This window comes from Alosa sapidissima, chromosome 1 (genome assembly GCF_018492685.1).
Source record: "Alosa sapidissima isolate fAloSap1 chromosome 1, fAloSap1.pri, whole genome shotgun sequence".
Lineage (NCBI taxonomy): Eukaryota > Metazoa > Chordata > Actinopteri > Clupeiformes > Clupeidae > Alosa > Alosa sapidissima.
Genome location: NC_055957.1, coordinates 23,503,795 through 23,633,353, shown reverse-complemented (window position 1 = coordinate 23,633,353; position 129,559 = coordinate 23,503,795). Strand labels below are relative to the sequence as shown.

The window sequence follows — 129,559 nt, the reverse complement described above, 5'->3', positions numbered from 1 at the left end:
ATTCTATGACTATTTTTTTTTTATTCAGAAATGTGCTCCATGTGGTTCATGTTTATATATCCCCCATACATTTCCTTTAACGTGATATGGATTTGGGTTCTTTATGGATATCACATATAAGAGTTATTAGTTGAGGGCAAAATTATGTTTCAAAACAATAATAAGTATAGAGTATGGACTTGGTGTACACTATCCTAAATATGTCCTGTCCTATAATGCAAGCATTGATCATATGAGCCCAAGCAACTATTGAAATGTGTCAGTTGCAGCGCTTCCTATGGTCAGAATTTTCATGAAATTTGGTGTGCATACAAATATGTAGTAGTTATAGTAGTAGTTAGTCACCATGCCAAATTTTGTGAACTTTGAATCTTCTCATTACAAGATATTAGTCGGTGAAGAGGTAGATTTTCGCATTGACATAATTCACTAGTTTGCACTAGGCCAAAAATAAGTAGCGATGAGTTAGGCTGGTGCACCTCCAAACAGCCAACATACATATGATTTTCATATTTTTGGGGGCAGTGCTTGTCGAGTAATTGGGCAAAAGGTGTTTTCGGTGGGCGTAGCATGAAGTGACACATCAACCCAAGGACAAAAACCTTTCAGTCTCAACCAAGTGAAGCGAGGGGACAAGTACGCCAAGTTTCATGTGGAGCGTTGAAATCTAAGTGTAGGACATTGTCGACCAAACACTGAAAAACAGACAAAACAAAAAATGGAAGAAAAAAGAATAATTTTCATTGCAGTGGCTGTCATAACAATCAGTAATATGCTAAAGTGTAGTATGTGCCTTTGTCTAATCAGACTGTCCAGTCACAAAAAAATATATATTGTTTTGTGTTGCCTTTTTTTAATGATAGAATTGTCCTCATGAAAGCATTCAAAGTAGTCTGTAATATATCTTTATACATCTTTATGTCCAGGTCTAACACCATATGATGTGTCAAATGATAGAGACGCATTGTTTGAATAGGCCTACTGCACATGTGAGATGACATTCCCTCTGGAACGGTAAATCTGGAGTGAGGCAGCATCAGCACACTGCTATCAAGGACTGCTGCCATGACAGGGTGAGGAAAGATAAGGGTTTTAAAGTGTCACTAATACCACAATTAGCTTGTAATTCCTGCTATGTGTCTCGACATGACCAACTTCCATGCAGCAATGAGAGAGATGCGCTAGAATGCCAAATATGGGGTGGCTCTTGGTTTGACTGCTGTGTGTTGACGCTAAGCACCCACACAAAACTAGTGATTCATTTTCTCTAGAAATCAAGGGAAGGGATCAAGATTGACCGAACAAGTTTCCCCTCAATCAGAATAGATGGTAGACTGAGATCACATAAATCTTCTTGTGATTGATGATTTTGTTCATGGTTCTAAAAATTAGGCCCCAGCAGTGGCGCGACTGGCTGGGGCACCTGCACCGTACGCCGGCGACCCGGGTTCATATTCCCACCCCGTGGTCCTTTCCGGATCCCACCCCGACTCTCTCTCCCACTCACTTCCTGTCAGTCTCCACTATCCTATCCTATCTGAGTAAAGGCATAAAAAGCCCAAAAAATATACTTTAAAAAAAAAAAAAAAAATGGTTCTAAAAATTACGTAAAATACATGTCTGGTTTGCCAGACATGAATTATAAAATGACGCAGACAATCCCCTCTCTGAATCCAATTTTATACAGGTGAAGGTCAATGTAGGTGAGCAGTACTTAATGCTGAGTACATTGCCCTGACTGACGACATCATCTGAACAGCTGCATTACTGCAGGGGCTTTGTGTGTAGCACTAGACTTACATCAGGCCTACAAGAGAGGCATCCCCACCACAGAGTTACAGCGCCCTCCACATTTATTAGCACCCCTGGTAAAGTTGCCTAAAAAGATGTGTTAAAATCATCTTTTGGTAATCTATCTTAGTCACACAATAAAAACAATGTGGAAAATACCAACTTTGAAGGGAAACAAAATAATTCTGAGAAAAAACAATACCTCATAAAGACATTTTGACACCCTGTAATTAAGCAGGGGATTTGAGATCATTCCTCTACAGAATCTCTCCAGATCATCAGGATTCATAGGTCCTTTCTTATGCATTCTCCTTTTGAGTTCACACCAGTGGTTTTCTATAGAGTTCAGATCAGGAGACTTTCTATGGAGTTTGGATCAGGAAAGGTATCTTCTTTTGTCTTTTGTGGAGGGATGACTTTTGATGTTCAAAAGTGGCCACTCCACTGAAACGGCTCTGTTGTCTGTGACTGAAGTCTTAAAATCTGCCAGAGGTGCTCCTCAGTCCTCATCTTGCGTGACATATCAGCTGCTTTGGACACAGTCAACCACCGCATTCTACTATCCATACTCTCAAACATGGGCATTCTACTATCCATACTCTCAAACATTGCTGTAAGTCCCTTTGGATAAATGCACCCCCCAAGTGAATACATCTAAATAGAAATGGCAATAGGGCATTTGATCTCTGTGTCACTTTACTAGCAAACAGGAAATCATGAATTACCACTTGAAATTTCATTTGACACTCTGATTAACCTGACAAAGCTGAATAGAAATGGAAAAAAAACTTCAGTTACATTTTGTTTACAAAATAAACAAAATTGTGCCACGTGTGTTTTTATTAAAAAAAATATTCATTCATTCCTCACTGTATTCACTTCTCATTCCTCATTGTTTTCATTGTGAAACTGATGAATTGCCAAAAGATTATTTTCACCACTTTTTACTCAACTTTACCAGGGGTGCCAATAAATGCAGAGGGTACTGCAGCTGTCACCAACTCTGGTCTCTCCTCCTTTTGGCTTGTGGGAACTGCCTGGCTGCTATCACACGGGTGAGTGTTGTCCAGGATGTGTCCACTGAGGCACATCCAGCCACCACACCCTCGCCAGGCCCTGCAGAGCCACATACACAGTCCTCCCTGTCACGGTCAATATTGACTGAATTCCCTTCTCTGTGGACACTTGGGCCGCACACCATCGCATCACTGGCATCAGCCCAGACCACACACGTGATGCTGTATATTCTGTAGACACAACCGCTGAAACCCACCCCAACATTCCTGCTATTACAAGTGAATGCATCATTACCGAAGTAAGTGTGTGTGTGTGTGTGTGTCTGTGTGTGTGTGTCTGTGTGTGTCTGTGTGTGTGTGTGTGTGTGTGTGTGTGTGTATGGGGGGGCACGCTTTTAAGAGAGAGAGAAACAAAGCAAGAGACAGAAAGACATAGGGAGAGAGGGAAAGTGGTGGCTGTGGTGGGCGTGTGTGAGTCTGTGTTGTTACATGTCTTCTCTGTGGTGTTCTCACATAGTTTCTCTGTGGAGGTGAGAAGGGCTACTTCTCATCACCACGCAGCCCTCACTAACACCCTGTCTGTCAGCCCAGCTCAAAGAGCCAGTGATTGGAGATGACAAATGAGGCAGTAAGACGGGTCAGACTGCTGCACCAGCACCAACTTAAGGTGTGTGTACAGGTGGAGATGGAGACATTCAGCAGAGAACGCACATCTACACAGAGCTTTATGAATGAGTGAAATAGGAGGCATGTCAGCAAAGATGTGTTTCAGTGTGTGTGTGTGGGTGTGGGTGTGGGGGTGTGGGTGTGGGTGTGTGGGTGTGGGTGTGTGTGTGTGTGTGTAAGAGAACAGTGGAGAGGATTTGGTTTCAGGTTTAGTAAAAACCCATCTGCGAGGAGCCTCCTAACGTGTGGCTCATCTCAGACACATACCCGTGTCAGTTAGGATTTAAGGAGGAGTTTGGATGTAGCCACACATCTCAGACACACACAAGATCTAAAGGTAAACATCTAAACGTGTTAAAGCAAATGGACATATTGTTCATGAAAATAGTCACAAACATTTCATAGCCCAAATTGTAATTATTGACAGAGTTAAGAAGTTGCTGACTGTTAAGCAAAGTTAAACAGTTCTGAATCTTTCTGCATGGCACTATCTGAAAGGCCAGACACACAGCATGCAAATCATGACAACGAGAGTACTATTTGTTGTGCAAATAACTCAATTCAAATAAACTCACACTCGGCTTCACACACACACACACGCACGCACGCACGCACGCACACACGCACGCACACACACGCACACACATAGAAAGGGAACAAACACATTAATCATACAAGTGTACATACACTATAATGAATTGCATATTTCATTAATGTATTGCAGTATCACTTAACTTCATGAGTAGTAGTAGTAGTAGTAGTAGTAGTAGTAGTAGTAGTACAGTAGTATATACTGTAACCAGTCCTGCAGGCACAGGACTAACTAATAAATACAAGTCTCATCACCAGGTTATAAAAGAGAGAGAAAAAGAGGAAGACAGAAAAAGAAAGGATGAGAGATGAACGACAGCCTGTGGAACCTGTACAACCCTGAAAAAAATGATCTCGCCCCCACCCACTGGTTCTTTTGTTTGCCAGTGAAAGCCGTCTCGCTGCACAATGACTTGCAAGGATGCAACCACTCTGGCTTGAACACACCCACGCACATGCACACACACACACACACACACACACACACACACACACATCAATATATATGCTGACATGGAGACAGACACACTCCCACAGATACACACAGCATGACTCACAAACATATGCATACATGATGTTACCCCTGGGACATCTGTCAACATTTGACATGTCAAAGGTGTGCTGGCTGTGTAATTACAGTTCCAAGTCAAATTGCAGCCCACCTCAACCGGCTCGTCGCTCATCCAGAGACCCACACAGCCACATGTAAAATGTGAGGCCACTATAGTCATGGCCTGCTGAGTTAGGACTGCAGGCTGTGGCTTCCATCCGGGCCCAATGAAACATAACAATGATGCACATTATGTACAAACCCAACTCAAGAGTCAATTTTGTATTTAATTCATTTTTATTTCATTTATTTCTCTTTCATTGAGATAGGAGTAGATATTGAGATAGGAGTAGATATTGAGAGGAGATGAGTGGAATGGAGAGCCTGGCGTGAGAAGGGCCCGGGCCCCTGATTGTGCCACAGCTCCCCTAAAAGTGCATTTTTGTTTTAATTGTGTGCCCTTTTTCAGATCTAATCATAAATGAATACTAGTGTATCTGCCCAAGATTCACTGGCTTAAAAGGCCGCTTTGTATTTGCAGTAATTGGATACCTATACAAACTATAAAAGACCAGACAGACAAGCAGTGCAGAGAGAATAGTCTCTCAGGCACACTACCTCCGTATTTCACTTTAAATCAAAGTGACACATCAGTGTGTAAACTGGAAGGCTTTATACCTTGAGACCTTATGCTCTAGCCACTGTATATTTGTCAGTGAATAACCAGGCTCAGTCAGGGCAGTGTAACTGTGCTCAGGGGCTAATAGAACCTGACGGAGTTTATTTAGAGATTAATGTCATTGTTGGGCCATTTCCTTCCCTCTGAGTGCCGTGTGTTTACAGCACAATGGCTCACCTCATGCCCCTCCACCAGGACGGATATTCCAAACAGGCACATACCTGGGGCACCGCAAAAGCAGCAGGAGGCCCTTTTCCTGGTGACTGTGGGGCTGCAATTATGTCATTGTTAAATGTCAATCACAACACAGAGCCTGTGTCTTTTACAGTTAGCGAGACAGTACGCTATTTGGGGTGAGTTTGAAATGGCAAAATGAAGTAAGACATGAAGTGGCGAGCTCAGCGCTGGCAGTGATAATGGGGCAGAGGCAGCCACAGAGGCGGGAGAATGCCGTCTGTTGAGCCTGGTGAATAGTTCCGCACAAGATGTGGCTTGTGTTGGCTGGCGGCCTGAAGGACAGGTAATCCACCAGTGTCAGTGATTGAGGAGGTACAAATCCCATGGCAACAGACGTGCAGGTGGCACTCTCGGGAGCTCGCATACCAGTTGGTTTTTTTCCTTCTCCGCATGCCAACCTCTTGCCATTTAAACCTCCCAAGCCTGAGCCAGTGACTGCTGCCAAGTCTTGAAGGGAGCTATGTTGGTGCACAATAGTCAGTAGCCTTCTGAACCCCCTGACAGCAGAATATCTAGATCTTCTAATCCGATTCAATTTGCTCATCGGCAGAAACTAGCCGAATTACATGGAAAACAATCTGCACTGCTTTAGGTCTTTAGGTGAAATTATAAAAATCGCAAAACCTTTTTTTAAATAAAACCCTGTCATGTCTTCTTTAAGACTATTGTCATCTAAGTTTTTTTAGCTGTATCCAACCTTTGTCATAATAAGTTGAAAGGCTACAGTTATCAAAGCTTTATTTTTACTGGGAATCTCTCTAAATACAGGCTTTAATCCACTAAGAGGGTGCAAAGCACAAAGACTCCCAACAGAACATGTCAGTGCACCTGCATACAGTAAATCCCTGAAGCAACTTAAAATGAGCGACTGTAGTGAGGGGCGCCTGTCCTGTAGCAAACTGTGTATAAATATTTTCCCTCATGTCAGCTGTGATGTTATGTTTGGCTCTAGTGTCACAACTAACAGTCACTCTGCCTGCCAACAAAAGCAGATCTCCCTGAACAAGAGGACCGATCTCCCTGAACAAGAAGACAATTATTTTTGCCATTGAAGTTCAAGGGCTTTCTGTAAAAGGTATTGTTGATCACTTACATGGCAACATTGTGTATATCTTTTTTTTTTTTATGAAATATAAGGCATGGTTGTGAACCTTCCATAATTTGCCCATTTACAGTGTGTGTGTGTGTGTGTGTGTGTGTGTGTGTGTGTGTGTGTGTTGAAGAAGAAGAATGAGGAGTACGAGGGTATTATTGTCGCCAACAAGCAATATAACATATTGATTTTCCAGTTGTCACACATTACTAGCATTCTAAGATCCCGTACGATGATCTGCCAAGCTCCTCTCTGCTTAAGTCTGTGCTGGTGAAAGATTGGGCCCTGACTGACAGACATGAAAACAGTGGAATTTTGTGAAAGGCTGCAACATGTTTGTGCCTGTAAGGTCAGGAAGTGAAAAACTTGCAAACTATATTTTGTTGAGATTTGAGAACATGGATGCATTACTTGAAAAAATACAATATCTGTATTTACATGCAAAAGTTTGAACTAAACCATAGGGATTAACCCTATGAAAACAATCCACAAAATCATTGTAATTTATCACAATACATGTTTTCATTACATAAATAGTACATTTATTTTTGTGAGTAACCAGTGGTTTTACTTTCATACACATTTTATTCAAATGTCAGGTGTAAAAAAAAAAAACTTTTCCATGTGAAAAGAGACTTCACAGTACAACATAACACAAGCAAGATCAGTAGCAACCATCCACTGGTATAACTGTCGGGTGGCTTGTCAAAAGTCAGACAGTGAATAGACAAGTCCCTCTTAATGAACTAGAACAAAACACAGGGGGCAGCAGCACGGGAGCGTCTTTCACAAGAGAAGACTGAGAAATGCTTTCAGGTGCAGGCAGGGGGAAAGAGGATGAGTTGATGAGCCAAGCGCACCACAGAAGTGGGCAGGCTGGAACACCGGCAACCAGTTCCAGCGCAAAGCGCCAACCTCCTACAGTCAGACAGGCTGCAGTTCACTGGAACCATTATTGGGAGCAACCCAAAACGGCTCTGAACAGCACAGGAACCGCAAGCTAGGACTGAAACATTCATGCAACAACTGAATGGCTTGTGTGTGCGTGTGTGCGTGGGTGTGTGCACGCGTGCGTGCGTGCGTGTGTGTGTGTGAAAACAACCCCAAATCAGAAAAAGTTGGGATGTTATGTAAAATGCAAATAAAAACAGAATGTGATAATAGACAAATATCATAAAGCCATATTTAGCTGCAAAAGGACACAGACAACATATCAAATGTTGAAAATGAATTCTGTTACTAGTTCATGGAAAATATATGTTCATTTTGAATTTGATCCCAGCAACATTTTTTTTTAAAAAGGGACGGGATGTTTACCACTGTGCTGCTTCACCTCTTCATTTAACAACATTCTGTAAATGTTTAGGAACTGAAGACACTAGTTGCTTGAGTTTTGAGAATGTAATGTTGGATTTCAGTTGCTCAACAGTAATGGGTATTCTTAATCATGTTTTTCATTCCATGATGCACATAATTTGACAGGTCTGGACTGCATACAGGCAATTTAGCACCTGCATTCTTCCTCTATGGAGAAATACTGTTTAAATATGTGCAGAATTAATTTTGCCATTGTTTTCCTGAAATATTCAAGGTCTTCCCCGAAAAAGACATTGCCTGGATGGCAGTATATTGTATACATCATTCAGAATTGATTGTGCCTTGCCAGGTGTACAAGATGCCCATGCTAGGCACTAATGCACCTCCACACTGTCAGATGTTTTGAACTGAGCACTATAACAAGTTAGATAGTTGGATAGGCCGTCTCCTCTTTAGCCCAGAGGCGTCCATGATTTCCAAAAAGAATGGCAAATTTTGATTGATCTCACCATAGGACCTTTTCCCACTTTACCTCAGTCCGTTTTAAACCAGCTCAGATCCAGATAAGATGGTGGTATTTATGTATCACCTCTAAATACAATTTCTTCTTGTGCATGGTAAAGTTTACACTAGCATTTGTGAATTGAGTATCAAACTGTGCTCATAGACAATGGTTATCAGAGGTTTACCTCAACCCACTCAATGATTTTCAATACATAAACAGGTCTGGTTTTAATGCAGTGCCATCTGAGGTCCAAAAGACCACGGCCATCCAATATTGTTTTTTTTTAGCTCTGTCCCTTGTTTGCAAAGATTTCTCTGAATTCTCTGAATATTTTAATGATATTATGTACTGTATATGATGAACTCCCCAAATACTTCACAATTTCATGTTAAGAAGCATTATAATTTTATTGTTGTAACAGGTTTACATAGAGTTATAAATACCTCTACATCTTTACTTCTAAGATACTCTTTTTCATACCCATTCATGTTGCTTTGTTTTCTTTATCATTACACAACTTTTCCGGCATTTTCTTTGCCCCGTCCCAACTTTTTTTGAAACATGTTGCTGGTATCAAGTTCAAAATGAACATATATTTACCATGAAATAGTAATTTATGTCATTTTCAACATGTTATATGTTGTCTTCGTCCCTTTTGCAGCTGTATATGAGTTTACATGATTTGCAGATTATCTCATTCTGTTTTTATTTATTTGCATTTTACACAACTTTTTCTGATTTGGGGTTGTATGTTGTACCTTTCTTTCTCTCTCTCTCTGTGTCTCTCTGTCTATATATATATATATGTGTGTGTGTGTGTGTGTGTGTGTGTGTGTGTGTGAGAGAGAGAGAGAGAGAGAGAGAGAGAGAGAGAGAGAGAGAGATTGTGTTTGTCTATGTTGGTGTAAATGGAAAAATTGCTAAATTCTCTGCAACGTCTCCAAAGTGAAATTATGGACAATATGACTCTGACAAGACAAGCACATTTATTCCCCATGAAATGAAAAATCACAGCTAGTGTCCTCTTTCCAATGACTGTGTGCTTTAGACACATTAACATTCATCTTACCGCTGTGTAGCATTTGACTCAGTTGGGTGACAGGCAGCTAACCCACGCGTTCTGCATGACCTGGAGCTGCTGGCAGGACTGCTCCCATGAGTGTGCTTCAGGTGAGTGTTGCATGGTTCAGCTCTGAGAGGGCAGTGAGGGGCCAGCAGTGCGCCAGCCGTCCGCTCCTCGGGGCAGTGTGAGCGGAGAGTGGCCACAGGTGGCTGGCCTGTGGAGGACCAGGGGAAACTAACGTTAGCCGAGGGCGGCTGCACGCTGCTTCAGTTATGTAAACTGCCAGGACCCAGGAACCAGTCAACCAGCACAGTGAGTTTGCATTCAACTCAGTCCCCCCTCACTAACAATGCAAACAACTCGTAACATGCAAGCTGACAGACACAATATTAGAATCAATACGCCCCGAATTCACAAATATGCATATGCAAACATACACACACACACACACACATACATGCAAATACACACACACACACACACAGAGGTGAACATTGTTCAATATGATCTGGACTGGTATGAAAACATTAATATTCCAAAAACAAGGTCATTTTCTTCCCGTATGTTTTGTAAAATCACCTCCTGCTCCCTCCCTTAAACTGGAGTAGAGGTGGCCAGTGTAATGTGGACTGCATGAGCTGGGTGCTTACCCAAGAAAAAACCCATCTTTTTCCAAACAGATTTTGTTTCTTTAAGGGGAGCATTTTTTTGTACTTTTGTAGTGTGTATTTCTGTTGAGAATCTCACCTGATATTCTTCACCTGATATTTTGGCTCATTGTCGTCTTTTTTGCAAATGTATTACTATGCGCAAAACTTACCAACTTTTCAAGACTTTCACCCAAAGGTCCATGCTTTCTCAGATTCGGAAAATGGTATTTCATAATTCCATTTATTGTAGTACAGCCAGTGTAACAGTGAAGTGAACCCGCCTGAAAAAAGAATAAGTGTCTTATCGGTGTCTGTTTTGCTTTCCACCACAATGGCAGCTGAATATGGTGTTGTTTGGTGCTATTTCTGGTTACCCTGGATAATCTGGCGTCTGATCTGAAGTCTCCTGCCTCTCTGCCACATCAGGGCCATATCTGTTGGCCCCGACGGTCTTGTGCCTCGCCTGCTCCAGAGGGGTGCACGCACTACATCACAGGTGAGAGACAGCAGAGCTCCTCTGATCACTACCGGCTGGGAGCTGCCGAGTGCCAGAAACAGTCGCAGTTTATTCACACTTCAGCTACAAGATAAGATTGCAATGCTACATTCACATAACAAAAGCATTTATCACTCTCAAAGCACTCTCTATTACCTGCATTTTTCATTGCCCATGAAATAAATAGTGTGATAACAGAAGATTTTAAATCTGTCCTGTGTTGCTTTGTGACTGGTATGTTTGATTTCCACCCCGCCATCCTCAAGATGTCTGTGGAGTTAGTCACTTTTATTCTTCTCGCTCACTAAGCATGAAGAACAGTCTGCTGTAGGCGCAACCCAATGCAAATAAACTATTTAACGTCAAACTGTCACTGGCATTAAAGGCTATTATGAGAGCCATCAACCATGCACAAAAGCTCTAGACCCTGAATCACAAGACAAATATGTCTGAATTATCTTCTGTTTGTTTCCTGTGAAGCCACATGCTCCCTGTTTGAATGAAATGCATCTATAGATTCATACTTTATGCCTCGTCATTTCATGAATGTAATTAAGTGGAGAGTTAATAATCGTAAAGTGATCGCACAAGGATCAGGCACGTATTGTCAGGATGTCGGCCACTGCATTGATCCATCATTCGAGATTAGATATTTTACAATGCGGACATGACAAGGACTGAATATTACCTGCTTGTGCTTCAAGTTGTGCAAAGCAGATGAGCTTTCCTTTGTGTGAGGAGAGCAGTCCTCATGTAATGAGTGAAACAGAAAACTGAACCTAGATTAAACTAAAGGCAGAAGTATGCGGCCATATTATGATGAAAATAAAATGAAGCCAGCTTTTACCATGATACGATACAGAACCAGAAAAGATGATATATCATATTCTTAGTATACAGTGTTTTTGCTATTTTGGAAAACAAATGGAGTAAATAGTACAGCAAGTGTTTTGGCCGAATGTTGTTCATGTTCTTTGTCGGTCTTTCATTGCCAACTTTGGCCTGCCATTGCTTTTATCTCTTTATGGTCGTATGAGCAGAAATACCTTTACTGCGTGTTGTCAGTTGTAATGATGAACTGATAAACAGCTGGCAAAAATGAAACAGTACAGCCACACTGCAAAAAATAAAATCTAACCAATCTTACATTAAAATAAAAACAAATCGGTAACATGACACACAGTAGCTACACACAATTCCTAATTTATTAAGCATTTGTAAAGTATTAGTAAATGGTTAGTTCATCATTAGTAAAGTATTGCTCATCCATTATTTCTCATCAATAAAGCATTTGTACATACATGAATGGTTTGCTCATAGTAAATAAGCCTAAATATAAAATGTGTTAATATATTATTTTATTACAATTTTAAATGATGCAATGATAATTTGTTGATGAAGTAATATTTCCATTATTTAACAGTTGATACATACACTTGCACTAATGATTAGTTAGGGTGTGGATACATGTTTTATAAACCACTTTCTAATACTATAATTCAAGATTAAGTATAAGTATATATACTCTTTTGATCCTGTGAGGGAAATTTGGTCTCTGCATTTATCCCAATCCGTGAATTAGTGAAACACACTCAGCACACAGTGAACACACAGTGAGGTGAAGCACACACTAATCCCGGCACAGTGAGCTGCCTGCAACAACAGTGGCGCTCGGGGAGCAGTGAGGGGTTAGGTGCCTTGCTCAAGGGCACTTCAGCCGTGCCTACTGGTCAGGATTCGAAGTCCGAAGCGCTAACCAGTAGGCCACGGCTGCCCCAAAGTGGTTAGATTACAAGTAGTTAGTTAATGATATTTTGTGTGCTCATCTAGTGAGAAATTTCTATGCCTTAAAACACATTTACAAATGAGTTGTAAAGTTTATTCATTCATTTAGCAGACAATTTTATCGATAGCGACTTACACATGTCAATTAAATTAAAGGCCAATGTCATAACAGTGGAAGCCAGGAATAACCCCCACCTGTTCAGGCTATTGCATGCTAGCCTAGCTCCTTACTCACTACACATCAGTTAAAATGATCTAAAACCATGCAACATTTTCTGTATTGTTCTACTACACACTGTTAAGCAGTGCTGTATTTGTTTTTAAAGCATTATTCCTACATCTGTAAAGCAGGTGTACACACAGTTATAAATGCTTCGTTCATAGTAAATACGCCTATCTATATTATATAATTTAATTGATTGTTTTAGTAGCACTGGGCAGAGGTAGTGTAGTGGATAAGAAGCTGGGCTAGCATGCAGTAGCCTACAAAGTTGGGGGTTCAGGCCCTGGCCTTCTTAGCCCTTAATTTAAGTGACATGTGTGAGTCGCTTTGGATAAAAGTGTCTGCTAAATGCAAATGTAACCTTTACAACTTATTTGTAAATGCGTTGCAAGGCATAAAGAGTCCTCACTTTAGATGAGCTCACAAAATATCATTAACTAACCACTTGTAACTCCTGAGTTAATCATAATCATTATAGTATTAGGAAGTGGTTTATAAAACATGTATCCACACCCTAACTAATCATTAGTGTATGTGTATGTAACAGCGGTTAAACAATGGAAATATTACTTCATCAACAAATTATTATTAATTATTTAAGTATTAAAAAAATACTATGTGTTTGTGAGTGTGTGTGTGCGTGTGTGCGTGCGTGTCTGAGTGAATGTTGTCTTTCTGCACCTGCTATTCCCACACAAAGTTAAAATTTAATTTATGTTACATTTCAAGCACTTGCACCTTTTCCGATTAAGTTCTAAATCAGTGATATGATCATAAATGTGATCTCACAGGGATAAATGGGATAAATTATGGCTGTATTGATTTAAAAGCCTAATAATGTGGTGGGTCCACCAGACCCGGGAACATTGGCTGAGTAACAAAAATATGAACACTTAATAACAGAGTTAATAACACTTGGTTAGATTAGATTATTAGGTAAACAGTTTTATGCAGTGCAGGAGCATCAGAACGGACCCCAATCAGGAATCGGCTGAACTGGCTAATGAGATCCATGGGAGTCTTTGGGCATCCCCTATCAGTACCTCCCACCTCAAGTACAAAAATACAATAGTCTGTCCTCACCCATACCACTGCTGTCCTAATGTAACTCTTCGTTTTGGTCTCTTAGCGATTGATTTATGGTTGATATGACATTTGCATGCCCCCTCAGTCTGCCGAGCACCATCCTCCAGCAAGGCTGTCTTGGGCTTTGCATGCACTATGATCACAAGCACCTGATTTACATACATTAGTGAAGGGCTATTGTATACTAAACAACAATGATGATGGCCTTCAAATGCCACTTGCAGTAATCGTGTAGTAACTTAGATCCTTTAGTATAGTAGGGGCAAGAGAATGGCAATGGACTTTGCATGCCTGGTGCAGGAATGGTGTGATCTAAATGAAAGTCGCATTGGGGTGCTCAGTGGTATGTGTGCTTGGGCACCACCACTCATCACAAGGACTCCACCCGGAAAGCACACAAGGGCAGATGGCCATTTTGAAAATGCCCCAAATAGCTTAGCACGCTGAAGATTTGCAGGCAGATGACAGGTGACTGTGTCAAATGGAATCTCACGGGAAACCCAGGGTGGACTCCACCTCTATGGAAAGACTCATTGTGTCAGCTCCGCTTCGAAGGCCAGCAAAGCCCAGAACTCAGCCTACAGGTTGAGCCTGTCAACAGGCCCTTGGCAGCCCAAAGCCCTGAGGCGCTCCTCTCCTCCTCCTCCTCCTCCTCCTCCACTGCGCTCCGCACCGCTCTGCTCCCCTCCCTCTGTCAGGGCTCCACGCAGCCCAAAGCCCTGTGCATTAGTCTCCTCCGCACAGGCAGGCAGCCAGCCAGGCAGGAGGTCTGGCCCAGTGTTTGCTGAAAGGCTTGCTGGGGCCTCTCCTGAGGTTAACCACAACATGTCGACCTTTCAGCCCAGCTCTGACCACGGCTGATCCTCATGCATTTTCACTTTTCATAACACTAAGGTAGAAAAATACTGACAACATTATATGTGTATCACCTCTTCGCTCTTAAATAAAAATAAAGCATATTTCACTAATATCTTAGACAGACAGATAAGAACAAACCTAGTGAGCTGTCAAAGAATTAAAATCGTTGACTCAACTCAACTAAAAAAAAAACTTGAGATAACTCAAAACAAATACTGAAAACTAAAAGAAAGAGGATAGATAGACAGATAGATAGATAGATAGATAGATAGATAGATAGATAGATAGATAGATAGATAGATAGATAGATAGATAGATAGATAGATAGATAGATAGATAGACCGACCTTAGGGATATTTTTCATAATAGCCAGCCTTAAAGCAGCTGTGTGATGTTCAGAAAAGAAAAATGGTGTGACTTTGCATACTGTAAAAACACAGGGTCGGTATCATTTGGCCAACATTTACATCTCTTAACACAGATGGGCCTTTCAAACACAGTGGCAAAACAAACTAGGGCGTGCAGACTAAACAATATGGAGCTTACATTACCACTAAAGAGGTCTGTAAGTGCTCAAAGACAACCTATTTAGACCAAAACAATAAACCTGATTGTGTTTCTAACATTCTCAAAATAAACTATGGGTTACATGCCACTTGAATAAAGAAAACACCAAAAAGTAAACGTAACAGTCCTTTTAAATAATAGGCTGCAGGAGATTGGCAGAATTAAGGAAACAATTGTAAACTACTTATCAGTGTGTAAATTGTTGTTGTTTTGTAAGTAACAATTGTTGTTAAGAAACTGTTATTCTAAATTAAATAATTGATCAAATCCATTGGCAAAGAAATTGACTGGCAAAAACAAATTAAATAATCATAAACTGAGTGAACATAAATATACTTTTCAGTGAATTTGAACAATAAATGACCTATACATATATAATGTGAACATATTGCATTGAAACAAGAATTCCTTATTGATTCCACTTAGTAGAATTCATTCAGCTCTGGCAATGCTACTCTGTAATAAAATGCTGAAATGTGGTCCAACTTGTTCGCCTCAATTTACAAATTAATTTCACTATAAAAAATATTTGTATGCCAACTCATGCACAACAAGATCTATAAAACAATGTTGAACAACAGCGTTCTCATCGTGCCTTCCAAACTCCAATGATATTTCATTATGTTGGGTTTTAAGAACCTTGAGATCTATTCTATTCTACCTTTTAGTAGATACATAGGTGTGTGCAAAACCTTAAAGACGCAGTAGGTTTGCTCTGTGGAGACTTACTGTTGCTGGTCTAAACTCCTTCCTAATAAAATGAATAATGTCTACTAAAGACATATTGACAATGGAATAACCAAACAACCGACAATGGGAAATAATCATTGTGCAACAAGGATTCCTCTTGTTCTAGTGTGTTATAGATTCATAGTTCAATCATTTTCAAAATCAAATAAATAGTACCAATTTCTAACTGTGATCTGGAAATTAAGTAATAATTAAAATGTATATGAGAAAAACACACCTATGACTACAATGCGTGTTAGTTACAGTAATAATGAATGGTACAATTGCCAAAAATACAAGCATAATAAAACTAAGAGTATTTTGTGTCTCTTTCTACTTTTTAGAGGCATGTCCACCACTATGCAAACCTGTGACATGACGTGACAGGAGGGGTGTGGCTCCCACACAGGTAGTCTCTGCTCCTCAGGTAACATTCTACCACTTGTTCTGGCTCATTCTGTCCTAGCACAGGGCTGCTGCTCCTCTGTCTCAAAACACGTTGGCATGAGACCTACACAGCTTTTCATACTCAAGACCACACACGGTCCTGGACAGATGGGACATCTCTGACTTTACATGGCTGGACTGTTGTTACACTAGTTGCATATCTGGAATACTCTACCTTTGTGAAGGAGCCGCCGCTGAATCAGAAGACTCTACAGTGAGCAGTATGACAGCATCAGTAAGTCATCCCTCTATGCATGTCTTCCCATTCTGAAAGCCTGGACTGTCCTTGGGCAACTAGTAGCCCCTCTTAGCTTGAGACGATATTAAATGACTGAGGCTGGCCTGAGAGTCATCTAAGAAGGCCCAGCCTGCATCCAGAGTTCATCTGGCTGATTGAGTGAGCAGCCGCCATACCATGCCAGTGGTGAAGGTGGAGAAAGACTCCCCGTCCGAGACTACCCTGCCCGTCCCCAACCTCCAGACGGCAGAGACGGCCAAGGGCCGTCGGAGGAAGCGGCCACTGCAGCGGGGGAAGCCCCCGTACAGCTACATCGCCCTTATCTCCATGGCAATCGCCAACTCCGCCGACCGCCGCCTCACCCTGGGCGGCATCTACAAGTTCATCACCGAGCGCTTCCCCTTCTACAGGGACAACTCCAAGAAATGGCAGAACTCCATCCGTCACAACCTGACGCTCAACGACTGCTTCATCAAGATCCCGCGCGAGCCCGGCCGACCCGGCAAGGGCAACTACTGGGCCCTGGACCCCAACGCCGAGGACATGTTTGAAAACGGCAGCTTCCTGCGGCGCAGGAAACGCTTCAAGCGCTGCGACTTCACCACCTACTCCTCCTACGTGCACGAGCCGCCCGTCTTTGCGCCTGTGCAGATACGCTCGGCCTACGCCAACAGCGTCTACTCCAACATGGGCGTCAGCCCGGCGTACGGTCAGCAGCTGCCCCACACCTACTACCGCTCCTCGTCCCCCAGCTTCGGCTCGGGCCAGTCCCGCGTGTTCAGCATCAACACCCTCATCGGCCCCCACGGCGGCCTGGCCCAGGGCCCTGACATGGTGGCCCAGCAGCCCTGCCGCAGCTTCAACCCCGAGGGGGCGTCCTGCAGCCTGGCCGGTCCCGGTTTCCAGGGGCAACCCTGCAGCAGCGGTGGTGCCTCGGGCCTGTCCCGCTGTTCCTCCTCCTCCAGCCACATGGCCTTCACATACTCGGGGCCGCCCACGCACGGCCACGGGCCAACACAGGGGCTGTACCCCCAGAGCGGTGGCCAGAGCTACGGGCCATCAGGCAGGCTGGCGATGGCAGGGTCGTCGCCCATGGCAGCCGACCCAGTCGGGGATCCGTATGGCAGGGCATCTCCGGGTCAGCTGAGCTCTTTTGCGCAGTACAACAACGGCGGGACAGGAGCCTACCTACGGCCGCCCACATACTCTGGTAACATGGACAGATTTGTGTCTGCTATTTAACAATACACACCAGCAACACACGCGTGACCTCTGAAACTGCATTAATTACGGGACATTTGAGGCATGTCTTTCTGAATGTTCATCCAAGACAATGAATATTTAAGGATACGGTTGTTTGTATTTGTATGTTTTATTTCATGGTTTGTATTGAAAATGTGTTGTATTGACCGTATGCATTTTTAATTTCATTTTCCTTGAATTTAAAACTTACAGTGAGGTGATTGACAGCAGCAAAATAAAGTTATCTAAACTAGACATGGACATACGATAATTCTGGAGTGACTGTCTAATTTCTACAGAACCAGGGATTTAGATTTAGTGGTGATCTGATTAAATTAGGAATCCTAAACTCAGTAAGTAGCCTATTGAGCATGTATTTGTGATCAACTGTTTTCATGAAATGTTTGCATTATGTATAGTTTTTGCTGTTGAATTGCATGAGTAAATTATTTGTCTGCATAAAATATGTTTTGAAGACAAGTTCTCATTTGTCCTTTAAATGTATTGGCAGGTACAACACCATCATAATAAAATTAATTAAGGTTGAATCCACTGATGTGGTTATGAAACATGAATGTGCATTTAAAAGATTATTAGCCCCCCTCATTGTTTTGATAGCCATACAACTGAGAAAAGCTATTCAATAAATGTAATTTATGGTGCTCTACAAATTGCACATTTAAACTTTACCGCAGCAAATAAATGCTTCTACAGAAAGAAACCACAAAACCTCCAACAGCAACAATGTGTTTCATTCCTCCCCCAAAGCCCTTTCTAGACTAGGACAAGTAAGTTCTGGTGCAGGCATTGTTTGGTCCACTCAGTGTTTCAGCTCAGTTGAACATGAAGTGTGTCTGGAGCCTCTCAGCTGGGTGCTGCCCCGAGACTCGGCAAGCCTCAACAATAGAGCAGTACTCAAGCCTCAGCCTCAGCTAATCTGACTGAAACGTCCAGCAATCAGGCTAATGAACTGACACTGAGCAACATGACACTGCCCCTCAGTCTCCGGAGCTCAACGGATAAAAGACTTGGATTGACTTGTCAGTCTCTAAACCCTAATGTTATTTTGCGTGAGTATCAAAAGATGCCCATATGAACTTCTAATACATTTCATAGGAGCAGCCCACTGATCAGGCTAGTTCAGCACGGTAGTGGAGAAACACTAGAGTGGTTAAAGGTTACCTGTTACACGCCTTTGAAATTAATTCCTTCAGAAAAACAATGCTTTGAAGTACACCAAAGTAATTCCAACAAGTTCAACTTTGTGCATGAGCGAGAATAGAAAAACAATCCGAGCAGTCATTGTGAGTTGTTCCAGCTAATTGAGAACTCATCGCCGGTCAGCCCATAATTTGGAAAACAAAATGAGAGCCGAGGCAAATCACTGCCTATTGAGAGGCAGTCGAGCAGAAATGAGACGCAGAGCGAAAATGAACAGATACAGATTAAAGCATTTAATCTACATCAGGCTCCTACAGGCTCTGACAAGACACACATCACTGCCACATTACGATGATGAATTAGGAGACTTGTTCCACTCGGCTATAAGAATGGACCCAGTGTCTGCAGCAGGCATCCAGAACCCCCTCCACCAGCAGCAGAAAGCACATCTCCACTCACTCTTGACAGCAGGGATTAAAGGCCACTCTGAATGATGATGCAGGGGGTTTGCAAATTGCCACTATGGATGGTGGACTTTCTCTATAAGTTACTATGAGGCACTTTCCCATCAACTGTAAAAGAGGATAAGGATAAGTATATATATATATATAAATAAAACACACATATACACTCTTTTGATTCCGTGAGGGAAATTTGGTCTTTGCTTTTTATCCCAATCCGTGGTGTTGTTGAAATGCCAATGCTCATCTCAAAAGCTGTTGCTATGGTATATACCACTAATTAGTACAATGATGTATCAAAAATCTGTAGGAAATAAACAGATTTCACAGGATGACATTGGCTCTCCTGGAAACTGACCGCATCACCAGATCCCACTACAACGGTCAGTCAGTTCACTGACAAGACATTAGCAGTTTTCTTCTCTAGTTTCCTGGTAGTTGTTTATTTGCAAATATGCACACATCTACATACAACAAACATACAGAAAACTCCATAGAACAACTTTATTTATTTCTCTAATATTTATGTAAAAAATGTTAACACTATCAAAAAAATGACCCTATTATGTACATCTTCATCCAAGAAACTCCAACAGTTTCTGCAGTTCCGCACAGCTCTTCACCACATGCGGCACAGAGGACAAAGTCTGTGAACAAAGACACCACATGGTCATCACACAGCTAGACAGCACAAAAGGAACAACTGCAAGTCCCATAACAAAGGAGCCACTCTGAGTGACCGTTCCGTCGAGATAACGTGGGTCGGGCCTCACCTTCCTGACGGTCTCGATCATGTCGTCCAGGAGATGCAGCTCTCGCTCCAGCTTGTTCTGGTTCATCATGTGGACCGTTTGCTGCCAAAGAGCAGGATGATGAGACGTCTGTAGTGAATGTCTTTAGGAACTGAGTGATTGAATAAGCAGGGATGGGGGCACTTACATGTCTCTTTGCTCTCTCCATAAGCTTGGACCTGGACTCCTCCACCTCAGCCAAACTCTGCTTCAGCTTCTCCACCTGTGGGAAGAACATGTAGACTGTGTCTATCTGTGGCAGGCCATTTTGGTGGGGAGAGACAAAGCTTCAGTGTGAAAACATTAATGGTAAACTCTATTGCTGCATTCACTATGGAATAGAGAACTAAGCAGAGGAATTAAGGCTTCTTCAGAGGCAAACGTGGGATGTTCTGCCCCCTGCTGTTCACAAATACAAAAAGCATTTTCATGTCTAGTCTCATACGTCACCAAGAATGTGCACTCATTCTGGCTTCACTAATCATGAGCTGGCAGAGAGTGACTGCATATCTGAGGATCAGCTAAAACTGAGTGAGGGCATTAATGCATGATCACACATAATGAAGCTCAAAATTAGATTGGCATTTTGTGTCCCGGCAAACCTTTTTAAGAAGGCGGATCCTCTCATCCATGGCCTTGGTGCTTGAAGCCGATTGGCCAATGGCTCGGTTCAGCTCTTCCTTCAGAACGTGAGCCTCCACTTGAGACTGATGCAGCGCCCGCCGCAACTCCGCCCCTTCCCTCCGCAACTCCTGTCATCCATCACAACATACAATCAACCACGGCTCCCAGAATCAAGAGGAGTGACGGATACCAAAGACATGCTGGAGAACAATAGTGAGCTTTTCCTCCCCACAGGTCAGCCGGGACTCGGCAGCACTTACGATGTTCTCTGCTCTGTGTTTCTGGGCCTGCTCCAGGTTCTTGTCCATCTCACCGCACAACTTGTTCAGTGTCTTCTCATCCTGACAGAAAAACAACCAACATCAGAACAGAGCAGACCATTAGAACTGAGCCACCCAATATCAGAACAGAGCAGAACATTAGAACCAGAGTTTCCTCTTGAAAAAACATGGTGCCGGTCGGTTTCGTTTTCCGGACATTTTGATGATATGCCGGTCAAATATCCTATTATCGCTTCTTAATTAATCAAGTTGAGGAAAATTGGAGACAGGCTATGTAGCTTAAAGAATTACATAATCAGGCCGTATAGAATGCAACATGTTCATTAGCCTAACTTAAACATGCTTATCTAGTGTCAATTTAAAGATCTAGCCAGTCTCTATGCTGTTTTAGTGGACAGCAAGAATCCGCTTCGTTCATTGTTTTAAATAGGCTACGTTGTTTGTTGCTGCTACCCATGTTATCTCCAGTGGTTCAACAGTTTCTCTTGCGCAGATGCCCACACACATTGAATGAGCGCTCGCACCACTACCAACTAAAATTGTACTAAAACTACAATTTTTAGCTTCTTTTTCTATCGGTCCGTGGTTCAATGATACCATTCGATTGTGCCGCAAATTATCTGCGGACCAGCAATCTCCTCGTCCAGGAGGCCCTAACCCTGCAGATCATAGAGAGAGAAAGCATGCTCTGGGGACAGAACAAAGCTACATGTCCAGTGTAGCCATGGGTCTGTCTACACAGAAAATGTCTTGGCGCAACCGCACCCCCCGCACTTCCAACGTCACTGATTCCGACAGATACGCTTCAGACACTTCGGCTTTTTCTCTGGTGGTGGTGGAGCTGACCGGACATCTGAGGTTTCAGGCGTTGCCGATTTACCATCATCCATCGCATCTGGCCTCTGAAAAAAGCTTTTAAGGCTAGTCTGCCTGGGACTGGCCATGTTTCAACCATCTCACTCATTCGTTCGTTGTTTATAAGACGTTTTAAGTGTGCACTTTATTTGAAATGCAGCAAATGCGTGTTGTTTAATAACTTAAACATTAGAGCCTGTTCCTTTAAAAAATAGCCAAAGGACTTATTCTTGCTTTAGTATAGGCCTACATTTTAGGCTTATTCTCAAATACAGATTGTGTTAGGGGGACGGGATTATTAGCCAATTTCAATCGAACAATCGGAGAGATTTAATTTTGTTGGACAATGGAAACCCTGATTAGAACCCAACAGAGATCAGAACAGAGCAGAGCATTACAACTGGGCCACCCAACATCAGAACAGAGCAGAACATTAGAACTGGGCCACTCCTCAATCATCCTTTACAGAACTACTGATGTAATGACTGGTACTTCTACCACTCCTGCTGGCAGTAATGCCAGTGTTAAGTCAGAGGTGTGGAGTCGTATGAGTATGTGTGCAGTGCTGCTGTAATGGTAGCCAGTGGGTATAGTGACAGTGATTAAACATCCCTCCCAACATCCAAGAGACATACTAGCGATAGCCGCTAGCACCCGTGGGTTTTGGGGCTGGGTCCGGACTGGACAACACCTCACAGGCTACACTCGTACCTGGGCCTTCTGCTGCAGGGCGGTGGCGTCCTTCTCCAGCTGGGCCTGCAGCCGCTGCAGCTGCTCCCGCAGCTCTTGCTCCTCCTGCTGGTGCCTGTGGGCCTCCTCGCGCAGCTCCTCCTGCAGCTCCTCCCTGAAACAGACACAGAGAGACAAAGCAGGCAGTAGAAATAGGTTAGAGCTTAAACACAGGAATCAGGATCAATGACTACTGAGGCACATGCACTACATAATTATACTGCATGCATATTCTAGAAATCCATTTTCAGTCATTGACGTATTTGGTAGCACATGAGATTGGTACAAATTCACCAGATGAACCCCATTCAGATTCAGGCAAAATTGCCCTTACTTGGCTCTATGGAGCTGCTCCTGCTCTGTGTCCTGGTGCTGCTGGAACTGCTGGAGGGTGGTGGTGAGCTTAGTGAACATCTCAGACAGCTTGGTCACCGCCTGCACAACAGAGCTCTCCTGATCTGTTAACACACACGATCATCATCACCATCATCATCATCATCATCAATCATATAGCCCTGCAGTCTAAGCAGCCTCACATTCAACAGGAAGGCTGTGTAGCTGCAATGGCTAACTAATAAATCGTTTCATACAATTAATGAACTTTAATAATCTCACATTCTGAGTTTTTCTGGGTGGTAATCCATGCAGATCGTCTTCGAATAAGCCATCGTTGTTATATGTTATATGTTACAGGATTCATGACTTCAACGGCATTAATGTTACATGATGCTGACTGACGCTGGCTATAACAGTGCCTTTTAAACGTCTACTGAGTCTGCCTACCAAAACCTGTCGCTGTTCAGTTAAAGTTAAATGATCAAATATTGTTTCATTTTGTGTCAACTTTCAGAGGGAAAACATGTATGCCTCATTTCTGGCCAAATTTCACAGCTTCTAAGAAAGTCTATCGTCTTTGTGTAAACCGAGTTTTTACCAGAGAAAAAAGTTAGGCTACATCTTTGCCTCCATAACTTTACAGATCAATGCACCAAATCAGGGCGATTATAGTGAAATAACGTTCCTGTGACAGGCTATCAAATATTGAACAATGGGATAACGTTTCATCATCACCTTTATTGATGCCTAAACCGTGGCCCACTGGTTAGCACTCTGGACTTATAACCGGAGGGTTGCCGGTTCGAGCCCCGACCAGTGGGCCGCGGCTGAAGTGCCCTTGAGCAAGGCACCTAACCCCTCACTGCTCCCCGAGCGCCGCCGTTGAAGCAGGCAGCTCACTGCGCCGGGATTAGTGTGTGCTTCACATCACTGTGTGTTCACTGTGTGCTGTTTGTGTTTCACTAATTCACCGATTGGGTTAAATGCAGAGACCAAATTTCCCTCACGGGATCCAAAAAGTATATATATATATACTTATACATATACTTATACATTGCTGAAATACAGAGATGTACCCTACAGAGAGGCAGCTGCAGACAACAACGTTCAATAGGTTCAACGTGTCCCTTGTCTACCAGGTGGATGTAAACAAAGCTTATAGAACCTAGAATACGTCACATGAAAAACCTTAACTATGATGAAGTGTGGCAGAGATCATCAACATGTGCATGTGGCGTGGAGACCAGGGCTGGCATGTGTTGTGGCTTGTAAATAATAAAGTATGATATTAACAGGGGTAGCAGTACCTTGGCGTTTTCTGGGCGTAGTAGCCGGCACACGGGAGAAGGCACTGTGTGTACTGCTCAATCCATCAGCATGGCCATCCTCCACTTCTGTTTGCAAATCATTTCATTCACATTTTTAAAAAATGAAATGGGTAAAAAAAAAAGTTTCAAAAGGGTAAAAAACTGAGGGTAAAAAATGAACTACCGGTATTGTCTATACCAGTGATCCTCACTATTTTTTTCACAAGAGCCACACTGGCAGTGCAAAATCAAAAAGAGAGCCACTTTTACGACAACTCACCTTTGCAAATGTGCATTTCTACATATAAATATCCCACAAAAAAAAAAGAAATATATATACAGCCAATGCTTAATAACTTCCTTTCACCTTCATTATTTGGGTGAAGGAAGAAGTATAATTCAGATGTTTGCGTTTTTGTAGTGCAGTATTGTATGTTTATGAAGCACATTTGAAAAAATATATTGGCTGTGTTACCACATAGCCTACCGTGGGTCCCATTTAGAAATGGCCACATAGCATATTCACACTTTCCGTGATACACGCAGCTGCATGAAATGTATTACAACTTATCGCCACAAGGTGGCAGTTTAAGTCTGCTGTAGCCTTGCCGGTAAACAGGGCAGCGGATTGCATTCAAAGGCGTTGCAAGTGGCAGTGAGATACTGTAAGCAGAACGAAACTAAAGATCACCTCGTTGAAGTCATACAGTAGACTAGGCTAAATCAGAGCCTGCTTTTGTTTTTATCAAGCTGGGGCCAGAGATGATGGTCTTTGGCGAACAGTTTAGGCCTACTCAAAATGAGTAAAACCAAATTTGGCGAAATCTCGCCAAAGCTGCATGCGAGCCACCAATTATAGCTTGACGAGCCGCATGTGGCTCGCGAGCCGCGCAATGAGTAACACTGGTCTATACGCTCAAACGATTTCTAGTTCTGTAATAATTTCAGCCATCAGCCATTATGGATAAACAACAGAGCCCATGTTTAGAACATGACTGTACTGAGCATGTGCAGCAGTGATGGATAGTGAAGCACCTGTGTCCTCAGACGTCTTGTTAGCCTGCTCCTGTTCCTCGTCCTCCTCATGGGTCATGGCCTTCATGATGGAGTCCACAAATGAGGCTGGCTGCTCTGGAGCCTCGTCCTCCATAGAGGGTTCTGATGCCTATCACACACACACACACACGGAGTGGACAGAAGGCTGTTAACATCAGTGTTAACTAGCAGTGGCCCGCAAGTTGTTACATGTCAGGGCTTTCAGATGTTTTTCAAATGCTTTCAGATGCTTTTCAAATGTTGAGATAGTGATATGTGAGATAGTGAGAGGTCATCTATGTGAAAAACGTTTGTGAATGTGTGTGTATGTGAGTGTGACGTGCGTACCGTGGCGGAGAGGGCGAGCTCCAGGGTGCTGTTGAAGCATAGCACCTGATGCTGCAGCATGGTGACGTGGTTGGTGGCCATGGTCAGCTGCTCCCCCTGCTCCAGCAGCATGGCCTGGGCTCGGGTGGTGCTGCTGGACAGCTCCTCCTGCAGAGCGTCCCGCTCCTGCCTGCACACACACACACACACAGTTCAAAACCAACAGCCCCTTTACAGACTCGCAGTCTGGACAGCTTTAGTATTTGCTTTGTATTTTTTTTTTTTTCAGTTTTGCATGGTGTTTTACTACTAGGTGCTTTTTACTACTAGGTGCATTTGATATGGCTAAAAACCTAGCTCTAACAAACATGTCTTACATCACAATACTTTAAGCATCTAACTTTCAATAAAACTTCTGATTACTATACATCAGTGTCTTCCTTGGTTGTGGTATCTTCCTAGATCCAACAAAGAGCTCTTTCATACATGAAAATCAGCAACTTCACTGATTACAAGAGAACGCCTGCCTGAGTGTGCCTGGTGATAGGAACAGCTCCCTCTGAAGGAACAGAGGCACACAGCATGCTGAAAGGCCATGGTGTGGTGTGGCATGGTGTGGTATGGTGTAGTATGGTGTGGTATGGCATAGTGTGGTGTAGTATGGTGTGGTGTGGCATGGTGTGGTGTGGCATGGTGTGGTGTGGCATGGCGTGGTGTGGTATGGTGTGGTGTGGTGTGGTATGGCATAGTGTGGTGTGGTGTAGTGTGGTGTGGCATGGTGTGCTGTAGTATGGTGTGGTGTGGTATGGCATAGTGTGGTGTGGCATGGCGTGGTGTGGCATGGCATGGTGTGGTATGGTGTGCTGTAGTATGGTGTGGTATGGCATAGTGTGGTGTGGTGTAGTGTGGTGTGGCATGGTGTGCTGTAGTATGGTGTGGTGTGGTATGGCATAGTGTGGTGTGGCATGGCGTGGTGTGCTGTGGCATGGTGTGCTGTAGTATGGTGTGGTATGGCATAGTGTGGTGTGGTATGGCATAGTGTGGTGTGGTATGGCATAGTGTGGTGTGGTGTGGCATGGTGTGGTGTGGTATGCTGTAGTATGGTGTGGTGCGGTGTGGTGTGGCGTGGCGTGGTGTAGTATGGTGTGGTATGGTGTGGTGTAGTATGGCATGGTGTGGTGTGCTGTAGTATGGCATAGTGTGGTGTGGTGTGCTGTAGTATGGTGTGGTATGGTATGGTGTGGTGTGGTGTAGTATGGTGTGGTGTGGTGTGGTGTAGTATGGTGTGGTGTGGTGTGGTGTGGCGTGCTGTAGTATGGTGTGGTATGGCATGGTGTGGTGTGCTGTAGTATGGTATGGCATGGTGTGGTGTGGTATGGTGTGGTGTGCTGTAGTATGGTGTGGTATGCTGTAGTATGGTGTGGTGTGCTGTAGTATGGTATGGTATGGCATGGTGTGGTGTGGTATGGTGTGGTGTGGTGTGCTGTAGTATGGTGTGGTATGCTGTAGTATGGTGTGGTGTGGTGTGGCACGGTGTGCTGTAGTATGGTGTGGTATGGCATGGTGTGGTGTGGTGTGGTGTGCTGTAGTATGGTATGGCATGGTGTGCTGTAGTATGGTGTGGTATGGCATAGTGTGGTGTGGTGTGGTGTGGCATGGTGTGGTGTGGTGTGGTGTAGTATGGTGTGGTATGGCATAGTATGGTGTGGTATGGCATGGTGTGGTGTGGTGTGGTATGGTATAATTCACCTGAGCTGGGAGAGGGCCAGCTTGAGATCCTCACACTCCAGGTTCCTCTCCCTGAGGCCCTGCAGGTGGGTGCGCAGCATCCCCTCACTCTCTGACATCTGCTCCCGCGTCAACTCGTTCTCCATCTGCAGGAACTGCTCACACACACACACACACACACACACACACACACACACAGTCAACCACCACTGCACACTTGGTTCCATACTTGGCTCCACCTTACAGTCCAGAAGACCTAAACCACCCCCCTATACCCCCTGTGGAGCGCTGTGAATGAACTCACCTCGTTCATCTCCTTGGAGCTGGACAGTTCGGCTTCGAGCTTGTGCAGCCGGCGCAGCTGGGTAGTGTGGCTCTCGGCCTGGGCACAGAGCTCACTCACCAGGCCGTCCCTCTGGGCCAGGGCCTCGGTCAGCTCCAGCACCTGCCGCTGGGATGCCTCCAGAGCCTGCTCTAGACTGCTCAGAAAACAAACACACAAACAGTAATCAACGACCAAGTAGAGTATATAGATGCCTGACTAACTCAAAAATCAAAATACAAGTCAAATGAACCTGTGGACATATAGTCTTTACTGGTACAGACAGACTGCTGAAGAGTTATGATTGAGTTGAGGTTATGAATTGACTCATTGAATTGAGAGCATGTGTGTGTAGCCTTACTTACCCACTGGCTTTTTCTCTGGCTTCCTGGGCTTCGTGGTTAGACTGCTGCATTCTGAAGATGGCAGAACATCCAGACAGAATTACAATCTTTATACTCTCCCAAACCCCACTCAAGCCTGACCGAGTATGCACTGTTTGCATAATATCTGTTGATATTCTTCACCTCAAGTGTGCACTACTTCAAACACATACAAAATAACAACTGCTCTTATCTGTTAGAAAATATTAATTATAATTATCAATTACTAATGATGATAAAGTAATGTCAATCAATACACTATTGGTTAGTCATCTTCTTGTAAGTGTACTAATCAACCCACAGACAGTGTGTGCAGGTGTGTGTGCAGGTGTAGAGAACCCACTTCTGGGTCTCGCTGCCCAGGGCCTGCTCCAGGAAGGCGTAGGAAGCTAGGGTGGAGGTGACTGTGGCCGAGAGCTCCGTGCTGCGCCGCTGCAACTGGTCGCGCTCCTCCTCCACCTCCGCAATCTGCTGCCGCAGAACCCCCATCTCTGCAGAGGAGACACAGATTAGCTGGAGCTCACTCATACTGGTTATAGCCTAACGCTGGGGTTCACTCATACTGGTTAGTGGTTACAGCCTAACATTGGGGTTCACTAATACTAGTTACAGCCTAACGTTGGGGTTTACTCATGCTGGTTATAGCCTAACACTGGGGCTCACTTGAACAGGTTATAATGCTGGGGCTCACTTATCGTTTTCACACAACACAGCTTTTACACAAGCAAGGATCACAGTCAGTTCAAAATGTCTCAGAGAACAAACACAACCTTGAATATTGAAAGGTTGAGGCAGAATCTGCCCAGGATTGACAATTAATATTTTATCTTGCAACATCATCTCACGGACCTCCTTATTTTCTATATGTTTTTAACACAAGATGGGATGGGAATGGGACTTATAACCAGATGTTCTTATTTTAACAGAGATCTTGGTTCTAGAAAAAGAAATCCCCTCTGATTTAACAGAATCAAACTGTTCAGTGTGCATTTATGTCCATGAATTCAATTATACGGCTTGTGATAAGCTGACCCCACGCACCACAGCTAACTTAAAAAAAATACATTAAAAAAAAAGTAAAGTAAAACATGACAGCTGACTAACCTGCATTCAAGATAGTCAACTGAGTGTTTAAATCTACAATCTGTTGCTCTGCATCCTGAAGACTTGCTTGTTCTTGCTCCAGTTCCTGTTGGATCTGTGTCATGGGCAAAAATAACAAAAGCCCAAATCAGTACAGTAAAACACAGTAAAAACAGTCCAAGAATCGACTGTTTCTGAGAGCCATTCTACTGGCCAAATGACATCTCTGAGGGCCTGTGGTGGTGCCTGTCTGACCTGGGCTCTGTCCTCTAGGGCCTGCTCCCTCTCGGCCCGGTCACGCTCGCTCTGCTCCTGCGCGGCGGAGGCCCTCTGGTGCAGCTGCTGCAGCACTGGCCTGGTCCTCTGCAGGAGGGACCGCGCCCGCCCCAGCTGCACACAAAACCACGGACACGGATCACACACACACACGCACACACACACGCGCACACACACGCGCACACACACGCGCACACACACGCGCACACACACACGCACACACACAATCACACACACACATCCATACACCAGCAGGCAGCCATCAGGGAACTGAACTGGATTCAAATGGCGTCTGTGTGTTTGGCTCTGGTCATGCACAGACCTACCTCCTCCTGCAAACTGGCATGGTCCTCCAACTTGACCTTCAAAAGCTCCTTGGCCTCACTGAGAGTCTCCACGTAAGCGTTGTTAAATGAAGCCTGTGGTCAAAAACAATAATGAAAGGATGATACCCTAGCCTAGAAATCTAGACGCACCCTAGCGGCAGCAAATTACATTTGCTTCCAGGGCTAGTCTAGCAACTCTCCGTTGGCTTGTGAGCTCGAAAAATTTAACTTCTATCAGGCCAATCAAATCAAATAGAGTCGTTAGGCGGGCTTAACATAATGATTGATGGCAGAGTTGCAACGGTTTGGCTTGAATTCCCTGCTACTTGAAAACAAAGAAGATGGATGTTGCTGTTGGCCAGCAGTGTGACACGAGTTAAGCTTGTTTTAAAGATGGCAAAAGTTTGAACTAGCCAACTAGCTCCGCTGGTGGGAAAACGCATGGGACTCAGTGCTGTCCTATTGCGTGCAGAGGGAATTTGAAAGACAACCGATTATCCCGCCCCTCGGACTGAGCACTGCGAACGGTGAGTGCCCAGACCCTACATTTTAATGTGGGTCTGGCTCGTCAGGCTATGAGTACCCGCCACAGGCACCGAAGTCCTGTGCACCCCAGCAGCGAGCCAAAGAGACGGCAGCAGCGGAGGTGCCGCTCTCCCTACTGACCTGCAGGGGGCAGGAGCGTCTGAGGGCCTCCAGGAGCTGCTGGTGCGAGCCCACACTCTCCTCCAGTTCGGCCAGCTGAGACGCACAGTGAGCCCGCAGCTGCTCCACCACACTGAAGGCCTGGGGGAGCAAACAAGCAGCCGTCACCACCACCTTATTAAGTCATGATGATCCCTCCAGTGAACTAACGACAGTAACAAGGCTATGAACTTATCGCTATAAATTTGTTCATCACAGTCAAGTCAAGTCAGTTTTATTTTTATAGCGCATTTAACATGCAGAGTGCAACCCAGAGCGCTTCACAGTTCACATAGAAGACACATAACAAAAAGACAAAAGATGCCGGACGGAGCGGCGTAGTCGCCAGCGTACCCGTGACATCAAGACATGAGAAATACATTTAAAAAATACACAAAAGACAGTGTCTTTTAGTCCCATTTCAAAATCCCCATTAATGATGACAGTAGTGACATAAAAACACGTGCTTTGCTATTGGCTGTTCTGTTAATCACTATGAGGGGGAAGGCGTTCTTACCGCCTGTTTGTCCTGCAGGGCCTCCTCCATGTTCTGTCTCATGTCATCCCTCTGCTGAAGGCAGTCTCTGGTCTTCTGCTGCATCTTCCTCAGGGTCTCCCGACACTTCCCATAGAGGGACCTCATCTGAGACACCTGCAAGGCAGACAGCAAGTGAGCAAATCCCACATAAAAAGGCCTAGCGCATTCAGTTATCATCTCAAAAAAGGGAGTGGCTAACCTGTCTCGACATGTCCTTCTGATCTGCAGTGACAAGATCACCAATTTCCTTCATGGAGGCCAAAGTGTCCTCAGCATCTGTCTTCACGGCCGTCTGTAAAATATGTAACTCCGTGAGCACAGTACAAAATAACTTTACACTCACATAACAACAATTATGGATGCACCGATCCGACTATTTCACTTCCGATACCGATAACGATTACTGGACTTCCGAGTACCAATCCGACATCCTTGTTTTATAAGCGTTTAACACTAAGCAGCTTTAGATCTTGTTGCAAAGCTCACCCATTGTTTTTTGCTCCCTCCATGCAATATTAGATCTATATTAGGTCTCCCAGCACACTGCTGAGTGCTGACACATTATATAGTACACACACAATGTAAACATAGAATTGAGCTGAATGGATTGTTCCCATTGTTACCGATACCCAATCCAGCTATTTCAGTCAGTGTTGGACTGATCTCTGATATCAGTATTGGACCGGTGCCTCTCTAATGTAAATGTCCTAGTATATACAGCTACAATGGAATTAGGCATTTTCTCCCACCATGTTGGATAACATGGCTTGCATGTTGTGCCGCAAGTTCTGAAGATCCTGTAGATCCTGCTGAAGACTCTTAATCTTGTCCAAGGCGATAACATACAGGTCTTTATAGGTTTCCATCTGAAATGGTGAACACGTTTAAATTAGCCTTCAACATGGTTTTGACTCCTCTAAGCACTAACAATGTGCTCATAATTTTCACCAAAACAGCAGCCTCCACAAGTCTCCTGAGGGATTATGGGAGATGTAGGCTGTCTGGTCACCTGGCTGAGCTCAGTGTGGTCTGTCTGGATGAGTTGGTTGCGCATGTCGGAGGGTGGTGGGCCGGAGTTGGGGGCCTGGGCCCGGGCAGAGGCCAGCTGCTGCAGCAGAGCCTCTGACATGATGACGTAGGAGGTCAGCCTCTGCTCCAACTCAGCTCTCGGGAGAGCCTCCAAACCGCCAGAGCTCAGACTGCAGGACAGAGGGACACAACAAAGGGTTAAGAGACGGTGGGAGAGGCAAAGAAGAAACATGTTAAACATAGTGATGGGCAAAAAGTGATGGGCAAAAGTGATGCTGTGGTTTAGTGGTTTGGTGAACCACTAAACCCACAGCAGTGTGAAGCTAGCAACACTAATGAAAAATCCAATATGGCTGCCACATGTAGATTTTTCAACATAAAAGTCCTTATCCAAACCAGTATATGTAACCAAAATTATTGGTTTGCTAAGGACTTTTATGTTGAAAAATGTATGTGTGGCGGCCATCTTTTTGCTTTCCAGCTAGTGTCGCTAGGTTCACACTGCCGTGGTTCAGTGGTTCACAAAAGCTTCATTTGCCCATCAATAGTTAAACATAAAACCAGAGCTCATAAAAGGTGAGATGTGGTATTATAAAAGTGCTTTACGTGGACAAACTCCATAGCAAGGAGTCTGTGGTGGTACTGGCATCTGACACAAGCACCTCCACCACCGGCTGGACCGACGTGTTCATGCTGCGCTCCATACACTGCATTGGCGACGTACACACTGACACACTCTGCTGCTTGACCGGCGTGGTGGCCGCCACGGCATGCTGGTACTCCACCACCGCAGGCCGAGGGGCCATGTTCCCCGATGCCGCGATGAGCAGCTCCGCCATCTGCCTCAGCTGCTCCTGCAGTGGGCCGTACCCGAGCAGGGCTGCCTGGGCGGCCGCTGGGTCCAGATGAGGAGCTGTGCGCACCACTGCAGCCACGGGTGCCTCTGGAGTCGCAGGCAGGGCCTGGCCAGGGGGAGACGGAGGAACGGACATGCAGGTGAGGCTGGAGGGCAGGGCGGTGGAGTTGAGCTGCGGAGGCGGCAGGGGGCTGTCCAGAGCGCCGGCCCAGAGGCGGCTGTCCTGCTCGTCGGCTTGAGGGTCCAGCAGGATGCTCCTGCATAAGAAGGAGACTTTCGGGGTGGAGGGGGCGGAGAGCTGCTGGGAGTGGACAAACGGAAGCTCCCCCAGCACAGGCTGTGGGCTGTCCCGCCGCATCTCCTCTGGTTCGCTCTCAGATGTCTGAAGGGGGTTTTCAGACGAGCCCAGAGCGCTGTCCAGGCCACCGCTGCTCCTCTCTGGTGGTACATGCTGGGAGCCTGCAGACGATGCCGTCATCACATTGTCTTCAGGGACAGGTGTAGAACCCTTTGTGCATACATCATCAGTGCAGCTACTGGAGTCTCGGTCATATGAAAGCACTGCACTGTCCTCTCCGTGCACCGAAGTCATTTTGTCATTCGTACAATTGAACTGAGCGCCACTGCTGTCTTCATCCACTCTCCTCTCTGAACCGACAAGGATCTCCGACGATGTGTTAGTGACGGTGACATCACTAGCAAAAGGCCTCTGGATTTCAGAGTATGGATGATCAACATGGCCTTCTCCAGGTAGCACAGCAGCACTGGTCTCCTCTTCATGTATGGTGACATTGACAGATAGTTGACTGTTTTCCTGTATCTTTTCCTCCATGATGACAGCAGATTTTTCTGATAGTATGGAGGCATCTTCCAAAACCTCAACCTCCCCTCCCATACAGATAAAGGATTTGAATGTAATGTCTTCAATCTGTCCATTACTTGAACCTGCATCGGTATTTGCCTCTTCAACTTGAAGCAAGCTCTCTACATGGCTTTGGGAATGCATCTGAAAAACAAGGTCTTCTTCCAATGCTTGGTCTACATCATGAGACATCTCAGCAGGCTCCCTAATCGTGTTCTTTTCCGCATTGCAATATGGATGATCTGCATGCTGGATGCTTCTAAGCAACACCTCTTCACTTCCATCAAAACTGACAGTGCTCTGTGAAAGAGCTTGACAGTCCTGCACTGATAAATTCTTGAAAAAAGCTGAAAGCTCAGAGGTTTTGTCAGGGGTACCCAACACCTCAATCTGCACTCCAGAACAGTCATACGACTTGAATGTAATGTCACCAATGTCTGTGGTACTCTGGTGTGGAACAGGAAGATGTGATGCAGACAGGTTGTCTGGAAAAGCAGACATGTCTGTGACATTCGGAGTGACAGCAGAGACATCGCTGGATGAAATCATGCCTCTCTCTGCCTGATAGTATGGATGATCAAAATGGGGCTCGCCATCATGAAAGCTCTGAAAACTTCCCTCTGCAAGTTCACCGTCAACACATGTGGAATGACTGTTGCTGTCCAGTGGAATGCCCTGAGTGACATCTGCTGCATTTAATGTATCAGAGAGCTGGATTTCTCCTCCTAAACACACAAACGACTTGTATGTTATGTCTCCCGGGTCGTCTGGAGAGCCACTAGAAGAGTCCGTATTTGAAGTTTCATAGGTAGACTCACAACGGGTCTTCTGCATCTCATCAACATGATCCTCAATATATCGTGGCGCTGTGTGGCAACTTGTGATGTGACCCTGTTTGAAATGCATAAACATTGATGCTTAGGCCCTGTACTCTACAGAATATATATATATATATATATATATATATATATATATATATATATATATATATATATATATATATATATATATATAAAAACAGATTTGATGCTTTTTGTTACCTTTTTTCCAGGTGTGGTGCTTTCAGACATGACTGATTTGAACTTGTGGGTCTGTTGCCTGGGGGCAAGTTCATTCTGTACATCTCGGAGGGGTGTCCTCACAGGCTGATGGAAGAATGATGTAAGACAAAAGTATGTGTTGAATAATTAAGCACATCTTGATATTCCATGTCTTCATCACTGCAAACACATTTCATTTAGCATGTAAAATACCCACTTCAGAGTAGGTAGGGTAGATACGCATCACATAAGAAATTGTTTCTTCAAAAGAATAAATACAATCTTACTGCACCGACTCCTTTAATAGGTGATCCTTGTGTGGCGGACATTCTTCGCCGTTGCCCAAGCAGAGCCTGGAAACAAGAGCAGGGCTCAGGTTTATGATAACGATAACGTTAACGTCACATCCCCAAAAACACCAGCCATGATCACCCTTGCTGCCCTGTGTGCTCTCTGTTATAAAGCTATCTTTCCCAATCCAAAATGACAGAAATTAAATAACAGGATATAGAAAGATATTGCTTGGAGCTTAGGTACGGTTACTTAGTTAAGTTAACTGTATGAGTTAACCCAACAAGCTTGCTAGTCCGATGACAGTAACAATGCATTTTGACTGGTAATACTGCTAACGTCAGGTAACTGTTAACGTTAACGCCTACACATCCCCCGATGACTGTTCACAGTATAATAATGAGTTCGCTAAATTAATTCTCTGACATTAATGTTAGACTTACTTTACCACTAACTGGTTGGCTTATTCTAAAGTTAGAGGATTAACGTTAGTTAGCAAGAGAGCTAACGTTAAAGTTACCCTATGACAGCTTACTGAATGATTTGGAATATTTAGTCCTTCATTATGGTCTTTATGGTGTGTTCCGTATATTCCTAACGTTACTAAGTCTGAAGCTACATAGTATGTGCTTTATGTAGAAATGTATAAAATCGCTCACCTTTATGATGAAATTGTTGTAAACAACGGTGTTTCTATTCAACCGCCTGTCCTGTCTAACATTTCAAACATTGGCACGACGTAACGCTATTGGTCGAAATCCTTGTTCCTTGCTAATTATTGTGAAGACTTATGCTGTATAACGTCCATGTCGCCCCCTAATGTTCGGGAGTGAAAAAGTGTCAAAGATTGATTTTGTATTTATTACAGTATTTATTTCATGAAAATAAAATACATTATATATCACTGCCAGGTTTGAATTTGTAAAAAGTTAATCATAATCCCTATTACAACAGGAATACACTACACACAAAGGAGCATACAAAGCCACCCCCCTCCCACATTGGACTTTCTGACCATACCACTCTTATGCTAATGCCCGCACACAGACAAAGAGTGAAAGCAAACAAACCGGTTCGCAAGCAGGTAAAAGAGTGGCCTGATGGAGCCTCTGATTCTCTTCAAGACTGCTTTGACACAACAGACTGGGAAATGTTTAGGCAGGCAGCCACTTACAACAACCAGACAGACATAGAGGAGTATACAAACACTGTAACCTCTTACATCACCAAGTGCATTGATGATGTGACCCACACAAAAGACATCATCACTCGGGCTAACTGGAAGCCATGGCTGACAGGGGATGTCCTCAGGCTGCTGAGGGCCAGAGACAAAACCTACAGAGCTGGGGATGAAGCTGGCATGAGAACAGCGAGAGCCAACCTGTCTACAAGCCCGCGCCACAGAGCTGTGAGAGCAACATCCCTCTGCTCAACAATCTGAACCGCTTCTTTGCTCGCTTTGAAGCACAAAACAGTACTTGCCCACAGAAGACCCCTCCCCCTTCACACGAGCAGCCCCTGTGCTTCTCTGCTGACAGCGTAAAGAGGACACTTGCTGCTATCAACACCCGTAAGGTCGTGCGCTGAAGGACTGCGCTGAGGAGCTTAAGGATGTCTTCACAGACATCTTTAACACTTCCCTGAAGCAAGCCATCGTCCCATCATGTTTCAAAGCTGCCACCATCATACCTGTGCCGAAGAAAACGGCTCCATCCTGCTTCAATGATTACCGCCCCGTGGCACTGACACCCATCATCATGAAGTGCTTTGAGCGGCTTGTCATGTCACACATCAAATCCATTCTCCCCCCCACCCTGGACCCCTTCCAGTTTGCATACCGAGCCAAACGGTCCACAGTGGATGCAATCTGCTCTGCCCTCCACCCAGCCCTCGCCCACCTGGAAAAAAGAGACTCATATGTGAGACTGCTGTTTATAGACTTCAGTTCTGCATTCAACACCATAATACCACAACAACTCATCTGCAAACTTGACAAACTGGGACTCAGTACCTACCTCTGCAACTGGCTACTGGACTTCCTCTGTCAGAGGCCTCAAGTAGTATGTGTTGGCAACAATATCTCAAGCAGCATCACACTGAGCACGGGGGCCCCCCAAGGCTGCGTGCTCAGTCCGCTCTTCACCCTGCTGACGCATGACTGCACTGCAACCAACAGCAACAACCACATAGTGAAATTTGCTGACGACACAACTCTGGTGGGTCTCATCACCAAGGGCGACGAGACTCAATACAGGTTGGAGGTCGACCTTCTGACCACGTGGTGCAGGGACAACAACCTCCTGCTGAACGTCAGCAAGACCAAGGAGATTTTTGTTGACTTCCGGAGAGGTCACACCCAACACCTGCCACGGACCATCGACGGTGCTGTGGTGGAGAGAGTGAGCAGCACCAAATTCCTGGGGGTGCACATCAGTGAAGACCTCTCCTGGACCACCAACACTGCATCACTGGCGAAGAAAGTTCAGCGCCGCCTGTACTTCCTGCGGAAACGCAGGCGAGCAAGTGCTTCACCAGCCATCATGACCACATTCTACCGAGGCAACATTGAAAGCATCCTCTCCAGCTGTATCGCTGTGTGGGGCGGAAGCTGCACTGAATACAACAGGAAAGCCCTGCAGCGCATAGTGAACACAGCTGGAAGGATTATTGGTGCTTCACTCCCCTCCCTGAAGGACATTTACACCTCCCACCTCACCCGCAAGGCGACCACAATTGTGAGTGATGCAAGTCACCCCGCTCACAATTTGTTTGATCTACTGCCCTCTGGGAAGAGGTACAGAAGCCTGCGCTCCCGCACCACCAGACTCACCAACAGCTTCATACACCAGGCTGTTAGGATGCTGAACTCTCTCCCCCCTCTCCCCCCTCCACCCTCAGCTACATAACATCCTGGACTTTGGACCCACAATGGCTGCCTTGCACTACTCCACTTGTACACTTGCACACTTTGCAACTTGTTGTTGTTGTCCTGTTGTCCTGAAAACACTTCTGAACACACTTCTGCTGCTCTTACATAACTTGCACCACTATGCCACTTGCATACTTAGGTCAAACAGAACTACCTCAGCCATTTATTGGCCTGACTTTTGCACTATTATATTGACTGTCTACTGTATGCACAATTGCACAATTTCAACCCAAATTTTGCTGCTCTTATTTTTTCATTGTATGTGCCTTCTTATTTACTTTTTATATTGTTTACTTGAATGTTATGTTTGTCTGTGGACCCAATTGGTAAAATATGTCTCGTCTCCACCGTGGGATAGTGGGAAACGTAATTTCGATCTCTTTGTATGTCTTGACATGTGAAGAAATTGACAATGAATAACTACTACTTAGCTAAAGTAGTTTATTGTAAATTGCTGATTTAGATACAATTCCTGCACTTTTCGTCTTTAAAGAGTAATGAAAATAAAGAAAATCATTTATAACCCCACACATTATCATGATTTGATACAGCTCAGTTCATCTTACATCTAACAAGAGTTTATCTTTATGCTTTCTTTTTAGTGTTTTCCCTTTTCCCAGTAGGTTTTTGGGGGGCTTTGACTTCACTAGCCAATTTTATATTCTCCAGCAGTGGCATGCTGGGTCTTCTGTAAGTGGCCTGTGGCCGACTCATGGGTATCACAGCAACACTACAGCGTCGGCGGAACTCCCCCTTGCGTTGTCCCTCCATCCTCAAGGCATCATCGATAGCTCCCAGGGACATCTTCCTGCCTCTCTGCCTTCGCTGCCTCAGAGAAGCCTCCAGAACTGATCTCCCTCCCACCCTGGACGGTCTGCAGCGAGCCCTGATAGTTTTGGGCAGGGGCTGAGCACAAGGACGGTAACAGGGGCTGAGCTGGTCCTGAAGCAGCTCTGTTAGCTTCCTCACAGACAGCCTCCAGTCCTTAACAGGCAGAGGGCACATAGAAACCTTCTCCCCGGACACCTTGCCTTCTATTTTCTGGCTTGCTATGTCAGGGTTAGAACCATGATTTGTAGACAATCCCCGAGCTCTGTGGACTATTTGCTTTGTCGTCCAAAGGTTTGCAGGAAGAGTCTTGAATGGAAGCTTGGCTCTGGACTGTGACTTTATGCGCTCATCCTCTTTCAACTGTTTGTTGTAAGCTAGCTTGTCTGATCTGCAGTTGCTCAAAGAAATCTCTTTCATAGTGCTTTGCCCTTTAATTGGTTTAACCATAGTAAATTCAGTTGTTTTTTCATAACCAAATCTTTTGGATTTTTGAAGAACAGCTCTGAGGATGGCATCGTCACCACTCTGATCAGCATACCAAAGAGCATTGTGACCGTCACAATCTGGGCGCCTCAGGTCATAGTCTAAGGCCTGAAGCAGGATCCGTACGAGTGTAAGGCGCTTATAGAGAATAGCAACGGTGAGGGCAGAGCGGCCACGGACATCGGCCAGCCCCACTCTTCCACCATGAGATAGCAGCATGCGGGCCACTCCCAGGGCCCAGGACTCACCGTCATGAAGGCTACAAAGCATCAAAGGAGTCCATCCTTTTCCATCCCTCTCATTCACATCTGCTCCCGACTCAACGAAATGCCTTGCCAGAGCAAAGTCCCCTTTCAGTATTGCCACATGAAGACTCATATTGAAAATCAAAAGAGTTCAAGAAGACTGCTGGGATTACTCTCAAGCTGATTTGATTTACAGAAAATGCCTGTGTAGGTCTCTCAGTGTACTGTTGCTCTCTCGCCCAGGAGGTCTCTAGGAAGAAACCTGTGGGGCTGTTTTATGAGCCGTCTCACCCACAAACACACACATACCATTTAAAAAAACTGCAGTGATTTGTTGCCAGCACTGGCAAGGGGAGTGGCGAGATCCATAAATCTTAACTGTACGTGGTGAGCTCAATTCCACACAACAATGAAAGGCTTACCAATGCTTCACTCTCTTGTCAGCAAAGATAAAGGGGAATTATGTTGACCTTTTAAATCACAGCAGGTGCAGCACTACACCCTTAGCAATTTAAAACAGGGTGCACTCAATTTATATGGTACTTGGTGTATGGAAAATCTGCGCCCCATGTGTTTCAGGTCACTAGACACAGTGGCACAAATTCCACATAGCACCTAGAAGAACGCACCTTAACTAAACAGAGCATGAAATAAAATCTGGCATAAACATGTTTGCAAATCATCTGGATATCAGTCAAGGATACCACTGACACAGACACACTGGCTTCACAGAATCCTGTTTTTACTTACATGACACAGTTATAATGTTGTTAGGGATCACATTTAAAAGTCAAATTAATCTGAAGCACATGATTAAAACACTAACCAAGTGATACAAATGCAGAACAAATAGTTGAGTAAGGGGACAAAAGGGTACTTTTAGGAGCACAGAGTAGGTCCATGGTGGGACTAACGTTTCAAAGGCTGAACTCGTAACACCTCTGCAAAACCGTCTCCAAACCAGCAAGTGATGTCAGCCGTATCCATGGTGAAGTAGAAAAGGCGATCCTGGCAACGAGTTCTTCGGTAAACGGAACGAGGGTCCGCTGACAGAACAGCTCTAATAGCAGCGACCGCCTCATCAGAGTCTTTCAGGAACCTAAATCTGGGCTTCCCCATCACTATAACACAACCAAGATGGAGAAAGTCAAAGCCAAGTAAGAACTGCGTGGTGCAGGAACAAGCCCACACAGATAGGTGTAGGTGTAGGTGTGACATACATAGATGTGGAGGAGAGGGATTCTGAAAGGATAAATTGGGTGGAACACAAGTTCACTGTTTAGACATGAAGACACAGTAGCTAAACTAACAATGATAAAATACATTTCTCAGTTGTCAATACCTTCTCGTCTTGTAATCATGCATCACAATTGTAATCATGCAGACAAAAGATGTATATAATAAGATAATAGAGAGAGAAAGAGAGAGCTTCATACTTAATACCAGTGACAAAAGAAAAGACATACCTGTACTATCAGAGGCCATGAACTCTTTGAGCTCTCTCTCAGCGTGCTGGGTGAAGCGCACTTCCAGCATGCTCACTGGAGGCTGTCTGATCCAGGAAGCAATAGTGCTGTAAGACTCCTCTCCAAAGTGAAGCCTGGTCTCAAGCTCCTCGTGAGGCCCAGAGAGAGCCGTATCACTGGGCTCCGCTTCCGCTGCCCTAACTTCAGCAGGCCTGCTTGAGGAAAACTCCCCCTGGTGGAGATAGTCCTTCACCTCAGACAGCACCGCTCCTAGAGGAGTCAAGTCATCTGAATTGGACGAGGCTGGGCAGAATGTTGATGAGGACTCTTTAGTGTCTAAAGTCCCTGCACTGGGGCCAAAGGGACTGGTTCCATCTATCCGAGGGCACTCGCTTTCATCCTCTGCCTCCTCACCTGAGGGCAAATCACACTCCTCTGGATGATGTCGCATACGTGGACAGTCATAGTCCGGAATGTAAGGCTTGATGTCCAGTACCGGAGTACCCGTAATCATGTCAACACCTAACAAGTGGAGTGTATCACCTAGAAAATCCACATCAAAAAGAATTCATAGCAAAAGTAACTGTTAGAGATTTGTTTTGCAGTGTTCATGGGTAAATGTTCATCAATGGCTGGTTTACAGAGACTACTCTACTCTACTTCACTCCACTCCCTAGTCCCTATATGGCAAAAACTGCAAGCGTATCAAATATTTGCCAAGACAATTTCTGCTATATACTTTCTCATACTCTAGATATCTAGGTTAGCCAACTATTTTTCAGATAATACATAAACCAATGTGTTACACTAGCAATTTGAAATACAAAGGTAGCTATAACATCTATTCATAAACTGGATGATAGGTAGCAGTGTTTATGTATAAAACAACATGTCTTATTTCAAGCAAAATGTGTACTGTGATAAATCTTCATCTATGCCTGTGGCATGCATATGTACATACTTGTATGCAAATGCATGTGTGAACAGCTGCCAGGGTGCAATCAAAAGCAGGCTTTTCTTCTACATTCTAGATGCCTGCACAGGCTTTTAATCTTTCACAATAGACCTGTGAGAACAACCTAGAAGTATCTCTCTCTCTCTCTCTGTCTGTCTCTCACTGTCTCTCTCAGGCCTTAGTGCTGTCCCACTGTGAAATTGTGAAGTGTTCACAATGTATGAGCCCTCTCCCCCCAAGTCGGCATATGTGGACACTTTACTCAAAGGAATTACCTACAATTCATAGCGTTGTGATGTGAAACACAGTGTTCCCCAAAGGGAGGCTCGAAGCTTGAAAAACATCATCAGTAAACAACTGCCATAAAACGGAAACGTGTTTGCAACATGTTTTTTGTGTTGTCAATTTAATGATAGGTGCTGTCCCATTCCTGTTATTAGCGTTTTGAACCCTTACACCCTCACAAACTTGATCACCTACGACTGATGTCAGTTAAGTGTGTAAGGGTTCAGGGCTTAGGGCTTAGGGGAGAGAATCGGAGTCACTCACTCACTCCCTAACTAACCTGCAACCCGCTCAAGCTTGGCCAAAGTCAAGCCAAGGGCATTGGGGCGGTGGGGGCTGCGTGTGGAATACACTCCCACCCTCTGGCCATTCAGACGTGGAGGCTTCACTTTGGCCTTATAGCTCAGGTGCCCGTTCTTATGGAAGAGGAAGATTATCCTTAGAAATCAAACAGAGAGGGACAAATGTTACTACTTTCGAAAATGGTTTATAACATTCTCAAAATATGTCAGCCACTGTAATCATCTACAGAGAAAGGCCAACTTATGCATGACAACAGACAAAAACTGTCTTACCATACATGTGAGTACTGTTCCAGCCCAATCAGGGGATGGTCCGGATTGCTGAAGACAGCCTGCTGAATCTTTAGTGTGGCGCGAGATGGACCACAAACTGTAGGTTGTCGTGGAGTACCATTTTTGCCCGCAAAGCAAGAGTTTATATACCCAATGGGAACTGTTTCAATGCATCCTATGAAATGCAAATCAGAGTTATTCAAATTGAAGACACCTCAACCTTATCTTACACCCAGCACACCTTATGAAATGCAAACATGACAACAGTGGTATTTATTATGGCAAATACTACGTATTTAAATGTGTCAGTACAGTTGTCAGACTGGAGAGTGCAACACAGAACAAATCTGGATCCAGTACTTAGCAGTTCACATACAGTAACCTTAGAGCTGCAGTACCCAATTCACAAGTATTATGGACTACCTTTCTCCAGAGACCATTCTAACTTTCCCCCAGCGTTTGGTGTTAAGACTTTGGTTTGCGGGGTGTCTTGACTAATAGTTGACAACACCGATTGTAAAGCAGACATGTGTTTCCTGTGTGAACGTATGGAGCCATCTGCTCGCTGTCTGAAACAACAGACATACATATTATTCAGTACTGTGTTTATCTTACAACTTAAAATAACTACACCGTGATTTAGGCTATATTTTAGTACTGTAGGCTACCTTAGATTTTTCAGCTCCCTCCGCATGACCGATATTTGCTCCTGGAGTCTCTTCACATTCTCCACACAACAGCTGCAAGCTGGTTGTGACATTGTCTGTTCTTACAGGAGTAAGTTAACTACTGTGTCGCCTCTGCAGATGTATATTATCAATAATTCCAATTTCCTTGATATGGCCATAGACAGTAAGGTTATGGCACATGCACCCACGCTCGCCTTATGTTTATGTGCGCATGCTAGCTACACTGGTCAGAAAATGGTGGCCAACCAGTCAAATACACGTAGTTATCTGTGGTTCGTTTGCTGGAAACTATGGCTGGGAATACAAGATTTACGCTTTGCATTACACTTGCAGTTGTTCCTTGTGTACTTCAGTTGACATATATTTTAATATTATAGACATAGGCAGTGGGTTTTAAAATGTAAATGTATTTTTGTTTTTATGATACATTTTGAACAAACTTTGCTGTTCAAACCTGTTCAAAACACCAGGGGGCAATGTCGATATTGTAGACCAGTCGGCCATTTCAGTCAAGGAAAAAAAATCCTAAACCTTTTGGGTAAAAGGTTATGAAAGAACCTTTAAGATTTTTAACAATACAGTACAGAAGCTTATGTTTTGACCTGGTTATTTAGGATGTAGCCTACATCAGGCCTTCCGTGTGAAACTAAGTTGTGATCAAGGTGAAGTAAAACAATGAATAGAAATAGAAAAGGAAGTGTCCAAATAACTATAAAAAGTTTATTTCTTCTTTTTGCACACTTTTTTTATTTTCAAATATGTTGACTGGCCTATCAACTAGTACAGAGTATTATTAAAAAACTAAAAGTAAGACTTTTTTCACAATATTGGCCTAGGCCTATTTAATTGACAGGCATTTTCTATGGATGAAAAGAAAAATACTGCATTTATATGAAATTTCCTGGAAGATATTCTTGCTGAGGTGGTGGGGAAGCAAACAGCGGGTATGAAAACGTCTTCTTTTGTTCAGGCACATCAGCAGGCGACTCTTCACTTGCGCCTGCAAAATAAATAAAAGGGAGAGCAGCTCCAATATGTTAATCGTCCACAAAACAGGACAAAATAAGCCAGTCTCTTTATACTGCAAATGTGTTCTATATAAATTGTAATATAATTTATAATGTAAAATATGGAGTTGTTTTACATATAGTTTCAGTACCCTGATCAATGATTAGATTCCCTTGAGGCAGCGGAAGATCCTCTTCCTCGTCTGGCCCCAAGTCTTCAATGAAGACCTCCTCTGCAGACCCACTTGCTGTTACTGTAGGAGAAAAGGTAGAACCAGAGGCAGGGGCCAAAGCCAGGGCTGGGGCAGGTACCGGTGCTGGTGCAGGGACGGGGGCCGGGGCAGGTAAAGGGCCTGGGGCAAAAACAGGGACTGGGAGTGGATTCAGACCCACAACTGGCACAGGGAGAGCGGTGACAGCAGGAGGTAGCTTAGGCTCAACCTTTTCCGGAGGCAATGCTTGAAAGATGGGCAAAGGTTCAATCTCAACCACTGGGGCAGGGACCACATCTGCAGGAGGGATTTCTTCCTGAGGCACCGATGCCTCTAAAGGAGCATTAACCTTCCTGGGGCGGCCCTTCTTACCTGTGCCACTCCTCTCTTCTCGTCTCCCTCGCTGCCTTTTACTCTGGGCTCTGATAGTAAAAACATACAATAAGTGACCTCACTCAGGACGACTTGTAGCCATTGCAGCCTTACACAATACTAAAGTATTTTCTCTTAATGTGTTCATAACTATATAAGGCCATGCTGCAGAAAGTCTCACCAAATAAGTAACATCCATACCCAGATAGCTCTGTGATATCTCATGTCATAAAAGCCTCTGACCAAGGGTTCCAGATGTAGTTTGGATCTCTAAAGGTAAGACTGATACATTATGCTCTACTTTATAAGATTTACCCATAAACCCACTGGTTAGTTGCTTTCTCTTCTGCCTCAGCCTTCCTTTTCTTGAGGAGGTCTCTGTCTCTCAGCCTGCGGCGAATCCCCCCTTCTGAACAAAGACAACAGCATGGTACATAAACAGTATACAATCTTTATATCAGCTATGTACATGCATTCAACTATACTGTATTACTGTAATTCCACCATCCATAAAGATGTGGCGTATTACTGAAGGAGACTACATAATGTACATTCTTTTGTTCTTCTGTCAGCATTTCATTTTGTTAACAACAACTGGCAATTCAAAAATTATTTGTCTACATTTAAGATCGGTCTCAAAAAGTTTGCCAACACATTTACACTTATTGTTGGTCAGTCTGTTAAAGATGGATTATGGTAGTGTGAAATGGTCTTCAAGCTAAATTCATTAGGTAGAGTGAACGATTCTTCAAGCAAAAGTCCACATAGGCTCATAGGTCAACATGTCTAAAATCAAACACTGTAGTGTACATTTGGGTGCGCCTGACGGTATACCTAAAACACCTATACACTCAGGCATTATGTTTGTTACTGCTCTCACAATGTTTGTTAAGGCCATGGTCTTACCTTCGTCATTAGGATCTTTCCTCTCCGGTAGCAGGTTGTCTTTTTCTATCGTCAGTTCCATTTCAAATGTAGCCTATTTACCTTTTTCAAAATGGAAGAAAAAAAAGAGCTGGTACAGAAATCTGTCTATTTGCAATTCCTGCTCCCCCAAAGAATAATTATTGGGTTAAACATTACCACGATGCCAGGAGAGTTCTTGCAGCACTGCCCTTATCTTATTTGTAAAGGTGGAGGGCTTGGCACTACATGCACTTTAGAAAAAAAAGCGGGTCATAGTGTCGGCACAGATGGCATAGAGTATGTGATTCTTATTTGAAGCACTCTATGCAACATGCATTTTGGAGTTTCAGTAGATGAGCTCTGTTATTCGCTGAGCTGAGGGACTCCCTGCAGCCCCAGTGGTCTAGGAGAGACTGTGAAATAACATGGTCAACACAACACTCAGGGTTCAGATGAGGCTAAGCTTGTTAACAGGGCCCTGGATGTAAGCAATAGACATTGTATAAGAAGATTCTCAACTGTTCAGTGGTGGGACTACTATTTACTTCCATAAGAGAGTCACTGAAGGAGAGATTCATTCATATGAGAAATGCATGTTTTTTTAATTTCACAGTTGATTCTATGAACAAAATACATTGTGTATAAATTCTGAAACTGCCATAGTGCATGCACACTATACTGGATCCGCACCCCTCCCTAAGCAGCCCAGTGTCTCCTCCCTGTCAAACATATCCATCTTATCTCCAACCAAGGGTGCTGCTCATTTTCTGGGTGTGTTCTCAATCTGCTCAGCGCACATTGAGGCAGTAGTCAGAAATGCTATTTCTCATTGCAGGCCATTTCACTGCCATGTTGCTCTCTTCACACAGAAGCAAACAATGCAGTCATGGCTACAATGTTTAATGACTTTTCTAAGAATGTGAAAGTAAGGGAATGACTGTGATAAGAATTTGAATGCTTCAACCAGGTATTTTCACAAAGGCGGTTTTCAAACAAACTGGTTGGTTTCATTTTAGGCCTAAAACCAATCCAAGATAGGCCTAAATAAGAACTCTGCTTTTAAACCTAAATCAAATGCCAACATAAATATAAATGTACATGCTACACCTAACTTCTTAGAACTAAATTGTGTTGCTTTGATTTCCTTTATCTAGCCTATTAACATTATTAGCCCTTAACATTATTTTCATTTACGATCAAAGAAGTAGGAACACAAAACGTTTAATTTAATCAAATTAAATATTGTCAAGGGGGCAAGTAAAGTAGGCCTAATGCTGTTTGACTTGCAGTATTAAATATTCAATTGTTTTGTTTCTCTTGCCTACAAGCTAATAAGAATCATATCGCCAAAAACAATTACAACTTATTTCCGCCATCGATTGAAGGCATGCTCACAAAAGGTAGTCACACTCCAACCCCCATTTTTTCAATTGAAAGTAAAAGGACAGTCCGAAATAATGTTCAGAGTGCCCTCCCCTGGATCCTTTTGGGAGTGGTGCTTACACTGGTAAGTACGCCCATATAAATGTAGGCCATTCAGTTGCAGCTTGAAGCACGACTTCTTTAGATCCGCCTTACTAGGTTTTACAATGATAAGGCTAACCCACCCTGTCTCAAATATGATTTTTATTTTGCACTTGTGACATTTCTATTCGTCATACATGTTGGCAGAAGTAGTGGGCCTATTGCAAACAATAATGGTTGGCTTTCCCTTACAGTGTAGCTTTACAGGCCAACAGCTTTCAAACCGAGCATGTGCAGGAAAGTTCAGACACCTCTCTGCCGTGCACATAGCGGCCACTTCACACAGCAAGGCAAATACACATCCCCAGGCCAGTAGCAGCACCAGCGGCACTCAGAGAATAGTGTGTTGTCGTCTGACTGAAAAGGTAATTGGCACTTGATTTATAGGGCTGCTGCACACCACTGATGGTCTATTCAACAGGTATCATTTTATTCATGCATAATTCATACCGTAGGCCTACGTTTTCCTGAGCTTTAGAGATCAAATTTATACCAAACAGAAAATCATTCAATGTACATGGAACACAATTCAGTTTATTCACAATTCATTCAGATTTACAAAATGAAAAATGAAATACAGTTTGGAGTCAGCTGTAGGACCACTGACACAACAGAAAGAAACATATTTATCAGATTTCATAAATAAAAAACATAGTTACATTTTATTTACTGTCTTACATAATCCAGTAGCTTGGTGAAATAAATTGCAGCGAACTGCTTCATGACGCGGTCGTGTTGTGACTGCATTGCCTGTTTAACTGCAGTGGGTGTTTCTGGCCAGAGATGGCGGTATTGAGTATATATTTGTTTCAGTCCCGTTTCCCTCCATGGTTTCTCCTCTCCCTGAGTAACTTGGCGTTTGGTTCAGTTCATTATACAGTCCCATATTCTCCCTCCATTAGGGGCATTTCTCTGCCTTTTGGACTGACTAGAATTTCCCCGAAACCCAAGAGGAAAAAAGCCAAACTTTTGTAAGGCGCCATGGACATGAAAAAGAGGATCCACTTGGAACTAAGAAACAGGACACCATCTGATGTGAGTGCCTTTTAAGCCAAACCTTTGCTAGTTTTCTGCCTAGCCATGGTGGATCGCTAGCTACTTTTTTGCTTTTCAAGTGACCTGTGTAGCTAATGGTAATGTTAACCACATGGGTTTTGTTTTTCTTGAATGTTATTCAGGCTTACATTTATCATTGTCCATTTAACTTTTTGATCGCTTGCATATTTTTGGTGATAAGGAGGTGAAATCTCAATTCAACTCATTAACGTTACTTTCTAAACCGGATTCCTTTGCCATCCTTATTGCAGCATTTTAACCGTTTCGCAGCCTCCTTGCCCAGCGTTGTCCACACTTGGTGTGTCGGTCCTATTTATTTGTATTTCCTAACTTTTACATCGATGTCATCTGAAGGCTGTGTAGCCACGATGTGCTGTTACACAGCAAGCTAGCTAGATGTAATGGTTTATTTCATACGGAGACCACGGTAGCCATGTTTGTTGCTAACATAACTGCTAAAAATGTGGCGCCCCTTCTTACAATAACGTTAGGATCTTGAAACCTTTGCATTCTGCATTAAATATGAGTTCTGGGAAACTTAATTAGTTTGAGGAAGTCATTTCATTTGTACTAAAAGCACACGGAGTGTGTACGTCCTGTCGCGGTCAAGTAGAAAAAGGGGGAAATAACTTAGTTCACGCAAACCTGCTTTAACGTTAGCCATTGAATTATGTTATTCCACCTTTTGACAGTTACATTTTTTTATAACATTTTTCAAACGTTGATTGATGTAATTCACTGATGTGCTGTAGTGTTTGATGGCAATCACGTGCTATTGGTACTGCAAACCAGTGTGTACAAAACTTGTAAATTCAATGCTATGTCGCTCCAAACGATAAGTTCCATGCCATGTGATGGCAGACTGGCTGATGGCAGCTTCTAGCTTGCTCGAGTCTCCCTCGCTAAACTGTACAGATCGCGCACCGCCAGATGGGTTCCCGCCATTACTCCCATGCCACTGCGTTGCATTATAAACGGTATCAAACGATTCTGTAAGCTATTAAAACTAAGTTATAACACATCAATCCTTGCGTTGTAATTGCACGCAAGAAACTCACTAAATACGCGGACATTCTATACCAAATGTCGACATAAGTCATGACACGCCGAGAGACCGAATCTTAACATCGGCCATAACGTTACTGCTAGCTGCGTAGGGGCATAAAGCCACGTTTAGTGTGGGTGCTTTCTTCATAAGCATGCAAATTTTACTACAGACATGATTTCGTTTAAAAAATCCATGTACATATAATGGGTATCGTATGTACTATACACTAGCAAAGCGTTACGCGTTCAATATGTTTACAAGCTCATATACTCGCATTCTGTCTCAGGAATCGCCATGTTGTCATTCTGCCGTCTTTGATGCTGTTGGGAAAGGAACTCTCTCCATCTTTGTCTGACTAATTTCCGTTCTCAATGTTCCCTCAAAAATACGTTGACACTTTACGCAAATAGTCTATTTTCCTGTTGCTCGTCGTATAAGTGCTCCATTTGTAAATGAGAATGTGAATGAGTAGGATCAAAAAAATACTTCTTAACCATATTTTCGCGGTCCTTCTCGTTGCTCTTGGGTTCATTTCTAATGGCGGCCGTCTGATCCTCGTTGCTGCTCTTCTGCGCGACAGCTCTTAAAAGGGCAATGGCTAGCTTACCAGAGGCTAACAGAATCGTTGCTTTTGTCAATTGTGAGTAGTACAACAGCAGGCCAAGCCTATAGCTACATCATAGCATTAGCTGCGTATGCGCCCTTATGGGAGTGGATAAAGTGAAATGGCTGTTGTAAACGAAAATATCTAACACATATTAAATGTGTTTTATAAGTTAGTTTGTGCGACAGGCTTAGAAGAATTACACTGTTAATAAATTGGTTAGATGTCGAGATTAAGATCAAGATTTGTTTTGGACGTTCTGGGATTGCGCAACACCTTGACTTAAGTTACAAGACACAATTTCAGAAATCACCAATATAAAACTTTAGACTGAAGAAAGAAGAGTTTTGTATTCTAGTCCCTCCTGACTGACGTTAACGGGTTTGCGGAAGAATGTTGATGTCTTTCCTTGGCATGGATTATGTGGATAGATTTGTGATTGTAGTAAGTCATAAACTTTGCCAAGGTAATTGCCACTTGACGTTTTACAATGAATGAATAGACGTGTCTTGCAAATAAAAGTACCTGAACTTAAAAATATCGAAATATTGTCTGTATTGTCTGTGTGGCATATTGTATGTCTCACATTATGTCATTGCCAGTGTGTTGCCTATTCTGGTTGTTTTTGCAGGATTTGCATTAGCTGTTTTTGGAATTCTCTATGCTTTGTTTTCTCTTTTGATAGGTAAGAGAACTTGTTCTCGACAATTGTAGATCCAATGAAGGGAAAATTGAAGGCCTCACAGCAGAATTTGTCAACCTTGAATTTCTCAGTCTGATAAATGTGGGCTTAATCTCAGTCTCCAACCTCCCAAAACTTGGAAAACTCAAAAAGGTTTGTATTTCTTGTTTTTTGTCGTTTTATCATGTGTAGAACTGTGTTTGAGGAATGAAGTTACAATCAATATCACAATCTCTTCCCTCTCCAGTTGGAGCTGAGTGACAATAGAATTTCAGGTGGCCTTGATGTTTTAGCAGAGAAACTCCCAAATCTCACACACCTAAACTTAAGTGGGAACAAACTCAAAGACATCAGCACATTGGAGCCTTTGGTAAGTGAACAACTACTTTGCATGTGCAATTCAGACACTTGAATGCTTCAGATATATGCGTAATGTTTTATATTATAAAATTGGTCCTCAAGACGAATTACTTGCATAGTGCAGTGTATGTCTCTTACACATCAGTGATCAGTGACCACATGTTGAGAGAGTTGATCAGCTATAGTACAGTTGGCCTTTTTTCCTTATGTGCACTTTATTGATTATATTTCCTCTAGAAAAAGCTTGACCACCTGAAAAGTCTCGACCTCTTCAACTGTGAAGTCACAAACCTCAATGACTACAGGGAGAGTGTATTCAAACTCCTACCCCAGCTCACCTACCTGGATGGCTATGACATGGAAGATCGGGAGGCCTCCGACTCTGACGGAGAAGTTGATGGTGATGGAGTTGATGACGACGATGATGAGGGTTAGCTTTTCTTGTTATCTTAGGTCACCCCTACCCTCACTGTTGTTGATGTGATTGTTGTTCTAAATCTAGAATTCTAGTTATTGTGGCTCATCTTGGTTCGACTGCTGTTCATTATACATAACAGAGGGAGAGGAGGAAGAGGACGAAGATGGAGAGGAGGAAGACTTTGATGAGGAGGACGACGATGACGATGATGACGATGATGAGGTGGAAGGAGAGGAAGATGATGTCAGCGGGGAGGATGAGGTACAAATTTGTTTTTAACCTTGCAGATGGTACACAATGGGCCCAGGGTACTCTAAGTGCATGATAACTCCGAATATGTAGGAAACCTCCCAACAGAAGAGCCCTGCTGGAGAATGACTCTATAGGACTCCTCGGTTAGGTCAGTTAGACATGGGAAGGTGGGCTAATGTAATTCTCACATTTTTTCAGTGATTTTCATTCCATCACAATGCTCCATTTCTATCATATGGACTGCATGCTCCTGTGTTATTAAAGATCCTGGCGTCTACCTTCTGTAAAAGGAGCCATAGACATAACCTCAGGTTATACATAAAAATAGAAGTGAATCTTAGGAAGACCGCAAGGTCGAAACGTTATCTGCCAAATGAGAAAATAAACTCTAAAAATTATATCAAAAAAGAATACCAAGAAGTGTGCGAACTTTTTTCACAAAAACTTGACTCTTTTTTTGTTAAGCACCTGGGATGTGCACAAAATCTCCTTGCAAGTATACATAAAATAGGGCCATAGAAATAACCTCAGGTTATACATAAAATAGCCAGCTCCACTTCCACAGGGTGATTGTTGCTCGCAGCTCTGAATGAACCTTAAACTCATCTAAAATACTCATCCTTTGCGATCTGGCCATAAATATTAGTCATCCTTTGGTAAAAATGGTATTACATTTCCATTACATTACTCCACCTTTCCATGTAAATTAAAGCTTGCTGACCACAAAATGGGAATACCCAGCAGCCCTCTTAAGTACTGAAGATCATTTTCTGTTTCTGAAATATTTTCAGGAGGAAGATTTTGGACATGGAGATGTAGATGATGAAGACGACGACGATGATGACGACGAAGGTGAGTGTCACTGGTGTTTTCTCAGCTGTGTGATTTCAGTTCTGGACTGCAAATGTAGTGTTATGCACAGAGCTAAACTAAACTAAACACTGACTTGCTGTGGGGTCCTGCAGATGAGGAGGAGGAGGGTGGCAAAGGCGAGAAGAGAAAGCGAGAGGCGGACGACGAAGATGACGACGACGACGACGATGAGGATGATGATTAAGAGCCAAGGAGCCAATCAGTTACCAACCCTTCCCTCCCCCTCCCTTATTTGCCATCCACCGGGCCACCCCCACACACTCTCGTCACATGCCTCCCGCAGCGCTGAGCTCCCCGAGGGGCAAGACTGTATCGAATGGGTGGGGTGTGTGGAGATGCACCCATGGAGCCGGGAGCTGAATGAGGCCTCTCTTGAATGGCGGCTCACTCGGCATTCCACAGTTTCACTGTCAATTCCCTTTTTGTGTTTCACCGAACCCGTGTGAGGACTTTGGGGACTGGTATCTAGTTTTGGGTCTGTGCTTTTAATATTTGTTGGAGAATTATGATTTTTTTTTTTGTGTTGTTGGGTTTATTTTTTTATTTTTGTGTTTTTTTTTTTTTATTTTGTTTTTTTTTCCTTCTCCTAATTTCCCAATAAGATTATTGCTATAGCAACCGTGTCAAGGAAGCCATCATTTTAGTGTGGCAGCCAGTGGCACAAATCAATGTTGTAGCTACATTTTTACTTTCTGTATGACAAAAAACAAAAACAAACAAAAAACAACTTTGTAAATAAAATGTTAACATTTTACGCTGTGCTTTCCCTGCCATGCCTCTATCGCTTTCTCCCCCCAACCACTCCTCACCCCCATTATTTCCAAAGCTAGACTGGAGGTGTAATTGAAGTATTGGTGAAGTGGCAGTCATGCACCTTATCTAGAGCCACTATGCAGAAAAATGACTGGGAGGAAAGCACTCAGCATTTTGAAAACTACCTCAGATTTGGTGTGGATTACTGAGTATTTACCCTTTAGACCTGGAACAGAGAGTTGGATACATTGAGTTCCCCGTACAGATATCTGCCTCTTACAAACCATGGCCGCACTCATGAATTTAATATTGATGTTTTTTGATTAATTATTGTCATTCATGTATGTGTGAAAGTGTGGCGTAGGCTCGCATAAGGGGGACTCAAGAGCAAGGATGTGGACAGCTGGTCCAAGCAGAGGCGTGTCGCTCAGGCTGTACTGTGAACTGAGACTAGGTATTAGATGGAATCGTGAGTCTTATGGTATGTTTCATGCTGAATTCTGTCCCATTGACAGATTTATGTTGCAAACACAATTTTGCAGGAGGATTAATTTTTTAAAAAAGAAAACCCAGATGAACAAACACCCCTGTCAAGCTACAATGATAATTTTTTTTATATAAAACTTTATTTGATATTGTGCTCATGGTTGTTGTGTCTTTACATTTCTTAACATTGCTGTTTACATGGTCACAACTGGTTGTGAGGGTAGGACATGGATGTCAGCGGAGACCTACAGTGTCGAGGCAAGCATAATTACGGATAGATGGGGAGCCTTGCAATGTTTTAACTAGACACCATTTTTCTGGACATATTCACCTTCATGCCTCCAGCCTGGCTGAATTCACTGTGTGTGGCAGACATTACGCCCAAGGGTTATGCTTGTATGATGGGTTTCTCTTTAGCTCCGCTGCCGGTGTTCGATGCTGCTGCTCACCATTTGTACCATGTACCCAGATAACTTTGGTCCATAGGCACACATTTTTATTGAAATTGAATATATAGGCATCAATGCAAAAAACACCAGTTTCAGGTTGGCTTGGTATTGCAAGGTCTAGAGCTCTAGATTCTAATCTCGGCAACATGCATGCGAGATAGATGTAACTTGGGACATTGCCTATGAATAATAAATAGTTTGGCTCCTATCGACAATGTAGAAAAAATACTGTCCCCATGGGAAAAACCAAATATTCCTTGTTAGGCCTACCTAAAATCACAGGAACTGGATCTCTGATCTCTTGTGGAGAAAATATTTATACATTATTTGCTTTTTGTATCAACATATGTCCAGCTGTTCGTTGCCACTATAAAATAACAGTGCAATGACCTGTTCTGTGTAACTAACTATCTTTGGAGATGTGGGACAATGTGAAAGAGTTTGAGAGACATTTGAGAAGAATCCATTGTAGTGGCAGTGACGATGTAAAGCTAGTACCACCATGCAGGAATTTCTGTCCATTTCCAATGTCTGAGAACAGTGACTAAGTCACATTAAGGATCAGCTTGTCACCATGTTCTGAAATTGGCTGTGTAAGAAAACGATGGATATTGGTTACGCAGTATTGTTATTACAATAATATTTTTCAAAAAGTGTGAAGACTCATCTCTTTACCTTGTATCTAACCAGTTAATCCTCCTTACAGAATCAGGGGTTGTATGTTTATGGTTAAAATGATTGTCATTACCCTGTTAAAATAATTTAGTCTATCACTACTGTTAGTATTTATTTATGTAGGCTATATGACTACTGTAAACTATTAATTTGTAATATGTATTATTATTATACTTCACTTTGGACAAAAGCATACCACGAACCATTACCATTATATTATTATTTCTATTAAAAACAATGGCCTCCCCTCAGAGAAAAAGATGGCCTCCCCAGAGAGAGGAGAACAGCTATGTGGATGATCCAGTGAACTTATTGCATGATGACCGAAATCTTCAAATAGGTTTAATCAGAGACTTTCTAATGTTAAGACACAGCACTCAAAAAATACTCCATAGAAATGCATGGGGCTAGTTTGTCACGCCAATATGGCCGTTGTCTACACATATCCCACCCCTTCCTCGGCAAAACGTCAACATGTGAATACATTGAGCCAATCATATAGTGTGTTGTGAAGACATCGCGCCAATCATGTGTTGTGATCTCGCCGCTGGAGCAAGATTGGTGTAGTGAAGCCTTGCGCACGCGCAGTTCGACCCAAAGACTGTGCCCGATAAGTGCCCATAAAACGTTGGTATATGGCCGCCGAGTGGAGGGACTTGCCTAAAAGGACTTTGGTTTAATGTCTTTTGAGGTTGGGGTTGACAATAAGATATATTATACCGCTGTATGTTGACATGCGTTCCACAACTGCCACTGTCACTATCAGAGTGCAGCATGTGCATTCCATAGAGCATAGAAATGAAACCAGGGAGTAGAGTTTGCCCTGTGGCCTTTGCTCAGTGTAGTAAATGAGTAAACTGCTGTCACCACCATGCACCCAAGAGTTCAGTTCCAACAACGCTGGCCTCCGAGAAGACGGCAGGGATTACTCTCGCATTCCAAGGAGAGTGTCCACATCCTGACCTAAATCCAGTAAACCGCTCCATTGGGTTCACAACTGCAGTGGATACATATTTAAAAATGGGTAGTCTGCTGGATATGTGACGCTTCAAATGCTGGAATTTGTGTGTTATCCTGTAGCTTTGCCATCATTCATCACATTGTATGAGTAATCCATATTTACCTCTTTAGCATTTCACTTGTGATGCTATTGGTCTGTTAATTGGTCTCTTAAATGTTAAATCATATCGTTCAGTACTCATACCGAAGAGAAGATGTCTATTTCATGACTTGCTTGAAAGAACAGCTTACAGGCATTACAGAAGAGGCAATACTGATTCTAATTTAAACATGACTTGTCTTTCAGCATCATTGATCAATACATTCAAACATTTTTATTGGAATTGCAGCACATTCTGGTGACACCTGACATGAATATTGACATAGAAAGAAAGATATTAACATATTGGTGGCACCATGTAAACAACTGTATTGAAGTAAATGGTAAAGCATGTTATGTATTGCAGCCACACACATAGTGAACAGTGTGCAGGCTTAGTGCACTGGGTTTGCAGTGTTGAAAACTTCTACACACATCCAAACCTATTGCAATGGAAGTGCCTGAACTGTGGCTGATTGTAAATGATGTGAACATTTCTTTCATACTGAAGATGAAGTCTCAGAAGAGAAGCGCCCTACCAAGTTATGCGTAGTGACCAACATCCAGATTGAGGAGTTCTACTTCTGTGTAATGCAAACTTTACATGGGATCCTGTTTCTATGTCCAACAGGGTATTTAGATACTAAGCTATTTGTATAATATATAAGGGATAATAAGGGATATTTTTTCATCATTATTCTTTTAGCTAATTCCACATTTCTCATGTAGAAAATAAATAAATGGCCACTCAAACACACTGCCCATCATTGGCTACCCGTAGACTGGTGAAACGCTCAACAGTATCTGGTCATCAGTCATCACTTGTATGGTTTTTTTTTTCATGAGGTGCTTCATGTAATGCTTGTCTGCTAAGCCTTTGCACCCACACTCCCACATTCAAACATGTCTTCTCATGTCATCCTCAAAGCTCTCATTTTGTCAACACACCAGCCCACTCACACATACAGTACAGCAGTTTAAATAAGCAAAATACACATCAAAGAGGCAACAATTTCAGTGTACAATACCATCACAAGATGTCTTTGCCTTGAAAACATGGTCCTCAAACCTACATCACTGAGGCAAGTGCAACTGGTAATGCAATCTTGTCATTTTGCACTGCACTATTCAGTGCGACGTTAGTCCGATGTTGATATGATGTCCACATTTCTTTAAAAGGTGCTATATGGTATTTATTGCCCTCTACCATCCTCGACATCCAAGTGCATTGTAAATTCATTGTACAACATTGATGAGCCTTGTCTAAATCAAGGGTGTACACTTAGACATCGCCAACTACCTTTTTTGTGGAGGAGAGAAAGCAAAAAAGTAATAAAAAGATAAAAAGAAGACATATTCAAAAGCCTAAAATTAGATGTGTTTTGAAAGCATCATATTTTACCTTTGCCTTTAGAGCAACAGTGTTATCATAGGTCTAGTTGCATTTCCCCCAAACTACATATAGCACCTTTACAATGATTACTTGGAAATATACACACTCTTTTCTGTGAAAACAGGCACATACATTTTAGTCCAAAAAATATCAGCCACAAAAATACATTAAACTTGCATAGCTTTTGAGCTTAAAAAAGAAATGCAGAGGGAGGCTGTACTGTACAAAAAAATGATCCCACTGAGACATATAGCACATCAAAAAGTGATGGAATATTAAAGGAGCTTTAAAACAAGACAGGGGATTATGGATGTGTATGTATGCGTATATGGGCTTTTGCATGTCAGTAGTGGGGTCAAGCATAGTCTCTTGATACAGTTGAAGGGTTGGCTTGTAAGTTCGGTATGAAAGGATGGGGCTATGGCAGAAGAGCCCCATAGTAATAGTGGGCAGCTTGAGACTACAGCCCAGTGGTCCCTGGGTCAGGCTGGAGCTCTGAGGTTCATGTGTATTGTGTCTCATGTGAGAGTGTGTGTGTGCAAGAGTGTTTGTGTGTGTGTGTGTGTGTTGCCTCCTTCTCAGTAGGGTCCCTGGGAGTTCCTCACGTTTTTGATCTCCAGCTCCAGCTGCTTGATCCGCACGTCCCTCTGACTCAGGAGCTCCCGCAGACGCCGGATCTCCTCCTGTTGCCTGTAGAACATTTGTCGCAACTACACACACACACACACACACACACACACACACACACACACACACACACACACACACACACACTTTTAGCATAATATTGGATACCATTACACTTCTTTCACTTTCCCAAAAATATTTCTGTTTAATTCATTGTAACTAATAACATTGTTTTCACACCTGAATCTGATTCTGCCCATGTTGAGGCATTTACAATGTTAAACATGTGAATACGTCATCAGTATATCAATATAACATCAGTTTTCTCTCAAATTAAGTAGTGAGTCACTACTAAATTTGAAATCATGTTGGATCTCTAAGCTGATGAACACCAGAGGAATACTGATTTCTCTACATCCAAGCAGCACTCCTGGTGAAACTCATTTGTGGATTTAATCAGTATTCTCTCCTCATGGCAGCCACGTGTTGAGCCCCACCTCATTCTCTGTTTTGGGTGGCGAGCTCTGCGTTGGGTCTTGCCCGTTGCTGACAGCGCTGCCATTCTTCTCGTCCTGCCAGGGCCGCAGCTGGTTGGCGGGCGGGGGCTCTTTGTTCTCCTTGGTGTCCAACTGATTCTGAATGTAGGACAGCTGCAGCAGGCCCGGTCGGCTCTGGGAGCGTCGGGTCTCCAGCGAGCTGCTCAGGGCCTTGCCTGACATCAGGTCGGACACGGAGTCGGCCTTGCTGCCTGGCTTCAGGGACATCAGCACAGGCCCTGTGGTGGACAGACAAGCAGATTAGCGACAACAGCACTCCCATTTGACAAGCTACTAGGCAAGTTCAAACTCTTTGACCACAGACATGCTTCAGGACTGCGGACAACTTCTGAGGTCTTCAATGAGGTCTCATTAAACTGAAACACAGACGACACACCTTTGTCCATTCCACCCAGCCACTCATCTGCAGTCATGGCGGGCTCATTTCCAGCAGTCATTGGGTAGATGTCTTCCTGGTACGTCTCCGACTGTAAAAAGAACACACCAGCCACTGACTTATTAGTTTCCCTGAAGTCGTCTTTACCCTGACCTCTTTGAGTGGAGCGAGTCTGGTCATCAAGATAAGCTGATTTCATAGATCTCAATCATGTCTGTAACGTCATCCTCTCCATGTAAGAGTCAGTATAAGAGCATTGTCATATGAGTGTGTCATACGGTGTGTGTTCACCTGCTTGTGGGCATGTCAACTACATGAATGTGTAAATGTAAATGCTTGTACTGCACATAGGCATCTACATACCCTGCGGGGGACGATCATGGAGAGAGGCTCAATGATGCTCTTGATTGTCACTAACTTGTAGAACCTGAAAACCTCACATGAGCTCACATCCAGCCCACGTTTTGGCATGAAACCTGACAGAGAGGGAGGGAAGGAGGGAGGGGGTGGGGGGCAGAAGAGTTAACATCAGAGGAAACAGACACTACGTTTTGTCATTTTATTCACTGAGGGATACACAGGCTATTCCATGAGATCCCATTATGAGTCCCTAGACATTAATTGTCACTAATTGTGACACTAATTGTCACGCCAAATCATAGAAATATATTAAATAAAGCACAGCAAGAATAGTGCTACGCTTCTTCTCAATGATGATCTCTCACAACTCCCCCCCCCCCCCCCCCCCCTTAATAAGCACACATAATGACCCTTTTCTACCACACACAACTGAAAATCCAATCCCACAGGAAGTGTAAGGGTCAACGTGGGGACATGGATTTTAAACAGGGAGATTTTATACACATTTGTGTTGACTCTACATGGTTCTCATTTGTTGTAGATGTTGAAATCACATGTTAACCCAACCATGCTTCCTCTGCCATACACCTTGGCACTATTAAAAGATAGCACATTCTTTACAGGTATGAAAGTTACAGTTAAAGAGACTGAAATGATCGAGCTGGTTGTATTCCTCTGTTCCGGAGCATTGCTTAGTGTCATACTAGAGCATGACTTCAATCCAAAGAACAACAACTGCTCTTCAGAGCGGGCCATGCACACTTTGTATGCTACATAATAGTCAACGAAACTCAGCATTAACATGTCAAGGTTACCCAACTCATGTGCTACAGGGAAATGAAGTCCCCTTTCCTAGTCAAATAAGAAAGGTGTTTATTTGCACATCGAATGAATACAGGTGCACTAAAGAAAACAAATATCTGCTCACAATGTGCTGGTGTTGTTATAAAGCTCTGCTAAGAGAAGACAGAATGCACCTACCCATTCCCTTCTGAGGTAGATGTGAGCGGTACTCTGTGAGAAAGTGGACGTAGGGCTTCTCTGAGCTGATTTCATAATACCTGATGTTCCCATCACCCTGAGAATGGAAAAAGAGGAGGGGACGATTCAGACAGTCAACAAAATACTCTGCAATATGATACAGGGTCTTCACTTGTACTGCTCTAAAGTTGGATTAAATTGAATTCTAAAATGGCTTAAGATGAACAGGTGCTGCAGAGCGAAAGTAGTTTCTCGACAGACGCACCTTTCCAGCCAGATACAGCATGTGTGTGTCAGGGTCGTAGAAGGGGAAGATCACACCGGAGGAGCCGTCCAGGTCATCTTGCAAAAGAGGAGCCGAGAGATCCTCCTGCACACACAGAAAAACAATCATTTTTTGAGCTCCTCTTGCATTTTACTGCTGTATTGACTGATTGCTGTAGCAATATGTCCATGACACACATCATTTTGGACACTTTTGTTACCCTATCAGTGATGTTGGGGTGGACTATTGGGCTCTCTCAGTGTCTATGCCAGGCACCATCATTATTGCTGTATGTTGTACATTCTACTGTACTTGGCGTTGTCTTGTTGCTGTCATGTTGCTGTATATTGTCCATGTTTGCAAATTAGTTTCCCCTTTGGGGATTAATAGTTAATCCATCCACCCATATATCATCCTGACCACTCTCTCTGCTGTGGTAGTGTTGGCTGTTAAGATTTTGCTTTTTTAACAGATACACATCTAGATCCAATGAAAACATGGCAAAGCATTTGTGAAGCATTAAAAAGATTTAAGATAAACCCCTAATCCTTGTCAGCCATAATCCCCCCCACCCCCCACACACACACAAATATAAAAACTACAAGCAGCATTCAATCATAGCCATTAAAAACAAAGATAGAAGTACACAATCAGCTACAAGCACATGGTCATTAAAACAGATATACACTCATGAAGGGAATTGAAATTAAGATGGGATGCAGTTACACCATCCCAACACTAGAGGGCAGTCCACTATCTACTGAGGCTGAGACAGCGCCATACCTGATCCCAAAGTGCAAACTGCCGATGGTTCCATCTGGAGCATCCAGTGGAGAAGAGCATCTTCATGTTCCCCAGGTAGAGAACTTTGCTGGCCTTGTGGTTCTTACAATTGTTCTCCTGAGACCAAACAATGAAATTAATTACCCTATACAGACTACTTCACAATTAGGAAAAAAGCAGTCTGATAAATGAATGATTTACACAATTCTCCCAAAATGTCTGTAGTCGCCATAGAGGGTAAAGAGATGGTAAAACACATGAAGATGGTATGTGTGTGTGTGTGTGTGTCTGTGTGTGTGTGTGTGTGTGTGTGTGTGTGTGTGTAGTGGCTGTAGGGAGAGCAGGCGGGAGTGCTGAGGCTGCCTGCTGATCTGATCCCCTGAGTCTTACAGCTCCATACAGAGGCCCCCTCATGCGGAGGTGCTAGTTTTAGATGTGTGGTGATGAAGCGGCAGCAGGAGAAGGCAGGTACACACACACACACACACACACACACACGCACACACACCTGAAGCAAGGCTCCTGTGCGAGGGTCAATTATGCGGATCTTCTTGTCCTTGCAGGAGGTGGCCAGTCGGCTACCATCCATGTTGAAGGACATGGAGAGAACCACATCTTGGTGCACGCTGATTGTCCGTATCGGATTCTTCATGACTTGCTCTGGGCTGTCTAAATTCCAGATCATGACCTGTATACACACATCCACATACACACAATGCAAATGATTACTGAACTCATATATGTAACCAGACCCTTTTCCATGCAAATAAGCCCTGAGACGGTTTGTCTGACAGGCCCAAGCCCAAGCACTAGAGGCAACGTTAACAGTCACTTTGAATTGTGAGATTGCTAAAATGTGTCAGACTCCGTGTTTCAGAAAATATATCCTGATGGGCACCATTCAGGCGTCTAAATTTGGAAGTCAAACCATTTGTCAGTACAAGCATGTTAGTTCTCAAACCTGAAACTCAGACATGGGTTGAAGTATAAGTAAGTATATATACTCTTTTGATCCCGTGAGGGAAATTTGGTATTTATCCCAATCCGTGAATTAGTGAAACACACAGCATACAGTGAGCACACAGTGAGGTGAAGCACACACTAATCCCGCCGCAGTGAGCTGCCTGCATCAACAGCGGCAATCGGGGAGCAGTGAGGGGTTAGGTGCCTTGCTCAAGGGGACTTCAGCCGTGCCTACTGGTCGGGGTTCGAACTGGTAACCCTCCGGTTACAGCTCCGAAGTGCTAACCAGTAGGCCACGGCTGACGGTATGTGTCAGCAGAAATATTCAGATGCTAATCACTTCTTCTAGAAATGTGCAGCTATAAATGCCAGGATTACTTAACGTGTGTGTACACATGACATGTACATGGGAATGGGAGTGTAGGTTTGTGTGTGTGTGTGTGTGTGTGTGTGTGTGTGTGTGTGTGTGTGTGTGTGTGTGTGTGTGTGTGTGTGTGTGTGTGTGTGTGTTTACCTGGTAGTCATAGCCAGTGCTGAAGAGTATATTGCTGGCAGTGGGGTGCCACTCGATGAGTCCTACTCTGCGTGAATGCCCTTGGAGCTCCTTCATAGGCACAGTGATATTCTTCAGGACTCCATGGTTTGGTATGTCCCATATTTTGACCTGAATCACAAACATACACATTTTACTTACCGGTATACTGTATTTTATAACACTACTATCTTTACATCTCCCCAAATCCCCAAGAATGTGAACACTGTCTTAACCTGTTAAATCTACACCTGCTTGATAAGCTTTCATTACAGTTCTACAGTTTAAACTCATTTTCACAGTTTTGTGCGCAAAACAAAAGGACCAGCTTTTTGAACTGTTAAAGGAATTCAGGGAATGACCAAATTCTCTGCACCCCTGAAGGAGAAGTAACTCTTGTGAAAGGCTCTTGTTTCATAGGTAACTTTATGACGAGGTTAAAATGAGTGACAGAGAGAAGTCATGCTTGGGCGGGTGGGACCTACCGTGGCGTCCTCTGAGCAGGAGGCTATGCAGAAGTCATCGAACGGATTCCATTTGATGTCCAGAACATTCCCCCTGTGGCCGGACACTCGTGGGTGATGCGGGTCAACCTTTCCAGTCTGAGAGCAAGCACACATGGCAGACAGCCAATCAGAGACCTATATAGAGACCATGTGCTATACCGGCACTTATTAAAAATGCTATGTCATTCCCCATCATCATTTTTACACACATTAAGCCCCACCCGACCTCATCACCCCAGTAAAATGGTAACGTTCAAATATTATTTTTGCATTTCTTCCACGTTACACTTCCCCTGGATCTTATGTTGCTTTAGTTTATATGTAGGCCTGTTTATGACTTGTATGTTATTGTGTGGCTATTTATATGTAGGCCTGTTTATGACTTGTGTGTTAGTGTGTGGCTATTTTGTATTGAATGTATGATCATCCAAAAAGAAAGGCATTGATAAAGACAGGCAGAAAAAGACAGATTTCCTCATGCTGGTCGCACCCCATCTGCCATGACTCTACCCCCCACTAGTGGGGCCCGGCCCACACTTTGAGAACCACTGCACTATACCCAGTGTGTGTGCATGTGTGAGCGAGAGAGAGAGAGAGAGACAGATGGACCAGACATGCAGGATGACAGGAATATGTGTGAATGAAAGGTACTCTTGATAACCCGTGAATTTCCAATAAGTCTGTTTTCAGCATTCGTCCTTGTCCTACAGGGCAGTTAAGGTGAGACTGTGCTAACAAACTAATGCTGTCCTCTGAACGCCACATGGCACTGATCTCCAACTGCCCAATCAAAGAACGGATGACTGATCCCATTTGAAGTGGTAAGGAAATGTGGTCTGTCACAACTCCCCTCTTCACATGTCGGGGCAGGAATGTCGGCATACCGAATGACTCCTCTGTAAGGTTTGCTGGAGCAAGTCAGAGCTCAGGACAACACACAGCTAGGCTGCCAAAAGAACATTGAACAACCATCATATGAACTGAACCTCGAAAATGTCTCAACAGAATAATTGACGCACTATAAACTGTATAATCTGCAGAGTAGCTTTCATCCTGTACCCATGTCAGATTAAACACACTTGTATTTAGGGATTAAAGCCAGGAACATTTATGTGCCTGAGGTTATCAGAAATGTTTGAATCTGTTATGTATAATTATCTATATTCAAATCTTTAACAGCCTGCCCCACGCCTGAATGTAATTCCCTGTGGTATTGCAGAGTTATAGTGTCAGGTGGAAATTCACTCCAAAAGGCCACACATTCCTAGGAAGGCATTCCGTTTCATGAATCAGCATCGTGCTCTGAGGTAACTTTTCCAGGGATTGGTTGAGAGCATGTTGGGCAATTCCAAGGCTTATTCAGACCTGCCCGGCCGCAGTGTGCCATCTCTCCACCCTCCGTACGCGGGAGCTGAGTGGCGATGGACAGCTCTGTCAGAGCAGTCGCGCTAGGCGTGTGGAGGTGCAGTAGGCCAATGAGGTCATGGCACACCTGCCTGGCACTGCCCACAGATGAGAGCATCCTGATGTCATGGCCTTCACCTGTGACTCACAACTACACTCAGTGCACAAAGCATGTCCTCTACAGAAATGGAGAGAGAGAGAGAGAGAGAGAGTAGAGAAGTAGCCAAGTAGAGAGCTAAAATGTAAGGGAGACAAAGATACAGAAGTGTAGAATAGATAGAAGTAAAGAAAAACTACAAAAAACAGACTGGTTCATTCTTCTCTGGAGAGCTATCTAATAAGCTCATCTGACACTAAGGGGGTCAGACAGAGCAAAGGACAGAGAGGACGAGGGGCTACAATTTATGGATGGGATGACTGGCTCATGGTGTGGACATTGGAGAACAATGGCCCAGTCATCCCACAGACAAATCCCCCGTTTAGTGTGCAGCGGCCTGAGATTGGAGGGAGATGCACACCCTGGCTCCCACTCCTCCACTCACAACCCCGCCATTCCTCTGGCTAGTAGGTCATTCCTGAGGGAGTCAGACAGGGACATGATAAATTCAAAGGGACCTCTAAGAGAGGGCAAGTCAGGAAGAGGAGGAGGCGGAGGAGGAGGAGGAGGAGGAGAGGACAGAGGGGGGTGAGAGAGAGAGAGAGGGATGGAGGGAGGGAGAGGGGGAAAAAGGAGTGTTCTGTATTTATTGTGAAGAGCACAATAAATTGTGTGCTGATATGTAGATGAGGGGGTGCCCTCTGGAGAACTTGAGAGAACAGTGAAATCCAAAACAAGCAGACTGCTCGCTCGCTCTCGCTCTCTCTCTCTCTCTGGCTCAGTCACACACACATGGTTGGGGGAGAAAGTGAGAGAAGAAACTAAGTGTAGTATGATGAAGTATCTGATCTGTGGATTTGCCCAAAAATGACTTTTCAATGGCTCCATTAACAGGAGTGAGCCTTTATCATAGTCAGCAATACTCTGAGAGAAATCATGTGGAGCTACAAGTGCAGTGTGTACAAAATATCAAACAACAACAAAACCTCTTCATGCTTAAGTCAGACATTCTCAGCTGATTTCACTTCAAGTGCACTGCTGCAATTCTCTGTGGAACTGATGGTGTTTAGAGAAAGGGGCGGGTCTTACATGGTGGATTGACAGCACCAGGAAAGCTCCGCCTCCAGCACATTCGGTGATGACGGCGAGGAAGCGTGGGTTGACGGCGCATAGATGGTTGTCATGGACGCTCCGTGTGATGGGCACGCCATCGTAGCAGTTATCTTTGGTGGCGGGCTTACCGAACACGTGGCGGAACTTGGAGCTGCGGTACTGAGGACGCCATGTCATCTGGGAGAGAGAGAGAGATACAGGGAGAGGGAGAGAGAGAGAGAGAGAGAGAGAGAGAGAGGGAGTGATAGAGAGGCAAGGTGGATGGTGAGAACCAGCTAACCTTCAACTGATAACATGTTAAATCCAGTAGATCATCCAATCTGTCATCTATCGCACAGGTCACAGTCATGCACATCTTCGCACAATAGATGAAACCTGATCCACCTGAGCACACAAATGGCGAACCTTCCAAACACGTCATTTCACAGTCCACTGTTGACAGGAATGACCTGACCAGATAATTACCCAGTGATTTCATTACATGTCTTTTGTTCTTGTTTTATTCTTTTTTTTTCCTGCCGTCACAGGGAGCTGACCTCGTGTTGGACAGGACCTCATGACAGGCCCAGGCAACAGCTGACACAGGCACAGCTCATCACCAGGGCCCCAGTCTGCTGCTCCGTACAGAGGGGCTGGGAGGAGGTTGGGGGGGGGGGGGGGGGGGGCTGGCTGAAGGGCGTATCCTGCACAGGCACTGCTGGATGAATAAGTCATCTGGGAGCCTCCTAAGTGCTTCTGCAGCGCCAGCGAGCGAGCGAGACGAGCCAAGCCGTCCCACGCAACCAGGGCCCTGTCTGCCCTCCGCATTAGCGGCCTAAACGGATGGGGCTGATGGACAGACGGATGGGCAGGAAACGAGATGTCAGTCTGCGGACAGGCTGGCAGAGGGCTCTCTGAGTGGGTACGTGTCTCTAAGAGAGGTTTGGCAAGTGACAGACGAACAGAAACAAAACAAAAAAACGCTTTTTTTCACAACCCCTCGGCAGTGCTTTTGATGACATCACTCGGCCTGTTGCTGCGGTTGCAGCTGGACAAGGGTGTCAGTATAAAAATGCTCATTTTTATAGTGGGCAGTTTGACGTCATGCTGGAGCTATAAATAGGCTGGTGTGGGCACTGGCCCAGGGGGAAGCCAGCATGGGGACTGCTGTGGGTGCGGTGCTTCTGGCTGGTGGCAGGCTGCAGCTCTGAGGTTCTCACCTCCTCTCTCCCCATCCGTCTCTGTCTCCCTCTTCCCATCTGTCTCTCTCTCTCTCTCTCTCTCTCTCTCTCTCTCCCCCCATCTCTCTCTCTCTCCCTCTCTCCCCATCTCTCTCTCTCTCTCTCCCTCTCCCCGTGCATGATCCACCCACTCAGTCTAGATCACATTCTGCCCCCCAGCACATGCCACTCATGCAGGAATGCTCTTTGAAATGACGGAGAATGAGAGCACTGACATTCCCTGCTCAGCTTTGCAGAGACTTGAAGCAGAGATGCTCAACATTCTCTCCTCTGCAGCTGTGAGAAACTGGCTCTGCAGGTACCTCTCTGTCCTCTACTTAGAAACAGACTCTCTGAAGTCTGAAGTCTGATCATGGGGGAGAGAGATCAAGAGACAGACAGAGAGAGAGAGAGAGAGTGTGTATGCGTGTGTGAGAGCGGTAGTCATTATGTCACTGTGTCAATTCAGGCTTGGCAAGAGCTGGAACTGCAGCTGATAGTGATCAGTCACCCACCCCTCTATCAAACCAGCTGGCCCTGTTCTGTTCAGCAGCGCAAAAACAATTACACCTGCAGCAGCACACACGCTGTTCTACAGTTCCGCCACCACAGCTGTGTCACTCGATCACAGAGCCAAGGTCACGTCCAGCGGTCTGAGGAAGTGGAGCCGTGGAGTGGACGGGGGAGGGGAGCCGGTATAAAATGACATGATGCTGATCCCCGTCACTGTCAGAGTAACACTAAAATAGACAAGCCTCACGGGGACAGGCCGACATAAGCATCAAGAAAGAGAATGCATTACTGCAGAAACGTTTGGTCTATTCTTACACCCTAATGTCTCATTGATTTAAGCATGGCCAAACTCTGGAAGTGCCTACAAATCTAATTTGAGGCCGCATCCTACAAAGAAAAGCTGCGAAAAAAAAAAACAGAACATACTGGTGACAGAAACCAGAGACCGAGTTCAATGCTATATGACGATGCCGACGTCTGTGACTGGGTTCAAAGTCAGAGCCTGACTTTTTTCACAAATGATCCATTTAAGATGATGACTATAATTCATACAAGCCTCCACAGCTTCAAAACCATCTGTTAGCATACCCCTTCTGCAGAAACTCTATTACCCTCAACCCAAGCAGACCCATTAAAGCACTTTTACCGCTCTTGCCTTACACTGGGTCAGAAAAGTCACTGGCTCCAAAGTTCAGCTGAAGTGCTAAAGGTGTAAGCTTGACAGCGAGCCCTGCGTAGAGGTTTACACCCACGCCAGGTGGGCAGTAGAGCTCCCGGCGGCCCCAGGCGCGCCTCAAAGCCCCGCAGTAATCTGTCTCCTCTCTCCACAAAGAGCACATGTGTCAGAGCGACAGCGCCACACTCTAGTCTTACATGCAGTAGGCCTCCGACAGCTCAGGGGCCGTCTGCCATGTTTTGTAAGCGCTGAATAAGAAACACGAGACGTGACCAGGTGAGAGGATGATGTGTGTGTGGAGGGGTGTATATGTGTGTGTGTAGGATTGTGCTACACTCTTGCTCCAGTGTGTTTCTACCACTACCACCCCACCCCCACCACCACCCCCCTCCCACCCAAACACAGACACACGACAGGGCTGTGTCCAGCAGGGTTTTCACTGAAACCAAACACCACCACTGGGAGGAGCACAATGGGCCTTCCGTACAACGCATGGCGTAAAGGATCAAGGTGCAGTGACAGGGGATGCAGGCTAAGAGTAAAGAGTGTGTGCGTGTGTGTGTGTGTATGTGTGTGTATGTGTGTGTGTGTATGTGTGTGTGTATGTGTATGTGTGTGTGTGTGTGTATGTGTGTGTGTGTGTGTGTTTCTGACAGAGGATAGCAGGCCTGCAGACTAAGCTGACTGCTGCTGAGTGTTTCGAGAGGGCAGCAGCTGCTGAAACACAACACTAGTGAGAGCCTGCTGCCCTGAGCTACGCAAACATCCACAGCCTCAGTAGCCTGATCTGGCCCACACATCTCACCGAGACCCCTACAGCTGCAGAGCACACACCTCACCAGCACACTCACACATCCAGAGCTCTCCTCCACATGGAGGATGGGCAATCACAACGAATTCATGTTAGCATACTTCATACGGAGGTTATGGGTAGCAGTGATTGCACAGTCATAAAGAGCGGTCATGTACAATAAAAAATGAAAAGCAGAGATAATCCTCTGTTGTTAAGCTTGGCTAATAATGCCATAAAGAAATGTACATTAATGAAATGAAGGTGAAAGCTGGGAAGGTTTTCAGGGCTATTTAATATCTCCTGGTGAGTAGCATAGAGCTAGCAGGTGGGAAACCATATGTCAACACTCCCCACACATGGCTATCGGTCAACAAACCACACAGCCTCTCCCGTGTATAACCACTCTGCCATTTCTGAGCCCGAGAGTGCACAGAGCAGGCGTGATTTGTGGACGGGCCGTGCAGGTGAGCTGATACCCATGATAAAATCTCTGTGTAGGTTTTATGACATATTTACAGCTCTGTTGACAGCAGTGAGGTTAATTATTGATGGCCACATGTATTAGGGGAGCGGGAGCAAGGCCTGGGTGTGGTGAGCCTGAGGAACAATGGGTCCAGTCTGAGAGGGACTGTTGTTATGGACACACACACACACACACACACACACACACACACACACACACACACACACTGTACAGGTAGATAGAGTTCCTGGTAAGACTGCATCACCACTTTAACGCTTTGACGCTGCCATACTTATATACTAAGCAGTAAATATCCAAAAAGGAGAGATTACAAAGGCACACATGCACTCACACACACACACACACACACACACACACACACACACACACACGTGCTGACACACTGCATAAATATGCATTTCAGAGACACATGCAACATGCACTTACACATGAAATTCCACACATAAAGTTACTTTTTGACTGGCCTAGTGGCCCTTGGATCCTGTAAAATTCATGACAAACAGTAGAAGAACTCACTGGAGAGACATGCTGTTTGGCAACATAGGCTACATTATAAAAAAAGGGAAGCTGAAATAACTATTAGGTTCCATTCCTATAATAGTTAATGTTTTAGCTCTGAATGTTCCATTTTATTGTTAGAGCTAACTGTGAGGCATGATATTTTCTTTTCAGAAGAGGCTAAGATTTAGAGAATGATCCCATCTAAAATACTTGTAAGTATTCACATCAACATGACCATGTCATTTTGAGAACAATAGTCTGCGTTTGAGGCATGAACATTTCGTCATATCAAAACAGGGCCAACTTCAAACACTTGAGAGTGAGTGGAAGCAGCTTGTCTCTGTTGTGTGAAGGGGAGTCTTGTTTGAGCCTGTCCTGCTCCACGGGCCATAAAAACCCCTCCGACTGTAATAAGCCTTGTCTCCCCCATCCCCTCTCCACCTCCAACACCTGACTACAGACCCCCGGGCCTGGGCTGAGATCTTGCTCTCTCTCTCTTTCTCATACACACACACACACACTCACAAACTGGTCATCACTCTATACCTCCCACAATCCAAACAGGAGAGGCAAAAAGAGAGGGAAGACAGGAGTGTGAAGGATGGTATGAAGTGATAGCAAGACGGAGGCTTAAGGTTTGAAAGGAATGCACAGAAAAGTATGTCTCACAGAGTCTGTACAGAGGACCGAGAAAACACAGCCAAGCACAGCAAAACCCAGCAGTTTGAGTAGAAGATGCACTCCAAGATAGAGAGAGAGAGAGAGAGAGAGAGAGAGAGAGGGAAAGGCTAAGCGAAAGACAGAGACATAAAAAGAGAGAGAGGAAGGCAGTCTAAATGTTGTGTACGTTACTCACCCTGTCTGCTGTGTAGAGGCAGGCACCTCGCGGGTGGGAGAGCGCTGGGGTCCTTGGCTGAGCGGCAGAGCAGGTGCTCCTGACTCCTTCCTACAGGCGTGCTTTAGGGCTGCCCAGCTCCACAAACACACATCGAGGAGAACCCAGCTGACTGAGACAGAAACAGGGACGGGGGGGGGGGGGGAGGGGGGGAGAGGTAAGTCCACTATTCCAAACTGATTCAAATTTCACTCGTATCCAGCGAAGTAGTCCAGGATCTGTGTGTGTTAGTATGTGTGGATATGTGTGTGTGTATGTGTGTGAGAATGTGTAAGAGCGTGCTGTGTACGTGTGAGAGAGATTGAGGATGTGTGAGCAGGCAAGAGAGAAGGAGAGGGGGAGATGGCATGAGTGTGTGTGAACACTCCCTGAAAGGGAGGAGCCTTGTAGAGTAAGGGAGAGACAGCAAGGCAGGTAACAACAAACTCCCTCCTCCGCTCTGCTCTCTTCTCCTCCCCTCCCTCCCCAACTCCCTCCATCCTTCACATCACTCCTCTAATTGGGAAGCCGTCCGTCATCCTGAGCTGTCTATCCCCTCTAAAGTCAAGAGATTAAAACAAAAGACTAAAATTTAGCAAAACAAAAGAACTGCCTGGCTCATTTATAAACTGCCGCGTCAGTCTGTTGCTGTAAAGCAAACAAGGGGCTGCCCGAAAAGGCCTTTGAACTGCAAGCACGCAAACTTCTGTGTGGAAGCACAATTACAATCAAATCTGCAGTAAGCACTAAGCAGTGGGTCTGTCCACAGGCTCCTATGGCTCCCGGCTGCTGAGCCACCATTAAGTCGGATCTGTGACGGCAGCCTCTGTTTAAATGCTGTGTTTGCTCAGTCAGAAGAGACCAAAAAGTGCTCTCTTTCCTTTTCACACACACACACACACACACACACACACACACACACACACACACACACACACACACACACACACACACACACACACACACTCCCAACACATGTATAAGCGCACACACTACACAATGCATGCAATGAGAGCTGGCAGGAGGCCAAAGGCACTGAGAGACCCATCCATCTACATAAACACACAAGGGCTGACTGGTGCAGAGGCAGTTGACCACATGTCAGCAGTCAAAGCCATTACGCAACAGCAGTAGGAGTCAGTCAGGAGCGTGTGGCTGCCGGCACGTCAATGCAAGTGAGCAGGGAGAAAGAAACGAAATGTAAATGAACACAAATAACTTAGCATACATGTAAACATGAATGCACCAGAGTAATGGTGACTGCTGGGCTGGGAGCGGGGAGTGTGGCTAAGGACATGTTGCGTGCTTGCCCTCATGTTCAAAGCTGAGGGCAGAGTCCGGGTGGGGGTGGGGGGTGAGTTGGGTCCAGGCTTGATCTGGCCTGACCCCTGCGGCAAGGCGGCTGCTCCAGCATGCGAGAAAGCACATCTGCCTCGGGTCTCACAGCCTGACCTTTGAACTCCCGTACCGATCGTCCTGACACGTAGTTTAATTATATGCTGTCTGCTTGTGTCCCACATGGTTGCCCCTCTACACCGCCACACACCTGAGCAAAGATGCAGTTTCATTACTATTATCTAGAAGGTAAAAGCAGGCAAATTGAGCTTGCATAGTCCTGCCTCTGTCTGAGAGTCCTCAGTGGCCAGTGCTCAGACAGATGTATATTAGGACCATTCAGTAATGCTCTTCAGTATCCCCCGACTTGAAACCTCCTGCAGACTAATAGCCACAACAAAACTACCACTGCATTCATATGCATGGAGACCTAAGCTGGATAGAAACCCATTAAGGCTGATGAATATGGAAGCCCATTGAGTGAGCATTGAGAAGCTCACAGCTGGACACAGCTAACAGCAAAACACTTCACCCACTCCTGACCACACCACTGCGCCACAGTTGGAGGTTTAGGAGCTCTTTCGGTGGACATTTTACCACAATGCAAACCTAATGTATATAGGCTAAAAAGGGAAAGGCACACCCAGTATTTTTGGGATCTGTCAGATAGCAGTTTCAGTCTTTGCTCTGTGCAAAGTGGAAGCTAATTGTTGCAGCATACACTTCATTAACGGAATGCTTTAGTTACGTGCTTGGTGTAGCCTGACCCTTTCCAAAAAAGATATACTTAAATGTTATTTTTTTACTTTATTTTACTTACATTTTATTAAGTAAACTTAAGTGCAGTTGATGTATAGTTTAAGTTATTTGTTTATTAGTATAAATGTGCTTGTGGTATACTTGTAAATGCACTTATTAAATATTTTTTTTACATTTAATTTAAGTAAATTTAACACTTATTTGGACTAAATAGGCCCACTTTCAGTTTATAATAATAAACTCATTAGTACTGAGAACTATACTGTAAGTAGTGGAGATACTAGTTATATACTTCTAGCACAAGCCAAGTGTAAATCAATTTAGTGTATCTCTGATCAGTGCACAAAAAAGTAAGCTATACCTATGCTTAGTTGAAAATAAGTAGACCAACAGTACACTTCCATAAACTTATTTTTGCTAAGGGGAGTCTGTGTTGTTTGTGTACACCAGCCCGGATCAAGGTGATATCTTGTCAGAGACAGGAAAGAAAAGAGAAGTGGAGGGAGAGAGAGAGAGAGCGAGAGAGAGAAAGAGAGAGAGAGAGAGAGAGAAGGAAAACAATTAGGCTTAATGATGGGTGCTTTCAGGAGATCTTCCTCCTCTGAAAGCCTTCTGAGCAGGCCAATGGGTGCAGTGGGAACCTGGGAAGAGCTCTTTGAGAGCACCACACAGGAGCCTCCATTAAGCCTGGCTCTGTCATTTCAGCAGAGCGGGTGATGAGACACAGGACACCTGGTTTAGGCTTCAGGTTGGAATAGAGGCCTCCTCGCTGGAGAGGATGATGAGGGGCAAACGAGCTGTTGTGTTTGGAGGTGTCGCCCCAGTCACCAGCGAGCAAGCTAGTCTTGTGGGTGTTGGCAGAGTGCGAGAGGCCTGGTGTTGGGAGATTAGATGGAGCGGCATGGCTCCCCCGGGCATTAGCATTGCACTGTCTCCTGTGATTAGAGGGTGGAGGAGGGGCAAGTCCTGCCCTAATGGTTTACATTCACACTAAGAGGAGGAATGTGTCAGACCCATCCACTGTATAGGCTACAACAAACCTCACTATAGAGGCCACATTACAGACAGGCTGAAGTACAGGATCACCACTAGGCTTGGGAATTGGTTCCAGGTACTGGTTTGGAACCGGTTTTTAAACGTTCCGATCCATCAGAATCGTACACATCCACGTTAACAATTCCACTAACGATTCCAATACAAAGCTTTGTTTTAGAAATGTTTACTTTTTTAGAAATTTTAAAGCATTCAACTTCTGTATTGATATTGCACACTTGGTATTCATTCTCTAAAACCACTTTAAATTAGACATTCAAAGCCAACGGCTCTCAAAGCCATCTTATAAGTGTTCAGCAAATGGTACAGGTATCGATAAGGAATCGCATTGATAAGAAGACTCGACAATGGCATTGATATCGATAATTTCTTAGCGATGCCCATCCCTAACTACCAACTTTTAAGAAATAAATACAGAATCCTGTAATAGACCTGGGGGAGGGCAGACATCATCTTGCCTCGTTGTTGTACTCTACCTCTTGTTGTGCTTGCATTTACCAGTAGGGTCTGGATAAAAGTGTATGTCAAACAAATATATTTAATGCTTACTTGTCTCGCTTGGCTGTGTTAAAAGTTAGGCAGGAGGATAAATGAGGTTTAAATATCATCTGGACATTTCCACTGATGTTATCTAACGCTGACACCTCATCATTCTACCAACACACTAGTGTTTATCTGCAACAAAACTATTCAAAAGATATCTGTTTAAAGCTCATTCCTTGTCCACAGACGACTCCCTTGATGTTTGTCCAAAGGGTGACAGCTCATTAGAAGAAACACAAGCACACGGCCAGGCAAACCAGCATAGTGATTGGGTGGACCTGAGAGGAAAAACACATTTGTGATAAGGGCAGACTGTGTGTTGAGACTTGAGGTAGAGTAGCGGTACAGTTGACATCCGAACAAGTTCCAAGGAAACCAAATATACAAAAAAACAAGGGGAGCTGATGGAGGAAAAACACATGCTGGAGATGGTCAGGCCATTACGCAATCTCATGGGTCAAGCTTACTTGTTGTTCAGGGCATAAACATAGACATAAACTCTTTAAGATTCTTTTTATAAATAAAACATTCATGTTTTTTTATTATTAAAAGCCAAAGCTAACAAACACTTGACACTAGTTAGTTAGCTGAGAAAAAGCTGAGAAACACCTATTTGTACCCCAAGAATATTTGAGAGTTTTTCACAAAGCAGAGCTAAACAACTAAAGGGACACTCAATATGCTGAGGAAAAAAACAGGGAAGTGCAAGTCTCTCTCCAGAAGGGGGCAAAGGATGTGAATCACTGGATACCTCACCCCTCTCCACACTCTCAGAGGAACCACCCTGTGACACATCACCCTTGATCTCCATGACCCAACCACAGCGACAGGCAGAGAGAGAACTGCCCAGATGGAGCCAAGCCACTTGTTATCAATGGATCTGAATATTCAAATGAACAAATGAATGAACAGCCCAGCTAGTAATTAAGCTTTCCCCTTCCCCGAAACATAACTTCAAGGGCATTTTAAAGGTCAAAGACTACACACTCTTAACCAAAATTAAGGCTTTAAACTACACAAACCCCAAATACTTTGAAGTTCAGCTTGCCACAATGCCCTTTTTTGAACAAATAATACACCGAGTGAGAGCTTGGCTTGAGTCACCACTGTACATGTCTGCACAGCTGTGGATTGCTCAGTAAAAGACTTATGAGTTTTTCATCATTACTTGCCTGGAGTGGTTCCTCATTGATCAAAGATTATGTAATGCCAATGCTGTAATACTATGTGTCATTAGAACATGAAGCAACAAAACTAGAGCACTATGGCCTGCCTCAGAAACAGCTGCGTGTCTAGCCAGGCCTAGCAAGTCCTGACATTGAAAACATCTCTGTGCCCCTCATAAGGACGGACCCCCTTCAGATCCTCAGCAGGCCCTTACAGCTCTGTGTGAATCACTGCCCCCAGTTGAGCTCCACTCATGCACTCCACCAGCAAATATCAGACGGCCATGTGAAAGCTGAAACTAAATCAATCCCTTTATTGACTTACAGTAAGAGGTCGGGCCTGTGAACGTGTAGGGGAACTGTATGCCGCTTATCTGATAATGATGGCCATATCATTAACTTGGCATGGCAAAGTCCGACCCAAGGAGAGCGCTGGCCTCATATGGCATCTCAAGAGGATTTACAAAGCATTCCAGAAAATACAGTCCACCGTGTTGACTACATGAAGACTACAACACAGGAGGACGGTGATATTTAGCCAACATAGACTATGGGGTTGTCGTCACAGGCTGGCAGGCTAGACCCTGTAAGCAGAGGATAGCAGTTGTGTGGTGGGAGATTTCAGGCTTGTTGAGATCACTCTGCTTCTGAGTTACTTTATCCCATCTTAATGACGACCGGATTTAGCCACTGAGACTGGAGTCTTTACAGAAATCCACCATTACACAGTGCCTCTCAGACAATTATCTGATGAAAAGACATCCAATCTACTGTGTATATGTGTGCACATAGGCTACACACACACACACACACCACAGACTAATCCAAACTGCAGCGACAGTCAGACAGAGAACCACACCCCTACTCATTCACTCTCTCACCCAATAAACAGAGGAAGAAGAAGCAGTGCTTCAGCAGGAGCCCTTTCCTCTATTGGGTTTTCATACTAGTAAATATTTCACAATCAATCAGAGCCTGCTCACTTAAGACCATTAGTCGTGGGGGGTCATGCCCAGATCACTTGGCAAGCCTCTTAAAGCTGCACTCCATTCACAATCTGTCCACCACACAGCAAAACAAACTCCAGAGGAGTTGAGAGTGACTTCTACAGCTCTACCATGCTAGAGTAATGATTCCGTCAGGTGTGATCCACTCATAACCACCACCACCACTTAAAGGAGAATTCCGGTGTGATATTGACCTAAAGTGTATTGAAACATGATACCGAGTGTGAACGTATGTCTCATAGCCCATCTCGGCTTGTCCCCTGCACTCGAGACATTGAGAACTTTGAAAAAGCACTGGTAGTTTACTTACAAAATGATTTATACAGACAGTATCTTCACGAAGTTTAGCCTTTGCAGCCATCTTGAATTTAGTCACGATAAGTCGAGCAACGAGTTAGAATGAACAGGTATGATAAGGGATCAGATTCCAAAAATAATTTAGGGGAAATGCATGGATTCCAGTTGCTGCTACTGGAAGAAACTGGAATCCATGCATTTCCACTGAATTAATTTTGGAATCTGATCCCTTATCATACCTGTTCATTCTTACTCGTTGCTCGACTTATCGTGACTAAATTCAAGATGGCTGCAAACGCTAAACTTCGTGAAGATACTGTCTGTATAAATCGTCTTGTAAGTAAACTACCAGTGCTTTTTCAAAGTTCTCAATGTCTCGTTTTAAATGTCAGGGCCCTCAGAAGTCTACCAATGAAGTGTGGAGATACATTGAGCCTCGTAAATGGGTGTAAAACAGTGATTTATTTGCATGGCTAGCCCGATGCCGAAGCACCACTATTGAAAAAGCTGTTGGTAGCATCGGCTAACTAGCGCCAGATTTTGGAGTGCAGGGGACAAGCCGAGATGGGCTATGAGACATACGTTCACACTCGGTATCATGTTTCAATACACTTTAGGTCAATATCACACCGGAATTCTCCTTTAAACACAACTAGGGTCCCATAGTGAGGAAGGGTACCTTCCCTTGCCATTGGAAGGTAGACGGTGCTGAGGGGCCATAATCAGATCTGCTGCTTTAGCTAACAACATTAGCAAGCAGCAGGGCACTCTCTGCTTTGTGTCCTCTCTGTGTGCTTGAGTCCTGATGATAATGGGGGAGAGCAGCGTGCTGCAGGGTGTGGTCCCTCCCTCCCACCGTCCCGATGAGAATCACAGCACCCTGTGGCGTACCGCCCTGGACCGACTTGGACTTAATAAGACTAACATGCACAGATGCTGGGCTCAGCAAAAACACAACACAGAGGCACACGTATCCACTGCAGCATCAACATGCCCCATTACTAGTCTACACATGATCTTAAAACTGTACTTTCTGGGAGAAAATGCAACACATGCTGCTGCTCTTTGTGATCAACTGAAACTCATATGTGTGCACACACGCACACGCCCATATCCTCATCCCATTAATAATAGATGGAGTTTGTCCTTTCTGACACAAGTCTTAGTTTTGAGCATGACCTTCATGTTGCTAAGCAGGAAAAGGGACTTGAGGAGACCTATCCATAGCCCAAACAGAGCTGATTGTTTGTTTACATCTCAAGAGCTACAACAGCAACAGCTGTTCTGGAGCTGGAAACAGTTACTTTGTAATTTCTGAAGTCTGGCCACACTTAATAGACTTAATAGACTTGTTTATAAACATAATGACAACGGCTCGGCCAGAACCCTCCACAACACTGATGGCTGATGAGGACAGAGGGAGGGACAGGTACCAATCAGGGCAAATCCCCCCCACGCACACACACATAATATCCCGAGTGTGTGGATCTCTGCTGCCGCAGCTGAGATAATCCCAAAGCAGTGGACAGCTGTCGTGTGGCGCTACACACACATGCCAGAACAACTGAACCCCTCATCTGTTAACGGGTAAAAATATTGAACAGCATGTTCGCCAAATGCATAACCATTTGTGAATTAACAGTTACGGATAATCCTGCGAAGAGCCCATATGATGACGTATTCATTCATCTTCCTGAAATAAAGTGATGGGCGATGTTATGATACTGTTGGTCTGTTTGTTTGCCTGTCTCTCTTTCTATGTGTTGCAGGGTGGAGTCAGTGCACAGGTGTTGCTAGTCAGCTGATCAGGGATCCAGCTATAAAGAGGCTACCTGGCTGGGTTCGGGGTTCCCCTTCTCTCCAGGAGAATCTGCGTTGCTTTTATTTTGAGAATGCATTTTACATTGTACCCTGACTTACATTACATCTTTATTTTTCCACCATCTTATGGACACTGACTGTAGTTTACGTTTGCCCTACATTATTACTTTAATAAACATTTGTTAACGGTTATCTACGTGTGGTCTCATATGTTAAGATCACCACAAACGAGCCTGGTGGTCTTAACATATTGGGGGCTCGTATCCGGTTTAGCTTTGGGACCTTTTTTCTTTTTGCGGAGTAGGTAAATGCGCAGGTATTGGGCAGGTGAACGTCCCAAAGTGGTGTCAAAAGACGCAACTAGGTTGAATTGTGTATTTGCATATTGGATTGGCTACTCCGTTTGGGCTTGAGTGCACCCTAGAAGATCAAATTCGTCGGGAGACTCGCGTGGATATTACTTGTTTGATAAGAGTGTTTTTGTAATTAGTTTTGTTGCGATTAAATACATGGAGAGAGGGAAACTAGTTTGGATTCGCCAGGCTATCTTGTAAACAACTGAAAATTGGTAAGTGCTATCTCCGCATTGTTTGCGGAGACGTTGGGTTTTTGTTTGTGTTGATGGAGCAGGTAGCCTACCCTGCGATAGATTTTAGACCGTTCTGCGATTTCTGACCATGTTGGGGGGGTTGGCGTGCTAAACCCTGGGCTGAGGACACAGCCGTGGTCTGTCGTCTTGAGGGGCCTAGAGCCCGGATAGTCGCTTCCAGCGGTATTGTGATTAAAAATCTCAGTCCTCGGGGGGGAGCGAGAAGACGCAGGTATAGTTTATTTAGGGGTTGGATGAGTTAGGTGCGGGGAGCTCCTGATCGCTGGTTTGTTTTTGTTTCTGCAGACAATGCTGGTTATGCACAACGCCAAGTGAACGGTAGGCTATGGTTGTTGAAGTTATTAGTCACTAAATGTGGGAATTCTGTGGAGTGTGTAAGACATAATAGCACCTTGGTAAACTTTGTCAGATTTATTGTAGGTTTCGTTGTTTAGTTGCGGGATTAAATGGACGCGGTTGAGAGTTTTTTGGCCGCTCCTACAGCGGAACTTTTAAATTCCCTCTCAAAAGATAATGTTTTTAAGGTGGCAGAGCATTTTCAAATCGAGATAACCTTAAGTAAAACCAGTAAAGTGCATGCACTTAGGACATTTCTGAAAGATAGGCTGGTCGAGCGACAGGTGTTGACTCTCTCTTCGGATACGGAGGAGCCAGCTGCACATTCGAGCCCTCATTTGGTAGCTCCGGTGAAGTTGTCTTTTGACACTTCACGTTCCAATGAAGGCCTTACATTTGAACAGCGTAAGGAGCTGCGGCTATTAGAGTTGGAACAACAGTCTAAAGACCGTGATTTAGATCGTCAATTGGAACTGGATAAATTTAAGGTACAGCGCGAATTGGAATTACAAAAAGAGGAATATGGGTTGAAGGACAGGGAACAGGCACGTCAGTTAGAACTGGAGAAAATTCGGTTTATGCATCAGTTAGAAGAGAAGAAACTAGCTCATGAAGTCGAGCGTTTGCGGCTGGTGGCTGAAGGTAAGATTACTGATGGTACCCTGTCTGGTAATGACGGACGTTCGGCAGGCTTGAATTTAGCTCATATGATTAAATTGTTGCCTAGATTTAATGAGAAGGATCCAGACGTTTTTTTTTCTTTGTTTGAGAGCATAGCAGAAGATAGAGGTTGGGATGACACTGATAAAATCTTGCTCTTGCAAAGTGTACTAGTGGGTAAAGCTCAGGAGGCTTATATTTCTCTATCGGGGTCTCAGAGGAAAGTTTATAAGTCTGTTAAGGAAGCCGTCTTAAAAGTGTATGAGTTGGTGGCCGAGGCCTACCGCCAGCGTTTTAGGAGTTGGCGGAAAGGGGAGAAGCAGGCTCACGTGGAGGTAGCCAGAGAATTAGGCACTCATTTTTATCGTTGGCTGGCAGCAGAGGGTGTGAGTGATTTTCATGCTTTATGCAACTTGATGGTGTTGGAACAATTTAAAAGCATTGTTCCAGATCGGATCGCTATTTACATTAATGAACATAAGATAAAGACTCCGGCTGAGGCCGCTGTTTTAGCGGATGAGTTTGTGTTAACCCACAAGACATTCAGCAGAGACTCTAGTTACCGCGGTGAGTTTGGCTATAGGGAACCACGTCAGGGAAAGTTCTTTGCTGGTGCTGGGTCTGGCTCTGCCATGTCCAAGTCTGAGTTCAATTCAAAGTCTAAAACTGAATTTGATTCCAGTTGTCATTATTGTCTAGAGCGTGGGCATTGGAAAAATGAGTGTCCGGTGTTGCGTTCCCGGAAAAGGTCAGACGAGAAGTATGACTCTGGGAGGCCAGTAGTTTTGGCCAGTGTGTGTCAGTCAGGTGAGGCAGAGGGGTCTGTCCCACTTCAATCAGAGGAGGCTAGGCCAGTTGTGTTGGCGTCTCAAATGAGTAACCTTAGGGGACACATCGAGTCCTGGGTACCTGAAAAAGTCCTGGATGTTGAGCGTGACTATGCTCCATTCATTACTGAAGGTTTTGTTTCTATGGTTGACAGCTACAAAAAGGTGGGCATTCGGATACTTCGCGATACAGGCGCTTCAGAATCATTTATTTTAGAGTCTGTTTTGCCTTTTTCTCCGCAGTCTAGCACCGGTTGCAGTGTCTTGATTAAAGGCATTGGACTTCAGGTTTTTTCTGCTCCTTTGCATAGGGTGGTTTTGCAGTCAGAGTTGGTGCAGGGTCCAGTGACCATAGCTGTTCGACCATCGCTGCCTGTGGAAGGCGTAGATGTAATCTTGGGGAATAATTTGGCGGGTGGACGTGTTTGGCGTGATGTGACGCCACCTCCTGTTGTCAGAAATGTTCCATCTGTATCTGGTTCTGATAGTTGTGCCATTGAGTTTCCTGACGTTTTCCCATCTTGTGCAGTGACTCGTGCTATGAGCCGTTCTTCGGAGGTGGTTTCTAGTAGGATGGGCAGTAAGTCAGAAAAGTTGATTTGTTTGCCACCTTTGCCCGCTCCTTTGTCGCGCAGTGAACTGGTGGTGGCACAGCGAGAGGATTCAGGCCTAGTTGACTTGTTTACATCTGTTCAGTCTAGGGAACAGGTTAGTCACGGTCTATCGGGGTATTTTCTGCAAGATGACCTGTTGGTGCGTAAATGGTTACCCTTCAGTGACCAAGACATAGCTAGCCCTGTTTATCAGATTGTGATGCCTAGCAAATTTCGTGACCTTGTTTTGAAGACTGCCCATGGTGGACTGTCTGGCCATCTGGGAGTCAGGAAGACATATGACCGGGTCATGCGTTATTTCTACTGGCCCCGTTTAAAAAAAGATGTTGCTCATTTTGTGAAAACCTGCCATACATGTCAGCTAACAGGGAAACCAAATCAGGTTATAAAACCTGCCCCCTTGTATCCAATACCACCAGTTGAGAGACCTTTTGAGCATTTAATTGTGGACTGCGTTGGTCCATTGAGTCCTTCAAAGTCTGGTTCTGTCTATCTTTTGACAGTAATGTGTCAGTGTACCCGGTATCCGGCGGCATATCCATTGAGGTCTATTACAACTAAGTCGGTGGTTAAGGCGTTGTCCCAATTTATTTCCATCTTTGGCATACCAAAAACTATACAGACAGACAGGGGTTCTAATTTTACCTCACGCCTTTTTGGAGAGGTTTTAAAGCAGTTAGGTGTTGCACATCAACGGAGCAGTGCTTATCACGCTCAAAGTCAGGGGGCCTTAGAGCGCTGGCACCAGACCTTGAAAGCACTGTTGCGGGCCTATTGTACAGAGTTAAACAGGGATTGGGAGGAGGGTCTTCCATGGCTCCTTTTAGCAGCTCGTGAGGTCACGCAAGCCAGCACAGGGTTTAGTCCCAATGACCTGGTATTTGGCCACCAGGTGCGTGGACCCTTAGCAGTGCTGCAAAGCAACTTGGAAAATACGGAGCCACCGTCAAATCTTATCGACTACATTAGTGGGTTCCGCCGGAAGTTGTTTTTAGCGGGAAGAATGGCCGGTGAGAACCTTGCTAAAGCCCAGAGGAAAATGAAGACCTGGTTTGATCAGAAAACGGTGCAAAGACACTTTAGTCCAGGGGATAAGGTGCTCGCTTTGTTGCCTATCCCAGGTTCTCCGTTCCTCGCAAAGTTCTCTGGCCCTTACTCTGTGGTGAAGCAGGTGTCTGAGTTGAATTATCTGGTTTCCACCCCAGATCGGAAACGATCTACTCAACTCTGTCACATCAATTTGTTGAAGCCTTATTTTTGTCGGTCTTCTGTGGTGGGGGAGGGAGTAGATACTGGGGTGAGGCCAGTAGGAGTATCGGCAGTCAGTGGGAAAGTTCATTCAATCACTTCTGGTATGGTGGCAGCATATACACAGGAGGATGTGAATGCGCCTGATGACGGTGTGTTTCAACCCCGGCTTAGGAACTCTGAGAAGTTGGCAGAGTTGGAGTCTTCTCTTGGCCACTTGTCAGAGGAGAGATTTGCACAGGTGAAGCAGTTGATTACTGATTTCCCTTTGTTATTCTCAGATACGCCCACACGCACACACTGGATTGAGCACGATATTGAGGTAGGTGATGCTTGCCCTATACGACAGCGTTATTATCGGGTCTCTCTGGACAAAGCTAGTTTTATGGAGTCTGAGGTTAAGTATTTACTGGATAATGGGTTAGCGAGGCCATCTAGTTCAAGCTGGGCCTCACCATGTCTCTTGGTTTCCAAACCAGATAATACTTATAGATTTTGTACAGACTATAGGAAATTAAACAGCATTACCAAGCCTGACTCTTTTCCACTGCTCCGGATGGAAGACTGCATCGACCGTGTTGGGGCGGCGAGGTTTGTGAGTAAATTCGATCTACTGAAGGGGTATTATCAGGTTCCTATGTCTGCACGTGCTCAGGAAGTCTCTTCATTTATTACTCCATTTGGGCTATACTCATATAATGTTATGAGTTTTGGTCTTCGAAATGCGCCCGCAACCTTCCAGCGGTTGATGAATAAAGTTGTTGCCGGTTTGGAAGGGTGTGCGGTTTATTTGGACGATGTGGTTTGTTATAGCGATATGTGGGAAGACCACGTAGTACACATCCGTGCCTTATTTCAAAGGTTGGCTGACGCCCATTTAACCATAAACTTGGCCAAGTGTGAGGTTGCAAGGGCCACTGTTAGTTATCTGGGGAAGGTGGTGGGACAGGGACAAGTACAACTAGTCCGGGCTAAAGTGCAAGCCATTGACTATTTTCCACCCCCTACTTCCAAGAAGGAGCTGATGAGGTTTCTTGGAATGGTGGGGTACTATAGAAACTTCTGTCCGAACTTTTCTACAGTTGTGGCTCCACTAACTAACTTGTTGAAGGGTAAGACTACGTTCGAGTGGTCTTCGGTCTGCCAGAAGGCATTTGATAATGTCAAACTTTTGTTGAGCACGGCACCGGTCCTGGCGGCTCCGCGACTGAATACTCCTTTTCAGATTCAAGTGGATGCCAGCCAGGTCGGTGCTGGGGCAGTTCTATTACAGACAGATGACCAAGGGGTGGAGCGACCTGTGTCCTATTTCTCTCGCAAATTTAACAAACACCAGGTCAATTATTCAACCATAGAAAAAGAGGCTTTAGCTTTGATTTGGGCTCTTCAATTTTTTGATGTTTATGTGGGAGGGGGTGTTGTTCCAGTTGTGGTCTATTCTGATCATAATCCCCTGACTTTTTTACATTCCTTGCAGAGTCCTAGTCAACGCTTGATGCGGTGGGTATTGTTCCTACAGCCCTACAACCTGGAGATTAGGCATATTCGGGGGGTTGACAATGTGTTGGCGGACACATTGTCTCGTGCCCCGTGTGAGTGATACAGCTGTAACTTGTCTGTCCTCTGTTATGTTCTTTCCTACACATGGTAGTGCATTTCCTAGTGGCAGAGTACTGGTGAGGGGTTATGTGGTTATACAGAGGATCTCTTTGAGGGTCCTCTGTCTTTATGGGGGGAGGTGTTATGATACTGTTGGTCTGTTTGTTTGCCTGTCTCTCTTTCTATGTGTTGCAGGGTGGAGTCAGTGCACAGGTGTTGCTAGTCAGCTGATCAGGGATCCAGCTATAAAGAGGCTACCTGGCTGGGTTCGGGGTTCCCCTTCTCTCCAGGAGAATCTGCGTTGCTTTTATTTTGAGAATGCATTTTACATTGTACCCTGACTTACATTACATCTTTATTTTTCCACCATCTTATGGACACTGACTGTAGTTTACGTTTGCCCTACATTATTACTTTAATAAACATTTGTTAACGGTTATCTACGTGTGGTCTCATATGTTAAGATCACCACAAACGAGCCTGGTGGTCTTAACAGCGAGGAGACACTGAGGGCAGGAGGGATTTTACACAGCGCTGATGCTGATGTCTGCCAGCCTATCAGCATGGTGTGTGCATGTGCAGATGCTGCCTGCTTGGTTACATAAGAGATTTTAGGATTTGAGAATCATAATGGGAACAATACATCATCCTCAACCGAGGACTGAAACACCAACCATCCCAAGAGGGGCTTAAGAATGCTCAAATTATTGCATAATTTAGATGGAGGAAATATCTGAAATCCAGTTCAACTTAATAGTGCTTTTATTAGCATATAAGGTTGCATTTTGCATTTACGTCCACTGACAAACACATGCACACACACACATGGTGTCAGGCATTACATTCAAAGATTGAATTGCTTTGATCTGATCCCTCCATATCGGTCTATCTGGAATGCAGAAAAACTGTGCTATGATTCTCAAAGATGTGACAATCACATAATCCTTTGCCTAATGTTAATGTACGCATATAACAGAGCCCCAAAAGAGCCGCATGCATTGTTCCCACAGCTGTGATCCACACCAATGGAGGAAGTGTCACCTTAGAACATGTGGGTGAACGTTCAAGAGTTGATCTACTGAAGACACCTAGGACCAGAGGGAAAGTTCAGGATTTATGGCGTTTCAGTTCCTTCAAAGGTGTGTGTGTGTGTGTGTGTGTGATGAATGCCTGAGGTTAAGGGATGAAATCACCTGAGCCCACGCTGAGAGGGAAGGTCGTCAGCACTGAGGAATTCCTTCAAGAGCCAAGGGGGTGGGACAGGGCAGTGGAAAATAGTCTGTGTGTGTGAGTGCAATTGTGTGTGCCTGTGTGAGAGTATATGTGTGAGTATATGAGTACATGTTTCAGGGTTGTAGCACAACTGAACCCATCACATCACACTGCAATTTGAGTCCATGACTCAAAAGAGCCAGCGGCAAACAACCTGCCTGACACAATGAAGCCAACCAAGACAGCGCACATGAGGTCATCTCAGTGCCTCTAGGCGCAATTCATGTCCATGTGGCTGACAAAACAGATAGGTCCAACAGACAGACATTATCAACTTTTACTGTGATGACTATAGGTAGGGAATGACATGTTTGGTTGATCAGGACTGAGCTTAGTAAAACAGAGAACAGAGCGTTCCTTTGAGTCTGAAACCAGCATAAAATATGGTCTTAAGAGAGAGGAGACGATGGTAATGCATGTGTGAGTGGTATGTGTGTATGAGAGTCTAAACGTGCTCTACTACCAAACTCTCTGATGACTTTTTACACCCCAGTGCTGATTACGAGTAGCATACTCTAAATGTGCTACTGGGATCACAAATTCTTGAATGTAGGCAGAGCCACTGGATGGGCGTGTGCTTGATTGGTTTAAACAGTCTCTTAATACTTCTGCATGCTGTGGAACAAATCATGGAAGAGAGAGCTGCTCTGCAGTAACTTCTCATAGGAGAGAGGGCAAAGGCACTTTGGAATAGTGACTTCCACCTTAGTGTCACGCTGCCAACACTCTCATTTCCAGTGGTGGACATTACTTGAGTACATTTACTCAATTACTGTACTTAAGTCGCTTTTTCATGTATCTGTACTTTACTTCAGTATTTCAATTTTATTAAACTTTTTACTTTTACTCCAGTACATTTTGAGGCCAAATATCTTACTTTTTACTCCACTACATTTTGTGACAGCTGAAGTACAGCTGAAGTTCCTTTTGGAAAAAAGACAGTCCAAATACATGTGTTACATGTATATTTTCTATTAAGCGAGCTAGGCTTTAAATAATGGTGTTGCCTAACCTATGTTATTATCCACTATTTACTGTACCTTGTTGACCCCTTTTCACAATATTGATGTTAGCATAACTAGCCTCTTGACGCCATCGAGCAAATGATAGACAATGATAGACAATCTGACACTATCAAACACAAAAGGAAACATCTTGATTTGGTCTGAAATTGTAAAGCATTCAACAAAGAAAAATGTGGTTACTTTGAAATATGTAAGATAAGATATCACATTAGCTTGTTTTTAGTTCTTTCTACAACAATTATTAGCTGATTTTGTCCTTGAATGGAGGAGAAAGGCTTAATGAATGCCTATGTCTGTGCCGAATCATTTCAACAATAGTAAATGCAACTGTATTAGTCATAACACATTTCAAGACTTTTACTTTCGATACTTAAGTACATTTGAAGGCAAGTACTTTTGTACTTCCACTCAAGTGGAAATGTAAAAGGAGGACTTTTACTTTTACTGGAGTAACATTTGACCATGTGTATCTCTACTTTCACTCAAGTACAGGATTTGTGTACTTCGTCCACCACTGCTCATTTCTAAAGAGATCGCTCACACGAATGCCAGATTAATACCTTCTCTGTGAGCGATGTCTGCCTGCATGGGGGACCATTAGTCAAAGGTGGAAAAAGAACTGTAGTTCATGGGCATGTTTGCACAGGACACACCTCCCTCCAGGAGAGGTTTCACCCTGAGGACTTTGATACCTGGCAACCTCCCTACGGCTGCTGTTTCCTCTGTCCCGCAGGACTGGCTCCCAGCTTTCCCCCTCCCCACACCACTGATCTGGAGCCAGCTGCATCACCTCCTATCCTCACGTCCACCTCTCCACACTTGCGTCTGTTCAGTAGGGGAGAGATTGGGACAGAATCAACCCAAAAACAACTTTCAACTTTTTGGATCAGCATACCATGCTTACTGGCTATTTTGGCTTGTCCTGAATCCTGGCAGATTGTAAGGTCAGTTCAGTTTAGTCAGTTTACGCAATATGAACAGAAGATAAAGGCCTATGACTGTGCAGTGAAGTATGCCTCTCCCAGTCAACTTTTGACCCAGAAAGGTAGCTATGAGGGGATATCACAGAGAATCACAGACATGTGTTAACAGCTCTGCAACAAACACTGCAAGCCTTTATTCTGTTGTTTTATGGTGCTTATTATCTATCAAGAATCTGTTCTTCACAGGGTGCCGGTTTCATTAGCGCTGTGGACAGTTTCCATCAAAGTATTAAGGTGTTATTCTATTTGGGACATATGATAGGGAAACAATTTTAACATTATAATATTATTCAGGTGCTTGTCGGTATGCAATAAACTGCTTGATTTCCTCTGACTGGACCTGATAAAACGACTTGATAAAAGCTACCTTGCACATCAACTTCAAAAAGTGGAACTGCCTCGCTGCAATTAGGCTCCAATCTACATGGCCACGGACGGAGTCTTTGCAACAAGCGGGGACACCAGCCGCATCTGGGTCTGTCAGGTGTTCCAATCAAACACACCAAGATTCTTTAGATTAAAAACTTACAACACAATAATGAGAGTGAAAGCTACCAACAGTCATCTGTCAAAATCTAAAAATAAAAATCTTCACACTAATCATGAGGCTACTACTAGCTAGCGTTGAAAATGTTCCACGCCTATAATAATTTCGTGTAGGCTACAAAACATAGATAGTGGTTCTGGCTTCATAGCATCAGCAATTAATGTAACGTTTAGGATAGGTAGTTACCTTAATGATTATCGTAAGAGATGTCAGAAGGTGACAAAGGACAAGCTATCCAACGAAGCATAAAAATTCTTCCAAAACAGACGTCGAAAATTTGTTAACGTGCTCCTGATTTTGTCTATCATCCAAACAGTAAACCGTTTTCATTATTCCGTATGTAGGCTACTGCGGTTAGTCATGACATCTACAATATCTGTGCGGCACCTTGAGCAAAATCATCACAGCAGTTAATTTCAGGTTAAAGTTAGCGCCTGGGCTGGGCTACTCTCACGCCGCAATGTTGTCGACGATGATGAGCAGGCTACTGCAGGCTTGCTGGGTGGAGAGTGAAGGAGAAAGATGCTGGGTGACAGGGGAAAGGAGGAGCCCCTCTCCGACAAAGAGTGGCCTCGCTTTTGTAATGCTACCCGCTGTCTGGTCCTTAGGCGAGAGGTCTTATATCTATTGTCTGACCGCGCATGGGTCTAATGTCCAACGGTTTGGGGGGCCAGAGACTTACTATTGACGAATAGAGCACGCGTTCATGTAAAATCCTGAAATATTAAACCGGTTGGCATGCGCAAGTGATGAGTTTGCAGTTGCTGCTGCCAAGATTGCCATTGATAAGATCATCCTTGCGTGAATTATGTTTGGTTTGTAAACTAGGACATGCACCCACAACTATTGCAAATAATCTGGCAATGAGTCAAATAATCCTGTCAGAATTAAACTACCTAATTCCTTTAAATGGGTCAAGACGGCAGTGACCTAGGCCCTATAGACTATAGCAAGGCAGGCACTAAAATACATAGGCTACCACTGAGCCAAATAAATTCAAAATGTCATGAATTTATCGGCATCGAATCTTACCTAAGTACAGCCTTCGTTTTGTTTACATCACGTCTAGCAGATCAATGCACTTTTCGTTTCTTGGGGAGGAACTAGTATTGGTCTCCCTCTGCTGGATTGTTAAGTGACATGCAGCACGAGAACAATACGTAAAATGTATCACCCGCAGGGGCTGGTATGATGTTGCTTATCACTGTTATAAGAGATCTCGTGCATGATCGAACATAGTGCATAGTTTAGCCATTTACACCTCGGGGATCAATAAAGTATCTATCTATCTATCTATTTATCTCGTAAACTGCAGTGATATTTTCCTGTTCATTTTGCTTCTCGTTTCCAACTAGAAACTAAGAATTCCCCCTTTGTCAATTTCAAAATTTCCAACAATGAAAATAATTTCCATATTAACAAAAACATACCATACCATAACATATCAAAATACATGAACAAACCATAACCTTGTATGGGAAATACTCAATGAATGAATTAGGTGTAAGGTGAACAGATGAGTCCTTAAGCACTTCTTGAAAGTGCCAAAACTACCACAAGAACACAGAACACTAGGCAACTCATTCCACCAATGAGGAACCACCGAGGGTAAGTCTTGATTCTGACCTCTTGGTGTATGTAGGTAATCGACACATTTGCACATCAGAGGAACGCCAAGAGGGAACGTAGAGCTAACAAACATGTCATTCATTGTAAATTAGTCCATAAAACCATAAATCTATGCAATGACAATGAAAAAAGCTGACTGTGAGGCCTTATTTCAGAAAATGCTTTAATGCCATTTCATGCATTCATATAACTGAAAGGTGTATAGGCAAATACAGAGACTGACTCACAAATGACAAGACTTTTGTTGTTCGGTAAGGCACATGCGTTATGTTTTTAGTTATTTTATGAGTGTCTATTTTTTAACCTGAGGTTCCCCATTTGAGCTTGCTGTAGCCTTTGTTCTCCAGTTATCCGCTTTAAGGAAAACTGGGTTGTTACTTATACTTGTAGAATCCCTCTCCAGTCTTCTTGCCAAACTTGCCCTCAGCCACCAATTTGTTTAACATGGGGCTTGGGGAAAAGAGGGGGTTGTCTGGTTCCATTGCACACCAACCTATAACCACACAAGAAAACGAAAAACATTATTTACTATTTTACACCGCATCTACGGATGAATCACAGTAGACGGTCAAAAAAAACCTCTCACCGTCAATGATGAACTTTGCAGTGTCCAGACCCACATAGTCAAGCAACTCAAAAGGTCCCATAGGATAGCCAGCACCCAGTTTCATGGCAACATCTATGTCCTCTTTTGATCCGTGACCTAAGGATAAACATCATGATAACAGGCCTTGTGGAGTAGTTATGTTCTCAACACTTTAAGCGATCAGGGAATTGTCAAAGACAGCCACAACAAAACACTGATAGGACATTTTGTGTAAGACAGTGACTACTCATTTTGTTTGACCATATGCCTAGGGCCTGTGAGTGGAGCAGAAACATCCCAGTGGAGCAGGGTTGGCTGCCACTCTTGTCATGTACTGTCAGTATTGCTGCAGCAGATCGGCAATGCCTAATATATTTTTTTTATAGATAATGGCAAACTCTTGCGTTGGACAATTAGGAGTGTGTGTCTTGTCCACTTGATAGTGGCAAAAGATATTAAACGTTATGTGGGTTTTAGCTGTAGCAACGAACCACGAGCCAGTGACTAAGGCGCTCACAGACTAGTTGGGGTCTGTGTATTAACCTGTATTACATAATGAAGCTGATAGTAACTTACTGGTCAGTAGGCGTTGCTTTTATAGATTTTGAGCAAAAGTTTGTGGCAATTGCCTTGTTGCTTGCCATTTGTTTACAGTTTAAAGCAAACAGTTTAAATGTTTTATACAAAAAACAGTGTCAGCCAGAAACATTTCTCAAATTTGAAAACACTTCAGGCTTTAGTACACCCACAGGGTGTGTATCACAGTGTCTTCCGGGACCATTATACCGAGGGCTTCATCACCTCCAACCCCTTTCCTAACCTGGATTCATATCCAGATCTTACCCTTGCAGTAACCCAGATATGAACCTTGTCCCCCCTCCCACCCCTTACCCTGGCATGTCATTGTATAATGAGATTGATGTTTAAGTAATCAGGATATATGCATGTGGAATACTTGGGAGGTGCCTCTGCTGTTGACAATGGTATTGACATGTAGGTCTAACAAAAGTTCACATCCTTTTAAAAATGACAATTCAAATAATATATATATATATATATATATATATATATATATATATATATATATATATATATATATATATATATATCACTAGGCTACACCTCATGTATTTTTCAATGGACTTCAGATGGATACCCACACTTGGAAAGTAGAAATAAGTTGGCCCTGCCGTGCACTGAAACATGTTGAAAGATTGAAAATGAAACAGTGTGAAAACCAGTTGGATGTAAGCAACCAGTACAGAGTGCAGTGTCCCTACCTCTCTCATACAGTCGGATAGCTTCCATCATGTAGGGCACTAGCAGGCGGTTAACAATGAATCCTGGGGTGTCCTACAAATGACATGCTTAACTGACGTTACTTTATTTACTGCATTGCTGAAAAGACGTCTAACTTTGGCATTTCAAAATTTCAAACACTTTCAATCAAGAGACCTACTTTGCATGTCACAGGATGCTTGCCAAGTGCTTTGCTGAAAGCCATCAGAGCATCATAGCTTTCCTGACTTGTTGACTCAGTTCTGATTACCTGCAAAAAATAAGTAGAAATATTACATATATTATATTAGTCATAATAAATACAGCAGTTATCCTTTACAGCCCTTAATATTATTTACATTGTACAAGTTCATTAGCAACATGGGGCATTCTGCCAGAAAGGTACATTTCCTGTCCTGGGATTGTTTCAATGAATGAAACTTGTTTAATCCAAAAATGATTGATTGATTTCTATGAGTTGTTCTGTAAAAGGATATGTAATTTATTACGCTCTCAGAAATGTTTCTGTCCCCATGGGCTGTCCCCAGCCAAATCTGAGCTATGTCTTTCACAGTTTTGTTGTGATAAAGACTTTACATACAATTTCAAGTTGTTATTGTCCACATCAATATATTAAAAACATGACATTAAAGATAAATTCTAGAAATAAATAGGAATTTACAACTTTCCCCAAGTTTTTGTCATGCCCCTTGGAAATTGATCAAGGGTAAATCCTGACATTAAATTATAACAAGGTTATGGGTCAGGCCCCGTCACACTAAAATATCCTAGAAAATAATGGAATTGTTGTATATCTAAAATATGTCTGAAAATGTTAATGAAATCCCTGCTTACATGCGAAAAGTTTTGATTCGAGATTTTGATTTGTTCACAGGCAATTAAAATGACTGACCGTCAGGCTCTGTTACAAATAGCCTATTAGTTCATATTAGTTATTTTCTAAAATGCATCTAAAAATGTATTTTATTCAAGAATAAAAACATCCTGATATGGCATGATAGGTGTTCCTCAAAGCTGCCATATGACTCAATGTTCAGATTCAAGAATAAGACTATCTGTTGAAGATACACACCTCCACAAGTTTCATCATAGGCACAGGGTTGAAGAAGTGAAGGCCTCCAAATCGATCCAGCCTTGCCGTTGAGCTTGCAATATCCGTGATGGGAAGAGAGGATGTGTTGCTAGCAAAGATTGTGTGTCTGTAGGATGCAATACACCAAGACACACAAAAAGAATTAACAAAGAAACACTTCTCTAATTATATCACAACCTCAAATGTGCATCTGTGAATGTATTAAAGCATCTGGGGGGAATTCACCTATTCACGCGTAATTTCTTTTTTTTTTTAAACACACTTTAGTAATGCATATTCTCCCAATCCCGCTTCTGTCACACCCACAGCGCGCGAGTTCGATATCAAGGCGGCCTTATGACAGAGCCGTGATTTATTTAAAATAGAACCAGACTGATCCACCACCTCGTTAATTTAGGTTGATGTGAAAACGTGGACATTCTCATTGACCTTCTGAATGCCATTTAAATCCAGAAAGAACACAAACCAGTCATTGAGTTTGAAAATGTAAGCATGGTGAACTGAATAGCGAAGGCCTACAGTATAATGGTGTGTGATCACATAGCCTAACAAAAATTTACTTCATGAAATTTCACTTTTGCTTTGAGGTTTGTTTATTAAGAGTCAAGACGTGCTTGAGGTGTGTAGATCCATCATTTAAAAACTCACTACAATGGCAGCTGCTTCTCATAATATCATGCTATCTATGCTAACGAAGCTGTAGACTGACTCCTGCAGTTTCAGTAGAGACTGCATAACAATACCAGCCTCTATTAAAAACAAATCAAGAGACAGGCGAATATAAACGCTGCTCTACAGTAGAGTTGTATACATAAGAAACGCCCAGATTGTGGGGTTGCTCCTCCCAAAACGCATACCTCCCTCTATTGCGCATAAACGACAGATTTAAGCGAAGGGGTGAATTCGCGTAGAGTGAAATGTGATTAGTTACGCACTTTTCTTTAACTTACGCACCCTTATGCACATGGGAGAATTCCCCCCCTAATTATCTACAGTAGGCCTGTCTTACTGGGGGGCTGCTTTATCCAGAGCACCAAAGAGACCCTGCTTGATTTTCAGGTTCTCCACAATGGCCTCTATGACCAGGTCAGTGTTCTGGACGGTTGAGTTTGCATCTGTTGATGTTGACACATTCTTCATAACCTTCTGAATGAACTCCTCCCCAGCCTGATTAAAACAAATAAACAACAACAATGATGATATCATCTCTAATATTTCATGGACCACCTTTTGCTCTGATTCACAACCAGCATGGCATTGTTTAGACAACCTCACAGCATTTGTTTTATTTTTTGCCAAGATCCTGTATTAATGACAGGAGACTCGACCCTCTGTGTAAAGTCTGCTTCAGCACATCCCAAAGACTTTCTATGGGTTGAAAGTCAAAACTTATGGTGAGCAATTCATCTGTGAAAATCTTTCTTCATACTCCCTGAACCACTTTTTCACAATTTGAGCCAGACGACTCCTGACATTGTCATGCCCATGCAATCAGGCAGGAAAAGATTGAAACAACATAGGCTTCCAACTGTAGAATGCATGATGGATTTGTTTTAACACACAATATGATGAGAACTCAAAAGACTGGAACTTAACATCTGTGTAGCTATAAGAAAAAACACTTGAGTGAGGTTAGTTGAAAAGGTATTAATTTTCTAGGGAGCCTAAAGATTGGACTTTGGACTAATGGAAAAAATGCCATGTGGTCTGACTCCAGATTTATTCTATTCCAGAGATGGGCATGTCATCGTATGAAAGTAAGCACATGAAGTGATGCATGCATCATGCATAGTGCCCATTGTTCAAGGCACTGGAGGCAGTTTCATGTTCTGGGGTTGCCCCAGTTGGCCAGTTCTAGGCTCAGCAATGTTGTGTGGCTATGAAACGAAGCCAGATGACTATGCAAATAACCTGAATGACTTGGTAATCCCATCAATGGATTTCTTCTTCCCTAAAAGCACAGTGCTGTGATGTTTCATAAGGTTTTTAGAACAACTCTGTGACAAATGGCGCTGTAATCAAAGCTAGGTGATCCAACAAAGTATTAGTGTGCCACTTTTGTTACCGGACATTGCATTCACATATTTTTAAAATACAATTACTGACCTCTGGCTTATCTGCAAACTTCTTCTTGACCACTCTTTTCAGACTGCCCTCAATTCCTTTAGCAGATTTCTTCAAGATGTCCTCAGCTGTATCCACCAACACAACTGTATGACCCGTTGAAGCTGCCACCTGTGAGTTAGGGGACATCAGACATTTATGTCCACCCTTCACATCATTTAAGTGATAGGGCTGCATCAAGTTACTTTCAAAATGCACGCTCCTGGGTTTTTGATTATTCTCAAATGGACATAATGGGCTCCTTTCCAGACCAAACTGCAGAGCAAGTTCAATTTTGCCAACAGGCTCGTTTGGGTTCACCCAGGCTAACTTTCAAATCCCAAACTCTTAGTCTACGCCAATGCTAAAATAAAAAACTCTTTAAAAACTAGGTGTTTGGTTCATTTGTAAAATCAGTGATATTCGTCATCATAACGCAGCCATCCAGCTGCTAATGAGATAACGTAGGGTAACATTAACGTTGGTGTCAGTCAAACTTGCCTTTAGTTCGTTTAGTGACATTAGGCATCATGACATCAAGACGCTGTAAAACGTTGTCCAAGTTCCTTCAGAGTTGTAAGTTAAAAAGTGAAATAACTTCTGAAATTGGGATCACGGAACTGTTCAAATAATTTATTTTGGTAGTTCCTGTTAGCCAAATACATGTACACAACTGTCAGAACTAGCTCGCTAGTTAGCTATCAGCTAACGCGTTAGCTAAAACCAGGGTGTTTTAATGCAGATGTTTAAACTTGCCTGTGCAATACCTGCGCCCATTTGTCCACCTCCAATAATAGTTACGTGTTTTATTGCTGCATTTCGGGCCGAAGATGATGTTATCGTCCTGATTATTTGGTGGGTAACGAAAGCCATATCTGCTTTGCAGACAAGAACGTAAGGCAACGCAAACACGATACACCGCAGGCAGAGAGAGACTTGATTTTCCTCACCAGACAACAAACTGGGAAGAAGGTCATACAGAGCCTGGTCACGTGGTTATAATTATGTCCATGACCTTTCACTTAGTTGCAGTACAGAGAATTTCTTGATACATAAACTATCCTTTACAACCTTTGGAAAGAGGTCACCTTCCAGATCTATCTTTTTTACTTTTTCAAACTTTTGTGAGGGTTATCAATGTATACATTATACAACAAAATAGGACATTTGATTGGGACAGACAAAAGAAATGGCTAGGCCTGGAAATGAGTCAAGATTTTAAACTTGGTTTATTTATCGCTAATTTAAAACATTTCTAAAATATTTTTTAATGTGCCAACCAGGGCATTCAACATATTCCCAAACAATACATGAGCAATTTATTATCAGAAGATTAAATGAAATGATACTGTATAATATGTTTTCTCATTACTTATGTGCAGTGCAATACAACATTAGTTTTCTTAATTTTGCAAGATGTCAGTTACACATTGCATTGCAGCATTAGCAAATCTTTAAATGAAATTCCCTGATATTATTAAAGTGCAAACATTTTTAGTGAAAGGCAATCAGCCAAAAGAAATGTCAGTGGTCACCGAATTACCTCCCTTCTTGAGCATTTCAGCTTCCATGGGACAGGGACAAACACTTCTGGACAGGGTCAGTCAAACTAACAGTTTATATTTTAAGGTGGAGTCAGCCATTCTGGTAAATCCCTTCCTTCCATCCCTCTAAAGCAACTAATTTATTGGCTGTAATAGGGTAATGCCAGAGACGATCTAATGAGGACACACAGCACTCAAAAAATCCTCTATAGAAATGCAGGGGTTAATTGTAACACCAATATGGCAGTTGTCTTCACATAGCCCGCCCCTTCCGCGGCCAAAATGTAAATAAATTGTATCAATCATGTGGTGTAATCTCGCCGCTGTAGTGAGGTTGGTGTCGTAAACCCTTGCACACACACAGTTCTGACCGAAATAGATGTCCATTAAGTGCCCAAAGTGCGTTGCAATATGGCCACCAAGTGGAAGGACATGCCTAAATGGACTTTGGTAATACTCAGTCTCAGCTACTTTGTTTCCCATTTACAGAGTTAGGACTACACACAAAACCAGAAAGCTAGAGGACCATACAGAGCAATTTCCTGAATTTAACAAATATTTCACATTACAATGGTGGACTTGACCTTTAACACTTTCAGTCAGTGTTGTGTCTAGCGGGGTGTCACACAAACAGTGTACGAGCAAGGGGCCAATGTAAGGCCGAAGCGCCCATGCATGGGTGGAGGTGGTTTTTCTTTGGGGAATCTAAATGTGAATGCCTGCATCAGATTGGTGAACATCAGGAAGAGCTCCATCTTGGCAAGCTGCTCTCCCATGCACACTCTGCGGCCTAGAAAAAGCGTGACAGGTGAAATAATAACAGATAATCTTCACATGTATTGTTATCGTGATTCATGTATATATATGGAGTCATAGTAATATAGTGAGATAAACACTGCATCTTGGAGCACTGGTGCAACATGTGATCACCGAGTTCTTTCCAGGAGATCAATAGTTTCTAATACCTTCAAATTGGTTATGAAATGTTACTCAGTTGTTACTCACTTGTTCTGTTGAGTTTTGGTCTCAAAAACAACAGAACCTTTGCCTATATATTCTTGTATGCACGGAAATGCTCGCACATGATAGAGAATTACTGTAGCATTAATGAAGTGTAGGCTACCTATTAAGGGTCACTGAGAGCATGCTATGGTTATATGGTAGTCATTACCAACTTGATCAGTGAGGGTATACAAAATATGTTTCATAGAGCCTTTCATCACCACAACACATCTAGACAGGATTCAGTCATTGAAAGAAAAATAATGATTATAACATGATCAAATATATCCTACCTATTCCAAATGGAATGAAATACTCTTTTCTCAGCAGTTTTCCCTGTTCATCCAAAAACCTTGAAGGATTGAAGTCATCTGGACTGTCCCAAACAGATTGATCTCTGTGGACAGACCACAGGTTTGGGATGATCACCGTACCTTTTGGAATGGTGTAACCCCGGAACACTGTAAAGAAACCAAACCTGGTTATTGCAATCAGGGCTGGTTTCATTTCTTGTTTTTCATGTTCAAAGAATTCCGTGCACAACTAACTTCCTCACCTGTGGTCTGTGAGGCCATGTGAGGAATTGCAAGAGGAACCACCACAGTCATCCGCTGGACCTCCATTATGGTTGCCTCAGTGAATGGCAGGCATCCTTTGTCTGTCAGTGATGGAAACTTGTCTCGGCCAATCACTGCATCAATTTCCTCCTGAACTTTCTCTGTGACAAAAAAACTTTAAAACTTTAGGATGGGGATCATGAAATGGGAACACATCTGCAGAAAATGCTGTCATATTGTCACCAGCGAAGTGTGTATCAACTCTACCTTGGATGTCGGGATACAAACACATGTACAATAGCATCCACAACATGGAATTGGTGGTGGTATCTGTTCCTGCAATGAAGAGGTCGCCTATGATGTAAAAAAGGTAGTCCTCTGAGAAGGTGTTCTCTGTGGGGCCTGCTGCAGTCTGCTGGGCCAGCATCTCCACAAGGTACATGTCTATGAGGTCCCTTGGGTTGTCTGGGTCTAGTGTGTCCCTGTGTCTGGCAATGATCCTTTTAAGAAATGCAGTGATGTCGCCCTCGACCTGCCGCAGCTCCCTGAACACCCCACAGGGCAGGTGGTAAAGCCAGGGGAAGATGTTGATGAGTACTGCAGGACTGTTGACACTGATCTCTAGGCCCCGGGCCATAAGATCCAGCAGAGTTCTGAACTCCTGGTCCTGGAGGTGGAAACGCTGTCCCAAGCTAATGGCAGAAATAACGTTGGACACAGCGTTGCTAATTAGTGGAGTAAGGTCAACACCCATTTCTCCAGACTCACTGCTGAGCCTCAATAGTTCACTTTTAACAATAGCCAGACCTTCCAATATGCATGGTTCTAAGCTGAGCTTCCCCAGGCCAAAACCACGTAAAGTGCTATGGCAAAACTTGCGTTGCTTTCTCCACACTGGGCCATACGGTGCAAAAACGATTCCTGCAAATTAGTGGAGAGAGATATTTAAAATAAATTATAGCTTATTTGATACTTTGAACTACAAACACATCTCTGTCATACTCTGTCAACACAAACTGTGCACTAAAAATCCGAAAAACACGTTACTCATATGATTAGATACTTTCAGCTATAAACCATCTCAAAGCATTGTCTTAATCAGCTTGCCTTGTCTAGATTTAAGGAGACCATACCTTTTCTCTTTGTCATAATGGTGATGACTGGAACATCTGGTCTGTCAGAGAACACCTCTGCATGGTTGGAGAGAGCATCTCTGACTACTTCATAGCCAGTCAGCAAAACCATCAGTTGGTTGCCAACAAATATACTGAATATGTTCCCATAGATTTTTGAAAGTTCCATCAGAGCAACTTGGGGCGAAACAGGGTTGGATGTCCTCTTTACATATTCCTCCCGATTTCGACCAAATCGTCTTGAAATGAAAGATGGAATCAAGAAACCTCCAAAATTGCCGACCAAAGGCCATGGCTTAGGACCCGGGGGAATGTTAGAAAAATGTCTACGTCTTCTGTACTCATGCACACAATAATAAACAAAAATGAACACAGCCAATGTCACTATGTTGACAGTAGAAATCACGGAAGAAAACTGGATCTCCTGCCATATATGCCAAAACATTGTGACAGTTTGGTGCACAAATGAGTGAAAACGTACAGCCTTGATCCATATGTCCGGATGATCCTTTATAGATTAGATATATTTTGTTCCTCTTTTAAAAGTGTGCCTACGCTTTGAGTTTCCGCAGCCATGATACAGCGTCACGCGGTCAAATCTTTTAACTGTTCATTGGTTGGCAAAAAGTTATTTATCGTCGTTGATAGGTCTGGAAAGCAAGGGGCGAGGGACGCACGGACAAAACCACGCCCCACAGCTGTTCGCGCAAATTGAGAAATTCTCAGGATGAAAATTATGGCAGAACAGAGTTAACAAAGTAATGGCCACCTTACACCAAACAACTTTGCCAGAATGAACTAATCACATATTTTATTGACAGACGTGTGTATATAGGTGGTGTGATGGAATGATATGTAGGCTACACTTTTCTTATAGATCTAGAAATCTACTTTCAATCAGAGAAACCTTGAATTGCAACCCTATAGTTGAATACAAAATGACTATCAGAAAGAGTATCGGTATTTAAATGTGTATAAATTATTTCGTCATGTGGGCTTGTGAACACTTCATCCGCATTGGCTATTTAACACCAAGCCAGTTGGGGGCGGTATTGCAAAAAAAAAAATCATTGCTAACCGTTGAAGAAAGGTGAAGAAGACAATTTAAAAACTGGCGGATAGGATATTCCTACTAAGGAGTCTCGGAATATTTTAGGACAGAAGGACATCGCTAAAGTAAGAATGATAGTGAATAAAGCATCGAGTAAGACAAGCAGTTTTGCTTAAAAGGCAGGAACAGATTACTCAACAAATTCGTACTAAAGGTCGTTGTTTTTGCTGTTGTCTGAACTGTGGGGCGTAGCTTGGGTAGAAGCTAGAAGCTATCGATAGTAACGTTAATTTAGCATTTATCTTATCTGTCGTACATCTTTATCGTAGATATTTGCTAACGTTATCTAGCGATCAATAACTATTGCTACCTTCAATAAAAAATGTACATGTCTAATATTGGCAGTATTTGGCGATAGGCCCAGTTGCCATTATGTATTGAAAATCTATGTTTGTGTTGTCCAGCGTTAGCGCTGCTCGCTACGTTCCTTGGCTTAATGCTAGAATAGGTCACAAACATTGATCTTTCATTATTCAGTGATTCAAGTTGAGATTTTAGCATTTGTGTTCATCGAGAATAATTATTGTTATACACTTAAGTCTGTTAATTGAAATGCACTTCCCATGAACCATTTTAGCTTGTGGGTAACACTAGTTGCATCGAGTAACGTAACTTTCTATGATGGGGCTTGGAAAAATAAGGTAACTTTTAAAATGTGCTTTTCCTGGCCGCCGACGAAAATAATATTAAGTCCAACACTCATGGCATAGCTCTACTTCGCGAAGATCAAACTAAATGAAGACTTAACGCTGTTGATTTTGCTATTTTTAACAAGCATGTCTGCCCTTTGCTAGCAGATTCAGTAACGTTAATTTTAGCGTTACCCTAGCACACATAATGCTTACACAATACTATGATATTCCTGCATGTCCTTATTATGTCTATATTTCACTTGCTTATTCTTATATACTATTATTCTTTTTTTCGGCATGTCGTGTTCGAAAGAGTCAACAATTTTACTACTAGGAAATCCATTGTCAAGTCAATGTCACTGTAATTCTGCATTGCATTTTTTTTTTTTTTTTTTTACACAGAAAGGCAAACATGACTGCCGACAATGATATTGAGATAAAGGAGGCCTTTCAGCGGGCACAAAAAGCTCACAACAACAAGGCCAAGCTTGCTGCCAGTTTGAAAAGCAGATACAACAAAGTGAGTACAAGTGGGACAGTCACGTGGATGTACACTAAAGAAGTAGTGTAGTGTGTAGCCTTCTCTTGAATGGTCCCCCTTTGGGTTTTATTTTTCTGTGAGTCTTTAAAATCTATTTGATGTGTATCAACAGTTGGAAGACAAAACTGCCTTCCACGAAGAGTTCATCCATTACCTGAAGTACGCCATGATCGTGTACAAACGGGAGCCAGCCGTGGAGAATGTGATTGATTTTGCCACCAAGTTTGCAACCAGTTTTGAGACCACTATCAGTGAGGGACAAGAAGAAGAGGAGGAAGAGGAAGAAAATCCATTCTTGAACTTCCTGTTCACGTTCCTCTTGGAGGTGAAATTCTGATCTCATAATGTGATTTGGTACAGCGGTGATATTAGTCATGGCCTGATAATTGATCGGGCTGGGTTTGATTCCTGTGCCTGCTCTTGAGAGTCTGTCACTTAGATATTTAGCATACGCTTTTATTCAATGTCAACTTTATAAACATTACTTTACAGTGGCATATACGTGCAACATCACTCGTTTTGTATATAATGACCTAGTTCCTTTATTTATATGCTTATCTGTAAGAGGTTTCATAAACACGCAGCATGTATTGACTAACTCTTACTCTTCTCTTGTCTCTTTCAGTCGCACAATGCTAACAGTCATGCAGTTCGTTTCCGTGTCTGTCAGCTCATCAACAAGCTTTTGGGCAGCATGTCAGAGAATGCCCTTATAGACGACGACCTTTTTGATCGAATTCACGAAACCATGCTGATTCGTGTCACAGACAAATTCCCCAACATCCGCATCCAGGCTGCGCTTGCCATGGCAAGGCTGCAGGAGCCCCAGAATCCAGACTGCCCCACTATGAAAGGTACAAAACTAAGGTTGCATAGACAGGGTTGCATCCAATAGAAGAACCACCATCAGGATTGACTTCTTATCTGTAAATCACTTGGAGCAGTCTGGCTGTGTTACTGTGCTCCACCAGCATTTGATATTGTGGAGTGTTTTCCTCTGTGCTGACGGTTGTGTTTCTCTCTTTGTGGCTGGCAAGCTTACATGCTGATCCTTGAGAACGACTCCAACCCTGAAGTGCGGCGTGCTGTGCTGTCCTGCATTGCTCCCTCTACCATCTCGCTGCCTAAAATCCTGAAGCGTACTAGAGACGTGAAGGAGAAAGTCCGAAAGCTGGCATACGAGGTACGGCGCAGGTTGCTGGGATTTGGCAGTACATGTTTTGAGAGCTTTAATTTTGTTTTTGTTTTTAAAAATTTCCCGTTGACTTTTTGTGTGAACGTGTCCATGTTGTTCTTTAAGGCTGACCGGCTTGTTTATGACCTATTTTACAGGTCTTGGCAGAGAAGGTGCATATGCGAGCTTTGACCATTGCTCAGAGAGTCAGTCTGCTTCAGCAAGGTCTACATGACTCCTCAGGTAGCTTACACAAATGTGATGCTGAGCGTTCTCTCGTAAACCTCATGTTTCCACGCTGGTCAGAGAAAGCTCACTGCTGTATTGTGTGTTTGCATTCTCAGAGTGTGTTAAGGAGGTGGTTAAATGTAACCTGCTTCCTGCATGGTTGCGCCTGCTGGACGGGAAGGTTCTCGATCTCCTACACAGACTGGATGTGGAGAACTGTGCCGAGATTGCTTTTGAGGTTCTCCATGCCCTCTTCTCCAGGGCCGAGAGCCTTGAGGAGCTCCTGCAGGGTGGAGTTAGCCTGGATGGCAGGTAAGAGACAGCTAAGGATTGGGTTGTGGCGTTCAGCCTAAATGACTAAAGTGATGTACCTTGGAAAATAGAATCCCTTTTTGTGTAAAATTGGTTTTCTATTTACTTACTTTGTGAAAAGGCCCTGGTGGCAACGAAGTAAAAATTGGAATACAAGTTGACAAAAGTATACTAATTGTGAGATGTCTAGCCATTTTGTTGTGTCCTGTCATGAAATCTGTGTGTCACGTATTGTATAATCACAGTCATGTGAGCAAGTCTGTGCAGGTGTTTTGTGTAATATAATCGGTGTGTTCTGCCTGTGTACAGGAAATTGATTCCAGTGGATGCTTTGACCTGTGAGAACGTGCTGTATTGGAGAGCGCTTTGCGAGTTTGTTAAGCAGAAAGGAGACCAGGGAGAGGAGATCTTGGAGCAGTTGGTTCCAGAGGCTGTCATATTTGCAGAGTACCTTTATGGGTATCAAACTTTTATAAGACATGCATATGTACATGGAATATAAATATCTTTATTGAATGTCAAACACTATAAGTATATTATTTGAAATTTGAACACCTGTTTCAATGAACTTGTTACACACAAACACACTTCTTCAGTACACCATAGTAAAGGGCCACCCAAGTGTCCCACAGTCACAGACAGGCTACAGTGATCTGAAGTGTGTGTGTGTGTGTGTGTGTGTGTGTGTGTGTGTAGCTATTTGAAGCGCATCCCGATACTGGGCGAGGAGCAGATGGCTGATGACACACAGCTGGAGATGGTCCTGACCAGAGAGTTCATCGGCAAGCAGCTCATCCTGCTAGTCGGCTGTCTGGACACAGCTGAGGAGGGCGGACGGTCAGCACACACCACCCCACCCGGCCTCTCAGATTCTTCTGTCTGATCTCTTGACCGTGATGTTAACTGTGATAACTTGTGGTGTGTGTGTGTGTAGGAAGCGGGTGCTGGCAGTTCTGCAGGAGATGTTGGTACTGCCCAACACACCCATCTCTCTGATCTCCCTGCTGGTGGAGAAACTCATGAACGTGCTGAAAGACGATGACCGGCGCATAGAGATGGTGAGTTGCCTGCTCCTTTCCTACGTTCTGTCCTGAGTGGCCATAGTTGCTTAGGTTTCTGTTGCTGCATGAAGGCATTTACTGCATTTACTAACCGTCACTTGAACCCCAACTTAATCTGCACCAGATTGCTGAGATTATATCTGAGGTGCGTGAACCCATAGTACATGTCAACGAACCCATTGATGAGAATGAAAACCGGAAGAAACAAGTCAAGGTATGAAATCAATATGCCATAGACCCCACTGCTATAATGATGAAATGTAATTTCACCTTTTATATTATTGTTTATAATTGTAATTGCTAATTATTCTTGATCACATAGCTATCAGTATCAAATAAATAATTGATCATCAATATATTTAAATTATTTTACCTTTTTTTTTTTTTTTTTTTAATTATGATTACTTTTTCTTTGACTGTTGCCCGTCTATGCTTCTATCTGCTATTACTGTTTAGTTTTGTTTATGTAAAGCACATTGAATGACCTCTGTGTATGAAATGCGCTATATAAATAAACTTGATTTGATGATTATTTGAATATCAAATCAGTAATGATGTCTTTGCACTAATTTTCATCACCACACCATCTTGTTTCCATTTTATTGTGGTCTTGTCCACAATTTCTGCCCTCAAACTCACTCCTGCCCCTTCACCCCCTCTCTTGTTGTCTAGCTGGCAGAGGTGAAGGTCCACATCATGGAGGCCAAGCAGGCCCTAGAGGACTGCATCAGTGCCCAGGACTTTAGCCACGCTGCTGAACTCAAGGACCGCATCTCTGAGCTGGAGACCCGCAGGGCTCAGCTAGTGGCGGAGGCTGCCCAGCCCGACAGCAAGGAGAAGGAAGTCCGCGTGGAGAAGGTACAAGTCAAGGCCCTGCTTATCCCACCCTGTCAAAGCCTGCTGTGCATCTTTCAATAACACCACTCCACTGGCATTTTTTTGTCCATTACTGAGCTTGAGTTGCTGCTGAGGTTTTCTGAGCTTTTTTGCTAAGAAATTGAAACGGGGGGTTGGGGGCGTGCATTGAAATTAGAAGCGTCTTTAGCACTACCAACCATCATTCTTACAAAGCCCTAATTCTAGCCTTTGAGTGCTTCTGTGTGCGCCTGGAGGCTGTGCTGATCTCCACTGCCTGGGGTGCACTGCTCCACGCCTGACTCTGCTCTTTCCTAATGAATGCTCAGCCACGCTCTGACCTGCAGGTAAGCGCCGCTGCAGCTAACAGTAGTGTTCGCCTCTGATCTTGTGCCGCCTTGGCCTCTGCCTCTGATTAGCTGCTCCATAGCGCACTGAGGGAAATCATGCAGCTGGTGCAGTGCTGGGAATGTAAAATCCATGAGGTGCTTTTGCGTCAGCTGGTTTGATTTCTAGTGTCAAGTTGGAAGTATGTCAGCTCTGAATGGGAACTGCTGAGGCAGGATGGTATGACGTGTGTGAATATAACAGAAAGGCATATGTCTTGCATTAGTCCTCACTTTCAGACAGCACAGCCGCATGGGCCCAGTCCTTACTATATGGTGAAAACAGTTTTGTTCAGGTAATTTTACTCCAGAGGTAATATTTCATCCATTTAACAAGATCATTGGTATTATTGAACAGGCACACTGCTCAAATACATGTGTGTAACACAAAGAATGTTGGTTCAGACACAATACATTGCTAACTGTAATTAATGGGTAAATGAAATGGAGTAGCTCATGTGCTCTGTGTTTGACTTGTAAAGTCTGACTGTGTTTTCCCTCTTCTGTGTCATCAGAGTGATCCTGAGACCCTGCTCAAATGTCTGACCATGTGTGTGGAGCTCATGAAGCAGATGAACATCAAGAAAAGCATCCGCCCTTCCATCAATGCCCTAATAGAGTCCCTGGTGTGTGTACACGCACGCACGCGCACACACACACGGCAAATTGAATATCCTGATACAGATTGAATAATCAGGCTTGTGTGTTTCTCTCCTCAGGTTCTGCCAGGTATTGCCAATCCAAACACAGCGGTGAGGAACATGGCTGTGGTGTGTCTGGGCACATGTGCTCTCCACAGCAAAGACCTGGCCAACAGGCACCTGGTGCTCTTACTGCAGGTACAATACTTACACACACACACACATACAATTTACACATGACACACGGCATTTGCGAAAAAATGTGCACACGTGCAAACTGACTTAAATGAGGTCTGTGCTACACATGTATCCAGACGCCTAACTGCTCTAATACTGTAAGCTCTGTGGGTTTGTATATCTTTCGGGCTGCTGCTGTCATCACTGAGCGACTGAAACTCTCTTCCCTCCAGATCAGTCAGCTGGACGAGCCCAAGATCAGGATAAGTGCTGTGAAGGCTCTGATTGACCAGCTGCTCCTCAACGGCTTGGACATAGTCGGCCAGAGCCCTGCGGCCAAGCCTACTCAGAACACGGATGCACTCAACGATAGTGATTCGCAGTCTAACCGCCCAGCTGAAGAGGTGGAGTCGGAGGATGGCCAGAGCACCGTCCAGAGCATCCTTATGATGCTCACAGACTTCCTGGACAGTGAGGTATCACCTTTTTACCAGCAAAACTGTGATATTACAAAATATTCCAGAAATGTCAAGTGTGTGTTTGCTTCTGTATGTATGTGTGCTTCTGCGTGGGTGTGTGTGTGTGTGTGTGTGTGTGTGTGTGTTTTCGTTTGTGTCTGGGGGGGGCGGGGGGTGTATCTGTGTTTGTGCTACTGTCTGAGTGAGAGTTTTCATAAAAGTCTAGTGGGGCTACATACTTACCAAGTTTCATGTTCCCTGGTATTTCGGTGACCCTGGAATCGTTGACCGAAAATTTATGGGGAATACAAAAACAATTGACAACTCCTATATGACCGCTACCTTACTGCCCACAAATGAAGTCTTATGTAATGTAGCACACCCCACAAAAGTTATCATATTGATCTTTGAAGTTGTTAATCTGGCGGCAAACGGAAAGTGAAGTCATATGTCAGCAACATTTCTATTGACATTAGACTTGGTACGTGGACAGTGGACACAATCCCCAAATTTGTCCCACCTTCACCAGATGATCTCTCTTATTTTTTACAGATATCTTTAAAAAAGAATTCCCCTCAAAACCGCTTGTCCACTATAGCCGAAAAGCAAAGCAAGCAAGTAGGAGGTGAACTCGCCTCAGCCCATATGTGGCCAATTATCATGAAACGTGTTGTGAGTGCCTACAGACAGTTGTTGCTATAGCGACCACGCCCGGCTGACCTGCCTAGACCCCTCATTGCTGCTTGCAGCTACATTTGATGGCTGTGTAATTTTAAGGCGGGTGCGGATCATTTTCTGTATCTGTCTGTTTCAGGTGGTAGAGTTGCGCACTGAGGTGGCTGAGGGCTTGGCTAAGCTGATGTACTGTGGCCGAATCAGCAGTCCCAAACTGCTGTCGCGCCTAGTGCTGCTGTGGTACAACCCGGTCACAGAGGACGACACCAAGCTGCGCCACTGCCTGGGCGTCTTCCTGCAGCTGTACGCCAGAGAGAGCAGGTACAGTACACTGTACACAATTTTCAGAGGTGTATTCAGAACTGCCATCAATCTCATTAACTTGATATTGTTTTTTCTTTTGTGCATGATTTAAAATCTTAAAAATAAATGCTGAAGACAAATAATTAGCCTTCATCTGTATATTCCTTTGAATGCTATCAGCCTTGTGTGCATGTTTGGCTGGCATACTGAGTTGTATGTTTAACCCACTCAGAGCTCACCAGGAGTGTATAGAGGAGAGCTTCCTGCCCACCATCCGGACGCTGACCCAGGCACCAGCCACCTCTCCGCTGGCCGAGGTGGACGTCTCCAATGTAGCCGAGCTCCTGACCGAGCTGACCCGCTCCAGCGTCCTCATCAGGCCAAACAAAGACGTGGCCCTGCAGGTGAGGCGCTAGGACTGCCTGCAGATATGTGACCAACTTAGATCAATATTGAGACCAAATCAATAGTGCACCTTGTGTGGCAAGACTGCTGAGCGACTTTTTGCAAATGTGTATCTTCCTGAACATACCATTACCGACCCATTACTGTTTTGTTAAGTTGGTACTTTAAAGAAATTATGAATTATGTGTCTTGCTCAAGCATCTTTAATCACCTTTAAATATATGTGCACAATCTTAGATTTAGATTAGGTTCTGTAGCATTGCCATTGGATGGTTGGACCTCAAAACTGCATACAACATAGCAATGCTGAAAAATGTAGCCCATTTATTGCGCTTTACCCACTCTCTTTAAAAGACGATTATGCTGTAATGTGCATTTCTGTTTGTTCTCTCGTGCTTTTTTTTGCTCTTCCTCTATTCTCTTTACATTCCTCCTGTCTTCTCAGGGATTGTCAGTTCACGATAGCCTGGCAGTGCGTCTGTGTAATGAGATCCTGAGGGACCCGCGGGCCCCGGAGGTCCGCCTCTACACAAAGAGCCTGAGCTGCCTGCAACTGAGCACAGAGGACGGCCCACTCACCAAAGACCTGTTGCTGCTCCTCCAGGAGATCCAAGAGGTTGGCATGAGCGAATGCAGAGCGGACAAAGAACATATGATGTGCCTTTTCAGGTTTTCAAAGAATCCTTCAAACATCCTGCTGATCGCCTAACCCTAAAGAAGATATGGCAGTGCACTTTATTAACCAGCTAGCTAAATCTCATAACAAAAGAGTTTAGTCTATCTGATGCAGTCAGTACATGTATCTGAAAGTACTGTATGAATAAGCCATATACTGACTGTTTGTAAAAGAATAGATGGTACATTTTAAATGAGCAGCTGAATATAACAGCTTTGATTGTTCATTCATCAATCCCCTCCGGGTTCTTTGGTCGTTCGCAGGAGGTAAAGGATAAGATCTGCCTTCGGGCGCTGGAGAAGATTACCAGTCGACTGAAATGTAACCAGAAGAAGGATCCTAAAACTCAGGACACCACGCTGCAGGCTCTCGATGAGAACGCAGGGGGTCAGTGGATTAGACCGCCTCCGCATGCTGACATACTGAAGCATTCACAACACGTTAAAAAACTTTGGCTTAACTACTTCGTATTTTTTTTATGTGCAGATGTTGAAGATATCGGTGTCAAGAGGCCGAGGAGAGGTTTGTGATTTTTTTTTTTTTTTTTTTTTTTTTTTTCAATAACTCTTCATTTGAGTGCTGTGATAATCATTGCCTGATAACTTCACACTCTCTTACAGGAGGTCAGAAGAAAACTGCAGTTGCCAAGGCCAGGAAAGGCAGCAAAGCACGGGAGTCCTCAGAGGAAAGGTGGGTTCTGGACCACTTGCATCAAAGAAACTGTTCATGCTGTGCTGGCTGTGTGTTCCCTTGTCTGCATGTCTATGATGTCAGGTGCAGTGTTAGTCATGTGTTCAGACTTAAGAGCCTTTGGGATCTCCTTTGTTCCTCTGCAGTGATGGGGAAAATATCCCTGACACACCTGTGGTTCAAAGACCAACCCGTCGGGGGAAGGCGGCGGCTGCTGCTGCAGTAGCAGACAAGACTAAGCAAGACTTGGCCACCCTCTTGGACCAAGAAGCAAATGGGTCATAGATGACCGATTCTGGTTAGACTCCGTAGCTATATTGTCTGTGAGGTTTAACAACTTGGGTTTCAAGCCCATTTACATAACCTTTTTCCTGTTAGCACTTGCTTCATACTGTACTGGTCAGGTGGTCTTGGTGTTACAATGCTCTTTGGCAGGAAGAATGAGCCCTACTTTACAAAAAAATATCTTTACAATTTCTACAACCTTTAATATCACACAAATAACCCTATACAGTGTATTAAACGTTTAAATTCTAAACCATGTTTATTTGGTTAATAAATAAATTCAACACAAGCTTCAAAAGAATGATTTATTATCCTAATGACAGTGTTTTCATTTAGATCACTTCAAGGTCAGTATAAAAACACTTAATATAGAAAATACAAGTCTGCAGCTATATACACCATGTAGCACCAAGATATCCAACTTCAACAGCTGAATTCTAACCATATCAATCTCAAGAGTAAATGGGCTAAATTAATGCGTAACCGTAATGCACAGACTGACAGTAGTTCCAGAGCATGCACCCTGAAGGATCACCTCAGTGGACAGTGGAGGTGTGCTGTGGCACCTCATGGTACCTGTTCATGTGTCGGTGAAGACACATTCACACTGTCATACAGTGGAGTCCAGAAACTTCAAGATGTAATGTATAAACAATAAAGTGGCTTTACTTGGGAACATTTGACAGAAGACAAAAACACTTAATGCATCCCTTTTAAAGAGCATTACTGACAAAATTCAGTGTAACACCAGAGGTAACCCTAACCTCAGACATTTATATCACACACTGGTTTTCAGATTGTGAAGCTGTAACATAAATTTGAAACATTATGGAAAAGAACAAAACAAAAGGATCAGGAAACTGGTGTTAACTATGTTGATAAAGTTGATGTTTAATGAACATTTAAGCCTTGACATTATCTAGCTCTGTGAAAACATCTGCATGCCCGCTTCGTGGCAGTAAGGCCTGGACAACTTAATGCAAATATTTGATGAACCTGCTGTAGTCATGTACAGCTGTAGTATAGTTAGAATTAACCGTATGACAAAAATTGTCCCCCTTCTTAAAAAAAAAAATGTTCAGAGCACCTTTGAGACAGTGAGTGAGAACAAGCACCATCACAGACTAAATGAGACTAGTTAGGTAATTATGGTTAACATAGTTCCTCAGATTACACCAGCATAGGGAAAAAGGTTTTTTTTACAAGGTGTTTTACCATATCTCTACCACAAATGTGTGCCAGTTAACACAGGATCTGAAGCTATCAACCTACACGGGGTGAAGAACTTTACAGTGGATTTAATCAAGAGGTAGGCAACTCTTACAGCAACAAGGAGGTACATAGACTTTACATACATAAAGCTTTATATTTGAGAACATATGATTGGCATTCCATGTCTTAAGTATGGGGTTTTAGAATTACATAAAGTCACAAGTATTGAATTTGAAACAAAAAGGGTGAAAGAATTGCACTGAGGAAAAATACTACACTTGGGATGGTTTGATCACAACTAATAGGCTACATTTTCGTGGATGAATATCACTGTTATTTAGGGGCATGCTCTGTGACAGCCTTTACGAACAGCTCCATAATGGTCGGAAAAGGCCAGACAAACTAGATAATATACATATTTAATCATTTCCAAGCCCAGGGAAAGTATCTCATTGGCATGTGGTGTTTCTGAGACTGATGGACATGCTCCTAATTATTCCCAGCACAATGACAACCTTGAGCAGAGCTCATTTACATTCATTTGCTACTTTCACTGTGCGTGATGAAATACAAGTAAAAGTGAACTTGATTTTCCATCTTCCATTTACTAGGAGAGGGTTGCTACTTGTAAAATTAAGATGAAACATACATACACCTAAAATGCAATAAAGAATTGGAACAAAGAAAGGGACACTTAAAAACAAGAAACTGGTCAATGAAACATATAAATAGTGCAACCATGATATATTTCAACTTAAAAGTTATGCTACATTTTGCTTTCTGAGGTTCTGTGTCCTACTGCTCACCATCATGTGAGTACTACTGAAGGCACCTGGTTTACAGCCATGGGGATTCCCTCTCACTTGGCCCTCCCTGAAAAACAATCAAACATGTTAGTGTTTGTAAGGAATCTCTATATTCCCTTGAGTTCACTTGTATACATATAACATTTCCTCCATTTGTCATTTATAACAGGTTTTTATGGATTATTTTCTACAGGCTAAAGTTAGTTAGCCAGTGGTTACCAAAGTGTGGGTAGGGGTGGAGGGGTCTGGTTTGGGGATGATGAAAATAACCAACTACTCTTATGATTATGTATGGCAGTGCTCTTACAGCATAGTAGCCTGCCATTGACCTATTAGGTGATGAGTGTATACCTACTTTGTACTTCTATAAAACTGCCAGGACCAGCTGTTTAGCCTGTAAGTTAAAAGGAATAACTAGCAGTTATTAATTCAAGACATGCAATGTGATCCGATTCAAGAATGAGTTATAGCCAATCGTAAAACAATTTGATCCTGCCAGGTTTGATCAGTTTTAAGCTCAGAGCAAAACTTAAATAAAATGTTTAACTGCTAATATTTAAGTTGTTTAATTAAATGGATAAACAATGTTTTCAAAAGTGTGATGGGCATTGGGTGCTTACTGAGTGTCTCAATCTTGCAAGCACTGTGGTGTTTGCTCTAATTGTCAAAGGGGGCACCTAACATTATTCATTTGGGAACCACTGTAGTAAGCAGTATATCAAGTACTGCTAGACACACAATTTATCATAGGTTTACAACATTGCTTAACCTCAAGCCCTCTTTCCATTCAGTGCCCTATTAGCTTGTATTAGTGTTTTAGAGAGGTAATTACCCAGCACAAAGTCACCCCACTTGGCTGCAGATAATCCCCTGCTGCTTCTGGATTGTCGTGCCGCTTTAGCAGGTGGTGACGCACTTGCACTGAGACTTTTGTGTTTGCCGCTTCTCACTCCTCTGTCTGACATCTGCGACTCTTTTTGGAATGAGTGTGACTTCAGCTCACTGGAGGGGCACCTCGCCCTCCCCCCTTTTGCTGCGTCTGCACTCTCCAGCTCCTTGTGCTCAGCCGTTGTGCTGTACCTAGAGGGCAAGACATTGCAGGGCTCCACTGTGCAAATATTACATTCTTCAGCAGTCAGTTCGTTGTCTGGGGAATTGATCTTTTTCAGGAACACCCTGCACTCCTTCAGTGATTCAGGACTCCATGCTTTGGAGCTGATCCTCTCTTCCTTGGTCAGGGTTCCTGGGGTGTTCATTCTCTCATCAAGGGAGGTTAAAGTGTCTAATGTCTGTGGAGGCGCAGATCCTTGCTCAACTGTAGGCTGGAGAACACAGGACACTTCACTCTCTGTCACAGAATCAGATGGTGTCTTCCTGTGACATCGCCGTCTAGTCTTCGTATTAAATTTTGACCTTACTCTGTGCAGGGTAGCTCTGTACTGCCCCCATGTTGTTTCTCCAGGTTTTACACATTCATTTTGAGTGCCAGTAGATGTTTTTCCCAGCAGTCTTTTTAAGGGGAGGTGTTTTGCTTGTAATCTATTGCACATAATCTCCTGTGCTTGCTGGTGCATCTTGGGACTCTTTGGGAAAACCTTTGCAAATTTCTTCACATGTTTTCTCAGCCTTTCTGCTTGGGGACTTGGACACACATTGGTTCTATTAGAGACCCTCATGGGATTGTAGTGCATGATTTCATATGGATTTCTAGCACTTGTCTTTTTCACAATTGCCAATGACTGGGTTTCTGTTGTCTGCATGAACCAAGCACACAATTTGTCCATGTTATAGTGCCTCTCAAAGAGCATCTGAACAGCCGATACAGGCATTTTCTTAGAGCCATTGGCCCTTGAAGACATTCTTGTTTTGAAATCGCCATTGTTGGTTTCTGTTAGGCCCGAGATCCAAGTGTTGGACATGAGTTTTATCCTCCTCTCAAATTCTTCATTTAAGGTTTTGGGTGATGCTGACGTGGGCCACCATTTTAAAGGCTCATTGGATGTAAATATAGAGTCCACTGAGACGGCAGAAAACTGACTCAAATCCTGCAGGTTGTCAACTGTTTTCACTGGGGGCTTTATTGAGAGTGCATCCTCTGTGGTTCCATTAAAATTTCCATGCTTCTTATTCTCACTGTTAGCTTTGTTGAGGAGGACCTTGCGAGACCTACGCAACAGTGCATTGCTGTGACTGAGGGATCTTGAGGTGGCAACTGAGTGTAGCAAGTAGATGGAAGGTTTTCTTTCTCTGACAGAGTGCCTAACTGCTATCCCTGGCGCTTTTACTTCAGTACTTTCTTGACCAGAGACGGCAACAATCTCTTTACGCTGTTCACCCTTCTCTATGATTTTCTTTGGCTGTTTGGGAGTATTGTACTCCGAGAAAAGAGATCTTCTCCTAGGGGGGGACTCTTTCATCTCTCTGTTCATGTGGATCTTCCGTTGCCTTGGGGACACTGTGGTAACAGTGACAGAAATACCTGAAATTTTCACCTTTGGTGGTCTCCCTGGCTTTCGAATAGCCATGGTGCTATTCTGCTTTTGACATTTTATATGACTGCTTGAATGGGGCATGCATTTTCTTTCCTTTACTGGCCTGACAAAGTTTAATTCCTCTTGGTCTATGGGCATTTCAGTAAGGGAATCAGCATCTATGCCATTCTTCTCCACACTATCAATAAACAGGTTCTTTGTGGAGTCATCACTGTGTTTTCCGAAATGGAAAGCTTCATTCACATGCTCTGTCTGCACATGACTCTCAGACACCAATCTTCTACTCCGGCGTGATCTCCCATAGACAACAGTTATTTTAAGATTTTTACTGGAACTCTCCTCATCACAGGAAGTGGCAATGGTTTTGTCCTTCACTGATTTGTCTGCATCTGTAGAAATAACTCCACCAGGGTCTAACATTTTACGTTTAGGTGGTCTACCAATGGGTCTCTTGGCTGGCTTTTGGATTTGAGGCCCTAATTTTTTGGGGCGACCAGGTCGTCTCTTCACAGGGGTTACTTCCCTGTTGTGGGCCTCAGTGTTAGATGGGGCAGACAGAGTAGCTATATCAGAAGCCAGAATACTTTTTGGAGACGTATTTTTATCTCTTTCGTTTTCAACAGGTTTGGGAGATGCGCTTTGATAGACTATGTCCTGGGTGTTCTCAGTGACCCCATTAGGCCTCCCCCATGATGATTCCTCACAGGGATCAAATACTTCTCCTTTTAAGTGACCCGCTGTCGCAGATTTTAGGGTATATCGTAACCCTTCCTCTCCAATAACTGGTGACACAAACATTAGTTTTATTGGACTTGTATATTGGATTGCTGAGGGGCACTTCTGGGACTTAGTATTCAGTTCATCTGCATTTACGTCTATGCTGTCATCTGCAGATACATCTTTTTCTGGACTTTCTGTCTGTACGATCGAGGGCTGTTTTTCTGGACTTCTGTTAAACAAGGTTTTACACTTTCTCGAGGGTCTAGTCAGGTTTGGACCACCAGCTTCTTCAGTTTCTGAAGTCTGTGAGGGACAGCTATGTTTTGTTTCTTTCTGCTCTGGGAAATGCTGCAGTTGTTTGATTGGGGGAGTTGTTGCGGTCAATTCATTGTCTGAAGAAAGTTTAACATTGGGACGATTTTCAGTGCCAGATTTTGGAGAAGAGACTTCCTGGTCTGTAATTTTTCTTGAAGTATTTTCTTGAAGCTCTGCAGTGGAGCTAACTTTTTTGAGTGCATTGTCTTTAGGTGTTCTGCGGATGAAAATATTCTCAGAAAAACATGCTGCAAAGTACATCTGTCTGGGTTCTGTAACGTATGAGGAGAAACGCTGAGGAGGAACTATATTTCGTCTTGATCTGGTAGGTTCAGCAGTATCAATCTTGGGGAGATATTTTAACTCATCTCTGCTCTTTTTCTGTTTTGTTCCTGTGCTCTGTTTACACAACTCAATTTCACTGGGAGGGGATTCCTTTTCTTCATAATTGTGTCTCTCTGTTGCATGATCACAAATATCTATGTCTGGTTTCATTGGGGCATGATTGTCTTGAGTAGTTTCCTGCATCTGCTGGTCTGTTTCCTTTGGGACTTCAACCTCTAACCTGGGAGGGAACTGCATTTCTGAGTGTGAGAGGGGTGCCGGGTTACACTGGGCGCTCTGAGCAGGTTTCTTTTTTTGCATGCTAAGTCGTCTCTTGCAGACAGGCGGGGTAAGTCTAGCGATATCCATTTTGATCTGTAAATTCTGTCTGCGTACTGATGGTTGATCTGGAGAAATGGACATGGCAGCAAGGGTTTCTTGTCTACTGCGTGAGCGTGTCTGAGGGGATCTGCTTTTGTTACTTTCATGTTGTTGAAGAAGCTCGTCCAGGTCATAATCATTTTCCTTACTACTATGTAACACCGTTGTTATGATCTCTTTTAAGTGGACATCATCTTTGGACTCAGGACTCTGACTACCTGACATTACATTTTCTTCTTCTTGTGGTGTGATGGACTTGAGCTTTTCTGTGATTCTGTCAATTAAATCTCCCATTAAAGAGCCATGCTCTTCTAAAGGCTTCTTTATATCACCTTTAAGGTCCAACTGAAGCTCATCATCCATACAGACAGCTGCCTGGTCAGTTTTGACTGAATGTAAGAAATCATTTGTTTCTTCCTCTAGAAAAGGTGGCTGCATACAAATGGGCTTGCACTCCAAAGTTTGGTTTAGAAAGTGGCTTTCGGTCATTTTCAAATCCGTGTCCATGGGCTTCGGCGAAAGTGGAGGAGGAGATGGACTGCGACGACCTTCTTGGATGTTGAGGGGTACTGGCAGATGTCTTGTTTGTGTGGCCATGCTTCCCATGGTCTTGATATGTGTAAAACAGGAGTGATCTCTGCAAGCTTGGTATGTGCACGACAGTGTCTCATGATGGCTGTGACAAACTGCACAGGAAGTGCAGACCTTTTTGATGCAGCTGAGTGTGACACTTGGACAGGATAGGCCATGAAGATTTTTGAGACAGACGCAGACGGAAGTAACAGGACATGTGGTGAGTTGGCAGGACCGCAGGCAGCAGGCACAACCACCTCCCCCCTCACACACTTTCCTCCCATTGGGGCAACACATAGATTCTGAAGAGGGAGTCCGTCGGTGGGGGTCCCTCAAGCCCAATGACACCATGTAGTCTTCATACACAAACTTCAGGATGCAGGAGAGAAGTCTTTTGTGGTAGGAGCACAGAGATGACAGGACCATTTCCAATATTGTGCTTCTGTCTTCAGATTTTATCCAAGATGTGTCCGTGTTCTCTACTTCTTGGACTTTATCTTCATGTGTCTTCATGGAGCTATATAGATAAGAGTAAGGTACACTGTTACACATTTATTATTAATTGTGAAACTTAGACAAAAAAAAAGAAAATCTTACCATTTTCTCCACTAGTCTTATTATCTTAGTCTACAATAACCATTTTCAAATCATTATTTTGTAATCACTACTTAATGGAATGGAATTACAACCCAAAACAACCATTATTTTTCTCTCTGATCAGGGTCCTCTCTAAAGCATCTCTGCATGTGCAGAAAATGTAATCATAAATATTGTATGTACAATATACAAATTGTAGCTAGACCATCATTTTTAAAATTGAATGTTTTTGGAAGTTCAAAGACATGTTGGTGAACTGATGGTCTATCTATAATTGTAAATGTATGTACAAATAAATTCATCCATTATTCTAAATACATGATTGTACAACAAATGAGACAGTTGGTTGAATCCTTTTTTGAACCTTTTTTCTTTTATTGACAAGTTGCAGAAGGCAGAGGATAAAGATTGTTGCAACGCTTAACTCAAAATCAACAATGTTTCTTAGATGGTATATCCACTGACTTCAAGTTTTACAAACTGCTCAATCATCTACAAAACAGGGCATAGGGGATTTAACACAAGGAAAATAATGTCAATTTTGCGAGCAACACATCCTAAAAACTTCAAAGTAAATTTCAATCTTACAAAAACATTTACCACTAAAACATTAACCAATTTAGCAAAAAGGAGTTCAGTAGGATAAGAATGAATAGAAAACATTTGCTTTATTAATGGAGTGTCTAAAGAGAGGTAATATGCGATCCGACTGGGTTCAGTGTTGGAAAGAGGACAGTCTAGAACACCATCAAACTTTACAAACTTTTTCCTGATTAGCCCTGAATTGGAAATATTAAAAACAATCAAGAGAATAAAAGACTCATGAAGTAATAATTTGCCACGTCACATGAAATGATTTTGGTTGACAGACATAAATTATTATCAGGGAACTTTTAAGTGACTCTTTAGAGCTCACCATATTAAAGCAAGGGGCAAATCTTTCAAATAGTTAAATAATGTAAGAGCATAGGAGCAAATCATGGGGAAATAAAAATTAAAATTTCATTGGGAAACATTTAAAAATCAGCTATGCATGCAATTGCAGTAAAACACGTCACGTTTTTGATGTGCAAGAGCATCAAAGTGCTTCCATACAAGTTACCATAACTGAAAAAGTTTCACAGATTCTGACCACGATAAATTAATAAATAATCAACACTCACAACACAAAACATTTAGATATACCAATTACAGAACATAAATAATTTAGTCATTATAGTGCAATTGACTTATGCATAAATAACTGATTACCAATAAGTAGTTTTTTTTTTTATATACCTGCATCAGTAAAATAAACTAAAACCAGAGAAAGAAAAAAAGGCTGTCACCGGTATATGAGGACTATTTCCGCAGGGAAAATAAAAGACAGAGGTTGTGTCGGTACACTATTACTCGTTTCTCCAAGAAGCAATACAGTAATACTCATACAATATAGAGTAATCCATTGCTGATAGCTCCCATAAAGTTGCACTACATGGCTGAGTAGTGATTGTAAAGACAGGCACTGTTTTGTTATGAAAATTTGAGAGAACATTCAGTTATTTATAGATTAAAATGCTATAGAATCAGAGTATTTTTTCCAGAAAGAGAGAAAAAGACAGCAACATTGAAACATACAAAATTCACAATACTACGACAAACACTTCAACGAGAGCGTCAGAAAAACTCTTGACGCACATCAGACTAATCTCATCATCCTTCATTTCAATTCAACTGCGTTGCATCTATAGTCATTTCAGGTCCATGCGATACTTGATTTCTGTGGCATATACAGTGAATGGTTCACAGCTAATACAAAAAAGAATAAGTAAAAAGACACACTTAGGCGCCGAAGGCCCCCAAGCGCATTTCCTGCAATCATAATGTTTTAGTAAAACTTTCTATTAGAAGAGAAAGACAGAGAGAGAAAAAAAAAAACTGCATTAGCAAAAGAGAAAAGACATACAGACATCTCCTGAAAAGAGACTAAAGCAGCGTTGTGATGATGTGTGATGCGACCCTGAACTGTTATTTTGGTTACAGCAGATAGATAATGCAATGGTGCCCGTTTATACAGAGAAAAAGCACTGTTATGAATAAAGATACATTTTACATAGACATTTAAATTCAAGCAGCGGAGTGGTAGCTCAGTGAGGTTAGCAGTAGAAGAGTGCAGAAGAGAAAAAAAAAAAAAAAAAAAAAAAAAAAAAAAAAAAGTCATAAATATGCCTTTATAATAGATTCTTTTTAAAACAGCTCACATTCACAAGACCTTACCATTCTCAAGCTCTGTCATTTTTTTTAAAGATCTGTGCACATTTCAAACATGCGCCATGATGCATTCCAACCTTTGCTAGTGTATATTTTACAAAATGAAATGTGATGAAACAAGTATGGACGAGTAATATTAAAAGACACCTGGGTCTGTTTTCCTTAAAGTAAACCTGTAAAAATCTTTAAAATGTTGGGTTCTCTTTTGCTACTTAAAAACCACAAATATTTCTGACATTTCAGCTTACAGGAATCTGACTACTAAACTAGAAATAAGAAATGGCTGGACAACTGGCATTAAATGCTCTTCCCTACCCTAATTCCTGCTCTGAATTAAAACTGCCATTAGGTCCATGATAACCATCAACACTGACTTTAAGTCTTCAGTTTAAGAGCTATATGGTTACCCAATGTATAAGCTGCACATGACAATCATTAATGCTCCAGGAAGCTTAAGTTACAGAGGATCCTAAATATGTCCAGACTTAAAATGCAAAAGCTACAACTGAAAGAAATAAAATGTTAACAGTGTTTACTCATAGTTGCGTGTATATATAGATTCAATTCCACAGTGAAAACCCTGAATAGACTTGTGTACTAAGTGTTGTGACTCTTGTTTTTCATGTAAGCATATAAGCTGTAGAAGTTTGAACATTTCAAGTGTTTCAAGTGTGACTTGAGGAACTGCGCGTTTTCAGAAGTGTCTGGAGGCGGCCGTCGTCCCTGAATTGGCTGCACCCGTCTGGCCCTGCTCCAGTGACCTGAGCTTCTTTTTGGGCGGGGTTTTCAGCGTCCCCGTCCGCTCCTTCACTTTGTACTCCAGGGTGCTGTGAGGTACTCCATAGACTCCTTGTGCTTTCGACACACTCATCTTCCCGGACATCACCATGGTAATGGCCTCTTCCAGGATGTCGTGGTCGTACTGCCGGTAGCGGCCGCGCTTCTTCCGTGGCTGCTTGTCCCGCCGATCGCCCCCGTCCTCTGCGTCCTCTGAGCCGCCTGCACTCTTGGCGTTGCGGCTGCTCTGGAGGCAGAGGGTGGGGGGCAGGTCAGCCTGGAGCAGGCAGGACTCCATCCCCGACTGGAGCAGCGCCGGGGGGTACTCCAGGTGGGTCTGCTTGGGCAGGATGACCTTGAGCTTGTGGTACATGGCAGAGCCGTCGGCAGTGGATGAGGCTTTGGAGGCCTGGTACATGGCATCCGCTACGTCCACTTGGTGCTTGGGCTGGACTCCGTGGCGCACCTGAGGGATTTTGATTTGCAAGGCTGCGGGGCTGTTCGGAGGCGTAGGAGTGTCGGTGACAAACAAGCTCTCATTCTTGTCTCGCAGCTGACTGACCATTTTCTGCAGAGTGAGCTGATGTAGGTAGGAGGTAGCCGCAGGGAGGCGGAACTCTGCCGTCTCCGCTGATATTTTGCCCAGATCGGTGCGGGTGGACTGGGCGCGCGCCCATGCCGCTACTCGCTGAAGCACCAGGCGAGCTTCCCGGCTCTGCCACATGGCCCCGTCTAAGCAGCTGTCCTGGCCAATGCTGCGAAACACTCCTGTTCCTTCATATGCTAAGGCCTCCAGCTGAAGAAGCAAGGTTCTCTGAGGTATCCCGTAAAGTATGGCTGCTTTTTGAATATCCAGTGATCCTGACTGAACATCTTTCAAAGCCTTTGAGAGCAGACCCTCTGAAAACTCAGAGCTGCGTTCCAAATAGTCCTCTCTCTCTCTCTGCAGTCTCCTAAGGAGGGGGAGAGGGTGGATGGAAGGAAACGGAGGGGGGGTATGATGAGCTGACGAATGACAAGACTCGCACTCAGGGTCCACTCCTTTATGCCTTGCCCAATTTTTGGGGGTAACATCACTGCTTCCCACTGGTCTGCTCTGAGTTGTGGGGCTTAATTTATTTTTGTTCAGATCGTTTTTTAAATTAAAAGGATGCAAACGATACTTCCTGGAAGGATAGTTTCTTGTCAATTGTGTAATGAAACACAAACTTCTACAATACGGTCGCACTTCCAGTATCTTTGGAAGAGGGGCAGCAGTGTGAAAAGCTGCGTGGTAAGGCTCCTATCTCTGTCAAGGTTATTTTGTTTGAAAATAGTGGCGAGTGCGTACATACATCAGTATGACAATAAAGAAATTAATAAACGAAAATAAATTCAGTGAGCTGTACAGATTCATGAGTCCTGTACTGCTAACAAATGTGACGTTACCTCCGAACAAGCAATAAAAGAGTCAACCCTTTGCAGTGCAGCAGAAGAATCAAACAAACAATAAAAACCCTTCAAAGCTACAATTTAACCCTACATCTAAACGTTGGTGTATAGAGGTCAATTCCAAAATTTGGATTACATTTTATGTTAGCTACTCTACGCAAGAAACACAATAATCAGTCAAAATGCAAAAAAATGCACGGTAGCTTTGACTTTCTCAAACATAGTTGCCAATATGATGAAATGTAATCCAACGGTGCATTCAACACCAACCATTTCAAAGCAGACATAATACATGGCACTGGAGATTCCAGTGATTCCACAGGCCTCAGACAGAACACATTTTATGATTCTGGGCTGACCTTGTACACAGGATAGTGCAAAGGGACATTTACAGTTGAGTATGAAGTAGTAGAAAGGGACATGTACTCACCCTGAGGCTTTTGGAGAGGATGCACTTGATGAGCCACCTGTTTTCTTTCTTGAGAGATCAAGAACGCCATCTGCTTGGGATGAAAATATGCAATTTGAATTCAATTAAATTGTCTTCATTTATACAGTGCCATTAACAGACGAGGGGCCCCGAGTTTGGCGACGATATAGGTAGTGGGAAGCTACGTCAAGACGAGACCTCTCCGGTACAGTGAAATTAAATAAACCAATCACATGCAACCAGTGTTAAATTCTAATCGATTTATCTATCTATTATTAATTAACTTCGGCCTGACTCTGCTCACTTTGTGCGTTTGACTTCGCTCTGGCCACGATGCACCTGCACTGTCGGCAAATAACGCCGTCAAACTCGCAACCATTGTCTCAAAGCAGTTCACAGAGCACAAGGCTAAATTTGCGCATCTACTTTAAGGTCTGCCTTCACAAGGTGCTGGATACTGCAATTTTTTCAATCATGTACAAACTATTTTACACCGTGATTGTCTGTAGGCACAGTTATCTGAAGACATAATGTACTGTACATTCAGAACAGTGAGCAACAATAATATGACCAGAGCAAATCAGGAAGCTTCTCTGACTTCCTGTCAATCGGTCTTCATGTACATGGGGAATATGCCATGAAGGATGGGTCTTTGTAAGCAGCCAATTGCAAAAGTAATGCTACACTTAACATATAAAAGCAGGCCTTAATTAACTGACGCGGAGAAAAGAGAGAACACATTTAGGGCATACCGACCTATCAAAGGAACGGACACCAATGCTTACAGCACTGCCTAGCAACCACTATGTGGACTGCAACCCAGCTCCCTACTCGTTACAGTGCATGAAAATGCACTGTACTGTTCTTCCTAGGCTTCTTCTTCTTCTGAATGAAAGCATTCAGTCATTCCAACTATTAAACCTCATCTACCTAGCAAATAATTTAACCATTTAAACTATCCACCTATTTAACTGTCCAGTCATTCCAACTATATTAAACCTCGTCTAGCTAGCAAATAATTTAACCTTTTAAACTATCCACCTATCTGTTCAGTCATTCCAACTATATTAAACCTCATCTACCTAGTTCAGTCATTTCAACTATATTAAATCTCATCATGTTGGTTGCCAATTAGCACCTCATCTGTTTTAACAATATATTTCACACAATATGTTTTGCATTTTCATGCACTGGTAATTCCCTGGAATTGCGTTTTCTAGTTAATTAATGATATTCTAGATGTACTGACAAGTCTGATGGGCTAAACATACTCATTGAAGTGAGCAAATAAGGATAATATTTTGTTTTTAGTTTAAATTATCCTTTGTGTGCATCTTGTCTAAATCAAAGCCCCTGTCAAAAAAGATTTTGAAGCTCAAAAGATAAGACCACAAATAAAACTTCATCAATTAGCTTGGATTCATATTGGTTTGCCGTGAATGCAATTGCTACACTGCAAATTGGAATTTAGCCATATTTGTGGCATGTGATCTTATGTATACATGGGATAATCCAGGGTCAAATTTTCCATGCTGACAAACCATGTTAAGACCAGGGCCTGAATAACATTTCTTTTCACTCACTGGTCTAAACCATACAATAATCAGGTATAGGTTTACAAAGAAGCTTATGAATATACTATTAATGTTACAATGTTTCATTAAAAGTATCTTGGTATTCTCATTTCCTCCCCTTACCTTGATCCATATCCAGGTGGCTGCGGCTCACGGTGAGGTCCAGGGGGCCATCCTCATCAGGCCGGTCAGGGAGACTGCAGTGTGCAGAGATAACAGAGTCCACAGAGAAGCCATTCTTGCCCTCCTGCTGGCTCTTGGATGCATACTCAACGGCAAACTGATGGATCATTTTCCTCATCAGCTCTTGAGCCACATGGGGAATGTTTGAATCACAGCTCTGAGGAAAGTCTATTGCAAACACACACAAAAGCAGACACAGAGGTAACTTATAATTATGTTTCTTATCTTAAATATCTAGTTTTTCGCTTGCCAAAACTGATTCATGTAGAGGAGTAGCGATTTCAATAATAACTCAACCCAGACTCTGACTAATATCAGCATGTTAACACAAGTACCTTTCTTGCAAAAGACTGAGTTGAGAAATCGGTCTGCTTGGCACTGGATTTTCTCAGTGTTTGACTGGCCCTGAGGTGGAGGTGAGTCTGGGCAGGGAGGAGACTGAGGCGAGGCAACTGTGGGATTATGGTCCTGTTTAAGAGAAAAACGAATGGATAGTGCAATTACATACCACTGTCTTGTTTTATGTCTCAAATGCTATAGTTACTGATATGTCCTGTTGTATAGGCCATATATCTATGATCATCATCAAAGGGCAAATAGTGAAATTATTAACATTATTGTTATTAACAGTATTTTTAATAACAAAGTGACACTTTCACTTACACTTAGTTTTTCAAGCTGAAGATTGCAAAATGAACACCTTGCATCTTCTGACCAATCATCAACGGCATCTGGTTCACAGTCTGAAAAAAAGCAAAACGAACATATAAAATGTGCCCTTTTATTTAAGCCACATCATAATAATGTAGCCTACAGTATCACACAATGTTATATGAAGAAGGCTAGGCCTAGACGCCTGCATTTCTTCGGAGAACATGGGACAAAATATATGCTTAGTGCTTAATAAACCCATTCACACACACAGATACACAGACTCACCTTCAAAAATACTGAGATCTCTGAGGAACCGTGGTCCATAAATTCCTTCCAGTATGCTTTCAAATCCTAGAATTGTATAGTGGCAAGTTATTTTTGATCAGCCGGCAAATCACATTTCAACAGGCTACGCATAACAAATATTTCCAGTGCGTAGCTTCTACAACCTTTTCGTTCTGAGTGTACAATATTGCATTTCTTTGAATGTATGCTAACGTTACCTTTATGCCAATGCCCCAAACATCTAAGTTGCTGCTAACGTTAATATTATTCTACAATACCGATTGTTTTTAATGATCACTTAAGCCTTTTAAAACCTTGATATCGGACCTTCGACATAAATAAAATAAGTTAATCGTTGTTAAGTTAATGTCATGTTGGCTGACGTTTGTCTAAACCAAACAACTCCAACCCGTTATATGAGCTCGGAAGAAAAACTTCAGTAATGTAAGTGCAAACATAGTCCGAAATTAAAACGTGAATCCCAAATACCCGCTTAGATTATGCTTGTTGACGTTAGTCGACACCGAAAAACATTGACAATGTGTTACCTTAACGTTAACATGGTCAATGTTAACGTTGATAAGTACCGCTCAATTGTACGGGTGTCAATCCAATCCAAGTTCACTTTTAATTTACTGAAACATCGAGAATAAAGATACGTTGGGTAGCTCTAACCCAATTGCAAAAATGCTACAAGTGCGGTTGATCCCCTAATCTTAATCAAGGCAAGTAACGTTAACGTTAAAACAACCTTAGCTAACGTTTGTTCAATTCCACCTCGCACGGTGTTGACAATCCCGCGTTTGTTATTATCCCTTACAATATCTCTTTGTAAGGTGGGCTGACTGGGTTGATACATTGCTTTTGCTTCGGTGTAGCAGCTAGTTCGGTGCTAGTTAGATAACCATGTCATCTAAATCCAATTCGTGAAGTAAGCAAATGTTAGCTAGGTTAAGTTGCCGTTTGTACACAACAAGGGAAACTGCACCTGGAAAACTGTTGACCGGTTAACATTACGTTAAAATTAGTTTGCTAAGTAACACCGATTAACATAAACGCGCTTGACATGACAAGCATTCACTAGAAAATGATTCGAAAATAAACGGCACTAACGTTACTTCCTATTGGAAGCCCGAGGAGTCAGCAGGACAAAGAAAATGGAGAGTGGACAGGCTTAAATACTAAGTGAGCTAGCTGTGCTAGCTTCATCATTGCAGCAACGCTTGAAATTGGGTTGGCTAAGGTTAATTTAGCTAGAACTAGCTCGCTACTGACGCTCAGTCGTTCATTGGCTATGCGCTAGAACTAGCTAGCAAGCAATCTAGCAACCAAGCCAAAACAGCAGCCGGGTGCAAAGAAGATCGAAGTTCTATGCATCGTACCGTATCGGTGCACATTTTTTAAACAAACCAGTATTAAATAGGTGTAGTCTTACCCACACAATGTATCAACTTGTGCCGCCAAGAATCGAGTTCCCGCCGGAACCCTTTTCTTTCTGCCGTGCATTTCGAGCTACGGCACTGGGTAGCCATTCTGCCCGTCCTTCCCCTGTTCTCTAGCTCTCTGCACGTGACGTCACACAACGTCACCATAAATCCCAGTTGTAGTTGATCGACACGTGTCAAATAAACGCTCAAGAAGTAAACAAAGCGTTTGCACTGCAGCCTCTGAACTCCAGTAACCTATCTTATTTGGTTTCATCTGTCTCCTGCTTTAGTAGTAGGCCAAGGCTATGAGATTTAACACCACATGGAGGCATATGCTTAATTATTGTTTCTTAACTTCCTCACAATATTTAGCTCAATGTAGCTATAATCCCACACTGAGCAAAGTGCAGCACCTCAAATTTGCAATTGTGAATATTCCTATGAGTAGGGTATATGAGCCTGTTGACTAATTAGTATCCCAGTAAAGGCTAATTAAAGGCTTCCTCGTGGATATGTTGTAACATACTGCCTTTTCTTTTATCTGACAAAATCCTAGATGACCCCTGATAATTTCAAATAGTTTCAGGGTTGCTACTGTATTTGTAACATGAAAGCACATGGAGTAGCCTAGGCCTAACATAATCGACAAGTATTCTGGAGACTGCAACAAAGATAATATGACAGTATTTTCTAGCCTATTTAAGCCATATTTCTTCATAATCCATACTGTATATCATATGAGCTCTAATCTATATATGCCAGAGGGCATGAATAGCACATAATATCTGCAACACATATACATGAGCATGTTTTGAAGCAGCATGTGCTTGCATAAACCCACAGGAGCCCAGCTATCCTGTGAAAGCATATTCACTCCATCCATAGAACTAGCTCAAAAAGCAGATGGTGCTCTCTATGTACTCTCACACATAGGGGAATCTAGTGTCCAGAACCTATCTAAAGGACAGGTTCAGATAGAGTAGACTATGTGCAAATGTGCATAACACACATATTTAATGCTGCTGCTACTGAGGGATGTGCTGTAAATGATTTTTTTGCAGGGACCAGTTTGCCTATTAAAATAGTTTGATTTGCAGCAGTATGTATCCACAAACCTAGGGTGGGTGGGCTTTAGACTGATTGAAAAATGAAATGGCCCATGGGATGCAGTTTAGCCTATCCTGTTTGAAACAGTAATGCCTAGGTGGGGGATGGGCAGGAAAATAAAATGTCTTTGTTGTTTGTCAATTTAAGTGTGTGTGTGTTTAAAAAAAATGAAGCAATAAAATGAATAATGAAATAATAAACTGGATATCTTACTTTTCCTTCACGCATAAACAGCAGTTGGCCTTGACCTTTGTCCAGAGATAATGATTTTATTGAGCCCCAAATATGAACCAGGTGTACAGTGCACAAATGCAAGGTTTTGCTGTATTATTGAAAGGGCATCAAATTCACAGTTTAAAAATAAGATATGGCAAATAAAGTAATTTAAATGTTTGAACAAAGTCTTTTCATGATTTCATAATATAAATCAACTTTTAAAAATAATAATAATTATTCAACATATTATTAAAACAGCATATTAGCATTTCATTTACTGTCTATCATTTAATTAGACATATTTAGTCACGTTATGAATTGATTACACTGAATTAGTATCCCAACGCTGTACAATCTCCCATGCTCCCTGTGACGTGAATCCATGGTTCATGTGCTTTTGAAGCTAATCGTATTCCTTTATGTGGTGGTGGGGCTGATCAAAAAAACAACCTTCCCCTCCCCCTTTAACCACAGCCCACTCTCTTTCAGTGTACGAGTGAGACATCTGCACATTTTTCATTTGGTCAAGCCAGCCATTCTACTATATCACAGCAAACATAGCAGCATAAACATGTGGCATAGCCTACAGCACAAACGATCAGTAATGGCCCAGTTTTCATTCGACTCATCGACTCATTATGGCATTGTGTAGCCTACACAAACTGAACGTATGATCCCTTTGTGTCTGAGATTATTATTCATGCCTTGATGTGTCTATAGCAATCATGTGTGCGCAGCTCAGCTCCTGTGTCTTCCTGGTCTCTAGGGTGATGAGGACTGAGGAAGGTGGGGGAGGGTGTTTGGGAGCCAGTGTGACTCCAACACACACACTGGGACAAAGGTCACACCCACCTGCAGATGCCTCATAAACTTTAGGAACATCATAAACATCCGCAATGAGAGCTTTATTAGGTGAAAAACTATTTCATTTATGTAAAGAAAGCACATGTTAGACAGCCTTGTCAGTTGCTCCAAATTAGCACATTGAGGATAGTCATAACATTTTGCCTGAGGGATCTGATTTCCCTATTCGTGAAGAATTCCAAGTACATTTTTCAATTAGGACAAAGCTCTAAGGAGAGAGAGGAACAAAGGGAGGACAAAGAACGTAAAAGGCAGAGACCTAGCGACAGACTTTGATCAGTTGCTCTACAGGAATGTG

At 43.4% G+C, this 129,559-nt stretch overlaps 10 protein-coding genes across 24 annotated transcripts; 4 read left to right on the top strand and 6 right to left on the bottom strand.

Moving 5' to 3' along the window:
* The first annotated feature begins 10,545 nt into the window (after nucleotides 1-10,545).
* foxe1 (forkhead box E1) lies at nucleotides 10,546-18,496 on the top strand. The gene is made up of 2 exons (XM_042096998.1): nucleotides 10,546-10,654; nucleotides 16,247-18,496. The coding sequence occupies exon 2, from the start codon at nucleotides 16,765-16,767 to the stop codon at nucleotides 17,827-17,829; it is 1,065 nt and encodes a 354-aa protein (XP_041952932.1). The 5' UTR covers nucleotides 10,546-10,654; nucleotides 16,247-16,764; the 3' UTR covers nucleotides 17,830-18,496.
* A 1,449-nt stretch (nucleotides 18,497-19,945) lies between these two features.
* spag5 (sperm associated antigen 5) lies at nucleotides 19,946-35,953 on the bottom strand. 2 transcript variants are annotated; one of them, XM_042105856.1, is made up of 26 exons: nucleotides 35,814-35,953; nucleotides 35,151-35,216; nucleotides 34,864-34,968; nucleotides 32,712-34,714; nucleotides 32,086-32,275; nucleotides 31,826-31,942; nucleotides 31,276-31,368; nucleotides 31,056-31,190; nucleotides 30,521-30,640; nucleotides 29,855-29,947; nucleotides 29,508-29,642; nucleotides 29,274-29,367; nucleotides 28,513-28,660; nucleotides 28,152-28,202; nucleotides 27,769-27,943; nucleotides 27,486-27,619; nucleotides 25,758-25,926; nucleotides 25,410-25,539; nucleotides 24,375-24,461; nucleotides 23,066-23,189; nucleotides 22,714-22,846; nucleotides 21,127-21,207; nucleotides 20,845-20,994; nucleotides 20,391-20,465; nucleotides 20,225-20,305; nucleotides 19,946-20,098 (listed from the first exon to the last, which is right to left on the bottom strand). In XM_042105856.1, exons 2-26 carry the CDS (start codon nucleotides 35,190-35,192, stop codon nucleotides 20,027-20,029), a joined length of 4,737 nt encoding a protein of 1,578 aa, XP_041961790.1. In that variant the 5' UTR covers nucleotides 35,193-35,216; nucleotides 35,814-35,953; the 3' UTR covers nucleotides 19,946-20,026. The 2 variants fall into 2 exon arrangements, with proteins under 2 accessions (XP_041961790.1, XP_041961796.1); XM_042105862.1 differs by having other exon boundaries at nucleotides 35,160-35,216.
* Nucleotides 35,954-40,367: 4,414 nt separating this feature from the next.
* Nucleotides 40,368-46,156, bottom strand: trmo (tRNA methyltransferase O). Of its 3 annotated transcripts, XM_042087700.1 has the most exons (9): nucleotides 46,110-46,156; nucleotides 45,519-45,612; nucleotides 44,772-45,253; nucleotides 43,592-44,612; nucleotides 43,347-43,492; nucleotides 42,924-43,098; nucleotides 42,629-42,786; nucleotides 41,109-41,651; nucleotides 40,368-40,763 (listed from the first exon to the last, which is right to left on the bottom strand). In XM_042087700.1, the coding sequence occupies exons 4-9, from the start codon at nucleotides 43,681-43,683 to the stop codon at nucleotides 40,552-40,554; spliced, it is 1,326 nt and encodes a 441-aa protein (XP_041943634.1). In that variant the 5' UTR covers nucleotides 43,684-44,612; nucleotides 44,772-45,253; nucleotides 45,519-45,612; nucleotides 46,110-46,156; the 3' UTR covers nucleotides 40,368-40,551. The 3 variants fall into 3 exon arrangements, with proteins under 3 accessions (XP_041943634.1, XP_041943639.1, XP_041943644.1); XM_042087705.1 differs by lacking the exon at nucleotides 46,110-46,156 and having other exon boundaries at nucleotides 45,531-45,618; XM_042087710.1 differs by lacking the exons at nucleotides 44,772-45,253; nucleotides 45,519-45,612; nucleotides 46,110-46,156 and having other exon boundaries at nucleotides 43,347-43,488; nucleotides 43,592-43,681.
* Nucleotides 46,157-48,425: 2,269 nt separating this feature from the next.
* anp32b (acidic (leucine-rich) nuclear phosphoprotein 32 family, member B) lies at nucleotides 48,426-53,680 on the top strand. The gene is made up of 7 exons (XM_042087720.1): nucleotides 48,426-48,668; nucleotides 51,027-51,176; nucleotides 51,271-51,393; nucleotides 51,621-51,813; nucleotides 51,941-52,062; nucleotides 52,845-52,905; nucleotides 53,019-53,680. Exons 1-7 carry the CDS (start codon nucleotides 48,615-48,617, stop codon nucleotides 53,108-53,110), a joined length of 795 nt encoding a protein of 264 aa, XP_041943654.1. The 5' UTR covers nucleotides 48,426-48,614; the 3' UTR covers nucleotides 53,111-53,680.
* Nucleotides 53,681-56,600: 2,920 nt separating this feature from the next.
* On the bottom strand, nucleotides 56,601-89,683 carry coro2aa (coronin 2Aa). Of its 3 annotated transcripts, XM_042094625.1 has the most exons (14): nucleotides 89,274-89,683; nucleotides 88,250-88,382; nucleotides 71,368-71,518; nucleotides 66,322-66,522; nucleotides 63,711-63,827; nucleotides 63,208-63,357; nucleotides 62,239-62,418; nucleotides 61,731-61,847; nucleotides 60,948-61,052; nucleotides 60,683-60,779; nucleotides 59,705-59,817; nucleotides 59,342-59,432; nucleotides 58,906-59,183; nucleotides 56,601-58,491 (listed from the first exon to the last, which is right to left on the bottom strand). In XM_042094625.1, exons 4-14 carry the CDS (start codon nucleotides 66,520-66,522, stop codon nucleotides 58,360-58,362), a joined length of 1,581 nt encoding a protein of 526 aa, XP_041950559.1. In that variant the 5' UTR covers nucleotides 71,368-71,518; nucleotides 88,250-88,382; nucleotides 89,274-89,683; the 3' UTR covers nucleotides 56,601-58,359. The 3 variants fall into 3 exon arrangements, with proteins under 3 accessions (XP_041950559.1, XP_041950550.1, XP_041950541.1); XM_042094616.1 differs by lacking the exon at nucleotides 88,250-88,382; XM_042094607.1 differs by lacking the exons at nucleotides 88,250-88,382; nucleotides 89,274-89,683 and having other exon boundaries at nucleotides 71,368-71,698.
* LOC121719922 lies at nucleotides 79,286-82,047 on the top strand. The gene is made up of 3 exons (XM_042106060.1): nucleotides 79,286-79,934; nucleotides 80,262-81,356; nucleotides 82,043-82,047. Exons 2-3 carry the CDS (start codon nucleotides 80,423-80,425, stop codon nucleotides 82,045-82,047), a joined length of 939 nt encoding a protein of 312 aa, XP_041961994.1. The 5' UTR covers nucleotides 79,286-79,934; nucleotides 80,262-80,422.
* A 1,182-nt stretch (nucleotides 89,684-90,865) lies between the features above and the next one.
* On the bottom strand, nucleotides 90,866-96,769 carry hadh (hydroxyacyl-CoA dehydrogenase). Of its 2 annotated transcripts, none has more exons than XM_042107462.1 (8): nucleotides 96,554-96,769; nucleotides 95,801-95,929; nucleotides 94,704-94,861; nucleotides 93,674-93,800; nucleotides 92,762-92,851; nucleotides 92,583-92,655; nucleotides 91,303-91,419; nucleotides 90,866-91,209 (listed from the first exon to the last, which is right to left on the bottom strand). In XM_042107462.1, the coding sequence occupies exons 1-8, from the start codon at nucleotides 96,668-96,670 to the stop codon at nucleotides 91,091-91,093; spliced, it is 930 nt and encodes a 309-aa protein (XP_041963396.1). In that variant the 5' UTR covers nucleotides 96,671-96,769; the 3' UTR covers nucleotides 90,866-91,090. The 2 variants fall into 2 exon arrangements, with proteins under 2 accessions (XP_041963396.1, XP_041963402.1); XM_042107468.1 differs by lacking the exon at nucleotides 96,554-96,769 and adding an exon at nucleotides 96,299-96,334.
* A 238-nt stretch (nucleotides 96,770-97,007) lies between these two features.
* On the bottom strand, nucleotides 97,008-100,611 carry LOC121712843 (cytochrome P450 2U1). Its single transcript, XM_042096936.1, has 5 exons — nucleotides 100,034-100,611; nucleotides 99,168-99,821; nucleotides 98,900-99,061; nucleotides 98,637-98,804; nucleotides 97,008-98,131 (listed from the first exon to the last, which is right to left on the bottom strand). The coding sequence occupies exons 1-5, from the start codon at nucleotides 100,476-100,478 to the stop codon at nucleotides 97,953-97,955; spliced, it is 1,608 nt and encodes a 535-aa protein (XP_041952870.1). The 5' UTR covers nucleotides 100,479-100,611; the 3' UTR covers nucleotides 97,008-97,952.
* A 484-nt stretch (nucleotides 100,612-101,095) lies between these two features.
* On the top strand, nucleotides 101,096-110,932 carry ncapg (non-SMC condensin I complex, subunit G). 4 transcript variants are annotated; one of them, XM_042096648.1, is made up of 23 exons: nucleotides 101,096-101,209; nucleotides 102,179-102,296; nucleotides 102,430-102,642; nucleotides 102,943-103,171; nucleotides 103,355-103,500; nucleotides 103,650-103,734; nucleotides 103,836-104,031; nucleotides 104,341-104,490; nucleotides 104,728-104,868; nucleotides 104,966-105,089; nucleotides 105,217-105,306; nucleotides 105,765-105,950; nucleotides 106,561-106,629; nucleotides 106,849-106,959; nucleotides 107,053-107,172; nucleotides 107,385-107,627; nucleotides 108,424-108,605; nucleotides 108,820-108,991; nucleotides 109,438-109,608; nucleotides 109,932-110,055; nucleotides 110,155-110,190; nucleotides 110,289-110,358; nucleotides 110,505-110,932. In XM_042096648.1, the coding sequence occupies exons 2-23, from the start codon at nucleotides 102,189-102,191 to the stop codon at nucleotides 110,641-110,643; spliced, it is 3,105 nt and encodes a 1,034-aa protein (XP_041952582.1). In that variant the 5' UTR covers nucleotides 101,096-101,209; nucleotides 102,179-102,188; the 3' UTR covers nucleotides 110,644-110,932. The 4 variants fall into 4 exon arrangements, with proteins under 4 accessions (XP_041952582.1, XP_041952748.1, XP_041952591.1 ...); XM_042096657.1 differs by having other exon boundaries at nucleotides 101,108-101,298; XM_042096727.1 differs by lacking the exon at nucleotides 101,096-101,209 and adding an exon at nucleotides 101,245-101,263.
* A 2-nt stretch (nucleotides 110,933-110,934) lies between these two features.
* lcorl (ligand dependent nuclear receptor corepressor-like) lies at nucleotides 110,935-127,198 on the bottom strand. 6 transcript variants are annotated; one of them, XM_042096526.1, is made up of 9 exons: nucleotides 127,083-127,198; nucleotides 125,648-125,713; nucleotides 125,372-125,451; nucleotides 125,044-125,176; nucleotides 124,649-124,876; nucleotides 122,952-123,024; nucleotides 113,494-117,983; nucleotides 113,017-113,055; nucleotides 112,634-112,728 (listed from the first exon to the last, which is right to left on the bottom strand). In XM_042096526.1, exons 1-8 carry the CDS (start codon nucleotides 127,177-127,179, stop codon nucleotides 113,051-113,053), a joined length of 5,172 nt encoding a protein of 1,723 aa, XP_041952460.1. In that variant the 5' UTR covers nucleotides 127,180-127,198; the 3' UTR covers nucleotides 112,634-112,728; nucleotides 113,017-113,050. The 6 variants fall into 6 exon arrangements, with proteins under 6 accessions (XP_041952374.1, XP_041952460.1, XP_041952233.1 ...); XM_042096440.1 differs by lacking the exon at nucleotides 113,017-113,055 and having other exon boundaries at nucleotides 110,935-112,728; XM_042096299.1 differs by lacking the exons at nucleotides 112,634-112,728; nucleotides 113,017-113,055 and having other exon boundaries at nucleotides 113,063-117,983.
* Between the last annotated feature and the right edge of the window lie 2,361 nt (nucleotides 127,199-129,559).

Bases quoted from the DNA above. Each gene is read 5' to 3' on its own strand.
- anp32b (XM_042087720.1), top strand. From the start codon at position 48,615: ATGGACATGAAAAAGAGGATCCACTTGGAACTAAGAAACAGGACACCA. The intron at 51,177-51,270 runs GTTTGTATTTCT...TTCCCTCTCCAG, and splicing joins AACTTGGAAAACTCAAAAAG to TTGGAGCTGAGTGACAATAG. The intron at 51,394-51,620 runs GTAAGTGAACAA...TATTTCCTCTAG, and splicing joins TCAGCACATTGGAGCCTTTG to AAAAAGCTTGACCACCTGAA.
- spag5 (XM_042105856.1), bottom strand. From the start codon at position 35,192: ATGTCCGCCACACAAGGATCACCTATTAAAGGAGTCGGTGCA. The intron at 20,306-20,390 runs GTAAGTGCCCCC...GCTCTTTGGCAG, and splicing joins TGGAGAGAGCAAAGAGACAT to CAAACGGTCCACATGATGAA. The intron at 20,099-20,224 runs GTGAGGCCCGAC...CTTTGTTCACAG, and splicing joins TGATCGAGACCGTCAGGAAG to ACTTTGTCCTCTGTGCCGCA.
- hadh (XM_042107462.1), bottom strand. From the start codon at position 96,670: ATGGCTTTCGTTACCCACCAAATAATCAGGACGATAACATCATCTTCG. The intron at 92,656-92,761 runs GTAGGTCTCTTG...TGTCATTTGTAG, and splicing joins AGCATCCTGTGACATGCAAA to GACACCCCAGGATTCATTGT. The intron at 91,210-91,302 runs GTGAGAGGTTTT...GTGTGGTTATAG, and splicing joins TGCAAAGTTCATCATTGACG to GTTGGTGTGCAATGGAACCA.
- LOC121712843 (XM_042096936.1), bottom strand. From the start codon at position 100,478: ATGTTTTGGCATATATGGCAGGAGATCCAGTTTTCTTCCGTGATTTCT. The intron at 99,062-99,167 runs GTAGAGTTGATA...TTTTTGTCACAG, and splicing joins TTTGTATCCCGACATCCAAG to AGAAAGTTCAGGAGGAAATT. The intron at 98,805-98,899 runs GTGAGGAAGTTA...GTTTCTTTACAG, and splicing joins CATGGCCTCACAGACCACAG to TGTTCCGGGGTTACACCATT.
- coro2aa (XM_042094625.1), bottom strand. From the start codon at position 66,522: ATGACATGGCGTCCTCAGTACCGCAGCTCCAAGTTCCGCCACGTGTTC. The intron at 62,419-63,207 runs GTAAACACACAC...GTGTGTATACAG, and splicing joins GCACTGGCTATGACTACCAG to GTCATGATCTGGAATTTAGA. The intron at 61,848-62,238 runs GTGTGTGTGCGT...GTTTGGTCTCAG, and splicing joins GCACAGGAGCCTTGCTTCAG to GAGAACAATTGTAAGAACCA.
- trmo (XM_042087700.1), bottom strand. From the start codon at position 43,683: ATGTCACAACCAGCTTGCAGCTGTTGTGTGGAGAATGTGAAGAGACTC. The intron at 42,787-42,923 runs GTAAGACAGTTT...TTGATTTCTAAG, and splicing joins GAACAGTACTCACATGTATG to GATAATCTTCCTCTTCCATA. The intron at 40,764-41,108 runs GTATGTCTTTTC...GTTGTGTTATAG, and splicing joins CATGGCCTCTGATAGTACAG to TGATGGGGAAGCCCAGATTT.
- foxe1 (XM_042096998.1), top strand. From the start codon at position 16,765: ATGCCAGTGGTGAAGGTGGAGAAAGACTCCCCGTCCGAGACTACCCTG.
- ncapg (XM_042096648.1), top strand. From the start codon at position 102,189: ATGACTGCCGACAATGATATTGAGATAAAGGAGGCCTTTCAGCGGGCA. The intron at 103,501-103,649 runs GTACGGCGCAGG...CCTATTTTACAG, and splicing joins TCCGAAAGCTGGCATACGAG to GTCTTGGCAGAGAAGGTGCA. The intron at 104,869-104,965 runs GTCAGCACACAC...GTGTGTGTGTAG, and splicing joins ACAGCTGAGGAGGGCGGACG to GAAGCGGGTGCTGGCAGTTC.
- LOC121719922 (XM_042106060.1), top strand. From the start codon at position 80,423: ATGGACGCGGTTGAGAGTTTTTTGGCCGCTCCTACAGCGGAACTTTTA.
- lcorl (XM_042096299.1), bottom strand. From the start codon at position 127,179: ATGGCTACCCAGTGCCGTAGCTCGAAATGCACGGCAGAAAGAAAAGGG. The intron at 123,025-124,648 runs GTAAGGGGAGGA...TTTCATCCCAAG, and splicing joins CCACCTGGATATGGATCAAG to CAGATGGCGTTCTTGATCTC. The intron at 117,984-122,951 runs GTGAGTACATGT...TTATCTATATAG, and splicing joins TCCTCTCCAAAAGCCTCAGG to CTCCATGAAGACACATGAAG.